Source organism: Peromyscus maniculatus, chromosome 1, assembly GCF_049852395.1.
Source record: "Peromyscus maniculatus bairdii isolate BWxNUB_F1_BW_parent chromosome 1, HU_Pman_BW_mat_3.1, whole genome shotgun sequence".
Lineage (NCBI taxonomy): Eukaryota > Metazoa > Chordata > Mammalia > Rodentia > Cricetidae > Peromyscus > Peromyscus maniculatus.
In genome coordinates, this window is record NC_134852.1 from 93,103,980 (window position 1) to 93,217,422 (window position 113,443).

Sequence of the window (113,443 nt, forward strand, 5' to 3'; positions counted from 1 at the left end):
AAGACTTTGCCTCAAGGCTAGTAGTTTACTGAATTTTATTGAAAATGTGTACATATACATGAGTATACTTGTGTATAAATGCATGTGAACATTTCAGGATTCCTGAAACTGTGATGATATACCTTCAATTAATGTTGTATCTGCATTATAAAGACATTAATAGTGCTATGCATCTTGATATAACTGTGCCTTACAAGAGGTAACATCCTTGATTTGATGCGATATAGCATGCAGAAAAGATCCCGGACATAAAAAGGAGAAAGAGTTTAATAGCAAAACTCGTGAGATTGCAGGGACCTGACCTAAGCCCAAGTCCTGTCTGCTCTGTCCTCAGCAGGATGCTTTGGACAGTGACCGTTTCCAAACCTTGGTTCCCAGAATATTTCTGCTGCTAGAATGATGACACATGCTTGTTTTTCGAGACAGGGTTTCTTTGTGTAGCCTTGGCTGTCCTGTAGATCAGGCTGGCCTCCCAAGTGCTGGGATTAAAGGCGGATGCCACCACTGCCTGGCTAATAAACATTAAAACAACAACAACAAAAAAAAAGGGTCTCATGTAGCTGAGGATGAGCTTAACTCACCCCATCTCTCCTCCACCTCCCAAGAGCTGGTATCACACAGGGCATCATCACATGTAAATTTGTGCTCTTAAACTACTTTTAAACTTCAATTAAATGAAACTGAAGTTCCTTTTCAGTGCCAATTTCCCAGGCTCAGAGAGGTGGGATTTTCACTGTTCCCTACTGTTTTTCTTGGGTCACCTACTCGGTTAGTGTGGATATTCCATTTCTGTAACCTTGATCGTGATCTCTCTTTCTACTTGACACCCAAGACTTTCACCACCCCCCATCAATACTATCCTATTTTTGTTAAATTGATGTTTCTAAACTATGGCCTGGATTATTCAGTTCCACTTTTCATTCCACAAGTATGGACTGAGTGCTTACTTTATGAGAAGCACAATGTTATATACTATAAGATGTACAAACAAATTTAAAACTGTAGCCTAAAGTCAGAAAGTGGCAATAACATAAAGTTCAGAAAGCATTGTGGAACCTAGCAGAGGTAAAACTTATTTCCAGATGGTGATGTCACACTGTAAAATCTTAAGAGAATGGATATAACTTGTCAACATCTGGAGGCGGGATGTGTGTGTGTCTTCTATTTGTAGAGGAATGGTAAGCATCCAAGCACAAGGGGACACTGGCAATCTAGAGAAATGTAATGAATGAGTAATTCATGAAGTACTGCAGATGGCCTGGTTTACCATAGGCGAGAGAATGAAAGACAAATATCATAAAACAGAATTCTGAAACCAAATTAATATTCTGGGCCTAGGCAGCAAGGGGCTGTTGAGTATCTTGTATTCCAGCTGTGCTTGAATATGACTACGCCTACAGCAGTTATGCGGAAGATATGCTGGTGGGGGGGTACTTTAGAAAGAAGGGCATCAACAAGAAAAAAGCTGCATTCACACTGTTGGGGGGGGGAGGCAATGAGAACTTTGATGAGGTGGAGGTAATGGGTCTGGGAGTGGATGGATGCCAGTCACTGCAGGGACAAACAGCATATGGCATCTCACTGAGGCGTGGAAAGAAACGGTATCCAATTTAGACACCGAACTTTTCTTTTCTTTCTTTTTTTTTGTTTTTATTTTGATATTCCGAGACATGGTTTCTCTGTGTTGCTTTGCACCTTTCCTGAATCTCGCACTGTAGACCAGGCTGGCCTCGAACTCACAGAGATCCGCCTGCCTCTGCCTCCCGAGTGCTGGGATTAAAGGCGTGCGCCACCACCGCCCGGCAGACACCGAACTTTTCAAGTTGACTGTATTCCCAAGAAAAGTGGACTGTCCGGGAAGCAATTTGAGAAAAAGGTCAAGTTACAGCTGGGATGGTCAGCATTTCCGCACTTGCAAACTCTGGAGAAGAAATCGCCAAGCCTTGGGGAGGGATCGGACCACTGGCAGTGGAGAAGTGGACGCGTTTCTGCAAAAACATAAAGAGCGGCCCGGAGGAACCTGACTGCCGAGGACCGGGTCGGCCTCGCTCAAGCGGTGCCGGCGCCGTGGTCTGCTCCTCAACCCGCCGCCCCGGCCCCGCTTCCGGTCCTGTTCGCGGACTTTCGGTCCCAGTGCGCCGACGACTGCCAGTCCAGGGGACTTTACTAGATGGCGACGCCTTTCACCCTTCGGTAGGACAGGCATGCAGTCAGGGCAGCAAAGAGACAGCAGCGCCCACCTTCGCCTCGCGGTTCGAACCTGGGCAGCTTCCATCCGGCCGCGCCGCAGTTCGAACACGAGGGGCGTGGCAGGAAGGGGGCGGGGAAAGTCGATGAACTCTATGGATGTCGCGAGATTTGTAGGCGGCTTTTATTTATTTATTTTTGCGCTCCGGAAGCGGAAGTGGAGTAGTGAGGGATTCCTGCGCGTTTGGTTACTTTGGAGAGCTGCTTTGGGTGCTGCTGTGTGGCCATCCCAAGTCCCTCCAGGGCGGCCGGCGGAAGGGTGAGCACAGCCCTGGGCGGATGAGTCTTCCGGCCGGGGCGGCGGAGGGAACGGGGAGGCTGCAGCCGGGGGGCCCCGCGGTCTGGAGGCGGGGGAGCCCCGAAGTCCCTCCTCCTCCTCCGATCCGAGCCTCTTTCCCCTCGGGTCTCCTCTCCAAGGGGCTTCTGGAAGGAGCCGCTGTGTCGAAGCCGCTGTGAGGCACGCGTCCGATGGGCCGAGGTCTGGGACTCTCCGGGCTCGCCTTTGGGGAGCCCCCGACGCCCTTTCTGTTAGCCTTGACCAGGGTGCCTCAGCCAGAGCTCTGGGGTTTTACTTGTGGAGAAGAAAATAGTGGGGTTCAAGGGCAGTGGGGGGTGTAGCCTTTCATTCAGCGGCAGCTACAACAACCGATGCTTGAACCAGCGTGTTGGCTTTGAAGACCCGGACGAGGAGGCTCGTGGCCTCTTGTAGCTCTTCAGTGGAAGAGCGAGTTTCCTCTTTGGATTGTTAGGGCTGAGATTCTAAAGAGTCCTTTGAATCCAGTGCCTTCAAACCGAGTTGTGCATGTACTCACCCCCTCCGCCCACATCTTTTTTAAGAGAGGGAGGGAGGGAGGGAGAGGAGTTGATGCTCACAGAGATCAGAAGGGGGCGTCGGATCCCTTGGAGCTAGAATTACAGGTAGTTATGAGCTGCCCAGCGTGGGTACTGGGATCTGATCTGTGGTCCTTTGGAAGAATAGTGAGTGATCTTGATTACAGAGCTAGATCTCCACCCCTTCTCCCATCTTTTGAGGTTCCTTTAAAACCCCTGAAGCCATATTATCTATATTTTTCGAAATTACTGCATTTTTCCTTTTCCTCCTCCTAAGCCCTCCCATGTATCCTGCTTGCTTGCTTTCAAATTCATGGCTTCTTTAGTTGTTATATATATATAACTTGCTCAGTTTGTATAATGTTACTTATATGTATATGTTTTCAGGGCTGATCCTATATGGTATTGAATAACCGGTTTGTGTGCTCTGCTCTTGGGAATACTATTTCTCTTGCTCTTAGCATTTCTTAGTTGCTTGTAGTTCTTTGTTGAGACCTCTTGAGTTTTCCCCTTCCATGATAGCTTGTTTATTGGTGTTGTCCCTGTATTTAATCAACCTAAATATTAAACAGTATAGTTGCCTCAAATTCTTGGGTTAAGTAAAGCTTGCATTAAGATCTTGTTTAAATTCCACTCTCATGAGTAAATAAACAAGATACTTGTTGATTGTGGTAGGTAGGGTATGGGGAAAATGTTGTGCATTTTCCTTGCCTTATGAATTTACTGTCTGTCTTAATTAGGAATGGGATGTCTTTCTGTCTCTGTAGTGGCTTCTGTGATTAGTATGGAAACACAGACACTTTTAATTAGTTGGGAGTTTTTTTGTTGACTTTTTCCCCTTGCCCTGGAACTCACTCTATAGACCAGGCTGGCCTCGAACTCAGAGATCCACCAGACTGCCTTCCAAGTACTGGGATGCATGTACCACTACACCTGGCCTAGTTGGATTTATTTTAAACTCATTTGGTTTTTGGTATTTTGACATTAGTTTGCCAATACCAGCTGGGCACATAGAGGTATAATTAATAACACATAATCCCAGTAGTAGCTGGAAAGGTAGAATATCCTGATACTGTTTCTTGTATTTTAATAACAATTCAAGTTTAAATTTGTTGGAATAAGGGTAGTATTATGTTATGAATGCTTGCATGTTTGGAGGGAAAAAAAAGCAAAGAAGATGCTATCTTCCAGTTAAACAACTTACGAAAAGCTTTAGTAGAAGTTTAATTAGTACAGGAAAAAAAAATTGAGGATACCAGGGGAAAGATTTGGTTTTAAGCTTTTAGCATGATGTTAAGTATGCCTCAAATCATAAAATAGGTTTGGTTCCTTTTCCTTTGCCAAGGTTGGTCTTGTACATCTAGGCTCAGTTGACCCTCCTGCCTCAGCCTCAGGAGTGCTAGGTCTACCAAGAAGTTTTGGTTTAGAAGTTTTGAGGCAATCAATAAAAGCAACCAGTTTGGATTAGGAAAGCTATGAGATAGAGAAGCTGAACAGTACTTGATCAAGGCGGACTGGGAAGTGGGGACTACTTATAGAATTCTGCAGTTTCAAGGTCTTGCTGAAGACTATTGTTAGTTATAACCTTTTTCCTTTTTTCTTTTTATTAAAATAGAAAAGGGGAAATATAGTGATATTTTATTTGTACTGAAATGTGATTTGTATGCTAATAAATAAAGTTGCCTGGGGGTCAGAGCTATTAGCAAGCCATAGCAAAAGCTGGGCAGTGGTGGTGCATGCCTTTAATCCCAGCACTTGTAGGCAGAGCTAGGTAGATCTCTGTGTGTTCAAGGATACAGTCAGCATTGGACTTTAATAACTGTGCACCTAAATGCCTGTTTTTATATATGTTGCTTGGGTTGGCTTAAAACTCCTGGGTTCAAACAATTCTGCCTCAGTATCTGAATTGCTGAGGCTACAGGTATACATCACTGTACCTAGCTTCCCCCTTCCCCCCCTCTGTGTGTGTGTGTGGTGGTGGTGGTGGGCGTGGGCGGGTTGCTGGGGTTTTTGTTGTTTTGTTTCATCTTTTTTTAAAAGACAAGTCCTTGATTTTTCTTTTTTTAATTAAATTTTTTTTCATTTTACATACCAATCAAAGATCCTCCTCTTCCCTCAATCAAAGATCCTCCTTTTCCCTCCTCCCAGCCGTCCAGCGTCTCCCTCCCAACCTACCCCCCATTCCCTCCTACAAGAAGGAGGGAGGTACATGGGGAGGTACATTTAGTAGAGGCAGATCCAAGCCCCTCCCCCTGCCTCAAGGCTGTGCAAGGTATCTCACCATAGGTAGTGGGCTCCAAAAAGCTTGCTCATGCACCAGGGATGGACCTGATCCTACTGCCAAGGGGCTCCTTAAGCAGATCAAGCTACACAACTGTCTTCTTATGCAGAGGGCCTAGTCCAGTCCCATGCAGGCTCCACAGCTGTTGATCTAAATTTCATGAGTTCCCACTAGTTTCGTTTGGTTGTCTCTGTAGATTTCTCCATCATGATCTTGATGCCCCTTGCTCATAGATGCCTCTCTTCTCTTTCTTTGACTGGACTTCCGGAGCTAAGCCTGGTGTTTGGCTGTGGATCTCTGCATCTGCTTCCATCAGTTACTGGAGAAAGGCTCTATGATGGCAGTTAGGGTACTCACTGATCAGATTACTGGAGTAGGCCAGTTCAGGCACCCTCTCCACTATTGCTAGTAGTCTAAGCTGGGGTCATCCTTGAGGATTCTTGGGAACTTTCCTAGCACCTGGTTTCTCTCTATCCCCATGATGTCTCCCTCTATCAAGGTATCTCTTTCATTGCTCTTCCATTCTATCTCTGTTCCAGCTCAACCATCCCATTCCCTTATGTTCTCATCGCCCATCCCCTACCCTCCATTGCCCACCCCTCATCCCTAGTTTACTCATGGAGATCTCATCTATTTTCCCTTCCCTCTTTGGGTCTTCCTTGTTAGCTAGCTTCTCTGGAGCTGTGGGTTGTAGTCTGGTTATCCTTTGCTTTACATCTGGTATCCACTTATAAGTACATACCATGTTTGTCCTTCTGAATCTGGGTTACCTCACTCAGGATATTTTCTAGTTCCATCCATTTGCCTGTAGATTTCCTGATATCATTGTTTTTACTGTACTCCATTGTATATATGTGCCACATTTTCTTAATCCATTCTTTGGTTGAGGGGCATCTAGGTTGTTCTGGCTATTATGAATAATGCTTTTATGAACATAGTTGAGCATGTGTCCTTGTGGTATGCAAATCAAAATGACTCTGAGATACCATCTTATACCTGTCAGAATGGGTAAGATCAAAAACACTGAAGACAGCTTATGTTGGAGAGGAGGATATGAAGCAAGGGGAACACTCCTCCACTATTGGTGGGAATGCAAACTTATATAGCCACTTTGGAAATCAGTATGGCGGTTTCTCAAAAACTGGAAATCAATCTTCCTCAAGACCCAGCTATACCACTCTTGGGCATATACCCAAGGAATGCTCAAGTCCTTGGTTTTCCAAGACAGGGTTTCTCTGAGTATCCCTGACTGTCTTGTAGACCAGACTGGCCTTGAACTCAAAGATCCTACTGCCTCTGCTTCCCCAGTGTTGGGATTAAAGGCATGGGCCACCACCACCTGGTTCATCGCTCACTTTAAATTCAGGGTATCCTTACCCACCTTTCTCATAGTTTTGGTGGCATTATAATGTGTCTAATCATTTGGTAGGAAGCCTGAGATTCATCCCTTATTACTCCTCTCATATCTAATTAGTGACTGTTTCTTCCTGGAGTTCTTTTAAAATTGTTTTCTCAGCCCTTACCTCACATTAACTTTTCAGCATGTTATCTACATTATTATAGCAATCTGCTTTAGTTTGGTTTCATTAGTTCCCTACCCAATTGGACCTTGTTTTTATTTTTGTTGAGATGGGATTCTACTATATAGCCCTTGCTGGCTTGGAATTAACTGTAGACCAGGTTGGCCTGCAGCTCCTCCTGCCTCTGCTTCCTGTTACAGGTGTGTATCACCACACATAAAGGTAGATTAGATCTTTAGACTTCCCCTCTTAAGTCACCCGTACTTCCCATTGCCTCCCAGAAAGAAGATACAAAAGTATTTGTGTTGGATTCAACATTTCCCACAATTTGTCCCTTGTTTACCTCTCTAGTTTTATTTCTTGATGTCTTCTGCCCTCTGTGTTTACCTCATATCCATCTTCATTATACTTTTTATTGTGTGTATGTGTGGGGTGCATGTGGAAGCCAGATGTCCACTCCAGGCTCATTCTTCAGAAACTGTCTACCTTGATTTTTGAACTAGGTCTTTCACTGGAGCCTGGGGCTTGCCGATTAGCTAGGCTGGCTGGCCAGCCAACTCCAGGGATCTGCCTGTCCCCACTTCTCCAGCACTGTGATTGTAAGTCTGTTCCACTAGGCCTGGTTTTTGATGTAGGTGCTGGAGAGCAGACTCAGGTCCACATTCTTGCAGGACAAGCATGTTACAAATTGAGATATCCTCCCCAGCCACCATATCTGCCTCTTCTAGACTGGGGACTCTAGGGATATGGCCCATGATATATTGTTCATCTTAGTATTGCAGGCTCCAGTAGCACAATGTAGTCAAGAACTGTTACAGTCTTAAGTTTAAAAATACATAGGGACTTTTGTTAATACTCTGTCTGGATAGTCAGGACAAATCTCTGTCACCCGCCAGACCCACAGCCGCTCAGACCCAACCAAGTAAACACAGAGACTTATATTGCTTACAAACTGTATGGCCGTGGCAGGCTTCTAGCTAACTGTTCTTATATCTTAAATTAACCCATTTCTATTAATCTATACCTTGCCACATGGCTCGTGGCTTACTGGCATCTTCACATGCTGCTTGTCATGGTGGCGGGCTGGCAGTGTCTCCCCCACTCAGCCTTCCACTTCCCAGAATTCTCCTCCACTTCCCAGAATTCTCCTCTCTCCTTGTCCCATCTATACTTCCTGCCTGGCCACTGGCCAATCAGTGTTTTATTTATACAGAACGATATCCACAGCAGTTCACTTCTTGGTTTTTCATAAGCTGATAAATTAGTATTAATTTTTAAAAAAAATTCTTACAGATCCTAAAAACTGTACAGAATTTCAAGATGAGTGATACTTCTGAAGTGATTCCAGATTTTGAAGAGATGTTTGCAAACAGATTCACACAAGATGACAAAGAGTACCAAGAGTACTTGAAACGTCCTCCTGAATCACCCCCGATCGTTGAGGAGTGGAATAGCAGAGCCGGTGGGAACCAGAGAAACCGAGGCAACTGGTACGTGTTATTTCCAGAAGATAATACGAGGGTTATCGGGGAAAGATAGCTTTAATAGGCTTGCTCCTAAAGCCAGGGCCAACCTGTGTTTTCAGTATGGTTCCCCCACAGCCCTGGGACAGTGCCTGGAACATAATAAGCACTGTAAATACTTGCTTTTATGAGTCTTGTTTAAGACAGGCATAGTGATGCAAGCCATACTTTCAGTACTTAGGAGGCTGAGGCTGTAGGTTCATGAGGTCTAGGCTAGCCTGGGCTATCCAATGAGACCCTGTCTCAAACTAATATTTTCTTTACAGATATACTTAATAAAACTTGAGTTTTGTACTTGATTTTTTAAAGAAGGTATTGTTTTTGATTACCTTAGAAATTTTATAAAATGAAATGGAAAATTAAATGTAATAATTCAAAACTATGAAGAAGTCAGACTGTTTTGTGCATTTTGGTAGGTGTCAGGTGATCACAACTGGACTTGTTACCTGCCTCTGTCCAGTAAAAGGTGTCCAGTGTGATGCTGGAAGAAGGACTTCAATCTTGGGAGAGTATGGCTAGAGCTGTGACGTCCACAGAGAACTAGGTTTTCCACTCTCAAGTACTGTGTGTTACATTGAGCACCCAAATGCCCTGGGATTGGTTTCCTGTTTTTTTTTTTTTTTTTTTTTCAAAGAGAAGTTAATATTTCTGTTTTCTTTTGGTAGGCTGCAAGATAACAGACAGTTTAGAGGTAGGGATAACAGACGAGGATGGCCAAGTGACAATCGATCAAATCAGTGGCATGGACGGTCATGGGGAAACAATTACCCACAGCAGAGACAAGAGCCTTACTATCAACAGCAATACGGACAATATGGTCACAACCAGCGGCCTCCATACGGTTACTACTGACAAATGTTACGGCTTTTAACAAAAGACCGTTCATTTTGATAATGTGTTAAACGTTTGGCTGTCTTCTTTTGGTCATAGTTTTTCGTTCTATTTTACAGAATGGGTTGTTAATTGTTTAGAACTTGAATAAAATTGATCTTGCTAGAGATGTGATGATTGGTGGTAATAAAGTGGATTATATATGATTTAATAATGTTTTGAGTTTGGTCTGTTTTCCTTATTTGGCCTCTAAAGAGTTCTGTCTTTAACACAGAAATAAAAATGTTTAAATAGGAATGCTGGCTTTTCCTTTATAGAAGAATAACATGCTCAGATGTATTTACCTAGGACATTTCAGAGTGAGGACAGTCAGTGTGTGAAAACCCCTGTGATTATTATGGTGTATTGTACACAACAGCAGCAGTTGAAAGGTAAACAATTATATTTCTTCAAGTTTGTCATGTGATTATGGTATTTTGTGGTTTGTAAGTGTGAGTCAGCTCCAGAACCAGTTAGTCTGTGTGGAAGGGCTCATTTTCTGTGCGGCCGGCCTCCTGAAGTGGTGGGATTGTAGCACTCAGCAGGTTTTTGCAAATTTACAACAGGGAAGAAATGGATGTGCTCTATAAACACTCAAAATACTCTTGTAAATATTGCTGCATTTTGGCTATTTTGTTACTTAACCTGTATTGATTTTACAGGGTTATTTTCATTTTCAAATGATTACCTTTGATGATGATTCTTACAATACAGTGAGGCTGTCACTTCTTTCAGAACAATCATTCTTGAAATATTTTTATTATTACAATAGATTTATTCAAGTAAAAATTTTAAAGGTATTCAGTATATGTGTACAAAGTGAAAGAATGAATAAATGCATAAAATGTATGCAACTTTACTCTTATGTTTTGACAGCCAATATATGTACACGGTAATGACCTACTTGGTTTTTTATTACACTGTCCTTTATATATATATATTGAATAAGAGTCAACTTTCTAAGGTTGCCTTTTCTCTTAGCCCCTTGAGATGGGCTTCTAGGTTCTCTGTGATCTGAATGTATCCTCCCTGAGTCCCTCTTGTTGAAGAGCCGTCCTCTTAGGTAACTTTTATTAAAAAGGTTCTAATACATCAAGTATTCACAATGAAGTAGTGAGATTTTAATATAAAGTAAGGCTTTTCCATGCGCACCTCTCATTCTGTTGATAGGTAATGGGCCAGCGCTATTACATGAAGATAAGTTTTGATATTACAGATACTGAACTTGAGTCAGGAATCACCTTGCTACACCGCAGGATCTTCTTTAAAAGATGGGCTACCAAAAATCTGTCCACTGGTAAAGCACAGGCACTAACCAGTTAGGACAGAAGCCGACTGTGACATTACAAGCAGATCCTGTGCTTGCTCTTGACGCCATTAGAGATGTGGGCAGAAGAAACGGAGTTGAAGTGAGGGGTGCTTTGTAAGATGCTCAGAAGAAAAGTTGTTTTCTAACAGTATTTTAGTATTTTAATATCTGCTATATGTAAATATGGTCCTGGTTTTTAAAAAATGAGTGAAATCCTTTTAACATGAATTATTTTTTCATTCAGTATGAGTAACCCAATGTGGTAGGTGGTTTGGTTTTGTTTTTTAACCAGTAATTATCAGACTGCCCCTGTGCATTTAAAATAAGGGAGAAATAAAAGGCATGATTTGTGCTTCATAAGACAGGAAATAACATGAAAATACAAAGGATACTTTAAGGTGAGCCAGAAAAATGTTGAATAAAATTAATTTCAAATAGTCTATTATAATAGCACACAGCATTAGGCATGCCCTGGCTTCCAGTCCGGTCTTTAAAGGTCCGAGACTTGAAAAAGTCGGTTCCAGTTTGGATTGATAGCAACCTGCTTAGATAGGGCAGTTCTTACCCTGCCACCCTTGCAGGGTTGTAAATGCTCAAAGGAAGAGAGAAAACAAAAACTGAAACCATGGCCAGAAAGCCCTGTTACAAGCACAGCAAAGGTGTTTGTGGGGAGGGAATACTTGTTAAATTGTGAAGCAGAGTAGTGCAAGACGTCGACTCACAAGAAGGCCCGGTGTGGTGAGCACACCTGATTTCCCAGAGAAGTCCCTGGGCTGCGTGGTGAATTGTCTCTAACATACAAACAAGCTGAGGAAAGGCAAGAAACAATGACAGGGATTTATCATCATTTCCTTGTGTGTATCCATATGTAAATTGCAAAGGGAGATCAAGTTATAGTTAGGAAATAAACACTTCAAGTTTGGAAGAAGCTTATATAAAAGCTAAAATTAGTGCCACACACTGTTTGGAAATTGGCACTCACTTTAAAATGTGTTGATTATTGAACACATCAGATTAAATCCATTGAGAACAGCTTGCCAGGGACTTAAGAGTTTTCTGGCATGTGTTTTGCAGTGTGAGAAGGATGTGGGATATCCAGCATATAAATAGCCTAGTGCCATTGCTTTGAGAATAGGTTTTGGGTTCTTGGAACCATTTAGGAAAGGCATCTGGAAAAATTTCTGGCATTCTTAAGATGTTTAACAGAGAAGGGTGAAATTTCCTTTTGAATCTTGTGTACCTCAAGGAAAATATACGACCTTATGGGGGAGTTAAGAGTAAAATGTCAGTTTTCTTTTTTATCATTTAAGAGTGGGATTTTTCTGTTACTTAGGTTGGTATTGGAGAACAACCCTGACCTATTGAAGGGTCCCTTGAAGCGGGGAGTGAGGAATTGAGGAATGCTAGATAGAAATATAGATGAAAAAAAGGACAGACACAGGATAGCTTCGGGAGGGCCCTGGGTCAATACCCAGCAGCCTTGAGTTTATTTCTAATGGGCTTTTTATACACTAGCAAGGGGAGAAGAAAAGACACTCCCCACCCCCTTCAAGATCAAAGCACAGCATACAACCAAGTGTAGATTCTTCAAAACACCTGGTAGCCATGCCCCATGGCAAAGCATCTTGTGATTAGACCTTGAAGTGTAAGACCCCAATAACCAGGCCTTTGCACCCTATTATGCAGCCTTGGAGAGCAACGTCAACTCTGACCCTCTGACCTTGAGGCAAACCACAAGTTGGAATCTTTGTGGGCTCCCACAGGTTGGCCTGGAACTCCTAGGCTCAAGCAGTCCCCATGCCTTAGACTCCTTAGTAGCAGGGGACTGCAGGTGTGTGCCATCCTGCCCAACCAAATGACAGTCTTAAGAGTGCTAAAGTAGAAGGACATGACCTTTCATCCTGAAGGCTAATGACAGCACTAATTTTGAATTCTAATAAAAGTACTATACTTTGTTCATAACGTTATGTTTTAAATTGTGTGTTGGTCGGTATTCAGTATACCTGAGGAAATTTACAAGGATGACAGGTATTTGAGGTTCATGGTCTTGAGGCTATTGCCTCTGGGCTTCTGGCAAGGCAGTCAATTATGAAAGCAGCATGTGGCAGAAGCCTGTTCACCTCATGGTGGTTTGAAAGAAAAAGGGGGGTGAGGTAAGAGCCTGGAGCTGGTTAGGCCCTACCTCTAAACCCCCAATGACACCACGGGCTGGGACAAAGCTTTTCACACACGGTCCTTAGAATCCAAAATATTTGGTTGTGGAAATCTACACCCTGAGCTATTGACTTCTGTGTTGATTCTGGGGATGGGACCTCACACACACGCTAGGCAACTCTCCTTACCCCAGCCCCATCTTTATTTTTTATTTTGAGACAGTTTCACTGAGTTGCCCAGGTTGACCTTGAACTTTCAATCCTACTTGACTTTCAGTTAGCACTACTGTCTATGGTAAAAAAGAAAATTAATATTGTCAATATTTAGCTATTAAGTATTAACTTGAGGATTAAAATACAGCTATATATGATGTTCTGTGATATCAAAAAAGTTCCCAGATTCTGCTATATTATTAGAGAACAAATTAAAATGTAGATCCAATTAGTAGATTGGACCCCAAGGGAACCTTGATAGCAAATATTTCCTCCTTTCTAGAAGTTTGGTGCTGCTTTTGAGGAAAGTAACATCCAAAGTGTGGTCCTGAGCCAGGATGGTTACATGCTGCCCACCAGCAGAGCTGTACATGTGAGGGCGTGCAGAGGTGAGGAGGGAGTAACTCCAGCTGCTGAACAGTGCAGGAGCCTTGGCACCAGAGAAAATAGCTTACTCTGAGGAGCTGTTATCCATGCTGTCAGATTAGAAAAATGGAGACGAGCAGGAGGTAGTACCTGTCAGATTCACATTTTTACAGGGTAGGTAGGATGGAGGAGCAGGTTAACCCAAGATAAGCTTCCAACAAACCTACCAACAGGATTTGACTGCTCCTTTTAAGATGATGTAAAAGTATGTACATAAAAAGGATGGAATCTGATGGGTGTGGTACATGTCTTTAACATCATCCCTACGAGGCAGAGTTAGGAGGAGCTTTCGAGTTCAAGGCCAGCCTGGTCTACATAGTGATGTTCAGGACAGCCAGGGCTACATAGAAAGATCTTATCTTAAAAAAAAAAAGGAAGGAGGATGGAATCTTACCAAGAGATGACATGGATAGACCTGCTGGAGGTTACTGTGTTCAGTGAAATAAGCCAGACACAGACCTAATACCACATCTCACTAGCAGAAACAAATTATGTTGACCACATAAAAATATGGAATAGCACAGAGGTCACTATACACTAGGAAGGTGTGGGGGCAGGGGGGGGCAGATAGACAGGGTTAGTAATGGATTCCAAAATAAAATTAGTGGTGGGAAGTAGTTCTAATATTCTTGAATGGAATCATTGTAAAACTCATTATACTTTCCAAAATAACTAGAGGGCTGAGTTCCTGACACATAAATGATAGTATGTGAGATGATAGAAATGCTAATTACCCAAATTTGGTTGCTATACTGTCCACATGTATCAAATTACACTATATTTCATGAAGTACAAATACAGCCAGGCAGGTGGTAGCGCAAGTCTTTAATCCCAGCACTTGGGAGGCAGAGCCAGCCTGGTCTACGGAGCAAGATCCAGGACAGGCACCAAAACCACACAGAGAAACCCTGTCTCAAAACAAAAGTACAAATACTATAACAATTACAAAGTAAACAAGTATACAGCATTGGACTAGGTGCATAAGAACACAGGTTCACACCTCCAAAATTTGAAGAAGGCCTTTATGGGCTAGGTTAAGGGGTTCAGCTCAGTCTCTGAGTTCATAGTGGATCAGTCCTGTTGTTTCTGGAAGATGCTGAATCCTTGGAGTCATCATTCCTTGGTGACCTGTACCAGGCTTTTTCTTTTAGGCCACCAACCAGCTCCCAAATCATGACACAGAGACTTATTATTAGTTTTAAACGCTCCACCTAGCTTAGGCACGTTTCTGGCTAGCTCTTTTAACTTAAATTAACCTGTTTCTCTTTATCTTTTGTCTCAGAACTTTTTACCTTTTCTTTCTTGGTGTCTCTATGTCTGGCTGGTTGGTGGCCTCCTGGCTTCTGGCCCCAGTGTCTCCTCTCTTCTCTCATTCTTCTCAGGCCTACATCTCTCCTATATATTCCCTCTGCCTGCCAACCCTGCCTATCCTTTCTCTGCCTGGCTATTGGCCATTCAGCTTTTTATTAGACCAATCAGGTGCCTTAGGCAAGCAAGATGAAACAGCAACACATCTTTACATAGTTAAACAAATGCAACATAAACAAAAGTAACACCTTTACACAGTTAAATATTCTGCAGCATAAACAAATGTAACACACCTTTATACAGTTAAAGTAATGTTCTGCAGCATAAACATATCTTTGTCCAGCTAAAACAATATTCCACAACCATCACCTCGGGATCTTACACTCTCTTCTGCCTCCTCTTCCACACAGATCCCCGAGCCTTGAGAGGAGGGTTTTGTGAAGACATCCCATTCAGGGCTCAGGGCTCCCAAGCCTCTCACTCTGCATGCACAGTGTCCAGTTGGTCCCTTTGCTAATCACCATCTACTGCTTCTCTGATGAGGGCCGATGGCGCTCTTCTCTACGGGTACAGCATGCAGAGGACTTGTACAGGTCCAGACCAGACAAATCCCAGCACTAAGAAGGGGAAGTCCCACCCTTCACCAAGAAGCTATGTGCAATTGATACCTGCTGGAAGAGGGAAATCAGTTTTCTCCAATAGAGTGTCACTGGGTGTATCCACCACGCTCCAGGGCAGGCCCTCTGCCCAGGAGTAGTTGGCCCATACAAAACAGACTCCATGGTTTTTGTTTATTTGTTTTAGAATTTTTATTGATTTTAGCCTTTCTAAATTTTGTTTTGATATGCATTTTTTTTGTTTTTGGTTGTTTTTCCTGTGGGTTTTGTTTGTTTTAATAGAGAACATGAAGTTGGATGGGTAGGGAGGATGGGAGGATCTTGGAGGAGTTGGGGAGGGAAAAGAATATGACCAAAATATATTGTATAAGCTTTTTAAAAAAATAATAAAAATATAAAAAGTTCGGCTCACCAGGCAGTGGTGGCACATGCTTTTAATCCCAGCACTAGGGAGGCAGAGGCAGGTAGATCTCTTGTTGTACCCACTTTGAGAAACCCCCAGAGACCACTAAGGAGCAGGTTTCCAATGCAAGCACATAAGGAAGGGTCCTTTTATTGTCAGGTTCAACCTGAGCCACAGCACGGCAGATGGAAGGAAATGTGGCAGCAGCCGCGAGCCGCGAGCCGCGAGCCCAGGTGTAGAGAGTTGTTATAGGGAAAACCACAAGCTGGGAATTACATGCTTTGGTGACTTGGGATTGGATATAAGGGATATGGGGCAAGGTGATTTTTTTAAACTATTGGTCCAGACATTGGGCATGAAACCACAGGGTTAGACTTTTGGCGGGGAACCACAACTGGCTGAACAGGATTATCTGGATTGCTCAGCAAGATTATCTAGATATCTTCAAGGGCCATAAACCTCAGACAGAATGTCTGCAGGAGCATACTGCTCTGTATCTGTTCGAGTTGTCCTGGCACATTCCTGAGGTCCTTCCTGGAACTGAGTACAGCAGGTGGTCTAAGATGGTGGCCCTACCCTAAGAGGGAGTCTGCATTGCCTTCACACTCTGAGTTTGAGGCCAGCCTGGCCTACAGAGTGAGTTCCAGGACAGCCAAGGCTACACAGAGAAACCCTGTCTTGAAAAACAAAACCAAACAAAAAGTGGTTCAGCTCACTTTTTTTTTTTTTTGGGGGGGGGGTGTAGCTTTGGAGGAATGCCCGCCTAGCACTCACCAAGTCCTGAGTTTGCTCTCTGTAGAATGGGAGATCAGAATTACAAGCTCATCTCCAGCTGCCTAGTGTGTCTGAGGCCAGTCTGGCTGCATAAGAAAGACCCTGTCTCAAAAAATTAGGGTTCAGCTCACAAATACCCCACCAGTATCTCCATGGGCTGACGGACCGATTTAGTGGGTGTTTCATTCTGTCCCTAAGGGCACAGAGAACCCTATGTATTAATTACAGTTAAATTTTCTCTGGGTTTCAGTGACATCTCCTGAGGCCAGTTCTGGGGAGGATGTGATTATGATCTCATGGTGTTTTTCCACCGCTAGTGCCGCCGCCGTTAACTCCCCAAAGTCGCCAGCCTTTGTCTGAATGAGGTAAACAAGCTGGTCTCGTTGCTAAAGCCAGAGCAGTTTGTTGTTTTGTGATCGTTTTCCTCTTTTACATTTCTTTAATAATGTATACTCCATGTATATACAAAATAAACGTTGAGTGAGGTGGTATAAAAATTAGTAGTCTTCACCCAAACATATATTCTTTTATCATGGCCACACAGATTTCTAGAAATTACATATTTCTTCCTTTCTTACCAAAGTGAGATCACACACACACACACACACACACACACCTCATACACTTAACAAACTACAACAGATATCACTCTAGGTCAATAACAGATTCAAAACTAATGATTTAATTTTAATAATATAGTAAAGACTTGCCATTGATTAAAATGATTATTTTCTTGGTAGATACTTGGGGATTCTTTTTTCATTTTCCACATGCTAACAGGGCTACATTACCTTGTTTTCCACATGCCAACAGTGCTGAATTATCTTGTTTTCCACATGCCAACAGTGCTGGATTACCTTTGTACACATACCCTTTAGTGCTTTTATTTGGTGCTCTGTGGAAAGTACTCTTAAAAGGAGAATTGTCAGGTTAAAGGATACCACTTAAAACACTAGAAGTCACATGCTCATCGGCAACATGTAAATGATATTTGTATTTTCCTTGAAGTGGGAGGCTCCACCCCAAATGTGGGTGTCACCATGCCCTGGGCTGGCGCCTTGGCCTGCATAAAAAGGAGGAAATGTCTGAATGCGACCATTCATCTCCTGCTTCCTGACTACAGTGCAGTATGACCAGCTGCCTGGAGCTCCTGCTGCTCTGCCCTCCCCACCATGACGGACTGTACCCTCAAACTGAATTGAAATAATCCTTCTTAGGCAGTGTTTGCCAGATGTCTGGTCATGAAGGTGGCCAATATGCAAAAATTATTATAGTGCTTTTTTCCCTATGACTTCAAAGTTTTTTTTTTTTTTTTTTTTTTTTTTTTGGTTTTTCGAGACAGGGTTTCTCTGTGTAGCTTTGCGCCTTTCCTGGAGCTCACTTGGTAGCCCAGGCTGGCCTCGAACTCACAGAGATCCGCCTGGCTCTGCCTCCCGAGTGCTGGGATTAAAGGCGTGCGCCACCACGCCCGGCGACTTCAAAGTTTTAAGAAGTGTTTTAACCCTGACATTGGTACTGTGTGGGTGAGTGGGTGAAGCACTGGATGTGCCCGTGATTGGGCACACATGTTAGGAAGGTTGAGAACCACTGCACCTTCAGCTTTTTGTCGGATTGGTCACAAGTGTCTCAGTCTTCGTAATCCCGGCTTTTACTAGGATGTTTCACTGTTGGTTGTCAGGGAACCTTTGTCACCCAGGACACTGCACCTTTTTGTCACTTCCTCTTTTCTTTCTTGGGCATTTCCTTATGTCTTCAACCATTGGTTCCAGGTTTTGACCCTCTTTTGGGATTCTAAACACGTAAGCATTGCTTTTCCTTTGGCTTCCACAGCTGAGTTTTCCACTGCCCAGGCTTCTCTGACTTGGCCTCATGTTTTCAACCTGTTATTTTGTTTCCAGCATGGTCTTTAGTTCTCTGATGAGTCCTTTTCTTTTTATTATTTTCAAAGATTTACTGTTTTTAATCATGTGTGTGTATGTGTGGGGGGGTGCATGTGAGTGTGGGTGCCCCAGTCCAGAGGTGTTGGACTTCCCCTAGAGCTGGAGTTAAATGTGGGTGCTGGGAACTGAGCTCGATCCTCTGGAAGGGCGGCATGGGATCCTAAGTGCTAGCCAGCTCTCTGGCCCTTTCTTTTTAAATCCAGTTAGACCTGCTTCAGATGCTTCACTGTGACCTGAAGTGAGCGGGCATCATATGCGGCAGGCAGCTCCCACGAGGACAGTGCAGCGTTACAACAGGATTAGAGGCTTGCTGCTCTACTGATAATGCCCTTCCGTAGTCTTCTCTGTGCCACTGACCTCCAGGGATCTGAGGCTTTGCCATAATTTGGAAGCCCCTGTGACAGCGGGGCACATCACAGGTGACTTTCACGTGGAAATGACTAAAGAGGCTCTAACTTTGGAGTTTGGGGATTCCCTGGCTGTAATCCCAGCCTAAGATGCCTTCAAAAATGATGGCACTGTAGGTTTCTCAAACGGACAGAATGTTCTCCTCAGAAGACCCGCCTACACAGCCTATGGATTGGTGGGTGTGTCCTTCAGTCAAATAGACTGGCACTTTAGGGACCTGCTAGTTGTCCTGCTCCGTCGGAAACACTGACTAGTGGGGTTTCTGAAAGCTGTGGAGTAGATGGCTTCCATTCCTGCTCTCTTCCACGGCCCTCACCTGGACTGCTCAGCACCCAGCGGCCCTCAGCCAACTCTGTCCTGAGAGAAACTACTTGCAGCATAAGAGGATCTACGCTCGAAGCACATCTCTGGAAAGACGAGAGGAGCCAAGTGTGTGAGAACAGCAGTGCGGAAGGGACTTCTGACAGGTGAACTGACGAGGATCGGCAAGGGACTTGTCCATTTCTACCGCGCTGCCACGGTGCCACCTCTTGGATGGAAACTGAAAAATCTGAGCTTTAAAGTTGCCAATCACATATATTAAAACGACTGAACTTGGGGTCGTAGTAAGTTCTAAATACTTATATTCTGACTGAAAGTTAGGGAATTATTTAACCAAATCCCTGAAAACTTGAGAGAGACCGCTGTAGTCCACAGCCTAGAGAGCCTTCTAAAATCCCCATCGATAGCATTTTGGAAACTTAAACATTGCAAAGGTCCCACTTGGGTTTTCTGGTTATCTCTATCCTCTAGCCAAAGGAAGGGTGTGGAATGACCCCAGAAATCAAACAGTTGTGTGGGAGGGATTGTCTCCTCTGGTGGAATCGAGGGGTGACAGATGCAGGGCTCTAGTACAGCATCACCCCGACACAAGTCCTCGGTTATCTCAGACCTCAGTTATAGCTGTGGCACAGCCAGGTCCCCAGATAGCAGAGGACAAGAAAAGCAGTATAAGAACCGGTCAGTCTGTAGACTGCCAGTATTTGTTACTCAGAATTAATTGGGGGTGGATCGGGCTAGAATCATACTACGTGAAAGGGGGGCAATAGATGTTGGGTTTTGTGTCCTTGTTCTTGGCTCTACTTCAGTATTCTTGAGGTGAGATCCAACCCTGGATCCCGCAGAAGAGAGCTGCCTAGTCAGCCTCCTCTGGCAGGTCAAGGTTCCCATCAGTGAGGACGAGAAGCAGACGGCTGAAGACTGACAACCATATTTGCAGATGATGAAGGGTCTCTCCATCTAGAATACAGCCCCTGGACCAGTTCCTTGACGGTGTCGCTATGATGTATCTTTTATTTTGCTTGTTTATTTGGAGGTAGGATCTTGTTTAATTCAGGCCCGACTAGAACTTACTACACAGACCAGGTTGGCCTTGAACTTTCGATTCACCTGCCTCAGCCTCCCTGAAGTGGACCACACTTGGCTGTGATGCATCTTCCTTGTTGGAAAATATTGTTATGAGTTGGGCAGTGGTGGCACACACCTTTAATCACAGCACTGGAGAGGAGAGAAAAGCAGTTCGAGGCCAGCCTGGTCTACAAAGAGAGTTCCAGGACGGCTAGGACTATTTCGCAGAGAAACCCTGTCTCAAAAACAAACAAACAAAAATGGTATATTTCTTTTAAAATTATTAGGCAAAGGCTCCTTCTTAAAATATGGTCACTTCGCTGGGCAGTGCTGGCACATGCCTTTAATCTCAGCACTCAGGAGGCAGAGCCAGGCGGATCTCTGTGAGTTCAAGGCCAGCCTGGTCTACAGAGCAAGATCCAGGACAGGCACCAAAACTACACAGAGAAACCTTGTCTCAAAACAAAAAACAAAAACAAAACAAAACCAAACAAACAAACAAACAAAAAAAGGCCACTTAAAGTGAAACAGAGCTGGTGGGTGGCAGACAATTGTATCCTAGCACTTGGGGCTGAGGTAGGTGAATTTGAAGTGAGCAGTTGAGATTAGTCTGGGCACCATAGTTAGGCCTCATGTCAGAAAAGAAAATAAAAATATTGTAGTAAAAACTGCTGGCTTTGATTCTGGTATCCACCTCGCTCTACTGGTTTGCTCCAGAGTGTGCTGATCCTATCTCCAGTTCGGGATGGGCCTTAACGGGCCTAAAACAATCGGATAAACCTCTTCTAACCATTGGTTAGTTACTTACTCATGGGTTGCCATTTCTTGCCACGAGGGTAGTTTAGACACTCCTGTGATCTGATTTGGTGTGAGGTAGAAAACAACACCAAGCTAGCTCTCCTTCGCAGCCTCCTTCGCAGAGGGTCAGCATGCAGATGTGAAAGCCCGGGCAGGGCCTTTTGCCTCAGTGAAGGAAGTGGGCCTGAGCAGAACGCTGGCACCACGGCAGAAATGAAGTGGGACCTCTGTGACATCAGCGAGGACCTCTGTGACGTCAGCGAGGACCTCTGTGACGTCGCTGCTCCGTGAAACCCTTAGACACCTCTGGACTGTGTGATCACGTTAACACATCCCCTCGACGTGCGTTTCTGTGCCGTGAGAAAGCTTCCTGTAGCGAGCCAGGCATGGCCACAGGCGAAATGCCTGTGGCACCCAGTGGGACTGTGGGAAAGTTCTCCAGCCCAAACCAACACAGATGGGTACTCAGAAGCAGTGTGGTAGAGGGTCTTACAAGACAGGGCAGCTGGTTTAAACCAGTTCTGCCACTAAGCAGCACTGGGCTCTGGATAAGCTTCCCAACTGACCTGTCCTTGGCTCCTGAAAGGGAATGTCTAGTTCTTTTACATCAAGCCTTTCTACAGTTGCTGTTTCTTGTGGACTTTGGCATGCACTACAAATCAGCACTTATGTTATTTACTAATGACCGTAACTTGGCTGGGCGAACTGTGCTTGTCTGTGTATAATCCAGCTCTTGGGAGCCTAGGGCAGTGGAGCTGCGAGGCTGCACACCAAGCTCTACATCGTGAGACCCTGTCTGAGACCAAAAGGAAGGCTGACTGTGGGAGCCAGTTCTCGGGTTCCTCGTGGCTTTACCCAGCAGGTCCGCATAGAGGATGATCAGGACCACGGGCCTGAGTGCAGGTGTCTGAGATGGTCTGCACTTGGCCGTGCTGGGGGAGGAGGTCTTTTGCTCCACCCCTTGGCGTCTCTATAAAAACCCTGGGCCAGAGACAGTCGGGGCCCGTTGGAATAGGTTCCAGGCCCTCTTGAAGCTATCCTTTATTTTCTATCTTTATCTCCGCAAGATTCTCCGCTATAAATCCTTCTATCTAATATTTCCTGCTGCACACACTCAAGAAAACTCTGGAGAGCTGTGGGGTTGGTGGGTAAACGCCCCACAGAATGGCACCATGAAGAGGGACTAGAGAAAAAAGAAAAAAAAAGACTAAAAAAGGGGGGGGGGCTAAAGACAAATGAACAGAGACTAAAGACAAAGTAATAGGGACTAAAGATAAAGGAAAATAATAGTTTTATTACAGAGTTTTTGGCAAAAGTGCTGAGTCAGTTCTGCCAGTGGAAAGGCATGCCGGTGTTATGGAAAAAAAAATATATAAAATAGAGAGGCAGGGGTTTTATCCTCAAGAGAAAAGAAAAGCAGACTAGAAGGATGTCTGATGCTGCAGCGAAATTCTCTTCTGTCAAAATTTTATGTCCCTTTCTCAATTTCTATCTGAAAAATAAGTATAAGGTATAGGGTAGTAATATAGTGTAGGAAAAACTTAGAAGTGTAAGATCGTGTAGGAAAAAAGTAAGGCAACTAGACAGAAAAACTCTTCAGTTTTCTAACTTTGGGGGCTATGAATGCAAACTAGGGGAAAAAATCTTTCTTTGGGCTTTACGGGTAGTAAAAAAGCTCTTCTCTGAGCTTATGGGGAAGAAAAAGTTTCCTATGGAAGCTTTTGACCTGGGGACAGCTGAAATGCTAAGTCCAAGCGGCAGGAGAAAGTAATTTCTCCCTGAGGCAAAAATGGGGGTGTAAGAAGTCAAAGTTTAAAGTTGGGAAGTTTTGGGAAAAGTTCGTCTTTTTTTCTCCTGGGGGAAAAAATCTTTCTCTTAAACTATAAAGTTTTTCTTGGAAAATTTGGGGGAAAAATCTCTCTAAAAAGCCTTAATCTTTCTCAAAAGCTCTCTTAAACTTAAAAACTAAAGCCTTTAACTTTCTCTCTCAGAAGGACAAATTAGAATCACCTGAAGATATTGGTATGGGGACCACCTGTGATTAGCTCTAAGGGAAAACAACAAACCTCTTAAGACGGCAAAACCTCTCCAAGTTCTCTTTCAAGCTTTAAAAATCCTCCCTGCAATGCAGGAGGCAGAGACAAGTTCCTAAAAACCTCTTCTAAGCTCTGTCTCTTCAAGCTAGTTAAAAGACAGTGGGTCTGAGTACCCTGAGGGAAACGCTTGGGAGAGTGTGGGTGAAGAGCTATAGAGAGCCCAAAAGGGCAGGAAACTTTACCTGAGAAAAGCAAAATAGCCAAGCTTTTCAGTTACAGCCGAGCTGAGACATCAAGGGTTTTGTTTCAGAATGAAAAGGTGCTCCTAATCGTCCTAATGCAAAGATCCCCTGAAGCAATGCAAACTGTTAGCATTGTATCCTCGATTCTGACCAAAAATCCAGAGGCGACTGGCCAGCGTCTCTGAGTTGGGGTGCATTTCGGGGATACTAGGGTTCCTGCAGTGGTAAACTTCCTGGAGTACAGAGCTGAGGCAGGAAGGTGCAGGACCCAGGGGAAGATTGCTAATGAACAAACAAAGCTAAAGCCAGTGGGAACGGCACAGTTGTCTGCTTTCCTACAAGTCCCGGGTTGATAGGTCCACAGCTGCAAGAAGAAATCTGAGAAAAAGCTTTCCTATCAGAGAAAGGACCTTTCTGGGAAAACAGTAAAGCTGAACTGTGTCTGAAGCAGTTGTGCTGCTGAGTCAGAACGCTGTCTGGGGAAAGAGCCCAGCCAGGGCAGAACAGAACTATCCAGGAGTAAAGCTTTCTTTTCTGTCAGAGAAAGCATCTCTTTGAGAAAAGCTTTATTTCAACTGACTCCCTGAGATGAGGGAGTGTAGCCCTGAGGGGTGATTGCCTCTGGCATAAGCTCTGTCCTTGAGCAACCAGACAAACACAACCCACTGGGGGGCTGGGCCAGGTGAAGGCCTGATGAGGCAAAGCACCTGTCCTAATGGGAGTTTAGAAATGGCAAAAACCTCCCTTGTTAGATTTTCAGTCTGTACGCAAACCACACAGACCCCGAAAACAAACGAACAAAAAGCCCCTACCTTCAGTAGCAGGGAAAGTCGCCACTGTAGTGTCGGAAACTGTTTCTGGGGTAGAGGGGATAAATTGAGACCAAACTGGGAACTTTCTGGGAGAAAAACTCTGAAGAAACAGAGAAGGGACATAATCCTCCCCAGAAAATATATGACCTGAAAAAGCTGCTAGAATTTGAGGCAGATTGGGGGGGGGGGAAGCCCCTACCTCCAAAGGCAGCTGGCAGAGGTACAGAGCCGCAGACAGCTGAAGCTCTGCATTTGGGGGTGGGGGGCAGGAACAAGCAAAATGAGAATAAGATCAGTGGGAGAAAATCTCTGAAGGAGCTATGGAAAAGCTCTATTGCAAATGTTTTTTTCACTGACGGCTAAGGCAAACACAAGCCCCGAGGAAAGTTGCTATCAGAAATGCCAGCCTCAATGCTGGCTAACGAGGCAGGTGCAGTTCTGATTCAGGGGCCAGTGTCTGATGAAGGAGAGACACCTGTTAAAGCCAGCTGAGGAGAGAATAGAAACCTCCCAATGTGCCATAGCTAAAAATATAAAATGTTTGTTCAGATCTCCCATTGCAAAAGCAAAAAGTGTGGTGGTATTGTGTTCCCCAAAATATTGTGTACCTTAATAAACTTATCTGGGGTCAGAGAACAGAACAGCCACTAGTTAGGCAGTGATAGCACACGCCTTTAATCCTAGCATTCCAGAGGCAGAAATCCATCTGGGATCTCTGTGAGTTCAAGGCCACATAGGAAACAGCCTTTAATCCCAGGAAGCAAGCCTTTAACCCTAGGGAATGATGGTAGAAAGAAGAAAAGTATGTATATAAGGCGTGAGGCCCAGAAACTAGAAGCATTTGGCTGGTTAAGCATTTGGCTGGTTAAGCATTTGGCTGGTTAAGCATGTGCCTGGTTAAGCATTCGGCTGGTTAAGCTTTCAGGCTTTGAAGCAGCACAGTTCAGCTGGGATTCATTCTGGATGAGGACTCAGAAGCTTCCAGTCTGAGGAAACAAGACCAGCTGAGAAGTTGACCAGGTGAGGTTAGCTGTGGCTTGTTCTCTGATCTTCCAGTTCACCCCAATACCTGGCTCCGGGTTTGATTTTATCAATAAGAACTTTTAAGATTCCTGCTACAAAAAAGCTTTGTTCAAACCTCCCGGGCAAGAATTTGTAAGCAAATCTAGTAAAAAAAGAACTTAGAAGTTGACTCTCAGACCCAAAAAGAGCTATGGGAAATGAAGTCCAAAACCTAGCTTGCAATAAGGGACTGATATAAGGGAAATGCATTCTGGGAAAGGTAGTTTTTCCGCTAAAGATGGCGACATTGCCCTGAAACACTTTTTTTTTTTTTTTTCAAGACAGGGTTTCTCTGTGTAGCTTTGCGCCTTTCCTGGAACTCACTTGGTAGACCAGGCTGGCCTCGAACTCACAGAGATCCGCCTGCCTCTGCCTCCCGAGTGCTGGGATTAAAGGCGTGCGCCACCACCGCCCGGCTATCCCTGAAACACTTGTGTCAGCTTGAAAATACGTTCATGGCAAACTTAAAATACAGCTTTTAAAAGAATAAGGAGGAAAATCGTCTAAGGGTTTAAGTGTCAGTTCCAATGAAAAATTTAAAGAATATGCAACTAGGTGCTTCGTGGTTTGGGGCTCCTTGGTAAAATGCCTTATTTACCCTAATAGCTGTGCAAAGTTTTTACAGTAGTTGGATGACAAAAAGCTACCTATAAGAGCAAACAAGCCACTTTAAAATCCTTAAAACAAGGGAAAGCAGTTTATACACTGAATGTTGTCTTAGATATGAAGAAACTTATGTTCAAATTAAAGTTCTTTGCCTTTTGAACAAACTGCCTGCAATGAGTAATTCCTTTGCAAATCTAATAAGGAGACAAGGAAACAGGCATTCAAAAAGAAATGACTGCTTTATAGATGGGAAACAAACTTCAGAAAATCTAGTTGTCTTACAAGAGAGTTGCTTTACCTGAAAGTTCCTTATAAGAAACCAATGCTAAATATCACAGCTGCTAATAACATCAGGAGTTAAAGCTAATGAAGTGAAAATACTAAATTCTGAAAAATGCTTTTTCTCAGAGTAAGCTAATGAAGGATATGTTTCATGAAAGAACATCTATGTTCTTGACTCCTTTGAATAGTAGCAGTTTTGGAAATATTGGAACTAACAACAATCAAGTCAAAATGTTTCAACGAATTCAAGACGCTATTCACAAAAGAAAGCTGCCATGCTTTGTGGAACATATTAGAGCTCACTCCAATCTTCCTGGTCCTTTAGCTGAGGGTAATGCAATGGCTGAGCATTAATCCAAGTGGAAATGGCTCAACAGTCACATGTTCTTCATCAAAATAGCAAAAGCTTAAGAGGAAGTAATTCAATCTTACCAAAGAAACAGCTTGTCAAATAGTTAAATGATGTGGGGGTATGTCCAAAATATTTTCCTATCCCTCAGGGGTAAACCCTCGAGGTCTTCTTACCAATCATCTATGGCAAATGGATGTTATGCATATTGCAGAATTTGGCAAGTTAAGATATGTACATGTGACCATTGACACTTATTCAGGATTTTTAATGGCTTAGTGCACAATCTGGGGAAGCTACAAAACGTGTAATTATGCACTGCTTGAAGTGTTTTTCATATATGGGTTTACCAAAAATTATTAAAACTGATAATGGTTCTGGATATAGTAGTAAGGCATTTCAACAATTTTGTACCCAATGGGAAATCGTACACAAAACAGGTATTCCTTATAATCCTCAGGGACAAGGTATTGTAGAAAGGGCTCATAGCAGTCTTAAAATACAACTTCAAAAAATAAAAATAAAAAAGGAAGAAATTTACCCTCAATCGCCACATAATACATTAAATCATGCTCTTTTTGTTCTGAACTTTTTGAATATGGATGTCTATGAACAGTCTGCCACAGATAGGCTTTGGCACAGTGGCACCCAAGTGACTTTTGCTCTAGTGAAATGGAAAGATCCCTGCTCGGGATTATGGAAGGGTCCCAATCCTGAGTTAATATGGGGTCGAGGACATGTTCGTGTTTTTTCACAAGACAAGAATGAAGCTCGGTGGTTACCGGAGCGTCTGGTAAGCAGCGTGGAACTAAGGAAGGTCAGCTCCAATGACATTCCTATAAAGGAACCAGAATGAAAGTGGCTCGATTAGTGTTTCTGAGGTTTTGTCACTGGTTAATGCAAACAGTGAGGAAATAGAGTTCAGAGCTGTGCTGCTTTTGGTTTTACTAGCTCCTTTAGAAAAATACCTTATATCACCTAATAGTAGTGCAGTATTTGGCGAAGAGCTTCACAGCAGCTAAATACAGCAATTTCACCCTCAGCATGAAGTGAAGTTTTTCAGTAGAGCAAACCAAGAGTACTGCTGTAATAGAAACATTTGTCTGAATTGAAGCACTTAGGGGAACTACTAATGAATTTGGGTGAAGGGACAGCCTCTAGTTAAAGACTATCTACCATTGCCAGTGCATCTCTGCTGGTCCGGAACGGCTGAGAGAACTTTGGAGTGTGGCGTCATCCTGGGAAGGTTACAGTCCCCTAGCAACAACTATCACAATTCTATAACAACACTCACTAAATCCCAGTGCTTTATAACAAAGCTGACTATAAACTCTAAACTTTAGAAATGATGTACGTACTTCCTGTCTAGTTAAGAGAATCTTTCTAATAGAGATAGTGATAATAATTAAGAGTAAGTAGAAAGATGAAAATAAGATATGGGAGTTTGTAGAAATTCTGTTTTGTTAGAGCTGTGTTAAGAAATCTTTAGGTGTTTGCTAAGTTAGATATATGCTAATGGTAGCCCTATATAAGTTTGTAAAATAGATCTATAGAGTTCCTTTAAGAATATAAGCTTGCAAGAAGTATCTAAGGTGGTAGTCTTAAGACATGTAGTAATAAGCTTATAAGGAGTAAAGATACTAGTTGTAAATGTAACTTTAAATAAGAAACAAGATAAGAAGTATATAAGAATAAGACATATATTTGCTAAAGTAGTTCTATATAGTTCCCTTAAAGAGTATAAATAAGTAGATGTTAATGTTATAAGTGAATTTGTAAAAAAAAAAAAAAGGTGTAAATGTTAAGTGTGAGTCTATTCTTAATGTACATGGTGAAAGAACCCAAGAACCAGAAGGTTAGTGTCCCAGTAGACTGCAAAGCAGGCAGTCTGAATGGTTTCAAAAGCTCCAGAAGCCGCTAAGAAGCTAAGAATGGCAGACGCCAGAACCAGCACAACAAGGCATCCGCAGCTGAATTCCGTGGAAAATCAACGTAGCACAGAAAAACCTGAGCTAACAGCAAAAACGGTGCGGTTTAAAATATTACTATAACTAAAAAGGTCTGTCTGTGAGAACAAAAGTTGCAGAGATGCTTGTTTGAACTAAAATTGTTAACTGCAAAAAGTTTTGGTTGAAAAACATCTCTTCATATTTGGAAGTGAAAGCCTGATACCAAAATTTATTTCTTGTTTAAATTTTTTGAACTTAAAATGATATAAAATTACAAAAAGATTTTGGTTATGGATTTCTCATATTTGGAAGGCTAGTACCAGAATTTATCATTTGAATTTTAAGACTTAAGAAATGAAATAAACAAGAGAGATTTCATTGCAATGGGACAATTTTGAGTTTATTCATAGTAATGACCTAGGAACTATTTGCTGGAACTGGGTTAAAAATGGAACTGTTTAAATGAAGAAATGTATTTCTACCTAGAATCAAGATGCAGTTTTGTGTATGCATATATGCTTTATTAACGGGTGATTCATGAATTGTTTTGTGGAACTGTTTATGTAAAAATGGAATTACTTATGGAACTGGTTTTGTGTTACAAATGGAACTGTTTAAACATAAGTTTGGGTTTTATAACTAGGCTTGAGATTTTGCTTAAAAAATTATAAAAGGGAGAGTTAATATTCCTTAGTCTATTTAATTTAAAAAATTTTCTTTGAGTGGATTAATGTCATGTTTTGTTAGTAAGAAATGCAAATGGGGTATACTAAGAGATTACTTTTAAAGTGTGTAAAGAGTTTTATTAAGAAACTGCTTTTGGATGTTTTGCTAAAAGTTTTCAAAGTGTTAATGGTTAGATTGAAAATATTGCTTTTCAATATGGGTTTGTAGAAATTGTATAAGTTTGGGTTCCTTTAACTAGGTTAGAGATTTTGTTTAAAAAATTACAAAGAAAAGGAGGAGTTATGAGGTTGAATTATGTTTGTAGAAATTATGTTTAACCTATTGATATTAATGCACCCTGGTTTTGTGGAGTTTAGGAAATATTTAAGTTTGATGTGAATACATCGAAGTTTTTCCTATGTTCTCCTAGCAAGAAAATTCAAATGATTAAGAGTTAAAGTTGTAAGATGGAGAAAATTGTTAACTATATATAGCACCATATATGCTAATTCAAATGGTTCTGTTAAGAGTTTGCTTTGAGTTGTAAGATTGAGAGAATTGTGACTATGTATAGCAATACTTTATGTTAACCTGTTAATGGTAATGATGAAGCTAAGGGATTTTTTAAGTTTGTAGTTGCCTTAAGAGTTTTTGGTTTAGAAAGAGCTTGAGGCAGCTAAGACTGCTGTAGTCACCTTGGACCTAATTCAAAAGAGAAATGCCATCTTTATCATCCTCTACTCCCATACTGGGAGGTGTAACAGCTATGGAGATTGCTGTAAGCCATGAATAGTTATTTTTTGTATATTAAGAAAGGGGGACCTATGGAGCCCATTCTCGGGTTCCTTGTGGCTTTACCCAGCAGGTCCGAATAGAGGATGATTAGGACCACGGGCCTGAGTGCAGGTGTCTGAGATGGTCTGCACTTGGCTGTGCTGGGGGAGGAGGTCTCTATAAAAACCCTGGGGCAGAGACAGTCGGGGCCCATTGGAAAAGGTTCCAGGCCCTCTCGAGGCTATCCTTTATTTTCTATCTGTTTATCTCCGCAAGATTCTCCGCAATAAATCCTTCTATCTAATATTTCCTGCTGCTCACACTCAAGAAAACTCTGGGAAGCTGTGGGGTTGGTGGGTAAACGCCCCACAGATGACAATCTAGAGTACTGTAACATAGGTCAAATGTATAAAATGTATTTATATCTTTTCAGCTATAGATACATACACAACGTGTGTTATTGGGAGATATACACGTTATCTATATAGAGTCAGGTACACAGGCTGTATCCCAGGCTGACCTGAAACTCTATTATGTACAGGATCATCTGGAACTTCTCATCCCCTGCCCTCACTTCCAGAGTGCTGGGATTACAGGTGTGCACCACCATGCCCAGTTTATGCAGTGCTGGGGATCGAACCCAAGGCTTCATGCATAGCAGGGCCCACTGAAACCTGAGTACAACCCAGCTCACAGATGTGATTTCTGATGGGCTTTACAATGAGAAGGACTTCCAGGTAATTTTTACCCTCTTCTTTTTAAAAAGGCTTATTTTTAAAAAATTTTAATTTATATGATTCTGCCTGTCTGTCTCTCTGTGTGTATGTGTGTGCACATATGAGTGTGGGCGCCCTCAGATCAGAGGCACCGGATCCCTTGAAACTGGAGTCACAGGGAGTTGTGAGCCATCCCACATTGGGTTGTTGGGAACTGAACTCAAGTCCTCTCCAAGAGCAGTAAGCATTTTTAACGGCTAGGCATTGTTCCAGCCACTTTATTCTTTTAAGATCTTTAGAGCTTCCTAAGAACTTCTAGATTTGAAGATTTACAAGGTTTTCAAAAATAACTGACATTGCATTACAAGTCTCTGATTTCCACAAAATGTTCCATGTAATTTTTCAAAGATATAAAAACCATTTTTGCATTTAAATAAACATCTTGAAATAGAAGATGGGACTGTGAGGCAGCATGAGGTTTCTCACTTGTAAACTCAATCAGAAAGCCCCAGAATCCAGAAACCCTGAGACATGAGGCTCACGGCACCACCTCGAGTAAGGGAGCTGGGTTCTTATGTCACCTTGTACGTTGTGATCTTCAACTGGTCTCCCAGAGTCTGCAGATGAGAGGCACCATCGTGGGTAGCAAAGGGTGAGGCCAGCATCCTGACTGGCTTGTCCAGCTGTTCCGTGGTGACGCCTTGAAATTAGGGTAACATATTTCAGGCTGCTTGCATTCAGGATTTTAAAGGTTTGTTTATCTATTTAACGTGTATGTGTGTGCCTGGAATATACATACGTGAACCACATACCTGCAAGTGCCCTCAGAGGTCAGAGAAGAATACCAGGACACCCTGGAACTGGCGTTGCAGTATGAGCCCTCTGATATGAGCACTGGGAGCTGAGCCCGGGGCCCCTCGAAGAGCACCAAGTGCTCTTAACGCTGAGCCATCTCTTCGGCTCCCACAGCAATTAAAGCCTATATTTAATGTATAGACTTCAATGTTCTACTACCTTTATTTGTTTGTTTGTTTGTTTTTTCGAGACAGGGTTTCTCTGTGTAGTTTTGGTGCCTGTCCTGGATCTCGCTCTGTAGACCAGGCTGGCCTCGAACTCACAGAGATTCACCTGGCTCTGCCTCCCGAGTGCTGGGATTAAAGGTGTGCGCCACCACCACCCGGCTCTACTACCTTTAATCTTATTTTTATATATGTATTTCATTCCCTAAGTGTGGATACATATATATTTTCCCACCTAGCCACCTCTGTGTTGCTATTAAAACTCCTCCAGGACGTACTTATCATTTCCTGACTTTATTTTTTTTCAGCTTCCTTCTTCAGTTTCTCCAAGACCTCTTCTGGAGTCGTCGAGGCCAAGAGCTTCACCACCTTTTCCCGAGATTTACCACCCTGAATCAGAAAGAAAGACACACTTAGCATCCCAGTAGGGGCAGGAGCACAGACCTCTGTCCCCACAGGGTGTCACGGATGGCCTCTCCCGAGAGCCTACTGTAATGGTTTAAAAGAAAATGGCCCCCAAAGGGAGTGGCGCTATTAGGAGGTGTGGCCTTGTTGGAGGAAGTGTCACTGTGGTGGCGGGCTTTGAGGTCTCTTTTGCTCAAGCTTCACTCAGAGTGACACTCAGTCCACTTCCTGCTGCCTGCGGATCAAGATGTAGCCAACACCATGTCTCCCTGGATGCCGCCATGCTCCTCACCATGATGATAATGAACTAAACCTCTGAAACTGTAAGCCGCTCCCTCAATTAAATGTTTTCTTTTATAAGCATTGCCGTGGTCAGGGAGTCTCTTCACAGCAAAGGAAACTCTAAGACATCTAGGCACTCTCTCCCCTGGACACTTCTACTTTACAACAAATTTGTAGGACTCTCCTGAGTTTTTGCCTTTTATTTCAACTTTTATAATAAAAGTCTAACATTAAAATTTCAAGATGAATGTTTACGATACTCTATTTTTTTTTTTTCTAAGACAGGGTCTCATGTAACCAAGATTAGTTCAAACTAATATATAGCCAAGGATGAACTTGAACCCTTGATCCTTTCTGTCTCTCTCAAGTGCTGGGGTTACAGGTACTTCCCACAATGCCTGGCCAATATTCTAATTTCAAGTAATTTGTTTAAATTACAAAGGAAAATAATTTAAAAATATTAACTATGAAAATTTAGTATAAACTTTTTATGACACCTAAATATAAACAGATTGCTTTTTAAATTGTTACATATTTCTGAAAATTTCAAACAAAAAGCAACCACACATCTAAGTACTATGATTTCACAATCATCTAAAACAACTCTTAAAAAGATTTATTTGAAATATACCTTTTATAAATCACAGAATTTGAGCAGGAATTTATCTAGATGGACTGTGTGTGTGCACACAGAAGAGTGGAGCATGCCGCTGGGCTGACGTTAGACCCAGAGCACTGCCAAGGTCAGACATGATCTGCCACAGGTTGGGGAGGTAAAGGAAGTGGCCTGATCAAATGGATTCTTAGGTGAAGATTATTAATGGATCATTAATCAAGTCATTGATTAGTCAATGACTTTAAATGGAACAGATATGAACTGCAGGGTACATATAGCACTAGAACACAGGCAGAGCTTTAAAAACATGAACGTTAGCTGGGCGGTGGTGGCGCACGCCTTTAATCCCAGCACTCGGGAGGCAGAGCCAGGCGGATCTCTGTGAGTTCGAGGCCAGCCTGGGCTACCAAGTGAGTTCCAGGAAAGGTGCAAAGCTACACAGAGAAACCCTGTCTCGAAAAAACCAAAAAAAAAAAAAAAAAAAAACGTGGCCTGCTTCCTTGCATACGGATTCTAGTTCAGTATGTCTACAGAGATGCCAGGAACCTGTTTTTAAAATTCATCCTCTGGTGCTTCTGAAGTAGAACCAAGGTATTAACTTCATATAAACTTGTCTTCACAGTAGAACTCCCCTAGAGAGCAGAACCAATGTGGGGCCAGAAATACTTGGTGAGCTTCTCAATGGAGATGACACACAGGGACCATTTTACACTATTTCAGCATGGTGATGAAGGAAGGGAGCAAGATTAATCTGACAGTAGGTACAGGTAGGAATTTAGAAAGGAGATGAACGCTGTGAATGAGCAAATAACGGACTGTAAGGAAGGAGTGGCCAGTCTCAATACGACGGAGGCAGTGTGGATGAAAGAGACCATGCAGTCTTTGTGTTTAAATGAATAAAGCTTTTAAAAACCGGCTTTATAAGACTGGAAAGAGTGGTTAAGAGCACAGGCTGCTCTTCCAGAGGACCCAGGTTTGATTCCCAACACCCACATGGTGGCTCACAACCACCTGTAACTCCAGTCCTAGGGATATGACATGCTCTTCTGGGCTCTGAGGGCACCAGATAAACACGTGGTACATGGACATACATGCAGGCACAACAGCCATACACACGAAACATTTCTTAAAATTGGCTTTGCAAAAATTATAGAAAATATGAACTATGATCAGTAATGATTTAAAGGGGAGAGACCCACCTTGTCCAGAACCACATCACTCTTCCTGAGCTCCAAGACCTTGGAGAGATACCGACAGAGCTCCGCATTTGCTTCTCCCTCTGAAGGAGGTGCCGCAATTGCCACACCTACGGCCTCGGTGGTCAGATCTGGAATGAAACGACATGAACTTCGTCCTGGGCTCTTTCCCTCCACGGAGTGAGGAACTGTCAGTCTGCATTTACCTGGGACAGGCTTTCCGTTGCTAACTACTGAACTAGGTTCATTCAGTCTCTTGCACACAAACCAGGACTGAATTGAATGTTAAACTAATACCTCAGGGAACACAGATAAATCCGTCTCTACAGTTGTAGAACACACACACACAAAAGAGAAAACCCTACTAACTAGACACGTCTAGAGTCCTAGAGAGCATCTTGGACTTAGGCGACTAGAAATTGCCTTTGAATGGGAAGAGCTCCAGAAGGGAGTCGGGAGCTGGGCTTCGGCTCCACCAAGGTCACTCAGGAAATGCAGAGATGAAGCTGCACACTAGATCACACAGGGTGCAGGGTCTCACACCAGGAAAAGCCAAGCCCTAGGCCAGGTTCCTCTCTTCTGTGATACATATCTTCAATGCCTCCAATATTCAATGCACTTAACATTTATCTAACAATCACGCTACTTTTACAAGCATATAAGCTTTCCTAAAGGGCGTCAGCATAGTGCCATTATTAGACCCCATTTTATAGGCGAGGCAACTGAAGTCAAGTAATGTGCCCTGCAGTACTTCACAGTTATTAGGAGAACAAGGTATTTACTCAGAGCAGTTTGCAAATGAGCTGGAGCGGGTCCTGCATCTGGGGCCACTCAGCCATGGCCATACACTTGTACCCTGTATAACAGCACGTTTGTGCGTTCCACAGGTACCGGACGGTGAAGTGGCTCCTCCCTCGCCTCTCAGGTGCAGCTTTTCATTTCAGCATCTTTGAAATCACGCCATGTCTTATCATGGATAGAAGAGTTTAGTTGATCCGATTGTTAAAAAATAATGTACATAAATACTCGTGTACCTTATAAGTGATTCCATCTTAGATTTGGCTTAGGAAATACCTGGCCAAGAGGTTGGGCTTGGGGCATAAGCCTATAATCCTAGCACTTCAGAGGCTGAGGCAGAAGGTAAGTTTGAGCCCAGCATAGGCTACATAAGCAATTCTTATCTTAAAAAAGAAAGAAAAGGAAGGAAGGAAGGAAAGCAGAAAAGCTGGCCAAAGTATGGGCAACAGATACAAGATAACGAAGCCATTGGCACAAACCAGGCCTATCCAGCACTTTGGTTTGGATGTAGTATTTTCAAAATACAAAAATAATTTGGTATACAAAGCTTTATCTTGAAAATAAAGATTTTTCAAGATAATTCAGTTCAAACTTTAACTTTGCCTAGGAATTAATCAGGGGTCTCAGAGCTCAGGTTTTCTCCCATTTTCAGGTTAATGATGGTTACACTACACCAAGTATCTCTCCCCTCTGTCGCTGTCTCTAATTTTTAGAACAGGAAAAATTAGGGCTAGTCTAGGCTATACACATGTTTCCTTATGTGTGCTTCCCAAATGTTTTGTTGTTTAGAGACAGGGTCTTGTTTGTATTCCAGACTGATCTCAAACTCAAGATTCCCCTGCCTCAGTTCCTAAGTACTCGTGAGTTACTGGTACACGAGACTAGGCTATCTCCAAAGCACCACATTTTTAAAAAGGAAGAGATACAACTTGGTACTAAATATTGTGCATTTTGTTTCAAATACCTTTGTATGAGAACATAGGGTTTTTAAATAGAGAAGCCGCCAGGCAGTGGTGGCACACGCCTTTAATCCCAGCACTAGGGAGGCAGAGGTAGGCGGATCTTTGTGAGTTCGAGGCCTGGTCTATTGAGCGAGATCCAGGAAAGGCGCAAAGCTACACAGAGAAACCCTGTCTCGAAAAACCAAAATAAATAAATAAGCCTCTAAATCAGATATAAAAATACATTTATAGTCACAGGACAGGCTGGCAGCCTACAAGGCAGAGAGAAGGTAGAGAGACAGCATGATCCACACAAGGATGCATCAGTGCTCAGATGTACCTGTCACAGCATTTTGTTTGGAGCCGGGTTTGGCATGGATAGCGATGGTGATACAACCTTTAGGATCAGTGGCCACAGGCCCTGCAGGAGGAAGTGGTGTCTCTGGTTCCTTAGTTTGGTTTTTACCCTAAAATGACACACACAATGTTACAGGTTATGGAATATTTCATCACACTTTTACTGTGACCCATTACTACCCCTCGCCTTGACAAAACTGGGCCTCCCATCCAGCAACTGGCCACGAAGGTGCTTCCCCACATCCCTCAGGGACCAGCCAGCCTCCCATCAACCCACGGCGTTTGCACTGCCTTAGAAGGCCTGACTCTGGCCTCCACACCTTTACGCTGCTTTCTCTTGTTAGCTTTATAATTCACTTTCTCCGCAAATAGAGACTATTTATTATTTATCATTTATTTGGTGTAGCTCAAAGCTGGGAAAGAGGGGGGGTGGGGTGGATCTCATTCTGGCTACCTAGAACTTGTCCCTATAGTCTGCTTTATAGTTACCATTCCTCAAGAGTAGAGTCATTTATTAGTCATCTTTATATCCAATCACACTAAAGCTCCGAGTGGGTGAGAGGGAGGGTGGGTTGCAGAAAGAACAATAATGACTGGCACTTAAATGCCATGCCACGAACTTTTTATTCACACATTCCAGAGCAGTCTGCAGGCAGTGGGTATGAAGAGATACTCCCTGACCTCAGGGAGCTGGACCACAGCGCGAGAGAACCATAATGAAGCCCAGAATTGTGCTAAGTGCACCATACACAGTACATTACTGCACGGAGAAAGGCAGCCGGGGCTGGGGAGCTGGGGAAGGTGCCAGCAGGTGGCAGTGCCTGAGCTGGGTCACAGAAAGGAGTTGGAGTTTGTCAGGGGAGGGGGTGCTGTCTCCTTGACCGCAGGCAGGCAGAATGCAGAGCCTGCCGGGAAGTGCAGCCCTGGAAGTGGGGAGCGAGGCGGAGGTCGGCAGGTGCGCAGTGGAGCCTCGATCCGGTGGTCCTCAGGCGGGCTAAGGTGCGGCCCAGGAAGGCTCAGACAGGGATGAGTGACCAGTTGTCGACCAGCCAGGCGCTGCTCTAGTCCCCGCTGGGGTAGTCCCGTGGCCCACCCTCTCCACGCCGCGGGACTTGCCACTGGCCTTGCTCGTCGCACCGGCTTTCTTAGGCATCGTGGAAGCAGACAAGAGTCTAGCAGGGACCGAAACGCCGCGACCCACCGCGAGCTGCAGCATCTCAACCCGCAGGCACCTTGGAGGACCACGGCGCGGCGGAAGAGTGCTGTGCGCCTGCGCACGTCGCGGGCGGAAGCGGCCTGCGCGTCTGCCTCCTCTGAGAGCGCCACCTTGCGCCTGGATGGCGCGGGTTTGGTTCTTTTGGAACCTGCCCGCCGCGGGTGTCATCACGTGGTGAGCCATCTTTGTCACCCATCCTTAGGAGTGAGTGACAAGAGCAGCCAGTCTCAGCGCTCGCCTGCTCCAAGCGGCGTCGTGGCAATTCGCACACTGCCGTGCCAAAGGAGAGGAGATACACTGTGCAATGGAATAGGACTGGAGCACAGGCAGGTCAGTACAAGTGCTGAAGTTAGGGACTGGTCTTGTCCAGTTAGGTCAGAAGGTGTGGACAATATTCGCCTAGAGGTAGGAAGATGTCTGCCACCTAAATGGGAGATGGCTTGTAACCATTTGAGGATCTTTGGGTCTTGAATGGTCAGAGATGGAGAGGAAAGATGCAACTAAGTCTTCAGTCTTAGGTGCAACTAAGACTGAAGATGCCCAAGTCTGGGGTTGGTGAGCAGGGTTGGTGGTTTGAGGTGAGTTTTTAGGCTACAGTAAGTTTGAAATGATTGGAGAGATCAAAGTGGAATAGTTACAGAGTTATCTGAATACCTAACTGAAGCATCAGAGACCTGTGCAGGTGACAGAGAACTGATGGTAACAAAAGGAAAGACCGTCAGACACATCCCCAGTGCGCAGAGCTGACATGCAGGTCCAGCACAGAGCAAGAAGGGTCAGGGAGACAAGCCACAACTAAACGCTAGCCAGAGGTAGTACAGTGCAAGGGCAGCTAAGGGAGATGGCTTCAAAGTGGACAGCTGATACTGATTATTTTTCTTATCTTTTTTTTTTTTTTTTTAATATTTTATGTCTTGAGTGCTCTGTGTGTATACTTGCATGCCAGAAGAGTCATCAGATCCTGTTCACTGAGCCATCTCTCCAGCTGTGGTCAGCTGATAATTGTCACAAAAGAAGTGAATTGACCCGGTATTTACAGGTCTAGAAAATGAGTATTGGTGACCCAGATAGGGGCAGTTTTAGTGGATAAATAGAAATGTGAGCCGGGCGTGGTGGCGCACGCCTTTAATCCCAGCACTCGGGAGGCAGAGGCAGGCGGATCTTTGTGAGTTCGAGGCCAGCCTGGGCTACCAAGTGAGCTCCAGGAAAGGCGCAAAGCTACACAGAGAAACCCTGTCTCGAAAAAAAAAAAACCAAAAAAAAAAAAAAAAAAAGAAATGTGTAGATATTTCACACTTTGCAGTGAAGTTAACAGGAATCTAGAGGGGCTTGAGACTCAGGGACTTTAGTTTTTGAACCAGATAACTGCATTTGAAAGCACAGTAATGAGCTAGAAGATTTCAGAAGCAGGAACTGGAGTTTCACTAGTGGGGAGGTGCTGAAGATAAGAACTAGGAATAGTTATATAGTGTTTGGAAAATGGCAGAACCGTCTATGGAAACTCACCCAGTGGCACTGACAATCTGATTCAGGTTGGAGCCAGAGGAAGTCAATATCCCAATCTCCACTTACATCTTTTTTTTTTTTTTTTTTTTTTTAATGCTGAATAACATGTTCCACCACTGAGCTACATCCCAAGTTACAGGACTTTGAATGCCTGGCCTCAGCAGCCAGGGAGCCAATCACATTGATCTGGGTGTATACAAGAGGACTGAGGATCACTGAAATGGTTAAAGACCAATGTCCAACTGAACAGGGAGGGGAGTCAAGAGGTTGACAAGGCAGATGTCCAAGGGCTGCAGTGTTCGGATTCAGTAACAGGTGGGACTGCTGAAAACAGCCATTAAAGGTTGTGATCAGAACAGGGCATCTCAGTTTACTCTCCAAAGACATTCCACATGACAAGGTTATGAGATGTGGTCATGAGAAGGAAACGCCTGAAAAACTAGACACTGAGGCCAGCCTTATGGCTCAGGCACGGATCCACCTGTTAAACCACACCACACCTATTTCTTTTGAAAAAGTTACAGTTGAGGCACAAAGTAGAACCAAAATTGTACTATAGTAACTTGTTGGCTTTTTAGCAATCAGGTTTGTTAAGAAGGGAGGGGGACACGTTGGTGAATTACCGATGGTGCCTGGCAGGTGTCTAGATGGGTAGAAGGAGAGGGAAGAGGTGCCCTGTAAGGAAGCACAGGTACCTCCAGAGTAGGACTCCTTCACACCAGCCAGAAAGAACAAGAGCCCTCAGCTCAATCTGCCACACATCCAAGAACCTGCCCCTGCAGAAAGGACAGGGACTGTGACCCAGATGGTAAAACCCACTGCAAATGTCAGATTCCATTTTAAGTTCGGTTTTAAAAACCTGACTCCAGCTTCAGAGTTACTTTAGCTTTGCCAGTGGTTAAAGACTTAAAGCATGCAGCAAGAGTAAAACTCTTGGTCATTCTGGGCTGCTGTGGTTCCCTCTTGTTAAACAGTCACTTTGTTCAATTTGGCCACAGTCCACGTTTTGAATGTGAGGACAAGACCAGACAGAAGGCCGAGGAAGGCACTAACTAGTAAGCAAGAAGGGCAGCGAGAGTTAACATTTTGCATTTCATGTACCACAGTTGATGGCTGTACTCTTTTGTCCTATAAGCATTTTTATTCCATTTTTTTTTTCGTTTGAAAGTATGTCTACCTAAATGTGGACCTAAAACACAATGTTTGAAAGTACAAATACTGCATCTTAATTTGTTGGGCAGATATAACAGCAACACTTTTGTAGGAATACTTTTAAGTATATTGATATTCTACAGTAGAGATACAAGTTAGTCAAATTATTTTTATTATTTGGAGGAGAGATTGCTGTTGTTTAGAGATAGGGCCTGTGTAGTCTTTGCTGTCCTGGAACTCACTCTGTAGACCAGGCTGACTTCAAATTCAGAGATCCACTTGTCTCTGGCCCCTGACTATTGGGATTAAAGGTGTGCACCACAACTGCCAGCTCTTTGGATGTTCTATTTACCAACAAGTCAGAGAAGCTGAGAAGCAACCAGCTGACCTTGATATATATATATATATACCAGAGACCAAGCAAGAGATGTTCCTCTTCATTGTTCCAGAACCAAAAAGCCCGAACCAGACTCTAGTTCTGCCCTTACCTTCCTTTTTGTCTTCTCTGTCCAAATTCCTGCTTCTCTATGGCTAATTCTGCTCAGCTAGTCCCTGGCTCCACGCCATTCAAGGTTAACTTTATTAACACAGTCTTGGAGTATCACATTGTGACTATCCCACAACAATGTGCCCTTGTTGGGGGAAGTGTGTCACTAGGGGTGGGCTTTGAGGTCTCAGATGCCCAAGACAGGCCCAGTCTCTCTTTCTGCTGCCTGCTGATCCTGATGTAGAACTCTCAGCTACCTCTCCAGCACCATATTGGTCTGTGTCCCATCACACTTCCTGCCATGACAATAATGAAATGTTTCCTTTATATGAGTTCCCATGGTCATGGTGTCTCTTCACAGCAACAGAACATTGAGTAAGGCACCTAGCTTGAATTCCATCCGTAGTGCCAAAATGCCAGTCCCTGCAGCCTGAGGGTTACTGTGTGCTGGCCTTTGTACTGAGTGCTTTGCTTACATTCTTGCTTGTCTGCATCAATATGTGTTGGAGTTACCGTGTCCAAACAAAGAAGTTACTATTTAGAACGTTTACTAAATGGTGCTGGGTACAATTTGAAGTCTTCATGGCCCAAGCTATTGAGCAGAGAAAATACTTTGTTGATAGACTTAGTTTAAACCTACATATTGGGGCCATGGCAGAGCCCTGGCCACAGGACAGGAAGGCCCTCCAGGCAAAGCCAGATTGGCTGGAGGGGCATTGACTGCGGGCTGTGGGGCCACAGACAATAATTACAATGTCAGTAGATTCATGTGCAGCAGCTACGCTTACAGAAAAACATCACCACACCTTCTATAGTGCTACTCTGTACGAGCCCACGGGGCCATTTTCATTCAAACCACATCAGGCAACTGTCCCTCGCCCCGCACTGTAGTACTGACTGAAATTACAAATGCACAAGAGCTAAACTTTAATTAATGATAACCTTTGTTCCAAAGCAGCGTCTGACATTCACCTTTTACAGAAAGAGACAAATGACAAAAATAGATAAACAAAAAGGATCAATTTATTCTAAAAATTCCAGGTGATGTCCCAATGTCAGTGAGTGGTTCCGTTTCTTGTACCTTCCATTGACTACATTCCATGCCATTCTTCAGTAAAAAACAAGGCATGGGAATGCCCCAACGTCAAAAGCACTAACTTACCTCTGGCATGCAATACGTGTTAAGGAAGAAATACCTCCCCAAATGGTTACTAGTCTTTGCTAAACTTCAGTTATGCAGAATCACACATTCCACAGGTATTCCAGCTAACTGAGGCTGGCAACACAAGATCCTGGTACCAGAGCAAACAGAAAACAGTTCCCTCTCTTCAGCAACTTCAGGAGACTCTGGCCACCAGCACATCACCTCCCTGACCTCGTGAAAATACAAAATATTACTTTTGATGAAATCCTTTATATCCTATTTAGAAAAAAATCTTAAGTTGATACTTAGAAGAATTTTTATTTTTAATAATTTTCCACAACTATCTGAGACTGATACACTTTCGGTTTAATTTATACAAGGTTTATTTTTTGTAAGATAATCATTTTCAAGAGGAAAATGTTATCTCACTTGTATTTTAAAAATCTGCTTTATATAAAAATGTAGAAACGTCACACTGTCAGATATCCTTCTGACCCCTCTTACTATAGATGTGCCAGCCCACTAACCAGGTTACAGACACAGTCAAGCCTCTTTCTCTGTAGGTGATGAAAAGCCTCCTTCCTCTTCAGCAGCAGTACTGGCTGGAGAGCTTTGATTTCAGAGCAGCTGTGAGGAACTTAGCATTCTGTCCTCTCTTGCTGTGTCCGGTCACTGCAGCGCCTCAGCGGTGTCTGTCTCCACCTCCATCACGTCTCAGCCATTTAGCAATTACTGGCAGCACCCAGGACAGGCACAGTGGGAGAGGAGTGGTCAAGACTCCATTTCAGCTCGTCCCTGGAGATCTGTTTCAGGTACTGTGAATTTGTACAAACTCCACTTACAGCTTTGAAACAGTACTATGCAATACACTACTACACTATTACAACAACACCCTTTTTCTGCACATGTACTGGGATTTCTCTTGGGTGTTTTTTAGGCTTACTTTTAGCATTATTCCAAATGCTAAAAACCAGATATTTCAAAACCCCAAATATAAAGTCAGTTTTCTTAATTTTCTGAAATTAGTTATTTGAGTTAAAAAGAATTCTGTAGGAATACTGACCCATTTCACCTAACTTTCAAAATAGTAAAAACAAGTTAAAAAAAAAAAAAAAAAGCAAAAACACCCACATCTGCTATATATGACAAAAATCTTTCAATTCCCAAATTACTGAAAGATCACGAGTCAGTGGACCTATGAAATCACACAAGACAAGCGGGAAGACTTCGGTTTTCACAAACTCGGTTCTCTTTGCCCCGAGGGTTACAAGAAAATGGAAAATCTGCCTTTGAATCATGCAGAGATTTAAATAAACTTTGCTTCCTCTAAGAAACTAAAATGTTTCTTATTCTGTAATTATAAATACTCAAGACACTCAAACTATTTGTGGCCAGTTGTTTATGCTTTTGAGATTAGACTGAATGGTCGGTAACACTAGGTTATGTATAAAATATTATTTCTGGTATTTGTCCATCTTCTATTGAAGTGCCATTGTTATTGCCAGGGGAGCTGAAAAATTGAAAGACAGTCTTGCTTGCAGCAGGGGTCTCATGGACGACTTTCTTCAGTCCTTTTGTGCCGTAGTGAGAATCTGGCCCCTACAGGAGAATAATGGTTAGTGGTTGTCATCTGAGAGGCCCTCAGTGTGTTCTGATCTGACTACTGGTCTACCCTCGTCACTACAGATCCAGTGTAAAATTTCAGTCAGTCATTTCATGAAATATGAAGTTTTTACTTAAAAACAATTTAAAAACACCAATATAGAGTTAGGCCATTAACAACTGTGGAAAGGTTTTAAGGACACAATTCTTTTATCTTCCATGGAAAGTTCAATTCCTTTAAATAATGGGGCAGTTCTTAGGAAGCACTTTCTCTCAGAACAGCAGTGTTTGTTGGGCAGCACTTAAAGCAGCGGAGTATCTCAGCTCCACTTCCTCTCCCCCTTCTAAGATGCTCCCCAGCATACCAGCGACTCTGTGAACACAGGAGCCAGGAGCCAGTGTAGGGCGGCTGTGGCCTGTGCAGCTGAGTGCCTCTTACCTTGAGTGTTGCGCATGCTGTGTAACAGACATTGGGCAGGATCTCTATAGGTTCTTTGAACATGACCCTGAATGTGTTAGCAGTCCCGTCACAACTAAATCCAGTATCATTCTGTCCCAAGGTTTGTTTTTTCTCATATTCAATGATCTGTGATTTTTAAGAGAAGAAACATTGAAGTTAAATTGTAACAGTCGTAAAGAAAATATGAAGCCTCTAGAAGTTGCGATAATAGACTGTAAACTTCCCATGTTCTAATTTTTCTCTGCTTATCTCTAGTTACCAAAGATACCTTGTAAAGCCTGTGATGATCAGAAAAGAGCTCTTTAACTCATGCGGCGCAGTAAGAATGGGAAGGCATCAATCGTCGGGGCTTGGCTGCACAAGAGGGCCTCCCTACAAAATGCAGTTCCGTGTGTGAACTCGAACGCAGACTCGAGCCGGCATGGCAGTGCACACCTTTCATCCCAGCACTTGGGAGACAGAAACAGTCTCTCTGACTTTGAGGCCAGCCTGGTCTACAAAGGGAGTTCCAGGGCAGCCAAGGCTACACAGAGAAACCCTGTCTGCAGTGGGGTGGGAATGCAGACTTGGGATATTGGAGGGAAAAGAATCTTTCCTCCTTGTTTAGCCCATGTCTTATTAATAGGATAATCCTCTCAACAGTTTCAGTTTCAGTATTTACTGGAGTTAAAATACCCATGTCTGTAAATAATTATAGTTAGTTAGTTCTATCTTACTGGTTCTAAGTGATCTTTGGGGACAGTAAGACACCCTCCAGGAGAGTCAAGCCAATAGAGGAAATAAATATGCAGGCAGTGCCAGTTTAGATGATAAAGAAACTGGACAGAGAGGAAACTGCTTCTGTTTAAAGAGGGGGTGACGCTTCCTGGAGGACGGCAGAAAAGCTGAAGTCAGAGCTTACCAAGTTATCAGGAGGGCTTCCATACACAGGGACAGTGCCCTCACAACCTGCCTTTCTGCAAACAGTCTAGGGAACAGTAATAAAATGGGCTAAGGTCGGAACAGTGGTTTCTCTGTAGGGAGGGCGGGCGGGAGGATCATGAAGAGTTCCTGCTGTGGTCTTGTCCTGTCCCTTGACTAAGCACTAGTTACACAGGTGTGTACAGTCTGTGAAAACTAAGCCATACATGCCATTTACTAATATAACCTACCCCACCTCCCTTTAAAGACAAGGTCTAACTATGTAGGCCTAGCTGGCCTGGAACATTCAAGGGCTAGGATTACAGGTATGCACCACCATGCTCAGTGAATATACCTTTCAAGTATCTACTACCTGTTTAATAAAAGGGAGGCTGTACCCATAAAATTAAAATCTCTAGAAAATACCATTACACTAAAACAAGGTGCCATTCTTAGCATATGGATCTATTTTCAACACCTTCCTGTATCAATTACCATCAATTTATATACTTGCTGCTTCCATACTGCTGTCCCATTGGATTTGGGAGAACTGAGATTGAAGCGGTGGGGGAGGCGTTTGAGTGATGTAACTGCTACAGTCCCAAGAGTCTATCTTTTCTAAATGGTAGTCCTTGTAGCTGGTGGCAATGGAGATATGGATCAACTTTCAAAAATGTTCCAAGTTATCATGTCCTTCTTCTATCACACAAGTCTCTGGTACTTTCATCTGTTAATATAGCTGAGCCAGCCAAAGTAGTGTCTTGAGATGTGCATGGCTCTTATTTTAAGTGAAGGTAAAGTAGATTTCAAGAAAAATAAAAACAAAAACAAACAACGAAATACAAAACCAGGCACATAAAGATGAACTTTCACATAAAAACATGCGATCTCTTTCTTTTCTATGTCACAAGTCTCTGGGATGAGGACCCAGCTCAGTACTAAGAAAAGCTCTCAAGACTGGAGAGCTGATTCAGCAGTTAAGAAAACTTAGTGCTCCTGCAGAGGACTGGGCTCAGCTCACAACTGTCTCTAGCTTCAATTTCCAGGAGATCCAATGCCTTCTCTCTCTCTCTTTAGGTTCTTGCATGCACACGGTGCACATACATACCCTCAGGTATATAAACATACACACAAAATAAATACTTAAAAAACAAGCAACAGCCCTCTAGATGGTTCTACTGCAACGAAAAGGTCCTGGGGAAATGGCTTGGTGGGGAAAGTATCTGCTGCTCAAGCATGAAGTGCTGACTGACGATCCTGCCAAGCAGCTACATAAAAACCAGGTGCAATAGCATGTGTCTGTAACCCCAGAGATGGAGAGGTGAGGTTGTTTTACAACAACCACAAAACAGAAATGGTTTAACTTTTTTGTTTGTTTGTTTTTTGTTTTTTCGAGACAGGGTTTCTCTGTGTAGTTTTGGTGCCTGTCCTGGATCTTGCTCTGTAGACCAGGCTGGCCTCAAACTCCCAGAGATTCACCTGACTCTGCCTACTGAGTGCTGGGATTAAAGACGTGCACCACCACTACCCGGCCAGAAATGGTTTAAAATACTACCGATGATTTCTGATTCCTTTGACAATGACAATGAAATCTGGGTTTTTGTCAAGATAGTATTTATTGCAAAGTAGCTGCTATATCTCAGGATGATAACAGGGATGGAGAGTACCTGTATATTCACTTGATAATCCGTGGGCCCATGAATAGATCCATACAAACCAAATCCAACTACAGAGATTCTTCTGTTAACTGTGAACCTGTGAGAAAGGATCCCATTACAAAATAACAGAAACAATTCTCTAAGTGTTCATATTTTGAAGGCTATACCTGGATTTTACTTACAAATAGAAATGATCATAAAAGACACTTTTGAAAATGTCACCTTCATTGCCCACAAATCCTAGTGGGGACTGAAGAGGAACTCAAGGAGGATTTATTCTGTATATAGTCAAAGGGCTGTGACCTAAATCCCTGCTTTTATTGTAACCGTTGGTTCTATGCTGCACCCATCAATCTCCCTCAGGAACATTCTAGTCATTAAGATCCAAGTCCCAAACTTGGACATTCTATCAGTTCAGTAGATACTCACCAAGGGCCTATCACACTGTCACTGTGTGAGGCCAATCAGGAGACAATGGTGAACAAGGCACAGTTTCTATCTTTGCCACTTGGGAGACAGTGATAAGCAAGCAAAGGGATAGATAGTAATTATCAACTGTGGTAAGAGTTGTAAACGCACTAAACCAACAACTGATGGTGGAGACAGGCACCATGAATAAAGGTTACAAAAATTAATTAGCAAGTCTAGTTTGGTCACAATAGTCAAGAAATACTGATCTATCTTACTTCATTTACTGTATGTGTAAAAAACTGACCACTACAAAGGCAACTAACTGAACAGACTGTATTAAACGTAGTAATTTAGATAATCTGTAATCCTCAGCATTTTCAGCTAAAGCTTCGATTCGATCACTATTAGTACTACTGGCACACCACTAGAGTTCCGTAAGTAGTTCCTATGTGCTGAGCCCTAAGCTCCATTTCTTACTAGAACTCACCTCCCTGAAATAGCACACATTAGTGAACTATCTATATCTATATTTATTATCCCAAGTTTTTATAGTCAAAGAAATAAGCTTTAGCCAGGCATGATTGCAACTACTTTCATGGTCCAAGCTACCCAAGAAGTCAGAGCAGAAGGAAAACTTGTGCTCATAAGATCAAGACCATGTGGACAACATAGTGGGAGAAAAAAAGAGAAGGTGCTAGAAACACAAAGGTCAAAGGTCCTGCTCACAGAGTACTAGGGAAGCCACGAATACTAAACATTGAGAGTTGTCTTTTCAAGGAAAAAGATGTATAATCTGTCTTCTGCCCAGAAGGCTGGGATTAGAGGTGGCTCTTAGCCTAGGTGATCCATGCACTATTTGTAGGACCAGGACATACCAAGCTCGTACAAGCAGGACTGGAGATATTAATACTCTAAGTGACCTTTGTGTTATCAGTATGGCAAGGGGCTCTCCCAAACTCCCACAGGACTGGAGGTGGCTAATAACTCAGATGACCTCTGCCCTATCTACATGACCTAGAACACACCAGATCCTCCCCTAGGCCCTGAGGCTAACTCACGTAGTCTATCTATAGAACCAATCTTTATGGGAAGAAATGACATGTACTTTGAGAAGCATTTCAATATAATTATGCTCCCTGTGCACAGGGCACTGTGTTACACCAGGAAACTTTCCCCCCAAATTGTACTTTACTTAAATGCCTAAAACAACCTGCCCAGTGTCAGCCTCTAGAAGCTTGAACCAACACTGGCTACCGAGTTGTGTTGGACTGGATTTCCTTCAGTCTTAAATGGAACATTACTCTGCTGGCACTAGTGTTTGCAGAGACCCCCACAAGAAGGGTGGGGAGAAAGAGGAAGAGAAGAAAGGAGAGCAGAATGGACAAACTAGGTCAACAGTCTTGCCAGCTGGAACATAATCTCACTCAGCTCAGGCTGGAGATGAAGCTCAGTGGTGCAGCCCTTGCCTAGTAAATATGAGGTTATTCTAACCTCAGCACCAAAGGGGAGGGGGAAATGCTCATGTTCCTACCCCACACTATGTCACATACCCAGCACAGTAAGAGAACACATCTAAAACATTTTACAGTAATTTTTAATCATTAAAATCAGGATTTTATCTTTTTAAAGATAAAATTAGGAAATGGCCCAGGTATGTAGTTGGTGGTAGAGAGCGTGTTTAGGTCCTATAGTAGTCAATCTTCAGCACAAAAGAAAACCAACTCAGAAAATACAGCTGATGAGTGAGTGAGTGAGAAAACACTGAAAGCGTCTCAAGAATCCAGAGGTGAATCCTGTCAACCACCTTCTCTATGAACTACATTAAAAGTCATTATCAGACTCTGTGTATTTTAAACTCTTACTCATGTAATTAATCAATTCCTTGGATAACCTAGGGTTTTTGCAGTTCTTAATTATATGATAATGTATGACTCAGAGCAAAACTGTTTTATAAAGCTTTCATTATTTTCTTAGAATAAATTCCCAGGAGTAGTCTTGATGAAAATCAAAGGCACACTCCTAGGCATTATGATATTTGTCAAACTGCTTCAAAAAAGTTTCACATTTGTCATTTATTTTTAAACTTCATATGGTGATTTGGGACATAAAATTCTTTACCAAACAATAATCTATTTCAGGTTTAGAGAGGCCCACATCATCCTCATCTGTTGTAGTATGTTCAAATTTCATTTTTGTTTAATGTTAAAACTTGACTTTATATGAATATTTCATGTGGTCCCAGTAATCCTTCCTTCTTTTTACTCCATTCTAAATGCTCATCTGGCCTCATGGTTTCTGACCTGTAGAGTGCAATCCATATAGCACTCCTTATAGACTTTCATATTTGAGCTGCCTCTCTTTTTTAGAAGAGAATTTATTCTTCCAGATTAACTTTATATTTTGTTAGGCCACTCCTCTACCAAAGACATGGGTCTTCTGAAAGGAACTTTCTAACATACTCAAATTAATTTAGAAAGTTAACATATCCTTATTAAAGTGTGATTCCAGCCAAACTTCTCTAGATCTACATAGAAGTACTAATGCTGGACATTTCAGAGTTTAATCCTACATTATTACAGTAATGTTCAACATAATAAAAATATAATTTACTACAATATAGTAGAATATGTACTTAAAATGTTATTTACGCCGGGCAGTGGTGGCGCACACCTTTAATCCCAGCACTCGGGAGGCAGAGCCGGGCGAATCTTTGTGAGTTTGAGTCCAGCCTGGTCTACAAAGTGAGATCCAAGACAGTCTCCAAAGCTACACAGAGAAACCCTATCTCGAAAAAAGAAAAAAAAAAATGTTATTTACTTACTATAACTCAATTTCTTTTACGTTTGAACTCTTGGGTTTTCTTATTGTGGCAGTACATATGTAGATTACACCACGCTAGTCATTATGTGTATAGTTAAGTGGCATTTATATCCCTGTACAACTGTCACCACCATTCATTTCTGTAACTGTGGGCTTTGTATTTTAACAGAGGTTTTAGTGATGGTAAGAATAATCTCAAATTCACATTCTGAGCAGCAGTTACTCTTCTATTAGTTTCAGTAGGCTGCTTAGTAAGTTCTCTTTTAAGGTTCCTGTGGTGGACAGAACAGAGTCCCAGAACCCCAAAATTCATAAAAGGAAATTTACTGTTGGGATCGTAAGCTGTAATCATATTTTATTTACAAACTAAAGCTATTTAGTGCAATTTTACTGATTTCCATATAAATAAAGCTCTTATCATTTGTTGTTGCCATAGGTAATGATGTGTGTATTCCTATACACACAAATTTATACCCACGCGTGCACAGGTTGTATGTGAAGACACACACAGACCGCTTCCCTATCTCCCACTTCAATCCTACGAAAGACTCATCCTACAATGACTGTTACCTTCGTCTTATGAAAGAGCAGCTGGAGTTCGGACATGCAGTGACTTGACCAGGCCGCTCTACTAACAGATGTGTCTGTCACCTGGACTGAACCCTTCAGATGCAGCCCAGAGCAGCTTCCTGCACTGCACTGCACTGCCCTTACCTTTTCCATCTCTGCAGGAAAGCTGAAACAGGGAGGCAGAGCTTCAGCTTGCCTGGGAACATGCAACTAAAGTCTCTGGCAAAAAAAGGACTAAAAACTCTGAGGAATGCTTTTAGAATTTGAAACAACTTTCAGCCAGCAGGCAAGTTCAGATATGGATATATGAATACATGGAGCTGACTCAACTTTTATCAAACATTGGAATGTAAGGTATTATATATCAGTACATATATATTGAGATGTACACTTCAGTTTACCTGCTAGTGTCCTACCAAAAGTCTATATATTGAAGTACTAACTATACTATCAGCTTCATTATTCTCCTTAAATTTTTATTATCAGCTGTATTTATTTCTCCTTTGTATTACAGAAAGGCCATTTATCCCCTAAAGTATGCACTATGAATTTCATTTCAAGTCAGTAAAGGAAGAACTACAACATATTGCCTGGCAGTGGTAGTGCACGCCTTTAATCCCAGCACTGGAGAGGCACAGAAAGACGGATCTCTGTGAGTCTGAGGCCAGCCTGGTCTACAAAGCCAGTCCCATGACAGCCAGGGCTGTTACACAGAGATAGCCTGTCTCAGAAGAAAAAAAAAATTACTACAGAAAACCTGAGCTTCCTAGAGCTGTACACTAAGGTCCATCCTGTTCTGAGAATATAGAGCTCTTGTTTATGACTGCACCAATGACTGCGAGACTCAGCAAAGGTGGTCGGCATCTCTAGCTGGAGTTTCAATTCCTACTTTCTCTTCAATGATCAATCACTGTTAGTGAAATGTTTTCAAGACGTAAGCTACTAACAGTTATCACCAGGTACAGAGGTAAAACGTTAGCAAAGGCACCCCTACCCACCTCCAGAGTCTTGCTGTCTCTAGGAACCACTGTTTTCTTGTAGTCTCCTCAGTGATGAGCTACATTAACACGTTAACACTGAGCTACCTCTTTCTTCACTCTGCAAACACTCTATCTGTTCCCATGGCACTGTCCTCTTAAGGTGGAGTGGGTATGTAGAATGTCCTCTCCATGGTGAGTTGGATCCAGAATATGTGTCTTATTCAACTCTGATCTCAATTTTGCTTCCTTCAGTAACTAACCACAGGGTATTTTCTTCTTTCAGTGCTCAAGGGAACTGTTGCTTGAATGGTTGATAAAAAACTCACCTGTAAAAACTTTGTGAATGGACAGTTCTCTGATAACTTTTAATTCTTCCCAGGGTAATTGGTCTACTCAGGCTTTCTTCTTCGGTCAATTTTGATAATTTATATTTGCCTATAAAATGATCCATTCCATCAAGATGTTCAATTTATTAGCACAGAGTAAACCCAGAATAAAAGTAAAAATTTCAAGCATATGATAGTTGCATTTTGATTTCTAAAAGGAATTTAAAGAATTGCTTCTTCCAGGATGGTTTGTTTTATTGATCTTTTAAGGAAAACATGAATTCATCAACTTTTCTACTTTTAACTCGCTACGGTCTTCATTTGCCTATTTAATTTCTCTAGTGCTTCTTCTATGTTCATTTTCTACTTACTTGGATTAAATACTTAAATCATTTGTTCCTATTCTTATTTGCTAAATCATTTGTTCCTACTCTTGTTTTTCCTTTGTGTGCAGCTATGGCCTCATCCTGTATTAAGCAAACTATAAAATGAAATACTGGTTAACTACCTTTCAAGACGAGGCTAAAGGCTAACCACTACTGGCCGCCCTCCACCCTCATGCCAGGCCCCCGCGCGGACAGATACCTGATTCTGTCACTTGTTCCACTGTAGCCCCAGCGGCTCTCCACTTGCTGGAATCGATTGATGCAGCACTCCTTCCCTCTGAGGCAGCATCGTGGTCGATCAATGTATTCTACTCGGGGTTTAGGATTGACAGTAAAATGGAGAAAGAGATTTACCACTTCACGATCTGACAAAATCCCAGACTGAGCAGGACCTGTAGAAATAGAAAATAAACTTAGCATATAAAAGTTTAGCATACATTTGAAGTTTTGATCAATCCTTAAGGCTAATCTGAAAGAATGTGTTAAGATAAGTGAAAACTTAGATGGAACTCCACTGTAACAGCAATAATTTTTCTGTCTTCTCTCCTGAGTACCACAGACTTCCATTCAACAAAAGAAGCAGTCTCTCTGTAGCAAATCATTTCCAGGACAGACAGGTACTTGTAACCATCCATCTCCCATTTCCTACTTGTCTGAAGCTATAATCTGAACAAGGGACATTTCAGTACAGAACAACAGAGAATAAAGCCTTATTTCTGAGATTTAGAAGCTAACAGAAGGTGAGAACTATGGTTGGGAAGCTGTGGAAATAGAAAACTATACAGTACAGTTTCCCAACTCACTGTTTCTTATTGGAGAAAAATGTTAAATACTTTATAAACTTACCAGAATTAATGCTGCTCCTTCATAAAAGAGGTCAGGAGATCCCTTGCAAAGCCAGTAAAACAATGGAGTAAGAGATTTCAAAATACTAGAAAATTTGGATTAAAAGCCTACTGATTTTAAAACACAGAATTATAAAAAATTCTGTATGAGAGCCAAATGTGGTGGTGCATGCCTGTAATCCCAGAACTTGGGATACAGAAGCAGCTGAATTTCTGTAAATTCAAGGTCAGCATACTTTCACATAGCAATTTCCCAGTCATACCAGCTACATAGTGAGACCCTGATTCAAATAAATAAATAATTTAAAAATCACATACAAATGACAAAATGTACTGGTTTGACATATACAATGATGCAAGCTTTACTACTTGTAATCTCTGGATAAGGAAATCGTACAAAGCAAGCAATCACGAAAGAGGATGGGGGGGAGGGAGGGAGGGAAGGGAGGTAGTAAGAAACAGAATTGGCCCTTTCTGCCTCCTCTGCCGCCATGGTGCCCGTGAAAAAGCTTGTGGCGAAGGGGGGCAAAAAAAGAAGCAGGTTTTGAAGTTCACCCTTGATTGCACCCACCCTGTAGAAGATGGAATCATGGATGCTGCCAATTTGGAGCAATTCCTCCAGGAGAGAATCAAGGTGAATGGGAAAGCTGGGAATCTTGGCGGAGGGGTTGTGACCATTGAACGGAGCAAGAGCAAGATCACTGTCACTTCCGAGGTGCCTTTCTCCAAAAGGTATTTGAAATATCTCACCAAAAAATATTTGAAGAAGAACAATCTCCAAGACTGGCTGCATGTGGTTGCCAACAGCAAAGAGAGCTACGAGCTGCGTTACTTCCAGATCAACGAAGACGAAGAGGAGGAAGAGGAGGATTAAGACATATTGGTCTGGAATGTTTTGTATTAATTCATAAATAAAATTTAGGAACAAAAAAAAAAGAAAAAGAAAAAGAATTGAACCTATGCATGATGAAACAAGAGCTGGATAAAAATTTCTTCCAGATGGCTTAAAATTTTAAGGATATAAGCTGAGGAGATGCCTTAGTCTATAAGGTTGAACCCCAGCACCCATGTAAGAAGCCAGGGATGGTGGTACATACTTACAATCCCAGCATTGGGAGGCAAAGCCAGGCAGAGTCCAAGTTAGAGACTGTCTCAAAAAGAAAACCAATGTGGACACTTCCTAAGGAACTGTAGTGGGTAGCCATTCCAGCTTTGATCTGGAAGTTCCAACCCCCATTGAGGCTTCGGTAACTGTCACGCCTTGTAGGCAGGCCAAGAGAGGACCCTGAAGCCCCGAGATCTGGATGTGCCGGTTCTCTTGGTTCCTGGACCCTGGACGCTGGAGGTAGATCAAGCAGAGTTCTCCAGAGAACACCACCAGACTGCACTACACTTTTCCCAGACCCTGTTACCTATCCCTTCATTTGTGAGTTACCCCACAAAATAAACCTCCCTTTTAAATATGTGGAGTTGCCTTAATAATTTCACCAATATCTGGCGCCCAATGTGGGGCACGAACTCACGACCCTGAGATTCAGAGTCTCATGCTCTACCAACAACTGTCCTTCTGAGGTCTTTGACGTAGTTGAAGACTAGAGTTATAATTTTCCTTAGTTATGATAAGAGATAAGTTAGATATGAAACCTTAGACTCACAAATATAGGATAGATATCTTCTTAATTTTGCCAAATACAAATAAACTAGATATTATAAATAGACTAGATAGTGTAACTGTAATTCTTGCTTGATAATTGTTTTGTTATCTGTAATTTTACTATGTGAAAGTTAAAACCTTGCTTTTTGAAAAAAAAAAAAAGGAAAAGGGGAAGTGCTGTGGGATGTTCTGTATGTTAAATGTGTTGCTCTGATTGGTTAACAAATAAAACACTGGCCAGTAGCCAGGCAGGAAGTATAGGAGGGACAAGGAGAGAAGAGAATTCTGGGAAGTGGAAGGCTGAGGAGAGAGACAATGCCAGCTGCCACCATGACAAGCGAGATGTAAGGTACCCGTAAGCCTGCTGCGGCCATACAGTTTGTAAGCAATATAAGTCTCTGTGTGTTTACTTGGTTGAGCAGCTGCGGGACTGGCAGGTGAGAGAGATTTGTCCTGACCATGGGCCAGGCAGGAAAACTCTAGCTACAAGGAACAACACTCAAGACTGACCTCTGGCTTCTACATGTTTGTGTGTAACATTGCAACACACACACACACACACACACACACACACACACACACACTCTTACACACTTTTTTTTTTTTTTTTTTTTTTTTTGGTTTTTCGAGACAGGGTTTCTCTGTGTAGCTTTGCGCCTTTCCTGGAACTCACTTGGTAGCCCAGGCTGGCCTCGAACTCACAAAGATCCACCTGCCTCTGCCTCCCGAGTGCTGGGATTAAAGGCGTGCGCCACCACCGCCCGGCCACTTACACACTTTTTAAGGTTAAAAATGCATGATAATTCAAGCCTATAGCATGAGAATTTTCCTAGGTTGAAAAGAGAGTCTTTACTGGGTGGTTGTGGCACATGCCTTTAATCCCAGCACTCAAGAGCAGAAGAGCAGAGGCAGGCAGATCTCTGAGTTCAAGATCAGCCTAGTCTACAAAGTGAGTGCCAGAATAGCCAGAGCGACACAGAGAAAACAAAACAAAACAAACAAAAAAGAAAAAACAGGAAGTCTTCAGGTCATGAAAAACATGTAACAGCTTAAAGAAAATAAAATAGCATTCACTAAAATTAACAGAGGGGTAAATCAAAAAATTAAATGTCTGTTGTGTAAAAGTACCCCTAATACATCATCAACAACCTACTGGAAAGTAAAGTAATGTAAAATCCTAGAGTACCTGACAAAAGGTATGTATCCTTCTAAAGAGGTCATAAAAAGACTGGCCAAGGGAAATAAAGTAAGCCAAAAGGAAACAGGATCACATTGACATAATAGATGAAAAACTGTTAAACTGAATTGTATTTCCAGAAACATATCCTTGAAAACTGATAGCAGGAAAAGATGTTTACAGATGAACACAAGGGAAAAGACTCTAATGGCCGAATACCTGATGTGAGAAATACTCATTGTTTAGCTTGATGGATGATCCCAGATAGAAGCACAGCAATCATCAGAAAGGATAAATTTACAGGTAATCTAAAATGACTACTGATTTTTAAGATAACATCATCTTATGGGCTTTAAAATATATTAAGAGTTAAAGTACATGAAATGGCAACAAATACTGAAGAGTTAAGTATTAGTAAAATCTTTTGTACTGTATGGGAAATTTTAATTTGAAATTTTTAATTTTTAAGAATTACCTTTAAAATCTCATAAGGAAGCATTTGTATATTATCAAGTAACCCACCAAAAGAATAGTGAATGATACTGATTTCTCTTTATTTGCTTAACTTTTCTTGCTTTCACTAAAAAATAGTAAAAGAATGTTTACCAAGCAAACAGAAGAAAACAAAATATCAGAAATCACTTGGTTCCTCCAAAAAAAAAAGGGGGAGAAAGAGGAAACAAACAAAATCCACTACAAATCCACAGCTGAGTCAAGAACAAGCAGCAAGATGGTAATCCAAATGTACCAAGGACCTACTGAATGTAAACCAAATGTACCAAGGACCTACTGAATATAAACCAAATGTACCAAGGACCTACTGAATGTAAACCAAATGTACCAAGGACCGACTGAATATAAACCAAATGTACCAAGGACCTACTGAATGTAAACCAAATGTACCAATGACCTATTAAATGTAAATCAAATGTACAATGAACTAGTAAATGTAAACTAAATATTCCAAGCAAAAGATAATGCTTAAATTGGATGCCTTAAAAAAATGAAACTTAGGCTGAGCAGTGGTGGCGCACACCTTTAATCCCAGCACTTGGGAGACAGAGATAGGCGGATCTCTATGAGCTCGAGGCCAGCCTGGTCTACAGAGTGAGATCCAGGAAAGGCGCAAAGCTACACAGAGAAACCCTGCCTCAAAAAAACAAAAACAAAAAAAAAGCAGCTTGTAAGAACATAACTGATATACAAAGACAATGAAAACCTAATAAAAAGAATGGGGAAATATAGAATACAGGTTTGGAAAGATGGTTTAATAAGTAATAGCATACTCTTGTAGAGATCTGGTTTGATTCCCAGCTCCAAGGGGATTCAAAACCTCGGCCTCCTTGGGCATCTGCACTCATATGCATATACCTCTCACATACATACAATTAAAAATAAAAATAAATCTTTAGAAAATATAGACTACAAAAAAAGATTTTCAAAAAGATTGTAAAACTACATTAGTGTCAAAGATGTAAGGCTTTACTAGATTTAAAGTGGGATATATCATAAAGGAATAAATAACAAAATTTAATGTACCTAATGATAGAATCTTAAAATATACAAATAAAAGATTTATGGAACCAAATAAGGACTTATTTTTAACCAAAACCCAAAGCCTGAACCTATTTCTCTTAGTAACGGACAGGACAAAAGGAGACAGTAGGTACACACAAATTTTGAACACTATTTTTAGAATATTTATTTTGTAGATACAGGATTAATCAAGTTGTTAGGCAAGTATAGAACTCATTAGATTTTTCTGTACTCAATGACTCAGCATACAATCAACTTAGAGTATGGATATTTATGCTGAGACATAAAACAAGTCTCAACAAATTTCAAAGGACTGAGATGACACAGGATTTTCTAACTATACTGGAATTGAGAGAAAAAAAAATAGAATGCTCAAATATCTGAAAATTAAAACATACACCTATAATCACAGTTCTGAAGTGAAAATTCTCCCACAAAATTAAAATTGGATTTTTAGTTGTTGCTGCTGTGGGTTAAACCCAATCCTGTGTATATGCTGGGAAGTCCTCCAAGGTTTAAGATGAAATAAACTCTTTCCTCCCCCAGTTGCTTTTGGTCATGTTTTCAATCACAGCAGTAGAAAACCACCTACCTCCATGATGCAGAGTGTTAAGAGAAATCAGTCATGTGAAGAATCAGACTGAAGTTAAATGTCTTAACTTCGTTCTCCAATGTTAGAAGGACTTAGTTCTTTCACTTTGGAAAACTGACAGGATAAGCTACTGCTAAACATATTCATTCTCAACTTAGTTCTACTCTTCTACGTCCAATAGAAATATTTATATGTACACCAAATGACATATATATATATGGATGTTCTTTTAAATTTTATGTGTTTATTCTATGTGCATGCCTGTTTTGTCTAAATGTATCATGTTCATCATGTGCATGCCAGGCACCCACAGGGGACAGAAGAAGGCATCAGGACCCTTGGGGTTGTAGTTACAGACAGTTGGCAACTATCATGTGAGTGCTAGTCACACACCTGAAATTCAAAATCAGGTCTGTCTCATTTTAAGCAGAAGTAGCACCCATGAAGGCCAAGAAGATTTGTCCCTATAGACTTGGACAAGGCACTTACCTTTTCTATTTACTTCTCTAAGCTATAAAATGTGGATGTTATCTTGAATTGAAATTATACACAAATATATTTATTTTGTAACTAGTACTTAGTAAGTCATAGCTTCTCTTTTGCTCTGGAAATAGTTTCAAATTAGTGAAGTTACAGCCTTACCTGCTGCAAATTCCTCAATTGTCATCAGTGGGAACCGGATTAAGGAAAGTGCTTTTCCTAGAACTTTCTGTTTGTTTCCAAACGTCACAGGCAATTGTTGTCTCTGACATTCTGCTTCTGCCCAACGTACAATAGCTCCAAAAAGTCGACTTTCTCGAATACTTAATGTGTCTCTTTCTAGAACTGCACAGAGTGTATCTACAGAGAAAATACAATAATAAAGAACATTTTGCTCTTGAATAAAGCATTTTTTATGTTAAGTTCTTTAAACTCAGCTAAACAAAGACCACAAAAAAACAAAAGCCAACAAAACTTTAGACTAGATACTTAAACCTATTAATAAAAAATTAGGATTTCCAGGTAAGATGATAGATTAGCAGCATCCTCTGTGCAACCCAGTGAAAAGAAGGAACCAGGATAAAAACAATAAACTTTTACAATAGAAAGAATTGAAGAAGAAAGAACTAAGACTAAGATGAGACCTCTGCAGAGCAGTAGCCAGGAGTGGCCACCACCTGGCACCCACTGACTGGTCAGTAGTGTCCACCACGGAGTGCTCTTTCCTATGGGCACAGCACCGCAACAACAACAACAGAGAACAGAGAGCAGATGTGACCAGGGGCTGGACAGTGAGTGCAGAGATGGCCTGGGTGACACTGGCTGTGGGGTTAGAGACACAAGTGTGGCAGAGGAGTCACATGCTGAGATTCTCCAGCAGAGCTCTGAAGTGAACATCCTGGAAGAAACCACCCTCATCAGGCCTGGCTGAGACAGACAGAGAAGGCAGCAAGAGCGATGCTGAACTTGCTGCAGTCTCCTTGTGCAGGTAGGAGGAGACGGGACACACCGGAGGTAATTACTCACAGGTGGCTAGGCCTCAATCACGGGACACCCCAAGCATGGAAAGAACAACTAACTGACTGTGGGACTGGCTCAGGCGGTGGGAGCAGTGTGGGACAGGACCTCAGCCTTCCAGATCCCTGCGACGACTCACCTATTCTGTTTAGTGAGTGATCTTTTCTGACTTACCTAATAAATTCCTTATAACTCTTCAGCAGACTCCCTTGGATTTCTCGATGTAAGTGAACCCTCAAACACTAGAGATGACAAGTTGTAACTAACGTGGGGTAGAAATGGAGTCTCTGGCAGCAAAGGGAAGCCCCCACTAGTCCTCCCCACAGCCCCCATATGTAATCCCTCACAGCAGGAACATCAACCTGTTCGAATGACGGAGACTATCAGTCTTCCCCCAACCTGTAGGGACTGCTACAGAAGACATCAGATGGGAAGGAGAAACTATCTTCATCCCAATTGGGAAGAAGGAATAATCACGGTCCTAATACCTTCAATGTGACTTTAGTGCTCACTGTTATTCTTTATTTTACCTATTATTCCTATTTTTCTACTTTGGGTGTTGTTTTATAATCTATCTGGCCTGAACAGGCTTTTATCATTCTTTCTCTGCACCTACTCTGTATTATTTTAATACCCCTGACCCACATATTTTCCCTCTCAATGACACTTTATTCTCCTACTTTTCTCTCTTCTATTACCTCCTCATTCTACAACCTAGTCATAATCTTAGCTATAAAAATCTACGAACTACATGTTTTCCCCAATCAGTACAATCACTGCTGTTTCTGAGCCTCCTCATGAGGAATGTTTTCTGTTACAGATTAACACCATGGCTGCTGTCAAGCCAGTCTGTGTTACTGCAACTGGCTTCCACACTAAATAGAAGCAGGAAACATAAATCCCATGAATATAATTTACCAGAAAGTCTTAAATAAAAACTGGAAGGCTACTCCAAACAACACACAAGAAAGAAAAAGCGTGAGAGAATAAGCCCCTCTGACACACAAGTTCACTACTCCTCAAATATAGAGAACCAAAGTTTAATGAGCTCGCTGAAACGCCAGAAAACAATTTCAGATTCCTACTCTGAAAAAGCATCAACAAGGGGCAAGGGAGAAGGGTCATCAGTACAGTACTTGTTCTGCAAGCATGAAATCCTGAGTTCAGATCTCATGGAAAATGCAAGGTGTGGCAGCAGGGCTCTGTGAACCCAGTGCAGGAGAGTCAGAGACAGGGGGATTGTCTTGCTGACTAGCTAGAGTAGCCAATTAGTGATTTCCAGTTTCAGTGAGAGACATTGTCTCAAAAAATACAGTGAAGAAGTGACTGAGAAACACCAGACATTCATTTTTGACTGACAGCAGACAGACAGACAGACAGACAGACAGGCACGCACGCACGCACGCACGCGAGGTCAATGGTCACATAGAGACTCAAACAGATGAATGAGGTAATAAACAAATCAGTTCAGGACCTAAACACAACACAAAAAGTATCAAAGCACATGTAACAATCAGTTATTTGGAGGTAAAAATAAGTTAAAAAACAAAGAAAAACTCTGCAAGGAAATTAAGTAGGAATTCTGGAAATGAGTGAACTAAATATAACACACTGCAGAAAGCATCTTCAAAAGGCATAACTGAGTAAAGGAAAGAATATCAAGAATGGAGGACCAGGTGGAGACAATAATACAGACATGCAGACCAACTGCACAGAATAAAAGAAAATGTAATATACACACATAACTGAATTTACATATAAGAAAATAAAATAAAATCAGCTGGGCGGTGGTGGCACACACCTTTTATCCCAGCACTTGGGAGGCAGAGGCAGGCAGAACTCTGTGAGTTTGAGGCCAGCCTGGTGTACAGAGTGAGTTCCAGGACAGCCAGGACTACACAGAGAAACTCTTCTCGAACGAAAAAAAGTCTTATTTGCAGGAAAATGGATGGGACAGAAAACCATGCCATTAAATGAAACAAGACAGACTCAGAATGACCAACACAGTGTTTGCTCCCTTATATGGTCCTAAATTTTCTGTGCATATATGTATGCATATAACTAGAAAGGGAACCATGGAACGATAAGAACAGGAGGGAGAAAGAGTAACTAATGGAATGTATGTGCCTTGAAGCTGAAGAGAAGAAGCTTGCTGGCAAGAGAAAAGGGACCAGCAAGAGGAGGAAGGGGGATGAGTTTTAGTGGAATGGAACTGAGGAGGGAATGCCATAACAAAACCCACTACTCTGTATTAAGCAATTAATAAAAAATTATTGACTATATCTTTAAAATACTAAAAAACTAAGGAAATTAAATTCTAGTGTTCATTTAAAAGCTGTGTGTGTGTGTGTGTGTGTGTGAGAGAGAGAGAGAGAGAGAGAGAGAGAGAGAGAGAGAGAGAGAGAGAGAGAGAGAAAAACTGTCAACAAATAAAAGATATTCTAAAAAAAACTGTGTAGGTAAACAGGTAACTTATCACGTACTCCTACTATATCATGCCATTTATTGAGCATGTTTGTTAGATAGCCAGAATATTACTAGTAAGCAACAAAAAGGCACTAAGTTACTCACAAACACTAATGAAGACTACAGATACAATCCGTTCAGCAAGTACTTATTCTGAAGCATCATTCACGCTTGCTAGGTACTCTGCACTGATAAATTACTGAATAAAGTTAAAAGTCCATGCTATCACAGAAATTACATTCTAATGACAAGAGGCTTAAATAAACAAAAGTTGTGTTAGATGAAATTTGTAAAACAGCAGGGGAGGAGTCGGAAATGTTGCTTAAGATTGGAGGGTCTCGCCAGGCGGTGGTGGCGGCGCACGCCTTTAATCCCAGCACTCGGGAGGCAGGGCCAGGCGGATCTCTGTGAGTTCGAGGCCAGCCTGGGCTACCAACTGAGTTCCAGGAAAAGGCACAAAGCTACACAGAGAAACCCTGTCTCAAAAAAACCAAAAAAAAAAAAAAAAAAAAAAAAGATTGGAGGTTCTGCATAAGTCTCCAACTTTCCAAGGCTTGTAAGAAATGGGAAATAAACCAGAGAGATTCAGAGAGTACATTCCAGCATTTGGAATATCTGAGGGTCGGCAAGGAGACTGATGTGGTTAACAGTGAGCAAAAAAGGTGGAAAACCATGGAGGAGCAGAGCAGGTCACCTAGTGTTTAAGTGGGAATCCCTGGAGGGTTCTGAGACATAACAGCTTATATTCTGAAAGGATCACTCTGACTGTAGTAGGGTCTTGTTTTGTTATGTTTTGAGTAAGTATGATGTATTTAGTGGTTTGAATAAGAATGGCCCCCATAAGCTCACATATTTGAAAGCTTAGTCATTAGGAAGTGGAACTATTTAATTCGAGAAATCCACGGGAGTCTGGTTAAAGAGTATTAGGGAAATCAGGGTAAACTGAGGACATACACTCACGAAAACAAACTGCAGTGGACAGCTGAAGTCATCTTCTGATCTGACTGGAAGTGAATCCACCTGGCAGTTCAACCAGACCAGGAAGCAGGCAGCAGGGAGAAGGAACTCATAACCATTCTCCCTTTCCTTTGAAGAGGTCAGTACAATGGCAGGAAGCACTGCCCTATGGCCCAGGGTCACGGGTGGAGCAAATACCACTACAACTAGTAGAGAAGGATTAGGAGCTGTGGCCTCGCTGGAAGAAGTGTCACTGGGGGTGGGCTTGGAGGTTTCAAAAGCCCAAGGCCCAGCATCTCAGCTTGTAGATCAGAATGCAGCTCTCATCTACTGCTCCAGCATCATGTTCTCTGCCATGATGATAATGAAGGAAGTCTCTGAAACTAAGCAACTGCCCAATTAAATGCTTTCGTTTATAAGAGTTGCCTTTGTCATGGTGTTTCTTCACAGTGATATAATAGTGATGTATGTATGTATGTAAATATGTATGTGTTTTTAAGATAGATCTCACTCGGTAGCCCAGACCGGCCTCAAATTTGTCATTCTCCTGCCTCTGCCTTCTGAGTGCTGGGATTACAGGTGTACATCAACATCTCTACCTATGGCTATTGTATTGAGAAGAGATTATGGTGGAGGCAGAAATAAAAGTGTAGCCAGTTAGGAAGCTATAGTATAAACCCAGGTCAGAGTTGACAGTAGCCTGGACCAGGATGGCAGATGGAGTATTAAAAACTGATCAGATTTGGGATATATTATGAAGGGGAACGCAATGGAGATTTCCTAACAGGTTGGCTATAACAAGATATAAAGGAAGGACTCAGGGATAATGGTAAGTAAGCAGAGGAATCAGGAGGTATTAAGTGAGATGGAGAAGACTAGGAGGAATAGCCTTGGGTTGGAGAAAGCTGAAGTTTAATTTTGGACACATTAAGTTTAAAATCCTTGTGTAACATCCAAGTATAAATGTCAAGTCTGCTGGGCTGGAGAGATGGCTCAGAGGTTAAGAGCACTGGCTGCTCTTCCAGAGGTCCTGAGTTCAATTCCCAGCAACCACATGGTGGCTTACAACCATCTGTAATGAGATCTGGCGCCCTCTTCTGTATACATAATAAATAAAAAATAAAAATAAATAAAAAATGTCAAGTCTGCACCACAGGTCCTCATTCAGACTTCTTTTCCTCTTATCATAGGCAGACTATTAAAATAAGGGCAGTTATTTTTATGCAATAGCAGCCCAGAAGTAGTAAGTTCAAAGGAAAAGGGACCTTTAGAAGCAAGCATACTAGAAAATAATAAGCTGCAGTTTAACAGAGGAAACATGTAAAAAGTAGACATTCATACTTGAAAAGCAAAGCAATCTTGTCTTATATGAGAGCTCAAAAAATAAATAAGTAAAATACTTCAGAGTCCCTAAATGTGTCACTCTAGAGTAGGTGTAAAATATAATGAGCATTAATAATCATAAGAATATACAATATTTATTAGGAAACATTGTTTAATAAAGACGGGTAAAGTAAAATGTACTTTATCTTCCCCCAAAGAACTATTCTAATGTATGCAAACATTTTTTCATGGAATCTTATTTTCTAAAGAACATAAGTAAAACAGGCACTACTATAAAACACCTAAGTTACACCTACAATTTTTAAATTACATTTATTTAGTGCATGTGCATATGTCTACATGAGTCTGGAGGCCAGAGGACGGTTTGGGTTGGGGGTCAGTTCTTTACTTCTCCCAGGCGGGTGCGTGACCTTCAACTCGGGTTGTCAGGATGGGCAGCGAGCGTCTCTACCCACCAAGCCATCTCACTGCATACACTTAGACTGAAATGAAAGGCATGCTGTCTGTATATTCAGCAGAAATCAGCTAAAGCGTTAAACATGAGTAAGTTATCCAGAAAGACATATAAAAATTATTTTAAAAATCACTTTCTGCACTCCATACATTCACACTAAAAGTCAAATTTTGCTTATCAAGGGTGGGGTAACATTGAAAGGTATTAGTCCTCAGAACAAATTAGGGGTTCAATAACATGTTAAAATTGGGTTGAACAAAAATGTCTTAAAAACTGACATCTATTTATTGTTTATTGTCGGGGGTGGTGTCATGGTATGGAAGAGATATGTGGAAATCAGAGGACAATTAGTGGGCATAGGTTCTTTCTTCTACCATGTGAGTCTGGGCACTCAGGTCACCTTTACTTACTGAGCCATCTCACAGTCCCCAGTATTTCTTTTTTTTAAACATCAAATTGTTCCTTTTTTTCACTGTAGCTGAGCAAATGAGTGTGCACTAAGGCTCTATAAAGCTTTTCACAATCAAGTGAAGGTTAACATACTTCATTATTTGTTGGATTAAGAATACACAATGAGACCAGGCGGTGGTGGCACACGCCTTTAATCCCAGCACAAGGGAGGCAGAGGCAGGTGGATCTCTGTGAGCTGGAAGCCAACATGGTCTACAGAACGGGATCCAGGACAGCCAAGGCTGTTACACAGAGAAACCCTGTCTCGAAAAACAAAACAAAACAAAAAAAGAATACACAGTGAGGGACTGGAGAGATGCCGATGGCTCAGATGTAAGAGCACTGGCTGCTCTTCCAGAGGACGAGGGTTCAATTCACAGCACCCACATGGCAGCTCACATCTGTCTGTAACTCTAGTTTCTGAGGATCTGATACCCTCACACAGACATATATACAGGCAAAACACCAAAGCATATAAAATAAAATTAATTAAAAACAAAAAGAATACACAGGGCTGGAGAGATGGCTAAGTGATTAAGAGCACCAGCTACTATCCCAGAGGACCCAGGTTCAATTCCCAACATCCACATGGCAGCTCACAACTGTCTGTAACTCCAGTTCCAGGGGATCTCACATCTTTACACAGACATATATACAGGAAAAACACCAATGCACATAAAATGAAATAAAATCATTTAAAAAAAAAAAAGAACACAATGAGCTGGGCATGGTGGCCAACTGCTATAATCTCAGTGCTCTGAAGCAGAGGCAAGAAGATCACCACAAGTTCAAGGCCTGCCTGGACGACAAAGTGAGTTCCAAGATGGCCTGGCCTACAGAGTGAGACTCTGCCTCAAAAAAAAAAAAAAAAAAAAAAAATCAACCAAGACAGACCTCCAATCTAATTCATTAATAACTTGAGTTAAAAATAAACTGAAAGTTGGAGTATGATACACCCCATCACACTGCTCTTGTTGGCACAATGTGAATTTTTACAATTATTGCGTGCACGCACCACAGTGTACAGATGAGTCAGAGGACACCTTTTGGGAGCTGGTTCTCTGATTCTACCACATGGTCCTGGCCTCAAACTCCAGACACGAGGCTCAGCAGCAAGCACTTCATCTAATAAGCTATCTTGTTGGCCCAAGTCCATTCTGTTACATCCATTCAACCAAGAATCTTCTCCCTAAAGCAAAAACCTAAGATAGCATATCTCTTCTTCTGGAACACATGCTCAAACCCTAGAGAAGAAAAAAAGTCCCTGAATTTAAGACAGCTCTATGAACTTGAAGGGCCTTCTCTCAGCTCCTACACTTTCTCTAGAGTTCCCAAACTCACCAAGTACATGTCAGGCAAAGTGGCCTATGATACAGACATAGGGAGAGGACACATAGGTCCTTGTACTGGCAAGCTTCTACCGGCAAATGTGTAAAAACATTATAGCTGAGCCTACGATGATAAAAATGCAAAAGATTGTCATTCATAAACATAATACAGCACTGGGTGTTAAACTAGCAAATATTTACAGGGTATCTACTTAGCAAAGCACCCACACTTTAAGATTCCCAGGCTCAACTGGCATGAAAAATATAAAAACTATGTATAAAACAATTGCCACATGTAAAGCACACATGTAATGCAGGTAGTATGATTTCACGAGCAGATGAAAAACAAATGGAGCACTCGACAGACCCTTAACAAGAAACAATTAAAATTAAACAATGCTTCATTAACAACTCAACAATGTACTAGCTTTGCCCTTCAGTAAAACACAATGTATGAATTCTTCCCAAGGCACTTGAGAAGTGAACAGGTGAACCGACAATGGAACGCTAATCAACTATAAAGGAGAAGTACACTGGTGTCCCAGAAAGGGTAAGGCGTCCGATCTCAGACGATTCACGGCAGTGGCCTAAGCTGAGTGAGAACTACATGGTTGTCTCGAGAGTAGCTGGTCAGGGTATTGACTCACATGTACTATGTTCTGCTGTCTTCTGCACTAGAAATACAGTGGGAAACAAGACAAAGGCCCTGCCTTCCAGGAGTTTATAGTCTAGAAGAGGAAAGCAGACAACCAACACTTAAAAAAAGATGAAGACAACGGGCGTGGTGGCGAATGTCTTTAATCCCAGCACGAAGGAGGCAGAGGCGGTGGATCTCTGTAAATTAGAGGCCAGCCTGGGCTACAGAACTAGTTCCAGAACAGTCACGACTACACAGAGAAACTCAGTTTTTGGTCTCTAAAAGCCTAGAGAGAGAGAGAGAGAGAGAGACAGAGACAGAGAGGAGATGAATACCTAGTTAAGACTCTCAAATGGCAATAAATGAGAAAAACAAATCAGAGTAAAGAAACAAGAATTTTGTTTAGGTATTTAGTTTAATTAAGTAGGTCTGACATAGTCTGTCTCAGTTAACCTGTGGGCTGAGAAGCAGGTAGCCATACAAAGATTCAAGGGAAAAGGATTCCAGTCAGCAAGAGTAACAAATATAAAGGCTTGAAATATAATGACTCCTGTCCAGTGTAAATGAACAAGAAGCAAACGACCAGGCAGTTGTACTGAGTTGGAGCTGTTAATTACAATTCTGTTTCCTCATCTTAGAAAGTGACTAGTCTTATACATACTAGCTTGCCCTGAAGTCAGGCGGATTTTGTGACTGAATTCTGGACAATGAAATAAAGAACAACATAAAGAAGCAATTTCAGAGCCAAGTATTTTAATATGTGGGTTTTTTCCCCTACCATCTACTAACAAGACACAGGCAGTAATCAGACCCTGAGAGCTACCTCTGGACATTACTCTCTGTGGCCCATTACATAAATATAAAATGACCTTTCTTTTGTGTTGGAGCCAGAATACACTTTGGGGTTTGTTATTATAGCCAAACCTAATCTTTCCTGACTTCCATAGGACCTGATTTTCTAAGCTTTGTAAGAAGTTTGAATTATACTCTTACTGCAGTAGAAACAGAAGTAGTAATACAACCTGATTTTTCTATCTATGAAGATTACTCTGAGCTTTCCAAATGAGAAAGAACACTGGCTTATATTAGGTGGTAGCAGCAAATAAGAAACAGTCAGACATAGGGTTTGTTTTGAACGTGGAATCATGGGTACCTAGTGTGAGATTGTATGTGGGGCACAAATGAAAAAGAAAAATCAAGATTAAGTTCTGGGTTTTAAGCTTGAGCAATCTGGTCTAAAAATAGATTTAAAAACATTTCCTGTTTTGACTGAGACAAAGGAATACAAAAAATTTTTAGAGCATCAGACTTCTTGGTGAAGATTAAAAACAGCCAGAAGAGAACGAAACAGTTCTAACACTGAGAAGGAAATTAACAGTTCTCTTTTGACTGTTTTGTATAAAATATGTTTAAAGATTTCTACAAATGAAACAGACAACAGGGTATATGACTTTCAATCCCAAAAGAGAGGGACTGAAAGACACATAATTCCAGTTCACCATAAAAAAAAAAAAAAAAAAAAAAAAAAAAAGATAGTTTAAAGCTATGAGATTTAGCTTTCTCTCCTCTACTACAAAACCAAGTTCAAACCCTGAGCCCATCACTGCCTGGTCCTCTGCCACCCGGAGCATGTGGTACCAAACCACCACCTCTAACACCTAATGCTATCCGCTTCACTACTCAGAACTTTGCTTCTTGTGCTGCTGGGAAAGGAATCAGGGCCTCACACATGCCAGGAAGTAATCTACCACTCAGCCATCCCCAGTCCAAGTACTATCCATTCAAGGCTCCTGTCAGAAACTCTTTCGCCGTAATTTCCCTAACATGACCCCAGTTGAAGGTAACATCTCTTATTTTCTGCAGTTGCCAAGTCATTATTTCCACATGTCTGATACCTACTTAGACAGGCAAAAGTTCCTGCTACATGCTAGCTATTCCACTAACATGCTAAGTCCTAATGTTCACATATTTTGTTCCGACAAAATCTCTAGCTAGTGATTATTATCAAAACAAATCACAGTTTACTCTTCTCTTTACTTGCTCTAGGACCCTAGTACAATCCCATGAAGATGGTGAGAACCTTAGTTATTTGGTACATTTGAGTACAGTGAGGTAGTTAGGACTTTCAGGAGTATTTTCACTAAAATGAAAGAAAGCACAACTCATAGGGAGGTATTGCTTCAATCATTTGGAGGAAACACTAATGGACAGAGTTTTCCAACCAGGCTGACAAGACTTGGCTGTATCTAATGTAAACATCTGCTCCACTGGGAACTTACCTATGTCAATATCAGTAAAGCCTTCCGCACTTATTGCATCCACTGTGCTTTTGTCTATTGTGTCTAGACAAAGACTGGCCAGCTGAGGTTCATCGAATAACCGCGCCTACACACACACAAAGAAAGTCATCTTACTTTCAGTTACTTTACCTTCAGGCGGTGCACATTCCAAGTTGATACTGTAGACAACTGTATCGCTAATTTTGCAAAAATACTGACAATGAGAAATGGAAGGCTAAAGAATACTAATGTTTCACTGAGCAATGAACTCACATTATCAACCATCTTGTTCCTTTTACTTTCCTATGCATACACACTATAGCCTATTTTCTTATGTATTACTTACTCCAATCCTAAACAAACTCTCTAGATTAGGTAAAGCACATCAAACAGGTCCAGTGATGTGATTTGTTTGTCTAAGATCATGTAGTTAGTTAGATAGGTTGCAGTCTAGTATTTAAAATTTTAGTCTTACCATCACCAGTAACTAGAACATCAACTGTCAAGAATAAAAATAGATCCGTTTTGTTGTTGTTGTTAACATTTCCTGTTGTGAAGGAAGTGGTATAAGAATTTAGAGCACCACAGCTCCAGGCACCCAGCTAATTAACCACACCAGCAATGATACCCAGAACCTGGCATGACTACCAAGTCGTCATTTAAAGTCAAATTATCTTCTTAAAGATGTATTTATCTTTATTTTATGTCTATGAGCGTTTGCATGCATGCATGCATATATATGTACTATGTGTGTGCTTGGTGCCTGCATAGACCAAAGAACATTGGATCCCCTAGAACTGGAGTTAGGTTAAGACACCATTCGGTGCTAGAAACTGAACCTAGGTCCTCTAGGAGAGCAGCAAATGCTCCTTAACTGCTGAGCCATCTCTTCAGCCCCAGCAAAATTAATTTTAAAGGATTCAGTAACTGAGTTTCTGTGCATGTGTGTGCACATATATATAGTATATATGAGCATATTGTGTAGGTAGATGCAAATTCATGTACACACAGCGGACGAGGATGATGTCAAATGCTTTCCTTGCTCACTTTTCACCTTATTTTTTAGAAACAGGGTCTCTCACTGAACTTGAAGATCAACAGTTCAGCTAGGCTGGCCGGCCATGAGTCTCCTGAATCTTCCTGTCTCTGTCCATCAATGCTGGAGTTACAGATGCACCCTGACACGGACAGCACAGCTTGAACGTGGGTGTTAGCGATCTGAATGCATGTCCTCTTCATTTTACAGAAGCACTTCACTGAGTCATGTCTCCAACCAGATTCAGTAATTCAGATGCAAATGAACAGTGTTCCCATTAGATTACACACTGGGTTTGTTTATATTCATTTGCTTTGTCAATTTCCTAATTTTAGCTTTAAATAATAAAAAGGTGTTAATATAATATTAACTCTATTTCATGTAATTTTCCCATAAAATTTGGAATTTTAAATTCAGAGAAAGTTTTAAGGATAGCACGCATGTACTCCCTCAATGTATCCTATATCCAGATTACCCATCTAAAAGTTACCTACTATATCCTGTTCATTCCCTTTCCTCCACACAAACCTGTGTATACATACACCATTTGTGAGGGAGTGAGCCATGAGAGTAAGGTACACATATTGTGGGCTTTTAAATTTCCTAAGAATAAGGATTTTCAGGATATTCTCATATAACTTTAGTTTGGGTAAATACAAAATTAATACAATATTTACTAATTTACTAATGTTGGCTGATTTCAGTTTTGTAACTTTGACCTGGTCCAATTTTCTAACATTTTTCTGGTATACGATCCAGTCTACAACCAGAGTATGTACATACTTAGAGAAAAGTTGGTGCATTTTTTATAAAATGAAACTCTAACAAACAGATTTTTGTTCCATTTTTTTGTTTTTTGAGGCAGGGTCTTCCCATGTGCTCTGGCTATACTAGAACTCACTATGTAGACATGGCTGGCCTCAAACTCACAGAAATCTGCCTGCCTTTGTCTCCCAAAGTGCTGGGATTAAAGGCATGTGCCCACAGGCTCAGCTCATCAAGCAAAACATAATCTTTCAAGCTAGGAAAAATGAGTTTTGGACAATTTTTGTGGTAGTAACTATTTGTTAATCCTTAATATACTATGAGCAATAGTACTGAGTTCTGTATGGAATCTGCTGCTTCAGGTTTCTCAATGTTTACTTTAGCACCATCTCTGGTCATAAGTCACAAACGGTGCTCTTTGTATAAATCATGTAGCGATGCTAACTCTGTTTTAGAGTAAACTTCTACAGATCCAAGTGAATGATCAGGCTTACTTTCACTTTCGTGAGAGTCCAACTTCACATGATCTGGTTCTCAAGCCAACAAAACTCAAGTCTTTTGGTCTTTTGTTTCCCTCCCTCACATTAACATGCTTGCTAATCAAAGTGTGGTTCAGAATCACTGTTATCACCTGAAAGCTATTAAAAATACAGATTCTCAGGGCTCATCTCAGACCTAATGAACCAGAATTTAATGCATCTTAATAGCCTGATTTTAGTCTCTTGGTTTATAACTAACAGAAATTGAAATATAAAAGTTGTTACTTAGCTGGGCATAGTGGCACATGCCTTTAGTCCCAGCACTAGGGTGGCAGAGGTAGGTGGATCTTTTGAGTTCCAGGTAGCCTGGAAAGTCAGCACTACAGAGAAACCCTGATCCTGTCTTGAAAAAACAACAACAAAAGTTGTTACTTGGGCTGGAGAGATGGCTCAGAGGTTAAGAGCACTGACTGCTCTTCCAGAGGTCCTGAGTTCAATTCCCAGCAACCACATGGTGGCTCACAACCATCTGTAATGAGATCTTGCACATAATAAATAAATCTTTAAAAAAAAAAAAAGTTGTTACTTAATCTGCTCCAATACATTAAAACTCCTTGAACAATAAATAATCTTTTCAATCTTAGAATCAACTTATTTATTAGATACTTTTATCTAAAGTTTTTTTTTAATGTAGTAAACAGCACATATTTGTTATATGGCTTTGGTTATTTCACCTCTGCCTCCATTTCTGCCCATCCCTAGGACTGAACACATGGCCTTGCTTCTTCCCTAAACCTCCTCATCCTTTCAGTTTCTTAATGGTAAATAAGTTTCCACTTTGAATGGCAATAGTTCATGAAGTTATAATAAGGATTAAATTGATACCTATAAAATACTAAGAAAGCTATCTGACTCAACAGCCATTACCCAATACATTCTACTATTATTATTAGCTTGGTCTCTGGCATATGTGGATTTCTGTAACTATGTCCAAGAAGAGTGACATCAGCAAGTTCTTTCAAGTACAAATATTTAATAAAAGAAGTCTGCTTTTAAAGCACCCAATAAACAACTGTAAAGATGAGCTCTGGGCCCTGGCATCACTTACTGTGAGGTTTTAGACAGGCAGTTAATTTGCCCAGATTTTAATTCTCATTTATAAAATATGAAATGACCTAGGAGTCACCAGTAATTATTTCTAGTACAAAAATTCAAGAAGAATATATATTGTTTCACACAGATGCATTGTTGTCCATGCTGGTCTCAAACTTCTGGACTCAAAATAATCCTTCTGTTTCAGCTTCCTGAGTATTGTAACTAAAGGCATGTGTCATCATCAGGCAGGATTTTATTTTATCCATTCATAATTTTAAAAAGTTCATGTAAAGTATTATAACACTGTCTAAAAAGAGAAATAATTTATTTTCATCAAAAAAGTTCAGATTACAAACACTTAACAAAATGCTAAGTAATACACGTTAGGGATGGCTAACGGTCCTTTAGTTATGTTCCGTTTATAAAACCATCACCAAGCCGCACACTTACAGTATGTGTACTTTTCTGTATGGACTGTACTTAATGTGGCACAAAAAGTATTTCATATAAACCTAATACCATAACTGCTCCAGTAATGGGTTAGGAAGCTTCCAGGCATAGGCACAGAAATAAAGATAGTCAATCTTAGAACCTCTCTGATACTCAATGTTTAATGAAATAAACTCAATGTTTATTTCAGATTCAGCAAAAATTGAAAATGAAGATGTCCAGAAAATCTTAAATATATATTTTCTCAAATAATCACAAAATAACCATATATACAAAAATAACTACATACTTTAAAATAATGATCTAGAATTATCCAGGTAATATTAATATTTATATGTAAATACAAATTAATTACATTTATAACATTAATATTATAATATCAACATTGCATTATTTAATATTGATTATCACATTATTAATATTTACATATAAATTAATATTAATTATTAGTATTTATATAGAAATATGTTCAGTTTTTATTGTTGTTTTGTTGGTTGTTTTGAAACAGGGTTTCTCTGTGTAGCCTTGGCTGTCCTGGAACTTACTCTGCAGACCAACCAGGCTGGCCTCAAACTCAGATGGGCAGAGACTCCTTGTAAGCCCTACCCCTGGAGACCTCTGGCAGCTGAGACCCCTTGAGCTGGGCCTGACCCCTGAGGAGCTCCAGGCCAGGCCCCACCCTAGGGGGGGGCACACGACAAAAAACACCCCACAAATACCTGACTCTCCCCAAGGTCATGCTACATAATCCCTCCAATCCCAGGCCACCTCGGAAAACTCCCCCTGCCTCCCCCCTCAAGAAACCCTATATAAATCTTGTGTTCTGCCTAGTTCTCTGCTTTGTCTCACCCAAGCAGAGGCAGCCACTCTGCAGGGTCCTTCCTTCCCAATAAATCTCTTGGAAGGTTGGTTGTGCGGTGTGACTTTTTGGTATTCCTTGGCTCCAGACTACCAGGATAACTTTCCATCCAAGCTGTAACACTTACACCAAGTAAGTGCTGGGAGTAAAGGCATGCACCACCTCACCCAGCTTATGCTCAGTTTTGAAGCTACTATTTTAGCTCTCTTTACTTACCTGAGTAAGCAACATAAAGGCATTATCTGCCCTAAGGTGTTTGGTGAGAAAGTCCACACAGTGTGCTTCCAGGGCAGGGACTGCGTATTTCTTGGCAGTATAAAGAGTGGTCATAACAGTTTCTGGCCCAATCTGAACTTCATCAGAATACAAAAATCTGAAAAGCAATGAAAAAATTTAAATAGATGATCAGCATTGTTTTAGATAAGCAATCCATCAGAATTAACCTTTAAATAAGCAAACAAAAGAAAAAAACCCTGAAATTTACATCAGAGTAAGATGAACCTATACAGACATCATATTCTTATTCCTGAGAGGCACAAAGTAATTCCGTTTTCAGAGGAGGTTAAGTAGTGCTCAGGAGACAGATGCACAAACAAATGTTCCTTAAGTGAAACTTCGGCTCTTTTTAAAAAGCACTCCATAGCTGCTTACAAGAACAGTAGTTCACTAATGTCTCCCTCATCAAAGGATATTCCTTTGAGTAAATCTACAGTTAGCTAAGGTCACATCTCCAAATGATAAAAGATTCATTTATTTCCTGATAGCAGAACCTTCTTATTCCTTAAACCCTTCCATAGTCATTCCAGAATTAGCACAGTGACCACAGATTAGAGAGTGGGGCTTCAGAGGAATAAGATAATGTAATAATCCAGTTGGGCTGTACCCACAGGTTGCATATTCATGGCCTCAACCAAATCTCTATCAATAATACATGGGGGGGGGTAAAGAAATTGTGGGGGTTTGAGCCAGGGTTCTCAGTATCTACTTGGTATGTGGCTTTAAGCCAGTTATCCCAGTGTGACTCCCCAGAGATGAAAAGAGCAGCACCTATTTGTAACGCTGCAGTGAGAATGAACACAATTTAAACCATAAAGCACTTTCAGTAGAACCCAACAAAAATTATCAGAGTAAATGTTAGCTGTTTATTAATACAAGGTCTCATGAAATGTTTTCTTCCTCTGTAGTTCTGAGTATTTCTTTTCTCTATTCTTACACACACACACACACACACACACACACACACACACACACACACACAAATGACATTCAGATTTCTAGAAATTCTGCTTTGTTCCTGATTGTTCTTCCCTCCACAACTTTATGTCTTTGTTTTATGGACACAAAAACTTCCACAAATTTCCAAGACACTTAATAGAAATGTTTAGGTTTTCTTCTCTTCCCTCAAGTCTATGCTTCCTTGAAATGCCTACGTTCTGTTTATCTTTGTCATTCACAGTCTGGTTTTCTATGTGTGTCAAGGGGTCAATATCTCTAAATTCAGTAGTTAGCAACTGTTCTAGTTCCAGATAAAAATGTCTTGCAAATGCAAAGACTGGGGTGGGAGTTCCCAGTATGTGGAAGCTGCTGACCAGCATCTTGCCTTACAGTGGGAAGCCAGCCTTGAGATCAAGGACCCTCATGCCATTCTGAGAGCTTTACCTAGAGGTTCCAAAAGCACAGCAGCAGTTCTATCTGTTGCCAGGCAGTCTGCTCAAGTTTAGAGGAACCTTCAGCTGTCGTCAGTACGTGGTTGAGGAACAGTCTGTAAGGAGGCTTTAAATGAATCTCGATGTCTTAGCGCTACACTTTCTTTCCACCCTCTTCACTACCAACTCCTAGCTGGGGTTCCACCAGAACAGCACCCGGCTCCACTGCAGCTCCTCCTGCGACTCTAGGCTCCAGATTCAGGACTCATTTTACCCACACAATTTCTAAGTACATTATCTGTTTTCCACACCCTGGCCATTCCTTTTCTTCTCTGTTCAGTATGTAATAGGCACACTGTCTTTCCTATTATCATTTTAATTGAAGGAAAGATAGGAGATAAGAACACAAAGCTCAAGTATATGGTTCTATATCAATCTATGGTGGAGGCTCCAATTTAGGTGGGAGGCATCAAATACCTGTGACTACATTCTAGGAATAAAAAAGAATTGTGTTTTAGATTATTCTGCATGTGATCCTTCACATTCAAAGTGTTTTTATTAAATTTCACTTCGATAATGTTTTAGTTTATATCAAGGAACACAATCATTATTACATTAAATAATCATCTGTATCTAAAGCCATAGCTTGCAGACATTGCTCATTATTACACTAATATCCTCTTTATAGGGGCACTTCAACTGGAACATCAGTTTCACTATTGCTCTCAGTACTAGAGTTTACAGATCCCCTAAGCAGTTTGTTTTTAAGTTTAAAAACACCATGAATTATTACTGCTCAAGCATGCTTCCTTTTTCTTATCTGTTGCTAAGACAATTACAAATGAATGCTGTGGCTTGTTCACAACATACTTTTTTTGTATTAGCCAAACTTAGTTCTATTTTAGTTTTTATCCTTGGATTTCTTGTAAGATGCTTTAAATTATTTTGAGACTGCAAGTTAAAGTAAACACTGGATTATAAACAATAAGGGAATTTTTCCCCTACAACACCAGACAATGTGTGGGTAAATTTTAGTGATTACACGTTAACAAGCAAAAGTTTCTATGTAACATCAACAAGGGGGATAGGGTGGTATTTTCATTTCTAATAGAAAAGTTACTAAAAATCCAAGAATCCTCTTGCTCATGTTTCGTTTATACATTCTCTGAAATATATTTATTCAGTAGAATTTCTTTTTCTTTAAAGATTTGTAAAATTTTATGTATATGAGGCTAAGTGAGTTTGATACAAGAGCCTACAAAGGCCAGAAGAGTCTCAGATTCCCCGGTACTGGAGTTACAGGGAGTTGTGAGTTGTCATGTGGGTTCTGGGAACCAAATCCTGTTGTCTACAAGAGCAACAAGTCCTCTTAATCACTGAACTAGCTCTCTAGCCCCCAAGTGGTAGAATTTTTATATTAAGGAAACCCAAGAAAGACACAACTAAAACTAGAACCTGACATGATCATGAGTCTCTCATTTTAATTATTAGTGTGTGTGCATGACACACATGTGGACTTGGCTCTCCCCTTTAACCTGCACATGCGCGATTCCGACTGTCGGCTTGCACAGCAAGCACCACAGTGCAGGCCAACTCTGTATTGGAAAGAGACAGCAGGAGCTCCCAGACACACTCTCCAAGGCCAAGAGCATAGAACGGAGAAACGACTGTACGTCATCCAAGTATATCTGTTTTCTTATCTCCACCCCAAAGATGGTCTCCAAAAGATAAAAATTTAAGGGGTTGGGGATTTAGCTCAGTAGTAGAGCACTTGACTAGCAAGCGCAAGGCCCTGGGTTCGATCCTCTGCTTCAAAAAAAAAAAAGATAAAAATTTAAGGTTATATTTATTATAATATTTAAGAAAATTTGAGCCAGGCAGTGGTGACTCACACCGTTAATCCCAGCACATGTGAGTTCAAAGCCAGCCTGGTCTACTGAGCTAGTTCCAGGACAGCCAGGGCTACACAGAGAACCCTGTCTTGAAACAAAACAAAACAAAACAAAACCAAAACAAAAAAACCCAAAACAACAACAAAAAACCCTTTTCTTTCTTTCTTTCTTTTTTTTTTTTTTTTTGAGATAGGGTCTTATGTAGCCAAGTTGCAGGCCTTAACTTTCTGATCCTCAAGCCTCCACCTCCCAAATGTTGGGGTGACAAGTGTGCCACCACACCTGGCTAATTAAAATGATTATATGCACATGTGGTGGGTGTGTGGAGGCTGACTTCTGGAATACCATCCAGCTCCTGTGAAGGCCAGGGAGCCCCAGGGTCCTCCTGCCTTAGCCTGCCCAGCCTCGGGACTGCAAGTACCCGCCTGCCACATCAGGCAATCCCATGCAGGTTCTGGGAAGCAAATCTACGTTCTCCTGTTTCCAAGGCCAGAACTTTACCATTTCAGTTGTTCCTTCAGCCCTGAATTAAAACCGTTTTGAAAGGATAGAGTGAAACTTGATTTTATATTAGGGAGAAACGGGTTACAAGACCACATCTGAGGAATTTTGTATCCCAATGATCCATTTTATTCAAAAGCATTCTTTGAAGGACCCTATATATCATTAGGCATTGTGATAAATAACAGAGCTACAGAAAGGGTAAGATAGCTTTGTGAGTGTAAATTTATAGTTAGATAATGAAATGTTTAAAAAGTAATACCCACCCACCCCCAAAATAAACAAAAAGCTGAGTGGTGGTGGTACACACCTTTAATCCCAGCACTCCAGAACAATGGCAAGAGGAGCTCTGTGAGTTTGAGGCCAGGCTGGTCTACAGAGAGCATTCCAAGACAGCCAAAGCTACAGAAAAACCCTGTTTCAAAAACCAAAAAGAAAAAGGAAAGTAATGCCACAAGAACATAAGTGTCAATTAGGCACTAATATACAATAACTAATCACTTAAGAGGCCCACATTAAGTCACGCCTTCCAACATCAATGCTGTTACATAGATGTCTGTTGGTTCACATGATTCCCATTCACTATTCATCAACAAAATGTAGCAGAGCAAATGTCAGCTCCAAGCCTACACTTTAAGAATACTTGGCAGCTTCTACTTTTGTTCAAGAAATCAAGCTTGCTGAAATGGCCAGCTGGAAAAGGCACATGGAAAAGAAGATCTCAGACTATTAGAAAATCATCTCAGAATCTGAGTCAAATCCTCCATATGACCCCAGCCTTAGATGCTGTCTGAAATCAATGCATGAAACCTTAAAGATTTGCCAAACAATCACCCAGGAGAGCCCATCAACCCATACAGCTCTGAAGATAATGAAATGGCTGTTTAAAACCACCAGGTGTTGGAGTGGTTTGTTCTAGGGTAACATGTAACCAAAACAGACCCAGAGATTAAATGAGCTAGTGTACAAATCTGCCCGGAGGGGAAGGAAACAGTGATTTAATCAAAAAAGTAAAGCCCCAAATTATGACCTGAAGTATAATAATTACTGTCTTTTAGGTAGAGGCTGTACAGTTAGAAGAGGCCTTGGAAGGCAAACATTAAAATAGGGAAAATGTCACCAGTAGTAACTGGATGGGAACACATCACAAAGGCCTTTAATACCTGTAAAGTATTGAACTTCATCCAACAGACAAAAGTCCCTAAATGATTCAGAGAAATCATAGGGTGACATGAGCGCTAGAGGGAAAAATGTCAACAGAGAGAAATCTAAAGACAGTAGTTTTGTTAAAGAAACGCCAGCGGGAAGGGGTAGAACACTCTGGCATGGTCCCCAAATGAGAAACGGAAGAGGAGCACCAAAACTACAACACCCTCCCCAGGCCTCCTGAATAAGAGGGCGTTCGCTCGTTCCAAGTGTTTTGTGTGCTCCCTCCTCAGGGTTATCAATAGCGTACATCTTATCACATCATCAGGAATGCACTCTCATTTCTCCCAACCCTCAGGACATTTAACAAACACAGCTGACCAATTCCACAGCTGGCGTTTGTCCACTCTCTCAGGACACCTCCTGCTTCCGTCTCTCCCCCGACAGCTGCCTGTTTCGTGCTCCCTTCCCGCCTACATCTCCGCGAGCTTCCAGATCTCCAGGTTCATCCTTGTACTTCTCTTCACGATCCACTTCTTTCCCAGGTTCATTTCATTCAGTTAAGTCAATGCCATTCATTCTTAACTTTCTCCGGTTCTACTCTCAATTAGAACCAGAATTTGACCACTTCTCATCACATCCCCTACCTCCCTGGAGGTGCACCATCATCTGAGGAGACTACAGCAAAACCTCTTGATTTATCACTCTGCTCCATTTCACTACCTGTCTAATCTCCAAATAACAGCCAGGTGAGATTTTTAAGATGGACATACGATCACAGCACTCCACCTAAATCCTCCTCAGCTTTTCTCGCACACCCCAGATGAGAACTCACAAGTCCTTCCTCTCAGTCCGTCAAGCCCTGCCTGGTCTATCTTTACCACTGCCATCTTTTATCTGCTTAAAGCCCACTAGTGGACTCGTGTAGTGCTCTAACCGGAGAAAGTTAAGGTCTAAGATGTGCTCTTAGGAGGAAGGGTGCCCTAAGAGTTTTAGATCGATAGTTCTCAAATTTAGCCAGTGTAAAAGTCACTTAGGAAAAGTATTGAACACACTTTAAGGTTTCACCTCTAGACATGACACCAAAAGGAGAGACCTATAAACTGAACTTCCCGGTGGATCAAGATGCAGGTGACCAAAGAATCATTTTGTTGTATTTCTTTCCCTGGATGTACGTGTAGGCAGGAACACAGGGGCACACACATGGAGGTCAGAGGACAGCTTGCAGGAGGAGGTTCTCTCCTTTATCATGTGGCTCACAGGGATCTAGCTCAGGTCTGCACTGTGCCACCTCTCTGCCTTAACATTTTAAGAAAGACCTCTAAACTGCGTAATTTAAGCAAGCTGTATCTAGTCCTCCTAGTAACTTCAAAATGCAAATGACCCAGATACTAGGCTTGAGGCTGCACACCTATCCCCATAAATGAAAGTGAATTAAATGCTAGAACTATGAGAACAGAGAGAGAAAAAGGTACCGTCGGCTTTCCAATTCCAACTCTTGCTTAGCACATTGGTTTGCGTTCTCTATCTCCAGGTACACAGCACTGGTTCCATTCCTTCTCAGGCGTTACTATGGTGCAGGAAATTGAAAATGCTAACATAAACATTCCCCATAGTCTGACCTGGTTTTCATAAACATCACAGTGCTTGCATTATAGTCCATCAAGTGGACCTAGCATGGTTTATCAAACGATGTATTCCCTTGGCTTGACTTCTTTCCACATTATTATGAAGAATGCTACTGTAGATATTTTTTCAATGTTTCCTATGTGTGGAAAAGAAATCTAAGGTGTCCAACTTTTTTCAAAGGCTTTTTATGAACATTTTTCGTGAGAAAGTGTTCCTATAGTCATCTTTTAAAATTTTTGGGTGGGCCAGCACTCCGGGGCTGAAAGCAGGTGGATCTTTACGAGTCCAAACCCGCTTGGTATACATACTGAGCTCCAAGTCAGTTAAGCCCGCACAATGGAACCCTGTCCCAGAAAATAAAAAAAAACAAAACAAAAAGATTGGTGGGGTTGATGAAAAGGAGAAAGTACTTCACTCTTTTAATTTGCACTTCCTAATTTACTAAAGAGGCTAAAGGTTCTTTAGCTGTAGTTCCTCTTTTCTATTCATCTTGTCCTTTATCCATTCATTAGTGGGACCGTAATATTTATCTCTAGCTGCTATTTCGCTCCGTATGCATCTTCTTGATGAAGCTGGGAGCCTTCCTTTGTGGACGCTTCTGTTCCACTGACCTGCCTGTTGACGTCAGAATTACTCAAGACTCTGCTAGCTTAGAAACACACCACTCGGGCAGCCAAAACCATCCTAGTATAATGAAACACACATGGTCCTCTGGGAGCTGGCTCGGTTATCTTGGGCGAGTTGCTTTTCTGGTCCTCTGCCCCAATTGTAAAATTGGGGTAAACAACACGATATACCTCCCCAACAGGACTGTTGCGATTGAAAACGAATCACGCCAAAGTGATACTCCCTTCCATGAAAGAAAGCTAAACAGCTAACGAAGCAGGTCAGCTAGTACCTGTTACGGCTCTTACTCTGGGGGCGGGGGGGTGTTGACAACAAACCGTGAAGAACCTGAAAACACCAGTCCTCCAAGATCCTTCAGCTACCCGGCCCGTCCTCCAAACAAAAACCAATCTTGCAAGCGGGCCATCAGGACAGCCTGCCCCGTCCTCTGCTTCTGCCCACTTGACTCTTGAAGCCCGGGCGACAATCCCGGCACTGGAATGTAACAGCGCCCTTCAACGGCAAAGCGCACTCCGCGGGGATGACGACCCTGGCTTTCACCGTCACCACGGGCCGACCTTCCCGAGCATCTCCGGCCGGGGAGGAGCCGAGGGAGGCCGGGGCGCGCCTGGCCCAAGGTCACCCGGGAGTCGGCGCCCGCCCGCCCGCCCGCCCGCCCGGCCGGGGGCCGCCTCCCTCCAGGCCGCCGGCCCCCCGGCTCCGCGCGCCCGCCGCTCACCTCAGCAGCGCCAGGAAGGCGGCGGGCTCCACGTCCGGCAGCTCGATCTCGGCCGACGTCGTGGCCATGCCGCCGTTGAACATGGCGTCGAAGACGGCGCTGCCGGCCGCCAGGACGAAGCGGTGGGCGGGGATGCGCTGCGGGCCCCCGGCGGCCGCCGCGCCGCGGCCCTTGCCGAGGACGAAGCGCACATCGCTCAGCAGCTCCGAGTTGAAGAGGAAGGCGAAGCGCTCCTTCAGCGACGCCTTGGTGGCCTGCCAGTTGTAGAGCGGCTCCCGCTGCAGCGGCAGCAGCGGCCCGAGCGCGGACGGCGAGGGCGAGGGCGCGGGCGCGGGCGGCGGCGGAGGGGCCGGAGGACCTAGCTCCGCCTCAGCCCCGGCCGCCGGCTCCCCGGCCGCGGCCGACCCGAGCGAGGCCATCCTCCCGCTGCGCGGCTCCGCTCACTGTGCCAGCGGCCGACGCGCCGCCGCCATCGTCGAGCCGCCCCGAGGCCGGCGCCGCCCCCTCCCTGCCTTCCGGGAAAGGCGCTTCCGGCCGCGCAGCCCCGCCCCCCCGCAGGGCGGCGTTGCTGGGGCGGGAGGCGCGCGGCCGCCCGCGGGAGGGCGGGGGAGGAGGAGGAGGAGGAGCCGCGCGGCCGCGGGAGTGCGAGCTCGTCGGCCGCCGCCCACCGCGCCTCCTCGCCGGTGCCCCGTCGTCTCAGCGGGGTTCACCCGGCCTCTTCCTCTTGGCTGCCACGCGAGGACGCGGCCCCAGCCCTCTTGGTGGAGGAGCTGGAAGTGGAGGGACCTCGAGGACACGGCACGGGAGTTTGTGGAGGGGAGACGCCCTGATGTGGTCCAGCCGGGATGGTGGCCCTGTCACCTCCCCGATGGCTGCACCACCCTTGGACACCCCACTAGCCGAGCTGAGAGGCCAGGAACCCCACTGATCTCTCCCCGGGTCTGCAGGTTCCTGACCCCTCCGCTCTGTCCAGGCTCCGCTACGCGCCCCGAGGGCAGAGCAGAGCAAGTTCCTCCTCCATTTCCATGTCTGTGATGGAGGCTCCTGCCCAACCCTCTCCTAGGCCTTCTTTCCAGTTCCTATGCAGAAGAAACCACCCTGTAAGGCCGAACTGCTTGCGCCTATCCCAGCAATTTGGGAGGCCGAGGCAGAAAGATTGCTGCAAGGGAGCCCAAGCTGGGCTGCAAACGGAGACCCTGTCTTAACTCCTCTCCTCTCAAAAACGAACGGGAAAGGCGCTGACGCGCGTGAATCCCCTTTCAGGCAGTGTGGCTATGTGGTTGTCGGTGTGTGGGAGCCTTTCTTGAACCCTGCAGTAATAAGTAGATCCCAAGATAAATCAGCTGTTAGCAGAAAGTAAAACGGACCCAGAGAATGATTCATTACTGGGTGAGAATAGTTGGGGAAGAAACAACTTCCGGTTTACAAATGTCAAGTAATCCAAGAGTTCTAAACTTGGATTCTGTAGTGGGATTGGGAAACAAATTTAAGCAGACTCTTTGAAAACAAAAGCAAGAAACCACAACAACCTTTTTTATTTCTTTAATCTTCATCTTTATGGAGATTAAAAATAATCTGAAAAGGCTCTATTACTAATTTTGAAACTACAAAGAGGGAGGGGCACAGTGTCCAATACCTTTAATTTCAGAACTAGAGAGGCAGAGGTCTCTTGTGAATTCCTGTCTCTACAAAGCAAGTTCTTAGCCAGCCAGGGCTACAGAGTGAGACCCTGTCTCAAAAAACAAACAACAACAAAACATAAAAACCCAACCCACGCCGGGCGGTGGTGGCGCACGCCTTTAATCCCAGCACTCAGGAGGCAGAGGCAGGCAGATCTCTGTGAGTTCGAGGCCAGCCTGGGCTACCAAGTGAGTTCCAGGACAGCCACAAAGGAACCCTGTCTGGAGGGGGAAAAAATCCTCCAGGAACCTCCCTTACCTTAACCTTGACCCAAAGGTCAACTACCTCAGACAGGGGCACCTAGTTCCTGACCAATCCTGACAACCTGTATCCTCTCAGATTCCCCACCCTGCTGACTGTCACTTAAAAATCCCCTTGCTTTTGCACCATTTTTCTCTGCTCTCTGGCCCACACCCTCCTTGGTAGTTTCTCTGAGCCGTTGCTTATGGCTCCATTACTGTTTTTAATTGCAAAAGAAAGTTTCAGAACACTGCATTCCTGCTACAGAAATAAGCAGACATGGGTTCAGCCATGATGCTGTTATGGGTAGCACAGTCGAGATGACCACTCAGACACAGTTTATAGACAAGTAAGTCTTGATTCCATCTGGCTAGGACCACACCCAGGCATTCCTGAACCTAGGTATGGCCCGAGTGTCCAGAACACAGGATTTTTGAAGTGTGGAAGGCAAAAACCACTTACTGGCATCTTGCTAGGTGGGTATGGGGCCAGGGTGAAGGGTGGTGAGGTAGAGAGTGGAGGGGGTGCATTTAGGTAAGCAAGCAACTTTACACAAGCTTAGATAAGCAGTTAGCTGGAGGGGGTTCTGTACAAGCAGGTAATTTAACAGAAGCTAAGATAAGTTGTCCAGGACATCCTGACCGGTGTTTCCTAGAATAGAGTTTGGTAAGAGGCAGGAGGATCTCTGTGAGTTTGAGGCCAACCGGGTCTACAAAGTGAGTTCCAGGATAGGTTCCAAAGCTACACAGAGAAACTCTGTCTTGAAAAAAAACCAAGAAAGAAAAAGAGAGAGAGAGAGAGAGAGAGAGAGAGAGAGGGAGAGGGAGAGGGAGAGGGAGAGGGAGAGGGAGAGGGAGAGGGAGAGGGAGAGGGAGAGGGAGAGGGAGAGGGAGAGGGAGAGGGAGAGGGAGAGGGAGAGGGAGGGAGGGAGGAAAGAAGGAAGAAAGGAAGGAAGGAAGGAAGGAAGGAAGGAAGGAAGATAAAACAAGATGGAGGAACCTTTGTACTGTCTTTCCCTGACACAATATAGCACCTCTCTCTGGCTCACTCTCTCACCCTCAACTATACAAATATGAAAAATATATAAAAGAACTGTGTAGGGGCATCGCTAAAGGAAAGATTATTTTAATACGTAATAGAACAGCAAGGAAGACTTTCATTAAGATTGCTGCAAAGGGGCATTGAAAAACCAGACTCAGCTGTGAATTCCGCAAAGCTGGCTGGGGATGTGTGACCAAAAACCAAAGTGAAAGAGTCAACAGACGGGAACTTAAGAGGACACATGAAGGCTGGGAAGATTCTCGCTAGAGTAAGAAGGATGCTCGCTAAGACCGGGCTGGACAGACCAAAGGCAGGACAGGGGCTTCTCCTGAAGCCTAGATGAAGAGGGCTTCAGAACTTGCCTAAAATGTGACCGATAAGAGCGTACCTGCTTTGTAGAGGAACAGATACAGAGATCTTGAGACTCGAGGGAACACAGTCCTTAGGAGAAAGGAGCACCAGGTCAGCTTCCACTCTTGAGGATGTTTTCTAATTTGTTGTTTGTTTCCCAAGCAGAAAGACTTTAGGAAACCTGTTGTGAAGCTGCAAACGCTGGGGAAAGTCTTGGTGATGGTGAATGGCAGAGAGCTCAAAACCAGGCAGGACATTCCAAGAAAGGAAAACCACCAATATCCATGGTGAATACGGGCGCAAAAATCCCCAGCAGCAGCAACAGACCTAACGAATCGCATTTATCAACATGTCCAGAGGAGCATGCTGGGGCTAGAGAGATGGCTGGGGAGTTAAAGCTCTTCCTGCTCCCCCGGAAGACCAGAGTTTGGTTCTCAGCACCCATGTCAGGCCGCTCACAACCTGTAACTCCAGCTCCAGGGCACAGATGCCCTCTTCTCTCCTCTTTGGACACCCACACACATGTGGCATACACATACATATAACAAAAAGAACATAAATTTTGCTTGGTGGTGGTGGTGGCGGCAGCAAAGGTGCATACCTTTAATCCCAGAGCTCAGGAGGCAGGTAAATCCCTGAGTTCGAGGTCAGCCAGGTCTACAGAGCAAGTTTCAGAATAGTCAGGGCTGCAAGAGAAACCGTGGTTCAAATTATATATATATATATATATATATATATATATATATATATATATATATATATAATTTTTTAAGTATTAGATGCCATTATCAAAAAGGAATTTATTTTAGGAATGCAAAGTTTATAAAGCCATTAGTATAATACACAACATATAAGTAGAATAAGAGACAAAAGTTATATCATGTCACTATATATATGTACACACACACACACACACACACACACACACACACACACACATTTTTGAGACATACTCATAAAGCCCAGGATGGACTTGAACTTGCTGTGTAGTGGAGGGTGACCTTGAACTTCCTACCTGCATCACCACACCCTCACCCCTTTTTTCATGTAGTTGTGGGGTTGAACTAGGGCCTTATGCAAACTAGACAAATACTCTACCAACTGATTTACACCCTCAGTTCCCAATGTTTTTTAAAAAAGATTTATTATTTTTATGTGCATTGGTGTTTTGCCTGCATGTATGTCTATGTGAAGTGTCAGATCTCCTGTAACTGGAGTTATAAGCAGTTGTGAGCTGCCATGTGGGTGCTGGGAACTGAACCTGGGTCCTCTGTGAGAGCAGCAAGTGCTCTTAACCACTGAGCCATCTTCCCACCCACCCCCAATGTTTTTAATTCTTATAAAATATTATCATTTTATATTATTTGTATTATATGATATATTAAATATATTTTAAAATAAAAATTTTTTAGAGACCCACAGAGGTTTCCTAGTGAGAACTTACTCAGGATCCAAGAATCTGAGCTTGCTTTACCCAGCAGGGCTGCATAAGGGGATGATTGGACCACGGGTGTGGTTACCACGTGTTTGGAAGCGTCTGCACTTGCCTGTGTAGTGTGCTTTGATCTAGCAAGGAGGAGGTCTTTTGTTCTGCCCCTTGGCATTGTTATAAAAAGCCCTTTTAAAGAGGCAGAAGAGGCCGGTGGCTTTTAATCCAGGTCCTCACAAAGCTATCCTGTTTCTGTCTGTCTCTTCTCTGCTATCTTTCTATCTAAAAGTTTCTTATCCCTCTCTCCTCCTCATAGGAAGCCTTTTAAAAGGTGGGAGCTGGCCTCCCACAAATTTTATATTATATTATAAAGTAATATTATGAGATATTATTTTATTATTATAGAAATATTAAACTGGAACAGAAAAGGCAACTTCCCTGTGGTGGTTTGAAAGAAAATGGCCCTCAAAGGGAGTGGCACTATTAGGAGGTGTGGCCTTGTTGGAGGAAGTGCGTCACTGTGGTTGCAGACTTTGAGGTCTCTTTTGCTCAAGCTTCCCTCAGTGTGACAGTCAGTCAACTTCCTGTTGCCTGCAAGATGTAGGACTCTCAGCTCCAGCACCATGTCTGCCTGCACACCACCATGCTCCCCGCCATGATGATAACGGACCGAACCTCTAAACTGTAAGTGAGCCCCCTCAATTAAATGTTTTCCTTTGTAAGAGTTGCCATGCTCATCGTGTCTCTTCACAGCAATAGAAAACTCTAAGACACTCACTCTGACAAAGGGCATAAAGAAAATTCTTAGTTAACTTCATATTTAAAAAAACAAATTCTCCCTAAGATCAGGGATAAGACAAGGATGTCATCTGCTTTTACCACATGATTACAACACTGTACTAGAGACTTGGCCAGACCAATTAGTCAAGAGGAAACTAACTACAGTTGTTTTACACGTAGAAAAGTCCCAAAGACTGGCTGGGCATGGTAGTGCATGCTATAACTTGTCTGAGGTAGGATGATTGTCAGCTTAAGGCCAGCAGGAACTACATAGCACAGTAAGTTCCAGGCCAGCATGGGCTGCACACCGAGACCTCTCAACACAACAAAGAAAGGGAGAGAGAGGACAGCAGGGAGGGACTACAGGCGCTCTTAGCAAAATATATAACAAGTTCAAGAAGTTATACTTCTGTGTGCTAACAATGAATAATGCCAAACAAAATCAGGAAAATTATGTAATTTTGTTAAGAAGATGCCTCAGTCAGTAAAGTGCTTGCCTTGAAAGCCAGAGCTTCTGGGTTCTGAGGACAGAACTCATGTAATACTCATCAAGAGAGAACTGCTTAAATTATGGTTTACTCAGATAATCTAAAACCATAGTCATTTCAAAAATGAGTATTGTAGGAGAAAGGGAGGTCTTTGTGCTCACAGATAAACACTAGGGAATTCAAAATGTTAAACACACAGGGGTGTTCCTTCAAAGGAAGGAATGCACAACCTGTTAGTGCCCAGAAGGCTGGGAGCAGAAGTGGTTATGGTCTGGTGACCTGTATGCTCTCTGTGTGGTCTGAGAGCACACTGGACCCTCCATAGAACCTTATCATAAGCTTGCTATTCTCAGTCAATGGAACCCGTCTTTATGGAAGGTATCACGTGTACTTTACAAAGAGTTTTAACGGGTCATGTCCCATTTTTATTTAACTTACCTTGTTCCTCAAGGAGATTTGTATCTGCTTTGTTGTGCACACGGGACTGAGTTAATTATCACCAGGAAAGTCTTCACCAAATTGTGCTGTGCTTAAATATGCCTAAAATCATGCCTAAATAAATTAAACTACTCGGGGTCAGACTCCCGAAGTTTGAACCAAACTGGCTACTTAGTCATGTTGAACCAGATTGCTTTCTTGCCTCCCGAGGATTGTTACTCTGCTAGCCATGGTGGTCACCAAGTCCCCTGCAGAGTATTGTGTGTGCTGATATGGAAAGCTCTTCAAGTTGTATTATTCAATTATTTAAAAAGGAAGATAAATATGCCCCAAGATTGGGCTAGAAAGATGACTCAGCACTGGCTGCTTTTCCAGAGGATCCAGGTTCAATTCCCAATTCTCACATGGCAGCTCACAAACATCTGTAATCCCAGTTTCAGGAATTTGACATTCTATTCTGGCCTCCGAGGGCACCAGGCATGTAAGTGGTACACAAACATACATGGGAGATGGCAGACAAAACCCATACACATACAATAAAAATCAAATGTCCTCAGAACTATAAAAGCTGAGATAAGATACAATATAATGGAGCATGGTCATTTACAGACAGTCTAGGTCAGTATTTCCCAATCTAGTGACAGTATATTAGCCTTGACCTCTCCTTATTTCATTTTCTCATCTATAAAATTACTATATCATAGATGCACATTTTATGAAGAACTTTTAAGAAAAAAATAATAAAAAGCTAAGTAGAAAACTGGCATGTGCAGCCTTTGTTACAAAATCTTTCAAACTTTCCGGCACACTTGAGAGAGGAAGAATGAAGTCCCCGAAACACTTCTGTAATGCTTTGCTCCTGTGGTTTCGACTCTTCATATAAGAAAATGTTTTCTAGAGAGAAAGCAGAAAGATTATGTTCTAAAATGATCAGAAGATCATTATGGGTTGTTGAGTGAATGTTGTCAGCTTTCACAGTTGTTAGTGGAGACTGTCGATTTTGTAGGGTGTTCTGAAATCCAGGGAAGATTGATGCTTCTCTGTGGGAGCTATAACAGACATTTATATAATACAGTTGTGTGTTTTATAAATACAGGGATGCTGATAAATTTATTCTGGGTGATTTCACAAAAAGGATATGACTAGCTTATTGAGACCAGTGACTTACCAAGAATAGTCTTGACAGGAGGATACTTCATCTTGATCAGCTGTAACTGAGAACAAAGTTCTCTTATAAATTGTGCTTTGACCCACAACTCCAGAGAGGCTAGCTAACAGGAAAAGACCCTTGGAGGGACACATGAATGACCCCGTGAAGGAGAAGTGGATGAGATCTACATGAGTGGACTGGGTGTGGGGGAGTGGCAGAGGGTGAGGAGTGGGGGATGAGAACATAGGGAAATGGGAGGGTCAAGCTGGAACAGGGACAGAGTGGGAGGGCAGGGAGGAAGTTACCATGATAGATGAGAACATCGTGGGAATAGGAAGAGTCAGGGTGCTGGGGAGGCTCTCAGGAATCCACAAGGTTGACTCCACCTTGGTCTGCTGGCAGTGGTCCAGAGGGTGCCTGGACTGGTCTAATCTAGTGACCAGCCTAGCAAATAACCTAGCTGTCATCATAGAGCCTTTGTCCAGTGACAGATGGAGGCAGACACAGAGATCCACGGCCAGGCACCAGGCTGAGTTCTGGGAATCCAATTGATGAGAGAGAGGAGAGATACTGCAGGCGAGGGACGTTGAGATCATGATGGGAGGACATGCAGAGATGACGGACCACGCTAGTGGAAACCCATGAACAGTAGACTAGTGGCTGTGGAGCCCCCATGGGACTGGACTAGGCCCTCTGGACATGGAAGACGATTGTTTGGCTCGACCTGTTTGGGGGGCACCCAGGCAGGGGGATCAGGATCTGTCCCTGGTGCATGGGCAGGCAGGCTTCTAGGGATCCAGTGCCTGTGGTCTGACACCTTGCACAGCCTTGGTGCAGTGGGAAGGGGCTTGGACCTGCCTAGGCTCAGTGTGCTGGGCTCTGACTCCCCATGGGAGACCTCTATTTGGAGGATGTGGAGATACGGGGTGGCTTGGAAAAGAGGGCTAGGGGGTGGGAGAAGGGAAGAGGGGGGTTCTGTGGATAGCATGAGGAGTGAGTAGAAAATTTCTTAATAAAGAAAAATAAAATTAAAAAGAAGTAAATAAATTGTGCTTTGATGGATTGGAAGAAATCAGCAGACTGGTCGGCTTCAAGTGCTACAAAAAAATTTTTTTTTAGATTTATTTATTATGTATACAATGTTCTGTCTGCAGCAGAGGACACCAGATCTTATTACAGATGGTTGTGAGTCACCGTGTGGTTGCTGGGAATTGAACTCAAGACCTCAGGAAGAGCAGCCAGTGCTCTTAACCTCTGAGCCATCTCTCCAGCTCCTAAATGCTACAAATTTTTAACCTTGTTTTTCCTCTACTACTCACATGTACTAGGGCTGATACTCAGCTATAGAAAAGTTCTGGCCAGGCCTGGTCCATGTCCTTCTGTTGTGCTGCGGGCTTGATCCACACAGTAGGCGGTTGGAAGCTGCCTAGAAGCTTTTCTTACATCGTCGTCTAGCACAACAGTATCCTACTAAACCCAGCCGAGTGCACCCCCACCTAGCTTATTATGCTCTGACCCAGGGAAATTACCATGGAAGATTTTCTTCTTCATAAGCAGCAGTCAACCAACTGATATGAAATATCTTATTTTTCAAAGTTGTGTGGAGATGTTGCTGGTCCCTGCTCCAGGGAACTGTCCTGAACTTTGGCTTCATGAGTTTGCAGACAAGGTTTCCCTGTGGAGATGCTATAATGAAGAGAGATGTAGAAAGCATGTAGAAGAGTCTGGTGACATGTATGTGCTTGACATGTATATCTATTATATATGACTGATAAATAGTAGTCTGCTATACTTGTAGAGACTAAGGAGCCCAGAAATGCTATTATAATAGACTGACAGACAGACAAACAAGAAAACATTTCATATTAGTGGGGGAAGCACGGAATTCATTAGTAAAGGTACTTTATAAAATTTCTTAACTTGCATGAGTTAGATTATATTTCTCTTCCTATATATTTGAAATAGTAGTCTATATATTTTCAAATATGATGAAAATCTGGTTGTGTTGATTCGCGTATTTAATCTCTGCACTCAGGTGGCTGAGAGAGGTAGATTATGAGTTTGATGCCAGCCTGGGATGCATAGTGAGTTCAAAGCCAATCTGAGCCATATGGAGGGATCTTGCCTCAATAAAACGTAACATAGTAATAAAAAGGAAAAGCAAGGAGGAACAATGCCAAGAAGAAACTATAAAGGAACCAGAGTCAAATTCAAGCGAAAATGACTGCTTTTAAGGTAGGAAATGCTTTTCTAAACAGGACATCAAAATTAATACCCATAAAATAAAAAAATACAAGAATGTTAGACTACATAATGCTGTTAAATTCTATCTACCCAGAAATAATGCACAATAAAACTAAAAGTAGAAAAAAAGAATATTGAGTTTATATGATTTATGACAATGATGTGGTATTGTAATATATAAAATATATGAAACCTTTGTAAATCAATAAGACAAATGCCCATCCCCCCCTTTTATTCTGGAACTCAAACCCAGGGCTTTGTATATATTAGAAAAGTACTTTACCAATGAGCTGTATCCCTAGCTCAATCTCCCCTTTAATGGATAATAGTGAATGCACTGGAATAATTCAGAAGTATATGTCCACAGTTTAAAGCTACTGAACTTCTTACGAAATTCTGTCTTTAGGAAAGAGACCTGGGTGTCGATTTTAAAACAACAAGGATATCAAAGTGTTAGGATGATTTTTAAAATGGAAATAACCTAGACAAATACTTGACTTGTTCTAGGCTGGTCTCTGTTGCTGTGATAAAACACTGACCAGAGGCATCTTGGGGAGGAGAGGGTTTAGTTCGTCTTACAGATTACAGTCCATCATTGAGGGAAGTCGGGGCAAGAAGGAGAGGCAGGAGCCTGAGGCGGGAACTGAAGCCGAGACCGTGGAGAGACTCTGCTTACTAGCTTGCTTTCCCTGGCTGGAGTTCAGCTAGCTGTCTTACACAGCCTCCCTCGGTGGCACCGCCCACACTGGGATGGGCCCTCCCACCCCAGTCATTAATCACGAAAGTGCTCCGCAGATGTGCCCACAAGACACTATGATCTAGGCAATTCCTTGGTTCAGGTTCCTTTTCCCCAAGTGACCGGATTTGTCAAAATGACAGCGGAAGCTAACTAGGACGACTCCTGTACAGTCGGCCATGTGATGGACTAAATATTATCTGCTGGAAAGAGTTTCTTTGCTGTGAAAAAGTGTTCTCAGCCCATAACACTGACAAAAAAGGACAGGCTGCACAGCGAGGTACACAGCACACCGTCCTGTCCTCTGGGCTCAGAGTACGGCATTTTGTTCGAGAAGGCTCAGCTCGAAATCACACTCCCCTTTTCTGTATTTCTTTAAATACTACAGCAGCAGCAGCAATTTGCCATGTTCTCAGCTAAATGCGGCTTTCTTACCGAGTCTTTCTTTCTCTGCTCGTCAGTGCTTTCTGGAACCCAGCCTAGGGAAGGTAACATATGCCACCGTGTGTGCTAGTTTATAATTAGAACAAATGTGAGGGCCTAGAAGAAAAAGACTTACTGGCAGAAAGGCATTAGGAAAGCTCTAGAAAAGGCAGCCGGACGAAAGGAGGAGGACAAGATCTATTTTGGATCTCTTAATACCAAAGAAGAGAAGAGATCTGGGAAGCACGAACGATTAGGTCCTTGGAATCTGTGTGTTTCAGGGAGTGCATGAAATGGTAGCTGCTGTTGGGCTACCCACTCTTTGAAAGGATGAGCACGGATGGTATAAATAGAAGCTAAAACCAAAGAGCCAACGGCAGAAACACTCGTGCCATAGAAACCGATAACCATGTGAAATCATATCCTCTACACTTACGACTGCACTTACTCCTGGGACTCCAGTTTGAGCTCCAGGGAGGGCAAAGGTCAAGGAGAGAAGAGCCCCAGCTTGTCCTTCATACAGCTTTTAAACCAGCCCCAGCCTCCCACAGATTTCACTAGAACTCAGAGATCCGACTGCCTCTGCCTCCTGAGTGCTGGGAATAAAGGCGTGCGCCACCTCTGCCCCGCTTAATGTTTCTTCTTTAAGACAGATTTATCCTCCCTCAGAATGAAAGGGTGGAGATTCGGCCTCCTCATCAAGGTCATATGGAGGAAGTTCAGTGGTCAGGGAGGAGATGTTGGTGATCACTCCTGAGCCTCTTTCAGCTCCTGGGATTACAGTGAAGAGCAACTAGATTTCCACAGACCTGCTGGGCGGGGCAAAGTGACCACCTTGCCTGGAGGACAAAGTGTCAGTGGAGCTCAATGGGTCATAACGTCAAGCTGAGGCTGAGCCAGCTGGAGAGCAGCCCTCACCTCCGACCAAGAGAAACAAAACTAGGCGGCAGGTTAGCACGGCTTCTAAGGTCAGCTGTGAACACCAGAGCGCCAGGGCCAGGGCCACTATGTCAACCATCACCAGCCCACACATATCCCAGGTCCAGGACAAGGACAAGGTAGCTGAGTATCCCAGCAGTATCCTGAGGGTGCGTGGTCCTTCCTCAGATTATACGGTTTACAGATAGGCTGGGCAGCAAAGGAGAATCTAAGAGCCTCACGTCACTCAGTGGATGATGGGCTTCGTAGGGACTGGGTGTCCTCCTGTCTTGGACAAGTAACCGAAACAAGCTAAAACACATTTTCCCGTTTCATCTAGTAGGTGGGACCTGCTAAGACCTTTTTGCTTTTAGATAAATAAGGAAATTCCATTCTTCAGTGTTTCTGAGTATTGTGTGGGTACATTTACCACTCTTCTGTGTTTATTTTTCCCTTGGCTTTGCCAACTTTTATGGTTACCATGAGAGTAGTTTACTTTGAACATTTTTCTGGACTTCTGATTAGAATTTAAGGAGGAAGCTCTAAACATTACTGCCCCCACACTACCCTTTAATTATTAGTAAAAGTTTTTTTTTAATATTTTTCTCCCTTTTGCTCCATCCATCATCCAATCATCTGTCCTGAAAAGCAGCCGTTTCTTTGGAGTCACGTACCAGGTACACAGAGAGAGGGTGGAGAAGACGTTCCTTGACGTCATGCTTCTAAAACAGTGGCTCACAGTGTTTCAGCCACTTTCCCCCATGGCCACATAGATGTCTCACTTCAGCATCTGAGTGCTGCATCTAAGTCTCAGGACAAGATGGCAGTCATCTTCTGTGCTGTGGAGTATGTTGAGATGCATAACTCATATCAGAGCCAAGATCTTAGTGATTGTAAAATGGCCTCTCATCGGTGGGTTTGGTTGTATTTCCCCCGTCATTAATGTACTTCCCTCATCGTTAATTCCAAGTGCTTCTTGGCCATTTTAAAACTGGGTTGTCTTTGGTGTTTGAGTTGTAAGTATTCTTCATATGCTCTGAATACTGGAGCTTTAGTGAATGTGTGCTCTGCAAATATGGTTTTCATTATATTGGTTGTCTTCTTACTTTCTTGTAGTTTCATTTGAACCTTAAAACTTTTTGATTTTGATTAGATCCACTGGTCCAGTTTTCCTATTTTCTTTTTTTTTAAAGATTTATTTATTTTTTAATTTTATGCATATGAGTGTTTGCCTGCATGTATGTACCATATGCATGCCTGGTGTCCTCAGAGGCTGGAAGAGGATGTGGGATCATCCTGGATTTGGAGTTATAGACAGTTGTAAGCCATCTTTTGGGTGCTGAAAACCAAACTCTGGTCCTCTGCAAAAACAGTAAATACTCTTAACCACCATCTTTGTCAGGGTTCATACTGCTGTGAAGAGACACCGTGACCACGGCAACTCTTAAAAACATTTAACTGGGACTGGTTTACAGTTTCAGAGGTTCAGTCCATTGTCATCTTGGTGGGACATGGCAGCATGCAGGCAGACATGGTACTGGAGAAGGAGCTGAGAATTCTCCATCTGGATTCTTAGATGTGTGCCCCTTCCAGACCCTCCAAGCCGCTCTCAGGATCAGGAACACGATATGCTGATTCTCATCTCCCCTAGTTAACACCGATCTGGGACTCTCAGACAGAGCAATCAGGAAAACAACAAACAAACACATCTAAAATGGAAAGTAGGAAGTAAAACTTCTAATTCACGGATTTTGTGATCCTATACATAGAAAGCATCAAAGAATACACGCTCAAAAACCATTGCTTAATTTCACAGTGCGGCGGATATAGGATCAATTCCTTAAAATCTGTTGTATTTTCACATGAGCAATGGACTATTCAAATATAGTTTTTAAAAATTCCATTTGTAATAGCAACAAAAAGAATGTTTAGGAATGAGATTGGTGAAGGATGTACAAGTTTTGTTGCGTGTGTATGTAGAAGTGTGTACATTCATGTGTGTGCAGATGTATGTGAACATGTGGGCACTTGCATGTGGAGGTCAGAGGACAAACGTGGTTCCTCGGGCACCATCTATAGTTTTAGAGAAAACAAAACCCAAACCCAAAACAAACAGTGTCAATCTTAGTCAGTGTTCCATTGCCATGCAGAGACACCATGACCACAGCCACTCTTACAAAGGAAAACATTTAATTGGGGCTGGCTTACATTTTCAAAGGTTTAGTCCACTATCATCATGGCGGAAAACATGTCCACACTGGGGTAGACATGGTGCTGGAGTGGTAGCTGATGACACACTTCCTCCAACGGAGCCATGCCTATTCCAACAAGGCCATACCTCCTAATAGTGACACTCTGGTGACCAAGTATTCAAATCTATGGGCCTATGGGGGCCATCCTATTCAAACCGCCACGGTGTCTTTAATTGATCTGGAACTTGTCCAGTAGATAGGCTGACTGACCATCAAGCCCCAAGGATCTGCCTGTCTGTACCTCCCCACGGGTAGGATTATAGTTATGCACCCCCATAGCCACCTTTTCACACAGATCCTGGGAACTCAATTTAGGTCTTCATACTTGCAAGGCTAACACGTGACTGACTGAACTGTAGCCTCAGACCAAATGACAAGGTTAATACACTGAAGACTATAAAACACCACTAACACAAAATAATATCTAAATTAAATGGAAAGACATTCTAGGTTCATGGACTGGAAGACTTGATGTTGATAAGATGGCCGTTCTTCCCAATACTGTCCACAGACTGTGTACAAGCCATGTAAACAATGACCTTTTTGAAGAAAGTGGAAAAATAAAAGTTGAAAAAGAATTGCAAGGGGTCCTGTTAGCCAAAAACAATTTTGAAAAATAGAACTAACGTTGGAAGATTTATATTTCCTAATTTCAAACCCACAAAAGTATAAGAATTAAACCAGTGTGGTATTGGTATAATAATAACCATACAGATCCATAGACTTGAAAGTCTAGAGATAAACCCAAACATCTGTGGTCAGTTTCAACAAAGGTACCAAGTCGATTTAATGGGAGAAAAATGGCGCTTCAATAAATGGTGCTCAGACAAATGGATTTACATGTAAAAGAATGGAGATGGACCCAGGCAGTGGTGGCGCACGCCTATAATCAAAGCATTTGGGAGGCAGAGGCAGGCGATCTCTGTGAGGCCAGCCTGGGCTACAAAGAGAGATTCAGGGCAGCCAGAGCTACACAGAGAAACCCTATCTTGAAAGATCAATAAAATAAACTAAAAAGCATGAAGGTGGGCCTTTGCCCCAAATCATATACAAAAATTAACACAAATGGATGCGTGACACAGGCCTAAGAATTAAAACTACTGAACTGTTAGGATAACCATGAGGGTAAATCTTCACAGTTTGGGATTTGGCAAGCAATTCTTAAAAAGGACTCTAAAAGTCTCAACTGAAAATAGAAAAATTAGGGGCTGAGAGATGGCTTATCATCTTATCATTGCTATGCTTACATATCCTTGCCTATGGGGTAGCTCTTCCCTGCAGGGAAGGCCATACTCTCAGCGCATAGCTGTAAAAAGGACACCTATGGGATAGTGAGGGAGAAAGAGAACACTCCGCCCATTCAGCCAGATCAGCTGACTCAAACCACAGCTACCCTAGGCAGACCACCCTCCCATCTGATGGTGGCATCTTGAGGGCATGTCTTCGATCTTTCTCCATTGAGTATAACGCTAACTCGGGCTTGTTCAGAACTGCTGTTTATCATGTTAGGGTAGTCACCTTTTTAGTCCTACTTAGTTGAGGACTTTTTTCATCATGAAAGCCATGATATTCTCTGAGATCCTGAGGCCAAAGAATGGTAAGATATTCTAGACCAGTTTGAGAGCTGCTGGTATAGGTAGGGACTCATGAGAAAAAGCATTTGAAGCCAATTCACCTGGCTTTGAATTGCAGCTGGGCCGCAATTTGCTACATGACCCATGACCCGTTTACTTTATCTTTCCATCCCCATTTTCCTTACTACAAAATGTTAGCAATGACTCAAAAAGGAGTCAATTTAAATACTAACTGCGGATTTCTTTTTCTTTCTTTCTTTTCTTTTTTTTTGTTGTTGTTTGAAACGTTCTCGCTGTATCCTAGGCTGACTTCAAACCCTTGATCCTGCTCTTAACTTCCTTAGCATTACAGGCATGGGCCACAGGGCTTAGGTTCTCACTGGTAATTTCTGTGCTACAAATTTCCCAAGGTCTACTCTACAGGAACTTAGTAGTTTGACTTTACCTTTGTTTAATTCACGGTGCCTCGTTTTGTTGTTTGTTTTTTCAGAATTCCCATTTCTGCATTTGCTGTTGTTCCACTTTTTGTGGCCATTGCTACCCTCCCACTTTTAATCTACTTTCATCATTTAGCTCACTATGATTGTTAGATATCTCTGACTGTTTTTGATGGGATCAAATATGAAGCAGATAACTAGACATAAAAGTCCAGTTTGCATCGTGTCAAGATTTCTGTGGTAATAAAAATAACCCTAGGGCTGTAGGGCATTGGGACACTTCTCTGTCCCACGTGTTCTGAGTGCAGCTGCTGTGATTCTGTTATGGGGATTTAAATATGACCTTCCACGAAAAACATGTCCTGGCCAGAAATTAAATACAAAGCAGCAGGTTAGGTTTCAGAGGCCGCTTCTCTAGCATCTGCTGCCTCTTGGGTTACAGGGAAATAAATATAGATGCTGATTATGTGAACACGTCTCATTTAGCCCTGCCCATCTCTACTTGTTCCCGGCCCTCGGAAAGCAGACAATCCAAGTTACAAGCAGTTGTTCGACTCTTCCTGCCAGCGGCAGAAATCCCCCTTCTTTTCAATACCAACTTTCCTGTCTTTGCACTCGGATTCATCCCGTTGTCCAGAATTACTCTGTGTATTCTCCTTCCGGTGTTAATGTTCCTATGCCACGGCTCCTTTTCCAGATATTTGTAAATGCATGGCTATGCCCCATCGTGGAAGGTTTCCTCAACCCTGCCTCAGCCTCCACTGCCTCTCCTTCCTTCCTCTCAAAGCACCTTTATCTCCTCACTCTCCACAAGCCGGTGTTGTCTGGTTCCGTCAGCACTTCCGCATGTAGCCCGAATGCTGCTGGCTGGTGATCTGTCGCGCCCACACAGTCTTTGTCTTCTGTGTGACTCCTTGGGCACGATGGTTGACACGCACGCTCTGGAACTTCCTTTGCCTGGACTTTGTAGCACTGAGTTGTATAATTTCTCACAGCACCTTTAAACTTTCCTCTTTGGTCCCCTGTGTCACGAGCGTCTCTTCTATCACTGTGGAGCGCTGGTACATGGTTCCAGCTTTGGACCATCTCACTTCTCACCCTCAAACCAGTTTCCTCATATCTCAGCTATACCCACAATTCAGCTAATGCTGGTGACGTCACCTCTCTCTCTTTCCTGGTCATTTTTTGCATAGGTCTTGTTTTTGGATGTCCACATTTCTACTAGAAATGTCCTATCAGTGACCCACACATCAAACCAAGCTTTACTGCATCTCTTTGTTTCAGACTTTCTTATAAAGCCAATTGTTGCTATCTTGAAAAACTTCAGGGCCAAGGGCCCTGTCTTCCTTGGGGTTTCTATTGCTGTGATAAGCACCATAAACAAGCCAACTTGGAGAGGAAAGGGTTTAATTAATCTTACAACTCTTGGGTCACAGTCCATCACTGAGGCAAGTTAGGGAACCTGGAGGCAGGAACAGAAGCAGAAGCCATGGAGGAACGCTGTTTATTGGTGTTAGCATTCCTGGCTTTCTCTGCCTACTTTCTTATACCATCCAGGACCAACTAACCAGAAGCGGCATCACCCACAGTGGGCTGGATCCTCCCACATCAATTAATAATAAACAAATGTCATACAGACTTGCCTACAGGCATCTGATGGAGGCAGTTTCTCAACTGAGATTCCTCTTCCAAGATAGATCTAGGTTTGTGTTGAGTTAATAAAACCCAGCTGGCACACTCTATCAAGATGACTCAGTAGCTAAAGGCAATTTGTCACCAAGCCTGATGACCTGACTTTGATCCCCAGAACCCATATGTTGGAAAGAGAGAGAGCAAACTCTGAAATTGTCCCTTGACCTATGCCTCCGTGACGGAACACATGTACCCACTCATACACGTCATACAGTAAGTGATGGTAAACAAATTTAAGAAGTTCAGCCAAAAATTCTAGTTGTGAACTGGAGAGAAAGTCATGTTATCTGGTGTGTTTGCCTGTGGTCTCAATAGTCACTTATAGCAGAATGCAACAAAACCATAGAACACAACATGTCAGCCACTGTGTTTCCCAATGGGGTCACTTGACTCCATCCCTGTCTCGTGAAATGGCACCACAGTGCAGTCAGCCACAAGCCCTGGTGCTTTGCTGCTCTGCTTCGTCTAGATGAACTCGGGCAAGGCTTTCAATCTTGCCAAGCTCCTATTTTGTCACCTGTCTAATGGACATGATAGCATTGTTACTTGTTTATTTGGAATAACAAAAGGATTAATTGTTCAGACTCACAACTCCTAGAGATCTTACCCAATACTGGCCTTCACTACTAATTAAAAAGATACAGAGGACATTGAGTCTAGTACCAGCATAGAGCCATCTGGGACCAGCGTGAAGGGCTGGCCTCTCCCACCATGGGATGTACAGGAGCCCATAAGGAATGTACCGGATTACTAAGTGGTACATGCCAGACACTTCTTACACCAAGAAGTTAGGAAACACCCTTATTTTATACGCCAGCACTTAAGGGACTGTCACTAACGCTTTCCACTATGCTAGGTCCCTTAAATGCATTCACCCAAGATACCATAGCGCACATAAACCAGCCATAGCCTGCTCAGTGTGCTGCATGGAAAAGGCCTTTAAAAAAATCTAATTGTTAAATTCCACCAAGAAGTATCTAAGAGACCAGTTTTGGTTTTCTCTTTTTCACTCTTTTCTTTCTTTCCTTCCTTCCTTCCTTTTTTTTTTTTTTTTCAAGACAGGGTTTCTCTATGTAGCCCTGGCTATCCTGGAACTTGCTCTGTAGACCAAGTTGGCCTCGAACTCACAGAGATCCATCTGTCTCTGTCTCCTGAGTGCTGGGATTAAAGGCATGTGCCACCACTGCCTGATGACTTTCTCTTTTTCTTTGTTTCTTTTCTTTCAGCGTGTTCCCCCTTCTCCTGTGATGTTCTACAAGACATACAACCACTGCCCGTCAGTCAAGCTATTTCTTCTTTTTTTAGACTATAGAACCTGGTTTCATCCAATGGCAACACAGGCCTGAGAGAGCCTGACTCTGGTTTCAGGAAGTAACCAAGAGTGATGTTGTGTCCTCGCCGGTGATTCTTTCTGAGCTGATCAAACCATGAGCTCCAGCCAATGAGGAGGTTTTTGTGGTCTAGTTAAAATTAAAAACCCCAGAGGAAACAGGCCTGTATTAGCAAGCTTAAAGGTGAAAATCCACCATGCTGAGGATGGGATTAAGAAGGCATAAAAAGGCCATGTCCTTAATGACATCCTTGAGCCTGATTTCTCAAGGCCTTTTTATATCAGCTTTTCAAGGATCGTCTTCCGTAAGCTAGGTGGGGTACGCCTGCTGATACTTAGAGCTCCCTGGGTCCCCAAGGGGAGCAAAGCCTTGGGGAGCTGTTTGAGGATCAAGCACTGGGTCTAACACAACGGCAAATTCACAAACTCCGGTGATCCAGCAGTGAGGAGACAGAGATAGGAGAATAGTGACATCCAGGCTAGCCTGGGCTACATAGTGAGAACCTTGGGGAAGAGATTGAGCAGAGAGAGCATTCAATAGATCTTTATCTTTCAGCTATTTCCTGATAGTTTTCCCTTTCTTTCCTAGTTTATAAAACTCAAATTATTTTATTTGGGCAGCAATAAGCGTAAGGAAGGAGGAAGCCATCTCCAGGTTCCAGAGAAAAAACACAAAACATAATAGGACTCAGGACATTTCAAAGAATCTTGGTTTCTTTGGCTCCCTTCCTCCTCCCTCCCCTAACCACCTGCCATCCCTAAACCCTCTAGTTACTCTCGGGCAATTAATCAGCAGACTCTGGGCTCCAGTTCCTAATTAACATGTCCTTTCTGCTCTTGCTGTGGCTGCCAGGCACAGGGCCCTTTGTTTCCTGCTGGGATGAGTGTTCTGTTCCTCTTCGCTGTCCACCTCCTCCCTCCGGCTCACCTGTTCTCTGCACACCTACCAGCCCCGGCTACTGAGATTGCCCAGCAAATGTGTCTCTCAGCAACTTTCCACTAGTTCCCTGGCCCTAAGCGTTCCCTCCATGGGGCCATTCCACCTGCTCTTTGAGAAGCCTCCTCCACTCTGCTCCTTCTGGGGTCACAATTGCCGACTTGCCTGCACCCTGAGGTTCAGGACATGTCATCTCTCCAGGTGCTTTCAAGAAGAACGGTCCCCATAGGCTCATGTATTTGAATGCTTAGTCACCGGGGAGTGGCACTACTTGAGAGGGATTAGAAGGAGTGGCCTCCTTGGAGGAAGTGTCACTGGGGGTGGGCTTTGAGGTGTTCAAAAACCCAAGCCTGGCCCAGTGCCTCTTTCTCTTTCTGTTGTCAACTCTCAGCTATTTCTCCAGCACCATGTCTGCCCATGTGCTGCCATGTTCTCCACCATGATAATGAACTAAACCTCTGAAACTGTAAGCCAGCCCCAGTCAAATGCTAGTTTTTTGTTTGTTTGGTTTGGCTTGGTTTTTTGAGACAGGGTTTCTCTGTTAGCCCTGGCTGCCCTGGAACTTGCTCTGTAGACCAGGCTGGCCTCGAACTAGGAGATCCACCTGCCCCTGTCTTCCAAGTACTGGGATTAAAGTTGTGTGCCACCACTGCCCAGCTAAATGCTTTCTTTCATAAGAGTCGCCTTGGTCATGGTGTCTCTTCACGGCAGTAGAAGGGTGGCTAAGACACCTCTGAGTGCAGCACCTTGACGTGTGAGAAAAGAACAGAAACAGGAAAACCATAATTTCCCCCTCATTCTGTTCCCGAGGCAAGTCAGCAAACTTTCATTCTAGAGGTGCCCTTTCTAGACCTTGAAGAAAGGGATCTCCTCATCTCTGAAAACACAGAGATGCCAAGAAGGGCCTGAATAAACAGGTCTGGTGATGTGATTGCTGCCTTTGTTCAATTTTATTTTCCCACGACTATACAGTTTTCATCAAATAGCATAAAATACACGGGCTTCTGTGTTTCTTCAAGCCTTCATTTCTGAAGGCTCTAGTGTCAGAAAAGTTACACATCCACTTATATGATTTTTCTCTTGATTATTTATCCTTTGTTTTAGGTGCCTCCGCCACAAATCTAGCAACCGGTAAGGAAGCAACAATCCCATGTGCTGTGGGACTTACACTCTCATTGTGTTTTTCGTGTGTTTGTGATGAGTGACATGTCTAACTCCCTGGTAGACTGTGAATGAGTTGGTAACTTGGCCACAGTGCCTAGTACAGGAAGTGTCCAGTCAATGCTGAACTGTCCTTTAGATGCACTGGCGTTAAATCTGGTACCCTAGGCAGGGGCTCTCTTTGCTCTCTAGCACTGAGAGGTGTAATTAGTTAATCTCTGTGTTGTATTTTCTTCCCACTTCCCCTTTCTACTTCCTGACTCTAGGCCAGTCTTGCCAACACCAGGATCAAGGAAGTGGTGAACTACTGAAGGAAGAGTGAATGCAGGCGTCAGTTAACGCTGCCAACACCCAGACTTCATATTGTCTGCTTATCCATTATTCAGGGTCCCACAGCAGAGTGTGTGAAACAGCTTTCCTGGTGACATGATGCTCGTGAAGATAAACTTACAGGGAAGAAAGGTTTACTTCGCCTTAAAGTTTCACAGATTTCTGTCCTTGACCACTCAGCTCAGTGGCTTCTGGGTCTGAGGCAGAACATCTGAAGCATATGGAGGAAAATCCTTCTCCTTGTGGCAAACTGGAAATAGTGAGAGAAACTGGAAGAGGCCGGATGAAATATGCCCTTAAGATGCACTGAGGGGACTACTTTCTCCAGCAGCCCCCACCCCAACTGCCCTTCCAGTGAGAAGTCATCAGTGGTTAAGGCTAGTGCCCTCATGTTCCAGTCACCTCCAGATAGGGACCAAGCTTTGAACGCATGAGCCTCTGGAGGGAGGTGGGATGTGACATGACTCACATCCAAACCACTACAGTTTGTAAAAAGTAGCAAAAGTCATTAACTCTCCAAACTATTTGCTAACGGGCTGGTCAGTGATAGATAGTGTGTGCACTGGGTTGGTCCACAGCCCACCTCTGCCACTGAGCCTTCTATTTGGAAACATTTGCCACGTCTATGTCTTTGTTTCTTTGCTCTTTGTTCATTAATTTTATGGTTGAATTCTTCTAAGTAAGCCATTCTCTGCCGTCACTTTAATCAACTTTAGGAAATTCTGCAGGTCAGCAGTGCAGGAGAGGCTGACCGTGAGGGGGAAAGGTCATTGAGTCCTTGGGGAGGAACGGGCTCTGAAGTTAGTGTGAGTGGAGCCGGAAGGTATTTATAAATGTGAAGAGTTACATCATTTATGTGGTGTTGGTCTAAGGAGACTCTTTGAGGATCCTCTGAATTCCTGGCTAGCGTCTTCAGTCCTTTGGGTTTTCGGTTCCCTGTTTCCTGTGCTGTCTTCTTCCTTGGAACTCATTTTATATATGTATGTATGTATGTATGTATGTATGTGTGTGTATTTTTGTTTTTATTTTCAAGTCAAGGTTTCTCTCTGTAGCCTTGGAGCCAGTCCTGGAACTTACTCTGTAGACCAGGCTGGCCTTGAACTCACAGAGATCTGCCTGCCTCTGCCTGACCAGAACTCATTTTATTTTTACTGAAAAGTATTTTTGATTAATTTTCTCATCTAGGGGGTATGGATAGGAAATATCCTGAGTCATAGCATGTCTGAAAATTGATCCACTCTTTAGCATTTTACTAATAATTGGAGTTTTGGCAGAATTTGTTATTCTAGGTCCAATGTCTTCCTTGCTAACTTTGTTTTCTACGACCCAATGCTGTTCATGTTGGTGACAGTTCTGCTTTTTGTTCCCTTGAAAGAAATACCAATTATCTTGTGGTTTCCTTCTTCTTCTTCTTCTTCTTCTTCTTCTTCTTCTTCTTCTTCTTCTTCTTCTTCTTCTTCTTCTTCTTCTTTTGTTTGGTTTTTTGGTTTTCCAGACAGGGTTTCGTTGTGTTGTTTTGGTGCCTGTCCTGGATCTTACTCTGTAGCCCAGGCTGTCCTCAAACTCACAGAGATCCGCCTGGCTCTGCCTCCCAAGTGCTGGGATTAAAGACATGTGCCACCACTACCTGGCCCATGATTTTCTTCTTAGAAGTGGAGTTATAAAATATTGGTCTTTGTGTCCTGATTTTAATTTAATTCAATAAAGCTTTATGGGTGCCTTTTGAGTGCCAGGCACTGTTGGGTTCCAGAACTGTTAGTTAACAAATAAGACAACAGTTGCCACATTCCTGGAGCTGGCAGGATAGCAGGGAATCCTAGCTAACATGTATAATGTGTGAGAAAAGTAGACAGTATGCTAGTGATGAATAGTGCTATGGGGAAATGAGGACATGCTGGGAGGAGAGTTTAATTTTTTCCTAATTCTGTTCAGTGGGATTTTCAGTTTTAAAGACTCATGACCTTAAGTAAATGTTTTGTTTGGCATGGAGGTGCCCATCTATAATCGCAGACTGGGATGATGATGCAGGAGAGTCTCTGAGAGTTCAAGGAGATCCTGTCTACAGGATCTACAAAGTGAGATCCTGTCTCAAAATGCCAACCACCAAACCAACCAGCCAACCTCCAAACCAACCAACCAACCTCCAAACCAACCAGCCATCCACCAAACCAACCAACCAACCACCAAACCAACCAGCCAACCTCCAAACCAACCAACCAGCCAACCAACCAAACAAACAAACAAACACCAAACCAACCAGCCAACCTCCAAACCAACCAACCAACCTCCAAACCAACCAGCCATCCACCAAACCAACCAGCCAACCACCAAACCAACTAGCCAACCTCCAAACCAACCAGTCATCCTCCAAACCAACCAGCCAACCTCCAAACCAACCAGCCAACCTCCAAACCAACCATCCAACCTCCAAACCAACCAGCCAACCTCCAAACCAAGCAGCCAACCCCCAAGCAGCAAACAAAGAAACAAGGACACTGTCCCGTGACTCGAGGCGTCTCCTCCCTCCGTCTTTTCCTGCTCGCACAGTTGCTGGACCTCTACTTCTCTCCCTCTTTGGTACTTCCAGTCCTTTGCGTCTCTTGATCTACATCAGCAGTTCTCAATGTGTGGGTCCCGACCCCCCTTGGAGTCAAATGACCCTTTCACAGGGGTCACCTAAGACCATCAGAAAACACAGCGGTTTACATTACAATTCATAACAGGAGCAAAATTATGGTTATGAAGTAGCAACGAAAATAATTTTATGGCTGAGGATCACTACAACATGAGGGACTGTATTAAAGGGTCCCAGCGTCAGGAAGGTCGAGAACCACGGCTCTGTATTCTGAGATTCCTGGAACAACCGCTTTGTCTGTGTCCTTTGGTCCTTTCGCACAGCATCTCCCTGCACCAGGCTGTTTCTTTTCAGAGCACCAACCAGCTCCCAAGTCATGACATGGAGACTTGTTAGTGTTGAATGCTCAGCCTTATCTTGGATCGTTTCTGGCTAGCTCTTTTAACTTAAATCAACCGGGTTCTCTTTATCTACCTTTTGCCTCAGGGCTTTTTACTTTTCTTTCCTTCTGTATATCTTTTTTTTTTTTAATTTTTGTTGTTCATTTTTTTAATTAATTATTCTTTTGTTTTATGTACATTGGTGTTTTGCCCTGAGTGTCAGATCCCCTGGAACTGGAGTTCCAGACAGTGGTGAGCTGTCATGTGGGTGCTGAGAATTGAACCCGGGTCCTCTGGAAGAGCAGCCAGTGCTCTCAACCCCTGAGTCATCTCTCCAGCCCTCCTTCTGTATATCTTACTTTCACGGCTTCTCCTGTCTGTCTGTCTGGTGGCTGCCTGGCTTCTTGTCCCGGGCATGTCGACCTCCTTCTCCTCGTTCTCTTCTCTCCTTCTCTCATCTTCCTCCTATTTATTCTCTATACTGCCCAGCAGGACCGCCTATCCCTCTCCTGCCTAACCATTGGCTGTTCAGCTTTTTATTGGACCAATCAGATGCCTTAGGCAGGCAAGGTGAAACAAATGCAGTACATCTTTGCATAATTAAACACACATTCTTACATCGTTAAACAAATGCAGCATAAACAAATGTAACACATCTTTGCCCAGTTAAAATAATATTCCACAACACCTCTCCTTATTCCTATGACACCTCAGATTCTTCTAAACAGCAGCCATTAAAGAGAGCATTTGTTGTTCCTAAGTTGCCTGTTTCCTCCAAGGTCAGCTTTCTTTTTGGACCATCTTTCCTCTGTGCTCCTGATTTTCCTGATGTATTTCGACATCTTTGGCTTTGACTTGTATTTATGGATAAAGGACTATGGTGGCCAATATGCATGTTTTTGTGAGTCTTTGTGGAAGTGTAGGTTGCTCACCAGGCTTTCCTTAGCAGACAGACTGTGGGAGGGTTCTGTGTAAGCAGCCAGGATTGATAGAAATGTAGAGACCGTTTTCTAGTATTTGCAAGAGAAGGAATCAGCAGACTTAGGGGTGCCCATAGAATACCAAATGGGCTTTGTTCTAGGGGTAGGGTGCTCTAGCACTTCAAGCTGGGGTCTGCTTCATTTGGGTACCTACACCCTCCAACAGTCCCTTGGCAAATCACCTGTTTCCTTCAGGAAGTACAGATCCTGGTTAGCAAACAGAAAAGCCACTACTTCAGGCCGTTACTTGGTCTTGCAGGGAAGAGGACAGGTATGCCCAGCCCAGCCACTAAGGGCCATCCAGAGCCACCTCCCACTCTGCATTTGTTGACTCTGACCTTGGACTTACTCACCTCCCACAGGAAGTACTTGGTATCTCAGGTTTAGGTTCCTTCTGGTCTTTCATTGTTGCTTCCTGTGTCACTGTGGCATAACAAAGCACTCCAAAATTCAGTGGTCTAGGACACCAAAACTTTGTAATTTGTAATGATTCATTTCAGTGTTGGGCTGGCTGGAAGGTCCCAAAGTGCTGCCTATGTGCTAGGATCATCTATAGCTGTCAGCCACGGCCCTGGTCCTCTGTGTTGGCTTCTTCACATGACTCCTGGGACTTTCCTCACCATAGGGTAGCTGCAAGAGATTCCAAGAGACTGGATTCTAGAGGCAAAGACTCCTAATGTACCTCAGCTTACCTGTGCTACTGTCTCATGGAGAGGTGTAGCTTGCACTGCCAAGCCTGGTGTCACGTGGCAGGGGAGGCATGACTCACTGCCCCCCACCCCCCATGAACAGTTGTCATAAACTTCTGCCTATCCTTCAGACTTTGTGGCCTATCAATCTTATCTTTTTTCTTTTTAAGCAGCATATTGTTTCTAAGCCCTGCTCCAGTTAGTTCTAACCCAAAACTTAGTGAAGCCATTTGGCCATACTTCAGGAGCAGTCTGAACACTACACAAACGTAGGGTTTTGATATAGGACTTTATCACTTTTTTTCATTCAGAATGTCAAATTATCTATTTTCCATACTTACTGAAAAAGTTTACAATTTTTTTTTCTTGCTTGTTGGCTGCTGTAACCTCCATCTCCCTATCACCACTTTTGTATTAAGATTTCCTCCCTTCCCCCACTCCTCCTTCTCTCCCTCCTCCCCCTCCCTCTCCCTTTCAGTGTTTGGAGACAGGGTCTCATATCCTAGGTTGGTCTTAATTCAGTACCTAATTGAGACTGACTGTGAATTCTTATCCTTGTATTTTCTAAGTCCTGAGATTAGAGAGGACTGTGTCATCAAGCTTGGCCTTTTCTTTGGGAGTGTGTGTTCATATTTGTGTGCATACACAGATGTGTGTTCATGCGGAGGCCAGAGGTCACCTTGGGTATCATTCCTCAGGTGCCAGCCTCCCTGGTTATTTTGAGATAGAATCTCTTGCTGGCCTGGACCTTGCTGATTAGGCTAGATTGGCTGGTATGGTTATTTGAGCAAGAATGGTCCCCATGGGCTATTTGAATGCTGGGTCATCAGGGAGTGGCACTACTTGAGAGGGATTAGGAGGTGTGGCCTTGTTGGAATAGATGTGGTCTTATTGGAAGAAGAGCGTCACTGGGAAGGGGGCAGGAGGGGAATTGAGGTTTCAAAAGCCCAAACCAAGTCTAGTGTCTCTCTATTTCTGTTGCCTGTGGGTCTAAATGTAGAGCTCCCAGCTGCCCCTCCAGCACCATGTCAATCTGTGCTGCCGCCATGCTTCCCATCAAGATGTTAATGGACTAAACCTCTGAAAACTGCAAGCCAGCCCCAGTTAAATGCTTTCTTTTTCTTTCTTTCTTTCTTTTTTTTTTTTTTTTGTAAACACTTTACCAAGAGAAACTTACCAGTGTGCCCTCAAACAGGAAAGAGTGCCACCATGAGGCAGTGATATCTGCCTCGTACTTAGATTAAAGGTGATGGTTTAGGTGCTGGAAAAGTATCTTTGATGCATCACTGTCCCAGATGTTATAAAATCTCCCTCCGAACCAAGTCTAAATGTTCGGAGCATTCTTATCGCCATGAAATTGCTTTGGCCACACAAGTATACTGAGTGACACTTGTCAAAATGCCAGTCACCCGCAGGAGGATGTCCAGAACACAAGCCTGTATTTACCATAGGAATGCTCCCTTAAGAAGATCGAGGGAGGAGTTTTTCTGAGCAACTGCTCTGTGTTTTATCTTCCAGCACCGTGGATGTTATAGCTGCGTATGTTTCTTTTTTTTGCTCTAGTTGCTAGGAAACCCAGGGCAAAACTGCAGACCTCCACTGGCAACAGCACAGTACCTTTGCAGACCTTTTACATACTCTCTCGTTTCATTTGCTTACTGTTCTTTTCTACAGCACTTCTATTTCTGGTGCCTCCACTTTGCTTCTCCTCTGCAGTCAGTGTGGAGCATGTCCTGTGGTTAGTACGGTCCGGGCTGAACACAGAGCAACACCACCCGCCGCCAGATCCTTATCAATAATTTCAACTCACTCATGGCAACTATGGAGTTAAGCAGTCATATGCGCTGAGAGCTTCTTCCAGTCTTGAGGTTTCGGGGCGGGGGGGGGGGGGGGTAGGGGGGGAAGTGGTGGGTTATTCTCTTCCGGCTCCTGCCATCAGACGGTGTCCTCATTATCTACCCTGTGAGTCATCACGGTCCTTTCTTTGGTCGCTTCTGTGTCACCACAGTGTATCCCACAGAGCATCCTGAATGCCTCATGCACTCTCATCTAGAACATGGAAGCTTTTGTAAGAACACATACTCAGCTCTTTCCCTGCCCCCTCTTTGCAATACTGGAACTCAAACCCAGGGCCTGGTGTACACTAGACACACACTCTATCCCTGAGCTACAAACCCAGTCACACAAACTAAAAAATGAAACACCAGAAAAGAGGCAGCGAGGGAAGGCCCCTGGGGCCAGGGGACTAAAAAGTGAAAGGTTGGCTGATTGCTGTTGTAGTTTCCGGAAGGCTGTCTATCTGAGGGACCTCATCCATAATTAATAAATGGGATTTCTTGTTTCCTGTGTGACCAAGCTCCTCAGGGTCTTGCTTTCATTTCTCCTCACTGCTGGACACAGATGTGCTGAGGGGAATCCCCAGTTTAATTCTCACTAGCCAGTTGTTGAGTTGATACTACAAAAATGGTGTTCGATTTCTATTTCTGTTTTATCCCCAGGACACTTGGAATCAATCTGGTGCTTGGATATAGCTATAGACTTGGCATTTACATTTTACGGGATTGATGCTTCTTAAAAAGCAAATAAAAGACTACCTATAAAACAAACAAACAAACAAAAAACCCTGCATTACCTGAATGCCTTAAAACTTTAAAATATTTGTGTGGATGGGTATTTTGCCTTCATGTATGACTGTGCACCGTGTGGGTGTGTGGAGCCTATGGGGGCCAGAAGAGGGAGTTAGATCCCCTGGAACTGGAGTTACAGATGCTTGTGAGCTGCAGCATGGGTGCTTGATATTGAACCTGGGTCCTCTGGAAGATCAGCCAACCTGAGCCATCTCTTCAGGCCCTCTGAATGTCTTTTTAAACATCTGGATTTGTCCCTCTCTCAAACTTAAATTACTAAGCTGTGCTGAGGGAGACCTTGACCTATGGAACAAACCTAGGCAAACCTGGGGTGCATGCCCCCACATTTTCCTAAGGTACCATTCCCAGTGCTCTGCTGCTGGCTGGCTGTGGGATCCTGAGGACAGCAACTGAAAGGAGATGCGAGTTCATCATTTTTCTCTTTTGTCCTGTGACTCTGAGCAAAGTCAGCTAACTTCTCTGAGGTCTCTACATCTCTATCCTCAAATGGCTCTGCATTCTTTAGAGACCTGCTGTGAGGATACCAAGAGACAAAGGCCAGGCAGTGGTGGTGTGTGCCTTTAATCCCAGCACTCAGGAGGCAGAAGCAGGTGGATCTCGGTGAGTTCAAGGCCAGCCTGGTATACAGGGTGAGTTCAAGGACAGGTACCAAAGCTACACAGAGAAACCCTGTCTCAAAAAACCAAAATAAATAAATAAATACATAAATACATAAATAAAAATAAAAATAAAGAGAGACAATGATGGGGATTGCTTTTTAATCCACAGGGTACCTGTTGCAGATGGGATTATATTTTCCGGGCTGGGACTACTCACAAGCCCAGGGCATGTCCCTACGAACACTTCCCACTTGCTATTTATGTTTTCAGCTTCAAAATTAAACAAAACAAAACAGAACACTGAAAACACAAGTCCAATCTGCCTGTCGTAAACTTTAAAGCTTTGTCAGCTCTCGGCCCAGGGATGTTGGTTGATTATGCCATCAAGGTAGGTGCCACTAAACTACCTGCTGGTGGCAATGCCCCCCGACCCCTCTCAGGTAGCTCCTCTTTGCCCTTCTGACTCCTCCCCTATGTTGAATCCATGGTTCTGGTTTTATGGCCTGCCTCTGTACTGATGGGACCCAAACTTGAATCTACAGCCTTTGCCTCTTCTGCTGGCAGACTACGACTCCCAGCTGCCCTTGGGATGGTTGGAACACCGTTCGTACTGAAAACCCCAGAACAAGCTCTTATACAGTCTCCTCCCACTTTGTCCAATTCTTCCTGGCATCTTTCACGTTTGTTTCCTCCTCCCTTTCATTACCATTGGCTTGGTTCTGGTCCTATCATCTCTTGCCAGGACAAATTGTAGGAGCTTCCTGATTGGTCTTCTCTGGTAAGCAGCTGTCCACACCGCAGGCTTTTAAAGACGCCCCTCTCATCCGCTCAGCCCTTCCTCACCCTTACAAGTGGCTTCCTGCATGTGAGGTTCTGTGAGAGGAGCCCTGATCACCTCCCATCTTCTCCTCTCTGTCCCACAATGTTTCATCATTTCCACCCAGAGCAAACGATGTGTAGTCCATGGCATGGCATGCTCTGGGGCATGTTCCTGAGCCTTCTTTGTTACTCTTGAGTCAGGGTCTCACGTATCCCAGGCTGGCCTTGAACTTGCTAGGTAGCTGAGGATAACCTTGAACTCCTAACTCCCTCTGCCTCCATCTCCTAGTGCTGGGATTTCAGATGTGGCCCCCATCAAAGCCAGTTTATGAAGTGCTGGAGGGTAGAGCCCTGGGGTTTGTGAACACCAGGCAAGAGAGCACTCCACCAACTACATTCCTGGCCTCAACTAAACAATTTTTATAACTATAATTTTGAATTTAAAACAAACCAAGCATGGATGAGAAAGAAGTAAGTAAGAAGATGAGGTCCGGCAAGTGTCTAGGTAGACAGGAGAGATAGGGCGGCCAGAGGGCCTCAGGGTATCTAGAGAAGGCTAAAGCAACCAGGTATGAGAGGTGGTGGAGGACTGGGCTGGTCTGGGGAGCTGGCCTAAGGGACTGGCCAGGAGGAGAGAGGCACTTTGGGGAATGAAGGAGGAGGTAAAGATAAGGAGCACTCATGGGAGAGGTCCAGGTTCCCCTGAGACTTCTGAGAGAAGCTTTGGAGAAGCCACAGTTTGGGCAGAGGTTTTGCTTTACCTCTATGTTGTTCTTGAGTTTTCAAGAAAAGCTAGAATGGGAATTAGGAGAGCTGGCTTTGGAACAACTGAATGGCCCAGAGCAGGCTCTTGCCAATCAACGGTTCATTTTGCTCACGTTTAAAATGAGCCAAATGAGACCGTGGTGCAGACAGGAAGACATGTACTCTGCGGCTCCCGTTGTTACCCAGGAGCCCACTTCTCGTCCCTTCCCCAAGGCCGTATCAACCAGGCTCAGTCCCAGGGGGCTTCCTGAGCACCCCCACCAGAAAGCCAGCTCAAGTAGAACAGCTGTCACCATCACGCTCTACAACCAGCCATCTGTCTGGCAATATTCCGAGGAGAGCCCTTGCCTTCTAGTCTTTGTAACCCCGGGGACCTGCCAGGCTAGCTGGTGGTAACCTGGCCTCCAAGCACGCTTACAGACAAGGAACGAATGCTACCCCAGTGTCCTACACCAGGGCATTCTTCTGAGGGTCAGTTCTGCTAAGGACAGAGAGCGGTGTGCTGAGCAGTGTAGGGGAAGCATTTCATACTTGTTAACTCTGTTATTTTCCACAGTCGTACGAT

General features: G+C 43.0%; 3 protein-coding genes, 2 long non-coding RNA genes and 1 pseudogene across 6 annotated transcripts; 3 read left to right on the forward strand and 3 right to left on the reverse strand.

Moving 5' to 3' along the window:
* Window positions 1-2,352: 2,352 nt before the first annotated feature.
* Window positions 2,353-9,447, forward strand: Ramac (RNA guanine-7 methyltransferase activating subunit). The gene is made up of 3 exons (XM_006969972.4): window positions 2,353-2,506; window positions 8,173-8,369; window positions 9,068-9,447. The coding sequence occupies exons 2-3, from the start codon at window positions 8,200-8,202 to the stop codon at window positions 9,252-9,254; spliced, it is 357 nt and encodes a 118-aa protein (XP_006970034.1). The 5' UTR covers window positions 2,353-2,506; window positions 8,173-8,199; the 3' UTR covers window positions 9,255-9,447.
* Window positions 9,448-17,141: 7,694 nt separating this feature from the next.
* On the reverse strand, window positions 17,142-17,774 carry LOC143267586 (uncharacterized). The gene is made up of 2 exons (XR_013042871.1): window positions 17,333-17,774; window positions 17,142-17,299 (listed from the first exon to the last, which is right to left on the reverse strand). It is a non-coding gene; the product is annotated as an uncharacterized LOC143267586 (long non-coding RNA).
* Window positions 17,775-29,289: 11,515 nt separating this feature from the next.
* C1H15orf40 (chromosome 1 C15orf40 homolog) lies at window positions 29,290-37,394 on the reverse strand. Of its 2 annotated transcripts, none has more exons than XM_006969971.4 (5): window positions 37,239-37,394; window positions 36,099-36,225; window positions 34,023-34,150; window positions 31,799-31,910; window positions 29,290-31,201 (listed from the first exon to the last, which is right to left on the reverse strand). In XM_006969971.4, exons 1-4 carry the CDS (start codon window positions 37,329-37,331, stop codon window positions 31,815-31,817), a joined length of 444 nt encoding a protein of 147 aa, XP_006970033.3. In that variant the 5' UTR covers window positions 37,332-37,394; the 3' UTR covers window positions 29,290-31,201; window positions 31,799-31,814. The 2 variants fall into 2 exon arrangements, with proteins under 2 accessions (XP_006970033.3, XP_042134737.2); XM_042278803.2 differs by having other exon boundaries at window positions 30,764-31,201; window positions 37,209-37,390.
* On the forward strand, window positions 30,390-32,449 carry LOC143267584 (uncharacterized). Its single transcript, XR_013042868.1, has 2 exons — window positions 30,390-30,522; window positions 31,829-32,449. It is a non-coding gene; the product is annotated as an uncharacterized LOC143267584 (long non-coding RNA).
* A 4,087-nt stretch (window positions 37,395-41,481) lies between the features above and the next one.
* Window positions 41,482-82,293, reverse strand: Btbd1 (BTB domain containing 1). The gene is made up of 8 exons (XM_076546198.1): window positions 81,793-82,293; window positions 73,850-74,006; window positions 68,950-69,055; window positions 58,180-58,377; window positions 51,933-52,125; window positions 46,250-46,337; window positions 43,662-43,808; window positions 41,482-43,219 (listed from the first exon to the last, which is right to left on the reverse strand). Exons 1-8 carry the CDS (start codon window positions 82,209-82,211, stop codon window positions 43,061-43,063), a joined length of 1,467 nt encoding a protein of 488 aa, XP_076402313.1. The 5' UTR covers window positions 82,212-82,293; the 3' UTR covers window positions 41,482-43,060.
* Window positions 53,070-53,529, forward strand: LOC102904590 (large ribosomal subunit protein eL22 pseudogene; annotated as a pseudogene).
* Window positions 82,294-113,443: the final 31,150 nt, after the last annotated feature.

Excerpts from the sequence above, each read along its gene's own strand:
- Ramac (XM_006969972.4), top strand. The coding sequence starts at position 8,200 with ATGAGTGATACTTCTGAAGTGATTCCAGATTTTGAAGAGATGTTTGCA. Across the intron at positions 8,370-9,067 it reads CAGAGAAACCGAGGCAACTG|GCTGCAAGATAACAGACAGT; the intron begins GTACGTGTTATT and ends TTCTTTTGGTAG.
- Btbd1 (XM_076546198.1), bottom strand. The coding sequence starts at position 82,211 with ATGGCCTCGCTCGGGTCGGCCGCGGCCGGGGAGCCGGCGGCCGGGGCT. Across the intron at positions 69,056-73,849 it reads CCTTTATGTTGCTTACTCAG|GCGCGGTTATTCGATGAACC; the intron begins GTAAGTAAAGAG and ends GTGTGTGTGTAG. Across the intron at positions 52,126-58,179 it reads AATTGAGGAATTTGCAGCAG|GTCCTGCTCAGTCTGGGATT; the intron begins GTAAGGCTGTAA and ends CTATTTCTACAG.
- C1H15orf40 (XM_042278803.2), bottom strand. The coding sequence starts at position 37,331 with ATGCTGCAGCTCGCGGTGGGTCGCGGCGTTTCGGTCCCTGCTAGACTC. Across the intron at positions 36,226-37,208 it reads AGTCCCGCGGCGTGGAGAGG|GGTAAAAACCAAACTAAGGA; the intron begins GTGGGCCACGGG and ends GTGTCATTTTAG. Across the intron at positions 31,911-34,022 it reads GTGATGTGGTTCTGGACAAG|GGTGGTAAATCTCGGGAAAA; the intron begins GTGGGTCTCTCC and ends TTTCTGATTCAG.